We start from the raw sequence: 144,179 nt of genomic DNA, 5'->3' as shown, positions 1-144,179 counted from the left end.
TTGGGTGGTGAGAATTAGACTGTTGGGAGGAGGAAGGAGAGGGAAACATCCACAGCCTGAACACGTGATAAAAATGCATTCCACAAAGGACCTTGTGGAATTGCACATCTTGTGAAAACATAGCCTTTAGTCCTCAGTCCTTATTCATAGCAAGGGGCTGAGAATGTGTTTCCCTTGTAGAATTAATTAATGACCGAAGGTTCAAAGTAATCATCCATCCCAAGTCTGAGTCTCAGAGAATCTCCAGGATAATATAGAGTTATCTCTATGATTTCTATGACACCTATGGTTCTCCATTGTTGATTTAAAAGGACAGTGCACTGCTTGTAATCTTACTTGGTGAGGATTACACTAGTTGACTGCAAAACATGAAGCTTATTGTAAATCAAATAATTGAAAGACCAGGACACATGTTAGGGCCCATTAACATTTCACACCTTTGCCATAACATTACAAACAACGCTTTTCATGTTTACTGTCAGAAAAGGGATGAATTGCATGTTTAATATGTAGGAATGATTCCACCCCACCCCCTGCACTCATCCAGAGGACTATCAGAATATTTCTGAAAATATTTCAAATGTTCTGTTCCCTTTATGTAATTTTGTAACAGCAAGAACTTGCATTTAGATAATGCCCTTCATCCAGGGTAGCATCTCGGAGCAGTAAGTTAGGGACCAGGTTCCAATGTTGTGTATATTGCAGCATAGTGCTGATTATTGTACACAGTACTGTACTTTGTAGTACTACCTACTGTGTACAGTACTGTATTTTATTTCAGTACTACCTATTGTCTAAAGCACTCTTATTTTATTTGTTTTAATACTGCTTTATATTATTTAAGTACTACCTACTGTGTGCAGTACTCTATTTTACTTAATACTGTCTACTGTGTTCAGCACTTTATTTTATTTAATACTGCTTACTCTTTTTATTCAGTACTGTGTGCAGTAGTGTATTTTATTTAATACTGCCAACTGTGTACAGTACTTTATTTTATTTAGTGCTGCTTACTGTGTACTGTATTTTATTTATTTGATATGCTTGAACATTTACTGTATCTGAAAGCATGCCGTTTTACAGAATAATTGTCAATATTTTTCACCATATCAGTATTATATACACTGACGCTTTTGAGTTACGGACATCTTTCCAGTCTCAAGGTTCTACCATATGAATGATATATTATATTTTCTCCCAACATTTCCACGATAAGTCAGCCCTGCCTGGTGTCAGTCTGTTCACATAAAATGTTCTTGAGTATAATTTTCATTTCTCCTCGCTGTAGTTGTCTTGTAGGAGGAGAGTTGAGGTTGCAGGGCTCAATGGGAAGCAAGCTCAAACTGCAAAATGCCCGCACATATACACTCACCATAATATTGTAATGTATGTTTTTTTTAAAAAAAGATTCAAAGGCACCAATAATAATAATTAATACTAATGAACAAAGTAATCTCAAAGAAAGTGAGAGTTGCCTCATAATGAGCCTGTCTTGTTCATTGGTGCACAAATTGGACAAAGGTGTTTAGAAGTGCAAATGGGGAATAAATTCAAAGCACTTGTAGCACTGAACATTTGAGATCTATTCATGTGTAAAACACAAGTCAGGTCTGATGCTTTCTAATTGTTCCCTTTTGTTTTATGTGTTTGACAGTTTGGTTTCTAAATTGCAATGTCACGTAGAACCACAGAAATCTACGACACAGTAGGAGGCCACTTGACCCATTGTATTAGTGTCGGTGTTTGCTCCACTAATGAAGCCATCTATGCTAATCCCAGTTCCTTGCTCTTCACCCGTACCCTCTAATACCCTTCCTCTGAATCTGCTTATCTGATTTGCTTTTAAATGCCCCAATTGACTGCTGCAACAGCCTCTCTTGGGAAATCATTCCATAAGTCAAATGACGGATGTGATTGTGAAATTGAAATTCAGATTCAGGTTTGGAATTGCAAAATCATTCTTCAAATCTTCAAGTCCATCCTCTGAACTTCTAAAAAGGTCTTTGATAAAACATCACAAGAAGCTCCTTTACAAACTAATGTCAAGGGAAGGGGTAAAAATTGCCTAGGGGGAAGTTAAAAGAGACCTGGGGAGTTAGTGGACTCATTACTGACCACGTCCATCAAATATCGCGGGAAAACAATAAACAAAATGAACAGAGTGTTGGGCAACATTGTCAAATCAGTTGAGTTCAGAATCCCAGAATCCATGTGGTACCTTGAGGACTACATATAGTTCTGGTCATTGTGACATCCAGCCCTCAGCCCCCAGGGCAGGGCGGGCAGCGCAGGGCAGGGTGGGCAGGTGGGCAGGGCAGGGTGGGCAGGCAGGACAGGATGGGCAGGCAGGCAGGGCAGGCAGGGAGGGCAGGGTGGGCAGGCAGGGCAGGGTGGGCGGGCAGGGCAGGGCGGGCAGGGCGGGGTAGGGGTGGGGTGGGGCAGTGCAGGGTGGGGTGGGCGGGGTGGGGCAGTGCAGGGCGGGGTGGGTGGGGCGGGGCGGGGTGGGCAGCGCGGGGCGGGTGGGCTGAGCGGGGCGGGTGGGTGGGGTGGGCGGGGTGGGGCAGTGCAGGGTGGGCGGGGTGGGGCAGTGCAGGGCGGGGTGGAGCAGTGCAGGGCGGGGCCGTGCAGGGCGGGGCAGTGCAGGGCGGGGTGGGGCGGGGTGGGCGGGTGGGGCAGTGCAGGGCGGGGCAGTGCAGGGTGGGTGGGGCGGGGCAGTGCAGGGTGGGGTGGGGCAGTGCAGGGCGGGGCGGGGCAGTGCAGGGTTGGGTGGGGTGGGGCGGGGTGGGTGGGTGGGTGGGGTAGTGCAGGGTGGGGCGGGGCAGTGCAGGGTGGGTGGGGCGGGGCAGTGCAGGGTGGGCGGGGTGGGGCAGTGCAGGGTTGGGTGGGGTGGGGCGGGGTGGGCGGGTGGGGAAGTGCAGGGCGGTGCGGGGCAGTGCAGGGTGGGCGGGGCGGGGCAGTGCAGGGTGGGGTGGGGCGGGGTGGGCGGGGCAGTGCAGGATGGGGCAGGGTGGGGCAGTGCAGGGCAGGGCGGGGCAGGGCGGGGTGGGGCAGTGCAGGGTGGGGTGGGGCAGTGCAGGGTAGGGCAGTGCAGGGCGGGGTGGGGCAGTGCAGGGCGGGGTGGGGCAGTGCAGGGTTGGGTGGGGTGGGGCGGGGTGGGCGGGTGGGGCAGTGCAGGGCGGGGCGGGGTGGGGCGGGGTGGGCAGTGCAGGGCGGGGTGGGGTGGGTGGGCTGGGCGGGGTGGGGCAGTGCTGGGCGGGTGGGGCAGTGCAGGGTGGGGTGGGCAGGGCAGGGCGGGGTGGGGCAGTGCAAGGCGGGGTGGGGCGGGCGGGGTGGGGCAGTGCAGGGTGGGGTGGGCAGGGCAGGGCGGGGTGGGGTGGGGCAGTGCAAGGCGGGGTGGGGCGGGCGGGTGGGGCAGTGCAGGGCAGGGTGGGGCAGTGCAGGGTGGGGTGGGGCAGTGCAGGGCGGGGTTGTGTGGGGCAATGCAGGGCGGGGTGGGTGGGCAGTGCAGGGCGGGGTGGGCAGTGCAGGGCGGGGTGGGTGGGGTGGGGCAGTGCAGGGTGGGGTGGGCAGTGCAGGGTGGGGTGGGCAGTGCAGGGTGGGGTGGGGTGTGGTGGGGTGGGTGGGGTGGTGTGTAGTGGGGTGGGCAGTGCAGGGCGGGGCGGGGTGGGCAGTGCAGGGTGGGGTGGGGCAGTGCAGGGCGGGGTTGTGTGGGGCAGTGCAGGGCGGGGTGGGGTGGGGCAGTGCAGGGTGGGGTGGGGCAGTGCAGGGTGGGGTGGGTGGGCAGTGCAGGGCGGGGTGGGCAGTGCAGGGCGGGGTGGGGTGGGGCAGTGCAGGGTGGGGTGGGCAGTGCAGGGTGGGGTGTGGTGGGGTGGGTGGGGTGGGGCAGTGCAGGGCAGGGTGGGGTGGGGCAGTGCAGGGCGGGGTTCTGTGGGGCAATGCAGGGCGGGGTGGGGTGGGGCAGTGCAGGGTGGGGTGGGGCAGTGCAGGGTGGGGTGGGTGGGCAGTGCAGGGCGGGGTGGGCAGTGTAGGGCGGGGTGGGTGGGGTGGGGCAGTGCAGGGTGGGGTGGGGTGGGCAGTGCAGGGGTGGGGTGGGCAGTGCAGGGTGGGGTGGGGTGTGGTGGGTGGGTGGGGTGGGGTGGGGCAGGGTGGGGCAGTGCAGGGTGGGGTGGGGTGTGGTGGGTGGGTGGGGTGGGGCAGGGTGGGGCAGTGCAGGGTGGGGTGGGGTGGGCAGTGCAGGGTGGGGTGGGCAGTGCAGGGTGGGGTGGGGTGTGGTGGGGTGGGTGGGGTGTGGTGGGGTGGGCAGTGCAGGGCGGGGTGGGCAGTGCAGGGTGGGGTGTGGTGGGTGGGTGGGGTGGGGCAGTGCAGGGTGGGGTGGGTGGGGCAGTGCAGGGCGGGGCAGTGCAGGGTGGGGCGGGGCAGTGCAGGGTGGGGTGGGCAGTGCAGGGCGGGGCAGTGCAGGGTGGGGCGGGGTGGGGTGGGCAGTGCAGGGTGGGGTGGGGTGGGCAGTGCAGGGCGGGGCAGTGCAGGGTGGGGTGGGGTGGGGCAGTGCAGGGTGGGGCGGGGTGGGGTGGGGCAGTGCAGGGTGGGGTGGGGTGGGCAGTGCAGGGCGGGGAAGTGCAGGGTGGGGCGGGGTGGGGTGGGCAGTGCAGGGTGGGGTGGGGTGGGCAGTGCAGGGCGGGGCAGTGCAGGGTGGGGCGGGGTGGGGTGGGGTGGGGCAGTGCAGGGTGGGGCAGTGCAGGGTGGGGCGGGGTGGGGTGGGGCAGTGCAGGGTGGGGTGGGGTGGGGTGGGCAGGGCAGGTTGGGGCAGTGCAGGGTGGGGTGGGGTGGGCAGGGCAGGGTGGGGCAGTGCAGGGTGGGGCAGTGCAGGGTGGGGCGGGGCAGTGCAGGTGGGGTGGGGCGGGGTGGGGCAGTGCAGGGTGGGGCGGGGTGGGGCAGTGCAGGGTGGGGTCGGGTGGGTGGGGCAGTGCAGGGTGGGGTGGGGCAGTGCAGGGTGGGGTGTGGTGGGGTGTGGTGGGCAGGGCAGGGTGGGGCAGTGCAGGGTGGGGTGGGGTGGGCAGGGCAGGGTGGGGCAGTGCAGGGTGGGGTGGGGTGGGCAGGGCAGGGTGGGGCAGTGCAGGGTGGGGTGGGCAGGGCAGGGTGGGGCAGTGCAGGGTGGGGTGGGGTGGGGCAGTGCAGGGTGGGGCGGGGCGGGGTGGGGCAGGGTGGGGCGGGTGGGGCAGTGCAGGGTGGGGTGGGGTGGGCAGGGCAGGGTGGGGCAGTGCAGGGTGGGGTGGGGTGGGGCAGTGCAGGGTGGGGTGGGGCGGGGTGGGGCAGGGTGGGGCGGGTGGGGTGGGGTGGGGCAGTGCAGGGTGGGGTGGGGCGGGGTGGGGCAGTGCAGGGTGGGGCGGGGTGGGGTGGGGCAGTGCAGGGTGGGGTGGGGCGGGGTGGGGTGGGCAGGGCAGGGTGGGGTGGGGTGGGGCAGTGCAGGGTGGGGTGGGGCGGGGTGGGGCGGGGTGGGGCGGGGTGGGCAGTGCAGGGTGGGGCAGTGCAGGGCGGGGCAGTGCAGGGTGGGGTGGGGCAGTGCAGGGTGGGGTGGGGCAGTGCAGGGTGGGGCGGGTGGGGTGGGGCAGTGCAGGGTGGGGCGGGGTGGGGTGGGTGGGGCAGTGCAGGGTGGGGTGTGGTGGGGTGGGGTGGGCAGGGCAGGGTGGGGTGGGGTGGGCAGTGCGGGGTGGGGTGGGCAGGGCAGGGTGGGGCAGTGCAGGGTGGGGTGTGGCAGTGCAGGGTGGGGCGGGGTGGGGTGGGGCAGTGCAGGGTGGGGCGGGGTGGGGTGGGTGGGGCAGTGCAGGGTGGGGTGTGGTGGGGTGGGGTGGGCAGGGCAGGGTGGGGTGGGGTGGGCAGTGCGGGGTGGGGTGGGCAGGGCAGGGTGGGGCAGTGCAGGGTGGGGTGTGGTGGGGTGGGCAGGGCAGGGTGGGGCTGTGCAGGGTGGGGTGGGCAGGGCAGGGTGGGGCAGTGCAGGGTGGGGTGTGGTGGAGTGGGGCGGGTGGGGTGGGGCAGGGTGGGGTGGGGTGGGCAGTGCAGGGTGGGGTGGGCAGGGCGGGGCGGGGCGGGGCGGGGCGGGGTGGGGCAGTGCAGGGTGGGGTGGGGTGGGGCAGTGCAGGGTGGGGCGGGTGGGGTGGGGCAGTGCAGGGCGGGGCGGGGCGGGGTGGGGTGGGGCAGGGTGGGGTGGGTGGGGCAGTGCAGGGCGGGGCAGTGCAGGGTGGGGTGGGGCAGTGCAGGGTGGGGTGGGGTGGGTGGGTGGGCAGTGCAGGGTGGGGCGGGGTGGGCAGTGCAGGGTGGGTGGGGTGGGCAGTGCAGGGTGGGGTGGGGTGGGGTGGTTGGGGTGGGCAGTGCAGGGTGGGGTGGGTGGGGTGGGGTGGGCAGTGCAGGGTGGGGTGGGTGGGGCAGGGCAGGGCAGGGTGGGGCAGTGCAGGGTGGGGTGTGGGTGGGGTGGGGTGGGGTGGGCAGTGCAGGGTGGGGCAGGGCAGGGCAGGGTGGGGCAGTGCAGGGTGGGGTGTGGGTGGGGTGGGGTGGGGTGGGCAGTGCAGGGTGGGGTGGGGCGGGGCAGTGCAGGGTGGGGTGGGTGGGGCAGTGCGGGGTGGGGTGGGGTGGGGTGGGCAGGGCAGGGTGGGGCGGGGCAGTGCAGGGCGGGGTGGGGTGGGGTGGGGTGGGCAGTGCAGGGTGGGGTGGGGTGGGGTGGGGTGGGCAGGCAGGGTGGGGCGGGGCAGTGCAGGGCGGGGTGGGGTGGGGTGGGCAGGGCAGGGTGGGGTGGGGTGTGGTGGGGTGGGGCGGGTGGGGTGGGGTGGGCTGTGCAGGGTGGGGCAGTGCAGGGTGGGTGGGGTGGGGTGGGGCAGTGCAGGGTGGGGTGGGGTGGGTGTGCAGGGCGGGGCTGTGGCAGGGTGGGTGGGGTGGGGTGGGGCAGTGCAGGGTGGGGGGGGTGGGTGGGGCCAGTGCAGGGTGGGGTGGGGTGGGGTGGGGTGGGGTGGGGCAGTGCAGGGTGGGGTGGGGTGGGCGGGGCCACGAAGTGCATCCTCATTATTAAAGGAAGGAGATTTGAGTTCGGTTTTGTTGAACCTCAATGACGCCCCAAATGCCACTGAGAAAGTAAACCTCTGGAACAATACTCTCTGTTGTGCTGAAGCAGCAGGAAAGGGGGTCACGTGCTCTGGGGTGTGACGCCGCTGTGGAGCACAAACACAAAGGAATAATTATTCAGAGATCGCTAATCAATGCCGGAGTGGGTTACCAGGGCGGGGAGTTGATACCAGAACATTGGATTCATTTAATAATTTCCCACTTCAGCTCTGTGGGAAAGCAGTAGTGGGTATTATGGAAAGAGGGAATTGAATGGGTAAAAAGGCCTTCTTCATCCCAACCTGTGATCAAACAGTAAACTCCATAATAGGTGATACAACACACATTATTGTTTCTCAGTAGTAATTTCATGCATTTTATATTAGTAATCCTTAGAAGGGATGTCCACTGTTTGAATATAAGGCCGATTCTGGAAAATGTCTGAATAGCCATTTCAAATCAAATACAAATTCAAATCAAATTAAAAACCTAGAATCTCTTGAAAATTGTTTATCATTGACAGTTTCATCTGATTAAAACACATCAACTGCAGAGTCCATCAGTCCAGCTCCCAGACATGTTTGATGGAGCGGGAGGCAGAGGTACCTGGGAGTCACAAAGCTGAGATTCAATCTTGGGGGTTCAGATGTCACTATAAACTGTGAGGATGGATGTTTGTGCACATCATCGAAGCACCATGACTGAGTTACAGCCTTTAGCTCTCCTCCATTTATTATGTTGCATTAGACACTAGATTTCTTTTTGCAGTTGTACAGAGCATGACTTGAGCTGGTGGCTATGAGTCTGAGGCAGTCCAACATAGCTCCAAGGTCCCAGATCATTACCAATTGCAACGTAGGGACAGAAAACATGTAGGAACATGTGGTCTGCCTCGCATATGTGAGACTTTTTTGAAACAAAGGGCTTAATTTACAATATTTCTTTTTCAGGATTCTTACTAAGAAATATGTAATTGTCATTGTTTTACTGCAGTAAGTGCGCTGAAGAAGTTGTTCTAGAAATTATGTTTTCGAAATAATGTATGGTAATGCACTCTACACCACAGTCATTTTAGAAATTCAACAACTACATTTTTCATTAAGAAATCTGTTAAGAAATCCGCCAGGTATACCGGCGATCACTGATAGCGATTGGTTATCCAAGTTGTTAACTTAGTGTTTAAGGATCATTGTAAGGACTTGTGCCACACTTACCCTGTAGTCACTATCAGCCATGTAGCATACAATGTCGATTTATTAACATTGCAAAGATAAAACATCGCTGAATAAAAGCTGCGAGTGGGTAATGTTGAGTAAATTTTCCCCATGATACAGATTGAACTTGGTGTCAAAGCGGAATATGACAAATGAGCTTGAAATGGGAAATGTGACACCTAAAAAATTTGTTAAAAAACAATAATTTCTACAGCTCCAGTTTTCACTCTCTTTTTGCATGTTACTGAAATCCACTTACTCTCAGCCTGCAACCTTTCAGCACTTTGATCCACTATCTTGCGTGAAGGCCATTATATAATTGTTGTTGTAAGACCATTTTGTCATAAACTTTAAGATCACACAGAATATGGAAAATTCTTCAATTCAGCCTTAATTGGGAAGTTGTTTTCCTGCAGCTCTTTTGTTTTTAAAAAAAGTTGATACATTTAATACTGGATTTAAGACTATTATTACAATTCTACACAATCTTAAATCTTCAGAGAAAGTAGTCTTACAGGCTGAGACTAAACAGATTTCAGATTTCCATTGGCAGTTACACGGATGCGATATATCAATTTTTCTTTGACAAAAGTGAAAGTGAATTGGAAAATGTTACCACAAATTAAAAAAATCAATGCACCATTCGTATATTATTTTGTTTTCTTATCCAAATAACACATTAATTCCGAGCCTGAACTGTTAGGTGAGCTTTTGCAATAGTTCTCAGCTAATTGGTGGAAATATGATAAATCGGAAACTTTACAATATTTTGGTATGTTTTGAGTCTTGGAGTTTAGATTTGGGGTTTTACAATTTGCACTTTGTTGGTGTAAAGATTTGGTAGTTATGTGGGGTGGGGAGAGCTCTAAACTCTTAACAGTAAAGTGCAGCACCTGCTGGACTAATGTGAAAACAGCAACTAATTCTCTGAAACTTGAGCTTGAAACCATCTACATGAAGCTTGCAATGCTACTTTCAATCCTCTCCTTCGTTCACCAGGAAGATTTTTTAAAACTTGCATTCACATATTTATTGTTTTTTTTTTAAATTGTCAGTCTTCAATTATATGCTATTATTTCATTCATACCTACTCATAGTCAGATAGGCATTACATAAGAACATAAGAACATAATTACATATTATTAATTGTACAAACTAGACACATGCAAAGAAAAGCAATATAGCTACTATACAATCTTACAGGTCCAAGTTGTCCTGAAGCGTTTTGCTCTGACTTTTATATAGACTTAGCACAAAGGTCAGCGGTGAAAATAATATAGGACCAATCATAATAATAATACTCTTTGCTTTTGATATAATTCTTTTCATGTTGGGTGTCTCAAAGCACTTCACAGGATTTACTTTAAAGTTTAGTGATTGTGCATTTAGTTGGTGAACGCGGTAGTCAATTCGTGCATAGCAATGTCCCACAAATAGCAATTAATTTATTCTCTTTGAATTCAGTTGACTGGTACCTAGGATGGATTCTGTCTGCTCATTGACAAGGCAGCTGGCATGTAACCTGCCCCATAAGGCCAATTGAAAAGGTAAGAAATCCTGGATCTGAATTGGAATTCAGGTTTCAAAAATGTAGATTCAGATCTCATTCCTAATCCAACTCCTCTGACTTTGTTCTAATAATCCCTCCAAAACCAAAAACAATACTAAATTGGTCATTTTCAATCTACAACTGTTGGTGGGACATTGCTGTGCGCAATTGGCTGCCGCGTTCGCCCACAAATATACAGTCAATTCACTTTACAGTGTGTTCTGTGAAGCGCTTTGGGACATCCTCCCGACGTGAAAAACGCGATATCAAATGCAAGGATTATTATTATTATTATTTCAGCCCAATAAATGGAGCGTACAAACTGGAAAGCTTTGTTTTGGTCAGCTGGCAATCTAACACATGCTGAAAAACGCATTAAATAAACATCTGTCTATCACCATGCTTAAGCGTATCCAAACTACACTGATTTTCACATATGTGGCCACCTGCACATGGAAATAATAATCCTTGCATTTAATATAGCGCCTTATCACGTCTTCAAGACATCTCGAAGCTCTTCACAGAATATATTGTAAAGTGAATTGACTGTATATTTTGTGGGTGAAATGCGGGAGCCAATTGTGCACAGCAGAGTTCCACAAACAGTTGTGGATTGAGTACCCAGCTCTTTGGACACATCACTGATATGTTCTGAAATGTTCAACATTTTTCTCATTTTTTTTGATACCAGTGGTGAAGATGTAATTGCCTACTAACCATTAAATACAAGCATGTGGGAAAGAACATCTATACCTGACCACAGGGCAACTGGTAACAAATGTTTTTACCTATTTAAGGCCTTTAAAGGAAGAAATTCCACCTGGATCTAGATTTATTCTACTTATGTAGCATTTTGGAACATCCATTATTTGACAAATTAATAATAATAATCCTTCCATTTAATATTGTGCCTTTCAAGTCAGGAGGATGTCCCAAAGTGCTTCTCATTGCATATTTTATAGTTGAATGACTATGCATTTTATCAGCGAACACAGCAGTCAATTTGTGCATAGCAATGTTCCACAAACAGCCATTAAGTGAGCAACCAATTTCATTTGGGGGATTACTGGCCAGATTACAGGGAGAAACTCCCTTCACTTTTTGAATATTATCACGGGATCTTTAATTTCCACCTGAGCAGACAGACAGGGACCTCATCTTGTTGAATTGTTGAATTCATGTAGAAAACCTGCTTCCAAATTCAGACTAAAAATTAACAAATTCTTGACACTGTGAAACACAGGAAATCTAGACGCAGATGGAATTTCTTCCCATTAGTTTCTACTGCCACATAGGTGAGTGGCTAAACCTAGGAGAGGGCCAAAGTCATTAAAATTGGAGCAGGTCATTACTCCATTCTCTCTGAGCTGTTTTTCTTTTTTTTATAAATATGGGAAAATTGCATAAGAAAAAAAAGATAGGATTTAATTTTGGTAACACAAGCCACCGAATTAAGTGTTGGACTACTGACTTGATGACTGACCTCCAATGTTCGAAACATTGATTGACCACCTTTTTTTTAATTAAATAGTTAATGTGATAGCGGCTGTCTCCTCTGATCTGGAATGGTTAACTTGGGAATGTCCTATTTATGGTCTGTTTAGGAGATCCACACCATACTCTTCGCACCTGATCCTATAATGCAGCTTCTCCTGTCTCCTACGAACTGGGCTGCTGTTTTGTGTCTGTGTTCTCACTTTACACATGGGCCATGACTCAAGCAAACAATATACCTGTGTTTTAGTGGAAAATCGCTTTACAAACCTAAGTCTTCCAAAGACAGATGTTTGATCCAGCATGGATCAGCAGGATTTATAGTAAAGTAGATATTTTTAGAGCCAGTTCTATTCCTAGACCCAATTTACAAATGGTTTATTGCTAAGAACACAAATGTACTGTATCATTAACTTACAGAGTAACTCTCAGATGGTATCCCTTCTCTTCCTCCTAGCCCGTGTCCAACCCCGCCAACTCCAAGACATTATCCTACATGAAGGGCACTATACAAATGCAAGTTGTTGTTCTGACTCAAAGGAACTCAAGATCTGCTCCACAGAGTTCCATAATAATCTAAAATACAATGTAATACAATATTAGTTACATTTATATAGCACCTTTCACATTGAGAGGATGTTCCAATGCATATTCACAGTGTTGGGCACTTGTGTTAAGGGTAAGAGGAAAGGGGGTAGGAAAGGAAAAGGTGACTGAAAGCGCGGTCAAAGTTTAGGGATGTGCCTGAAACAGGAGAGGAAGGGAACGAGTTGGAGGGACTCCTGGAAGGAATTGCAGAGAACAGGGGCATTATAGCTGAAAGCCCACCTGCCCAGTGGTGGGGCAGTTAGAAATTTCCATAAAGATGAAAAAACTCTAACTAGCTTCACCGACCAGATTTGCCCACGACAGGCAACAACAACAACTTGCACTTATATAGCACTCTCCACGCAGAGTGGCATCTCAAAGCACTTCCAGTCACCTGGAATGGGAATAGTCAACCCAAAACGGAAAATATTTTTTGGGATGATTACTGAAAGGATGAACTCATTGAACTGCTGTCACTTGGTGCACTGCTGTTACTCACTCATTTCAAGGTCATTTGACTATAAGTCAAAAAAGAAGTCATGGATCCTTCATGTTTTGTGTAAAATATTTTATTAAAGCTCCTTTAACTTAATGCTCTTTCATTTTGTAATCTACAGGGACTCAACAGACAGCTTGCTTCTCAGCATCAAGCATTGGCCATCGGTCCATGTCTCTAAGAAAAGACAGAGAACCCGGCCAAACACTCAGTGCTATTTTAGACTTGTTTTTTCAGACAGTGATCACCTGTCACCAGCATGGCCATCTCAGTCTCAGAATGTTTGCAGTTACATTTTGCGAACGCCTTGAAAATACATGGAAATGTAAAGGAATAACCATAGGCCGACCATGTTCAATGGGATATTCGTTCAAGAGAAGCCGCGCAAGATGTAAGGTCACCTGGGGTGAAAGGTAAGAAGTCAACCTTTAACAAAAAGCATCATAGAGCTAATTGGTGAGATTAGACACAGCACAAGGAAGGCAAAAGATGATTCATTGAGGCGCAAGATAGGTATTGGATAACATGAGTTTATAGACACAGTATTGAAATGCAGTACACTGTCCAGGGCCTTGGGACGTCCTCCCGACGTGAAAGGTGCTATACAAATGTAATCTTGTTGTTGAGGTTGAGGGAGGTTAAATAACTGTAAGGAGAAAGATTGAGGAAGCCAGTAGATTTAGGGTATTAGTTAATGCAAAACTACCCTGTAGCCAGCAACCAGATCTAGTAGCAAACTGTACAGCCTGCCGGTGCATCTTCTATCATTGCTGCCTCACGTGTTTCCAATCTGACAGTCTCAGGCACACAAGACCATTACATTATTTTTCCTAAAATTAAAAATAAAACTGATAAAGTAGATGATACTGACTGCCCTTTTATTTAATAAGACAGTAATATCATGTTCATAATAATTCAATTCTGTGAAGGAGACTTTTTCTGAAAAGAAGTGATTAAAACACCTATTGCTTTATGCTATAAGCTCTTTCGAATATGTTAAGTTGACGGTAAAATATCCTGCACCCTTTTACTTTGTGCAGAAAATACTTTAAAACATCAGTAGCACAATAATTCTTCCTTTTTCTTGTGAAAAGTGATGTCTTTCTCTGCTCTTATCTTAAATTCGAATTTAAACCTTTTTCACCAAGGCCATCTATGCTTTTTCAAGTGGCTCATGCCCCCTGGCAAGTTACCAGTACTTTTATTTCAGATCTCCAGCATTTCCCAGATTTCCAGTTTTCATGTGTTTTGCCCTAAGTTCAGCAGCGACTCAGTTGCTTTAAAGAACAACAGTAATAATTACAGTAAGAACTATTAATGTAAAATAATCTTTATTCTGTCTTTCACATCAGGAAGACGGCTTTACGACCTAAACTGACTATGTATTTTGTGGGAAAATGTGACAGCCAAGTTGCACACAGCAATGTCCCACAAACAGGCATAAAGAGAATCGCCAAGTTCTTTGACTAACAGTGCCCCTTTAATAACAGTTAAACAGTTTAAGATGTCTCGAAGACATGATGCATAAAATGCAAGGGTTATCATTATTATAGTTAGTCGCAAAGAATTAAATGTCTTTGTTCATTCCTGCCCCTTTTATTTAGTTACTGAGCCTGATGCTGTGAGGGAGTTTTAGGTTTTAATTTTGTTTTTATTTGTTTCATTTGATGTCATTTGAGTCTTGACTTGAGATGTGAGCTATCTCGTATTGCACAGCTTTGTTTTTTTTAAAAAGAAAAGGGAGATAGAGAAAGCATAATTGAAAAATGTCTCCTGGCTGTAACACATTGAAGAGGATCCACACACATGTCTGCACTTTAACACATGGTTGGCCTGAATCACAGAATGCCTTAGATGTTCTCGGTGTGCTGACATTGGTAACTGCTCAAACCTGATTGGATTTTTCATCAATCACTCTGATACAGGTTGTTGTATGGTCAGAGGATGTAACAGCAGAGATTTGGTCTGTTGCTCGGGGGCAGGGGATAAACAAGTTGCCTTTCTTTTCCCTCTTCTACCTTGCATCAATCAGTAGAATGACAGAATAAATGGCACGAGTTTACAGAATGTAGACTTTAATATTTCTCAACTGTCATATTTAAAGAGACATTGGCCCGTCCACACTATTATTCAGAGCAGTCAAAAGTCAAAGCTGCACACAAAGATGTAAGGTTACCATAATTTCAGAAGTCGGCTAGTTTTGTTTTGCAATGTGGTCTGTGCAGTTTTCTCAAAGAATTCAGCAGAGTGCTGGATAGAAATTTTCCAATACGGCTGTCACTGTTTCTATCTCAGCAGGTTCTGAACATGGACCTAAGTGATAAGGCAAATTGGAAAGGCTGAATGGGGTTTTCTCATATCTACCATCTTATATGTAGATTGATCTATCTTTCATTCCATGGATGTGATGGATGGTTTAACAGCCCAAAATAGCTCTTATTTAACATGTGAACGATAACATATTCCGTTCCACATGTGCCACCCACTGGTAATGAATGGAACATCACAAGGCTGCCCCTCGAGCTCACCTGAGAGATTGCTGAATCTTTACCCATGCAAAAGATGTGACTCTTTTATTTTAGCTCAAGACTTGTATCTCTGGATTATGTTGTGTTTGGGATCTTAAAGAAGTGTGTTTCGTATGATATTGGAAAGTAAAATTGTATGCTTTGTTTTCCTTTTGTTTTCCTGGGACGTCTTTCCGACATGAAGGGCGCTATATAAGTGTAATTTGTTGTTGTTTTATTTCTGGCTTCACATGATATGCTGATCGTAGAAAGATCATTTACTAGTGCTATCTCCTCCTGGAGCTATCCATTCTAATTCCAATATCCTGCTCTTTCCTCCGGCCACCATTCAGCTCCTGGTAGGCTAAGATAGACCCAAATTTTTTATTGTGCAATGTTGATAAATGCTTCATCACAATGAACTGAAAGGAGGTATCTTTTCAGTGCGGTGTTTTTCCCCCTCTTTCCATTTTGCAGCCTTCTGACCAGTACAGTGTCTCAGCTGGCAGTCCAGGCGGAAACTAACACTTACTCTCAAAGTTGCCATGTACGTCTGAGTGTTGCCACCTCAGGAGTCAGAATTGCCTCCCCCTTGTAGCAATGGAAGTGGTTCCATTGCTACAAGGGACGTGTTTGAGACCATAGTAACCTGATCTGGGCTAATTCAGATACAGTACGATGGTATAATATGTTAGCTTGTGCTGTAAAGGTGATAAATGCATTAGATGTTTCTATTCGCCAAGTCCTTACATTTTTGCATGAATGGGCAACTAAATTTTAATGAAAATAAGCTGTTCTTTTGCATAGAAAGATGATTGTGCAGTGTGAGCTCTTTGGGTGTTTAATACTCCATCCATCTGTATAATTGTAGTCTTTAATCCTCTAAAATAGACAACTGTATTACTGTTGTGTTATACATTTTCATTATATCAATACCACAGTTGAGATTAAGATTTTAACATACTGTGTTATGCTTCATCCCATACTTAAAGTTTACGTGCACTAAATACATCCATATAAAAACATTTGGGGGGAAATCAATTTATTCTATGTTAATGCCTAAGTGATAATGGATGGATGAGTTTTTCTTTCATAGGGTTTCCAAGTAACTGCAATAATAACAGTCATCATCATCAGCATGTGAAATGCCGTGTTTACTTACTTGCTAGTAGCACATTTAAGACCCATATTGTTTAAGTACACATTTCATAAAATGCAAATGAACAATCTCAATTAATGCACCCATTTACTCAGCAGCAAATGATGCTTAAGAATATGGCTTTATGGAAAGAAAATGGAAGGGAAATGACTGAACACCAAAAATGACTCTGACAGCTTATCTTCAGTGTCATCAACTACCTCCCAATCTGTCATAATATACATTCACTCATACATTATTGCTTAATTACAGTAACAAGTATGCATGCTGCTGTTTAGAGGATCTGTCAGTCATGTAGAGTAGCACTTTAATAGCAAGTCGTTCCATTTGCATTCAAGGGATGCATCATGAAATGACTCAGAAATCAGTAGGACACCACTTTGTCAAGTGTCTTAAGTGTTGTTTCATAGCCTATTTCAGTTTATAAACAGATTTGGGGGCCTCTATCTAGCTATTAGTACTGTGTAAAACTATTCCCAGGTCTCATTGAGTGTCTTAATTTGGCTAAATCCCTTAACCCTTTTGCATATACAAACATACACTATAAAAAATCTCTTCTTTGCAATTCAGAGAGAAGCTCACTGCTGACAGAAAAACATTTTCATCTAGCAAGTTGTAAAAAAATGTTTTTTTACACAGCTATGATTTGCATTGCAGAACTTTTGGCATGCTGTACTTTTGTGATTTCTTTATTAAAATGTTTTGCAAGGCACAAAACAATCGAGCAATAATCCGAGAACAAGATGTTGATTGATAATTGTAGGTTTTTAAGTCCCATGGTTCGTTTATACAAAATAAAAAAAGGCCACTGTAATTATCAAATAAAGATAAACAGATGTGGAAATGCTATTCCACCGTAGAGGGTAGATGTTCTGCAGACAATGACTTTTGCATCATGTTTAAATAGTCTCAAGAAGTCCACTATAACACTTGCAGTAGGTTTGATAAAAAAAAAATTCCCAATAAGAAAAAATCTCTTAATAGATTTCAATCATAAATAAGATGGATGACCTGAGAAACGATACAAAGGAAAAAGCGGCAGACTAAGTACATGGGTATGGACATGAAGGGGTCTCCCTTTTCAGAAATAACAGAGGGAAAAGAGGGCTGTGTACTCTCAGCAAGAAACAGGATTTAAACATTGACTTCACACTTGACAGCACCAATCACCTATCTAGTTATAGAATGGAAAACAATGCATAAATGTACTGATAATACACAGCTATTATGATATCTATATGCCCCAGATTCCACTAGTCATAGCCTTTAAGACCATTTGTCTTTAAATTTAAAATGTGAAAAATTCCCAAATTCCTTAAAAGAGCTGACTTTGAAATTAAACTGAATTTATGGAGTTTTCACAATTATGCCTAATCTTAAACTTGAAGCCAAAATGATATTAGCAGCTGGGACTCAATGGAATATGGGGCCTTCAGTGTATATAATGAAGCATCTGTCCTTGAGGACATTTGAAAAGTCCATTGCTTCATATATCTCAAACTTGCCCTGCTGTTGATGTCAAGAAATAAAAAATGAAACTGGAAGCCTGATCCTGGTGAATAGTCAAATCCTTCTGAATCTACTTATATTCTTCCTCTTACTGGTTGGGCATATAGCCCATGGGCTAACTCTGTTCCAATGCTTAAAGATGCCTTTAATTAGGTAATTAACCAATGAAAAAGGTTAAAGATTCCTTAATCTGTTTCGTTGGTGATTAATTGCATAGTTAAGGGCACCTGTAAGCATGTGAACACAGTTAGCCCATTGGGCTATCAGCCCTACCTGCAGTTTAGACACCATCATCTTTCTTGCACTGTGGTTCTGTACAGATCTTCCAAAAGTAATGTAATCCTCTTGATCCAGAACGGCAATGCTCTGTAGAAAGATGTCTTTTTAAGGATTATCAGGGAACAAAGCATCAGGTCAAAGCGACAGTCCAAATATGCTGTGATCTGATATCACATCTCAGAGGAATTCCATGAATAGAGCTTCAACTTAACTTTCGACTTAACAGTAGCCAGATCTTGCCTTTATAATCATACTGCAGAATTGTTGGTAAAGTCCCGCTATATGTTTTGCAAATGTAAAAGTTTCTTGTTAAAAGTGCTGCACATGCTTTGTGTAACTAAACCTGCATAACTCTTCTCATTTCTCACACAGCTGGTGGTGGACGCTCAGACTCTCTTTGCATTGTCTGGCACAATAACCTCTCTGGCAAGCTTTGAGCAAGACATATCCAGCCCCTTTATTTCCAGAATTAAGCTTTGTTTGCGAGAGCCTGCACATTAACTTTCCTTCACTCAATGAAGCTCAAGATAATTCCTTGACATGTTATCCCAAAAGCCTTCCCGTATCTGTTTCCTCACTACACAGCAAATCATTATTTTAGCATGTCATCGGACAGAATGCTAACATTCTTCATTTGTACTTCCTGTTGGTAACAAACGCTCTTTGTACAGTTTGCCTGCCATTCACATCTCAGTTTAACCTTCCAATGTTCCTACTGTAGCCTTCAAAGGACTGTGTTTTCCACACTCCCGATATCCATCATTCGCCACCTCTAATGAAGCTCACATATTCATATCATCATCAAGTCACAATCACAGCTGTTCAACCTCTCATGACTAACATCTACTTGATTTTCACATTACAAAGCCAGCAATAAGAATGCAATTTTCTGCAATTCTCTGCTCCCCCCTTCCTCCTGGCAAATATTTCCAATGACCCATTCGCTTACAATAGTAAAAAGGTTGGAAATAGCCCCTCAGTTCAGCAAGTGAATACCTCACTGTTCAGAATTTGTTTCAGGCAATTCTGAAATGAATTTAAAATTTACGTTTTGTTTTAATTTTGGAACAGTGCTAATCGCACTCTGCACTCCAACCCCTAACCCCCAGCTCCCATGCTAATTCCAATCCCCATGCAAACTATAATTCCTGTGTGAGCTCTATTCCCCTATTCCCAAGCACACTTCGACCACCTGACCCCCATACAAACTGTAGCCCCTGTCATCCTTGCAAACTGCAATTTCTAGCTACAATGCAGACCCCGGGATTCATCAACAATACTGCGAACACCCCTGAAAATAAATATGTTTTCTCTAGACGATGTCTGTTTCTGGTTGGGGGTGGGGCGCAGGGAAGGTGGGGGGTGGCATTACGTTGTTAAAAGTGCCACCTTCGGATGAGATATTACACCAAGGTCCTTTCCGTTTGTTTAGGTGGACGTTCAAGATCCCATGGCACGATTCAGAAACAGAAGAGGAGTTTATCCCCCAGATAAAATTGATCATTCGCTCCTGGTGTTTGTGGTAACTTGCTGCATTCAAATTGGCTGCTGCGTTCACCTACAAATACACAGTCACGAAACTTTACAGTAAAATTCTTTGAATCACTTTGATATGTCCTCCCAATGTGAAAGCCACTATATTAAATCCAAGGATTATTATTATTATTATTCAGATTTGGGAGACGTGTTAATTCAGACAAGTGAGATTTCGGAGCATTTACAAAATGGAGTATTCCTATAAAATGGTTTCTAAGGAGACTGGGCTTTTTAAACCTTTATAAATGTATTGTGGTTTGAGTCTTATTTGCTCCTTGTATCTTGATTTTCAAATTGACTGCTCACCAAGGTTTGTGAGACTCTAATGTTGTGATTTCACAATGTTGTGTGACCATGGTCAATGCCTTGCAAGGTCACAATGTAAAACATTAATTAAACTACATTTATAATCAACAGTTATGGAATTAAATTCAATTAAAAACCATATGTCTCAAGTCTCTCAAATTACGCCAACCACAACCCACCTGCTCCAATTACCAAAAATATTCTGATGCAAGTTAGATGCAAGATGCAAGATGAGAGGCTGTTAGAACTTGAACTATTAAAATCAAGTCAAATTTTTACAAAGCTTTGAATAACTGAACTAACGAACTTCAAACATTAACTATAATTAATAATCCTTCTATTTGGTATAGCAACTACAACATCAAGAATGTCTCCAACCTTGTAAAGTGTCGTGACTGTGTTGGTAAGCAAATGCTGCAGCTAATTTGCACACATCAATTTTCCCACAAATAGCCATGAAGTGAATGACTATTTTTTTATCTGGAGGATTGTTGCCCAAGGCACTGAGAGAAAATCTTTTCGCTTTTTGATTAGTTGCTGTGGGAATTTTTAACATTCATCTGATCAGGCAGACGAGACTGCAGTTTAATGTCTTCTTTGAAGGACAGCAATTCTGACAAAGAAGCCCTCCCACAGCAATGCACTGGAGTTGTATCGCAACAGGTTTAAAGTGAAGCTCAGAATTTTTTTTTGGTCAGCCTTACACATGCGTAAGCCCATCACTATGCTTAAGAGTATCCAAACTAAGCTGAGATTTCAATGTATCCCACCTACACGAAAGTATTAGGCGCAGGTTGGCAAGAACCAAGGCTTGGGGAGCAGAGTGTGCGGTGGTGTACTGCTGGAGTCTAACTAGCTAACACTGCATAGGATGCCATTGATAATGCTGTCCAGCAAGCTTTCACCCTGCTTGTCCAGCTAGGACTATCTTACCCGGTAGGGCTTTGGCTTGCAGGGTTAACAGAGCTGAGTGGGATGACTCCCTACCCCCAGTGAATGGTCTGGCTTCCAGGTCCTGCCGATGAGCCAGGTTGGCTGTACTGTCATCAGCAGTACCCTGGAATACTGCAGACCTGCCTGGCTCGCAAACCTGCCAGAGAGGGTTGGCTCAATTCTGAAATTCTGTTGCCAGGTATGTCACCTTGGAGCCAGTTCAGCTCCAAGGAGAACCTGCTTACCTCAGGTAAGTTTAGAAGGTGTATGATGCAGTATTGAAGCTGTATGTATGAGACCTGTAAGTGTATAAAACTCTGCATCAGGATTTTGACCTCATAGTCTAAGATGACAGTCCAATGCAGTGCTGGGGGAAGTGCAGCACTGTTGAATGTGCCTTTTTTCAGATGAGATGTTAAACCCAGGTCCCATTTGCCTAGTTAGGTGGATATTAAAGATCCCTATGGTACCATTGAAAAAGGGGAGTTTCTCCTGGTGTCCTGGCCAACAATTCTCCAGAAAGTAAATTGGTCACTCACTTCATAGCTGTTTGTAGGACATTGCTGTGTGCAGAATGGCTGCCATTTAACCTACAAATAGTACCGTTACTGTATTTACCTAGACATGAGAAGACATTATATCAAATTAATCAAGTATTAATTTATTATAAAAATCCCTTCAAAAATAATTATAAATAAAGTAATAATAATAATTTGGTCACTCAATCCACAATTGTTTGTGGGACACTGCTGTGCTCAATTGGCTGCCGCGTTTCGCCCTCAGAATATACTTTACAGTATATTCTGTGAAGCGCTTTGAGACATCTCGAAGACATGATAAGGCGCTATATCAACTGCAAGGATTATTATTATTAAATAACTATTAATCAGGTTATTAATCAACTAAAAATCCTTCAGGATTTTAAACAACTCTGTTCAATACCCTCTTAACCGTCTCTGTTCCAGTGAAAACAACCTCGCTGATTGGAGCCTATTCTAACGCCTATAATACCTCAGCCCTGGTTCTCATATCCTTCTCTTCCTATTACGAGATACGCAGAGCCGAACGCAGTACTGTGATATTACCAATGCCTTGTGTAAATGTCACATTATTTCTTTCCTTACCCTGTGCCTATGTGTTAGGGAGAATTCAAATAAACATCTAATATGGGGTTAACAGACGGTCTGGAAACCCAACAATATAATGTTAGGTGAGTGCCTGTGAAAAAAACATTAACATTGAGAGTAGAGAAAAATAGTAATAATAATAATAATCCCTGCATCTGATATAGCACCTTATCACGTTGTCGAGACGTCTCAAAGCTCTTCACAGAATACATTGTAAAGTGGATTGACCGTGTATTTTGTGGGTGAAATGTGGCAGACAATTGCACAAAGCAGTGTCCCACAAACAGTCGTGGATTGAGTAACCAAATGTATTTATTTATTTTGTTTTGGAGGAATTATTACCGCCGATACGCGATATGCCAATCGACTAACAACTGATTCAAAAAATTAAAATTAAATTTNAAAAATTACATTTCAAGAGAAATTGAAAGTCAAGCTCAGGTATTCATTTTGTGCAACGATAAAACCAAAAGGTTTATATGTCATTCTCTTTCAGGTGGTAATTGACCTGCTGTGCATTTTTGGCATTTGACATTTTTTCAAATTTTATTAAGCACAATTTTTTTCATTTTATCTGAATATAAAACACACTACACAGTTAATATACAAAAAGCGTTTCTTCGTATATGTAAAAGCCATAAATGTCCTTCAAAGTAAGCCGGTTATCATGCCTAATGGCATTTTATTTTTTCCTATATTCTTTTACGTCTCAAGATTGCCAAACGTATTTTTAAACAGCAAATATTCTGTCATATCTCGATGCTAAAATAGTCACGTCTCCTGTGCATATTAGATGAATCTTCTCCAACCTAAATAAAAGCTCTTCGGTATCTTTGTTATATCCCGGATAGTGGTTTCACCTTTAGTGAAGAAATAGTGCAGGTTATGCAGTGGGCTGGGATTCTTGGGACAGGACCTCCATCAAGATATATGAAGGCACACTCAGGAAATTTGTATGCAAAGCGAACGCAGCTGGTTCCACCCTCCAGGTAAGAGTGGCCAAGTTTTCACCTTCACATTTACTCGCAGCTCTTCCCCCAAAGATCAGTCTACTAGATGAAGAAAATAGGAGTCAGAAGCAGTGCAGTGGTGCATGCCTGCTCAGCTTATTAAAACAGGGAAAGGAGGCAATATTTCACCCCGAGAAATAAAAAAAAGATGGACAAGTGAGGGAAGCTAATCCATCTGATGAAATTAGCAGGCAGAGTATGTAGCTGTTTGAAATGATAAACGAGGTTGAAATAGCTACACAGGGTAACATCCACTGGGATAATTACTCCTAGCTCTCGGGCTAAAATCTGTCTTGAAGAACTTGCAGCTTTGATGACTCAATTTCAATGGGCACGCTTATGAAATACATAGTAAAAGCTATTAAAATTAAAATTGTTCTTGGGTGGTATCTGGCGCTTGCTGCTGACCTTATCAGCTCTCTCTTAATAAGGTGCAGACTATTTTGGCTCTCTCCCTGGCCCATGGACCTCAGTTGCCCACCCAAATAGCTTGGAGGCTGAGGGCTTGGGTTACATCTTTTGGGGGATTTTGGATACATATCACTGAAAACAAAAGAACAAGCAAGGAGAAAAGAGAGTGAGGCATGGGCAAAGGGACACAGGCACACACAATATAATTAACTCCATTCCGGTACAGCCAAATGGAAAACTTCACATCTGCCCGTGTCTCTGTCTCCTCCACCCCACACACTCTATTTATGACAGCACAAAGTAACAGTGTTCCCTTGTCAATTATTGCAATAAGAATAAGCAATAAGACAGCTTTGAGTTTGAGGCACAAACGTCAAGTGAAATGGAAACAACCTGCCTAGATTAATGTCACCAGATCATTAAGGAGCTACACGAATAGCCCAGGATTGCCAGAAAGCATTTTATTTCAGAACTGCAGGTTCTCTGAGTACTTTGAAATTGATAATTACCCAGCACTAAGAATGAATGGGTAATAACTCTTTATCTGCCTGAGTCCAAGAACCACCAGCATCTCCCAGTTTCAAAGACACAAAAATGTCTTTATAGTTTAACCTTTACGATCCTATTTCCATTTTCTCATTATGCTTTGTACAGAGAGTTTAATTTCAGCTGGAGAATTTTAAGACTAACACCTTTCTACAGTCATTTACGTGTGATAAACAGTCATTTGGTAAATGGTTAAGTGACAGAGTAAGTTTACAGCATTAGCCCAGCTTCACGCAGAAGCTTCACTTTTACTTTTAATTAATTTATGAGCTTGTGAAGCGAAAGGTTAAATTTTGACTCTGTCAAACGGCTTTCCAGACAATTCCTCTCCACAGCACAAAATGGTAGTTGGGTTACAAATGGTTAAAGACAAAAGAGACCTCACTAGCCCCGAAGGGGGTAAGGTAATGAAAGAGAACTCCTATTGTCTCAAATAACTGCATTTATGTAGACGCGTAGCTCAGACTGAACTGGCTTTGATGTATCCTGAGACTGCTGGTAATAGGATCCTGCCCCATTTACTCTGTAGGTTGGAATCCGAAACACTGGCAACATCACCAAAACAACCCTAACATCTGCAGTTGTTTCCAAGCCCCAACTTGTGACTTTAGTTTCTTGGCAGTGTATCTCCTCTGCTCTCTGGGGAAGGTTCTCACCAGCCAACAATCCCAAACCCACCCATTGCCAGACAAGCAGAGCGGCCAGGCTACAATGGAGCATTTGCTTCTCAATTTGGTCCTTCTTCCTAGTCCTATCAGCCATGAATGGAAGCAATCTATTCCAGCACCCCGAAGCCTGGGGCAGGGTTGGCAGTTAAAGGATATTGCTGCCGCCACCCCCACTGTTATATTTTGCCATTTGTCAATTCAGACTCAGGAATCGAGCCAGACTATGGATGTCAGGGAATGGGGGGGAATTGCTCCTCCTTGATCTTCCTGGGAAAGGAAAGGGATGGAGCCTGGTGACTGGAGGGTTGAAAGTGTGCGAGGTAGAATGCTGGGAGCAGCAACTGGAGGAAAGATATACATTTACAAAGATTATACATAGATATACACGAGTGAGAAGAGAATGGAAGGATATTGGAGGGAGGGAAGAGTGGGTGGAAACTTGTGTGGCATATAGACATTAGCACGGATTGGTTTGCCTGAATAGCCTGCTTCCATGCTGTAAATCTATGAAATCTATGAACCAGACAATATACACGAAAATGGCAGTACTGCCAGCTAAACGGAATTGACTTAATAAAGAAATCTTTATATTTGCAATGATTCCTTACCAGGTTCGTCAAAGCATCTCACAGTGCTTCACAGGATTTTACTGTGGAGTGGAGTGACTGCATTTTTATTGGCAATTTGAAGAAACAAAGGTTAGGTGTCAGAGGCAGTCTTGGTATGTACAAGGTCATAGTAGCACAGCTCAAATATATGATCAATGTAGCCACTAATTTGATTGTATTCAGCTTAAGAACATAAGAACATAAGAATTTTCTAGGCAAAAGAAGTCACTCAGCTTACTCAGTATTTAATTATTTAAATAAGATGTAAAAACAACTCAAATTATGTTTTTGAAAAAAAAATCAAAAATATAGATAGCCAAAGAGGTCGCCAGTCTATTCAATGAATGTAATTATTTTGCAATTAAGCGTAAATCCAAGTTCGCTCGTCTGTAAATAGTGGATACACTTAACGGTGACTACTGCAAAGCGCTTTGAGACATTTTTACATGATAAATGTCTTTACCAGATGCAAGGATTGTTATTATTATTATTATTCATTAGTTATTCTGTCAGTGCACATGTGGGAGAATTTCCACCTGAATAGTAGTTTTTGCACTATTTATGTAGCATTTCAGAGCATCCAGAATTTGGCAAATTCTTAAATACAGCCTTAATTCAAAGTTGCTTTCCTTTAAGTTTTTTTTAGAGAACTACAGAAAATTGACTTCAAAATTGACTGAATTGAACAATTTATCGAATCCTGAATATTCTGAAATGCTACATAAATAGAGTAATCCCAGGTAAAATTTCAAGCCACTGTTTTTTTACATGGCGAAGTGATAACTGTTGATTATTAGCTTGTTGGAATTCCCAGCTGTTTGGGTGCAGTTAAGAATAGAGAATCTACAGATCAGCCCGAAACTGCCTCCTGGGAACAAGGCTCAGTAATGGGGCTCGGGGAGAGGAGAATCATACTCCCAGGAAGGAATTACATAGAATTACATTGAGTGATACGACATGGAAACAGGCCATTCGGTCCATCTAACCCACAACACTATTCAAAAGGAGAAGGAACTTTCTCCAATTGTCTTGGCCAACAATCACCCTGATGAATTCGTCATTCACCTTGTGGATGTTTGTGTAGGACCTTCCCTGTGCAAATGTCTGCCACAGTTGCCGAAGAAAACACTTGGCAGTAATATTCATAAAATGTTTTTTGTGATACCGTGATTGCAAATTTCGGTCTGAGAGGGTCAGATTGCGAAATTCAAAAGGAATTAGTGGGCAGATATGAACTGGGAATTGGCTGGCATTTTCCTTGCCAGGCTTTTGTCAGACTTTGCCAACTTGGGATTCCTGTTTCACTGGCCTCGAGTTTCACAGTTCGATATTTATATATCAGAAAGCAGCAAACAATTTACAGAATGAATATTGCATTTTAGATCCCCCAAAATGTGAAACAAACTGAGGAACTATGTTCCTCACAAAGCTCAGTTTGTGATGAGAACCATGTGGTTTTATATAAGCCAGCTATGTTTTTTTAGCCCGGCTGGGAAATGGAGTCTCCTTTAACATCCAGGGGTGGTTTAAACAGTCATCTATTTTATGTCATTGGTTATGTTCTAGGAAACTCTTTCCTTACTTTCTGATCTGTTTTGAAAGTCACACTGTAGTTTTGCAGACGATTCATAAAACAGATAGCACTCTCTTTCCAGTAAAGACATTTGAAACGTATTTTATTTAAGTCATTTTTAGTGGCAATTAAACGCCTGGCAATTCCCACCAACCAGCTTAATTGGAATTTAAACAGGAGGATTATTAACGAATGAATGTGATGTGTTATAGTTTAAAACATGCACACGGTGCAGTTTCCCCCCTCGAGCTATTCACATTGGGGGTGTGCGGGTTGGGTGGGGGGATGGAGAATGGACAACAAAGTATAACTTGCTTAGAATGACAGTGGTTTTTTTCACAACAGTGCTCTTCGAAGTCTTCAATCTTTGCAATGAAAGTGTTTGTGCCGGTACACCATTTTAAATATTTCAAATATTTTTGGATAAAATATAAATAACAATTTAACCATCTACAATTTCTTTTTTGCTTTTTTCCCCCGCATTATTTATTTTCAAAGTATCCCCGCACTTCATCGGTAACAATGTGTGTGTGTGTGTATGGGGTGGGGGGGGGGTGGAAGTTAATCTAATGAATATTAAAGAGGCCCAAGGGGTTAATCTAACACCATTAATCAGTCAGCTGCTGTCAACTGTGAAGGCTCCAGATAAACAGTCTTGGGTTACAGCCCCACATTCTCTAACAACACGTTAAAAACAATTCTTTACGCTTGCACTTTTAAAACCATTTTATCAAAAGCAAAATGTGAGAGAGTCGCGCTGTTTAGCCGACAGACCTTCTACGTCTGACCTTCAAAGATGCTTCTGTTTAAAAGAGATGTTGATCTGTCAGGCGGAAGGCAGAACCTCCTGCCTGCACCCTTTGCTGTCTTCCCAAGTGTGCTCACTCCAAAAAACAAACCCTATTGTGTTCGAGCTGTACCTCACAGAGTTCAGTGTGTGAGCGCACACCGAGATCCTTTCCAGCCTGCAGCTGTGCACTAGTCTGTAGACATTGCATTCAATCTGAAACAGACGTCTTGGCTTGAATTGTTTTTTTTTAATTGCTTGTTTCTCCGCAGAGGACACAAGAACTTGCTTCCAAATCTAATCAGTTCAAACTGAGTCAAAGAGGAAAATATTTCTGCAAATCAAAATTATCAGGGAGATAGTGGGATGAGTCAAAATGTGCAAGATGACAGACAAGGGCACAGTCAATCAAATGCCATAACTCCCGGTGGGAGGTAATCATAGATGGATGGAGTAAGTTACAAGGTAGCCTGAGCAATGAGGGGAGTTCAGGTGATGTCATAAACAAGGACAGAGGCCCCAGGGGCTCATAACTATCATCTAAGCCTCATAATTGTCTGTGTCCTGTAAACTGTTCCAACCCATCTATTAGATTTTCAATAGTGTGTACAATTTCAAATAAAAGATTGAAATATCTAATGACTTGCTGAGATGTACTTTGACATCAGCAAATACCAGATGTTAGTGTAAATTTGTAATGTAAAGGAAATGGAGAATATGGATCACCTGATGAATAGAAGGATATTAAAATATTTTTTTCCAATGGAATAGTCTTGGGGGAACATTTGTTGTGCATTAACAGCACAAAGAAATGAGAAATCTGGGCTTGCCAGAGCCAGAGGTTTGGAATGAACATGAGCATTTACTGACATCGAGGGTTAAACTCTTAACTCTGAAAGTAATATGAATTAAGAATTCTCCTGTATGAGAGACTGGTTGGTGCCAGGCTTGTTCATATCTAAGGCCAAGGCTAGAATCCAGCCAGACTAGCTGGACGAAAATCTCTTTCTCCTGGATGTAACGGTCTTACATGAAATATACAAGTTCTTTATATTCTCGTTCCATGAAATTGATTTTTTTTTAAAAAGTTTTCTAAAAAATCATGGTCCTTAAATGATTGAATTTATTTCATTTTCCACCAAAATATTTAAATGAGCTTTGGCATCTATTACATGTTGACTATTAAAAATATTTTTGTCACTACATCTTTACAATGGGAAATCCATTTTAAAGATTGCTTTTTTTTAGCAATTATTGTTTAATTGACTCCTCTTGAAACAACTTTTCTTGTTTACAAATATCTGCTGAGCTGATATAAACTTTAGTTTTGAAAGAATAAATGTATTTTGAAAGGTGAAAAGCTTCTTCTCTTCTCAGCTCTGCATCAAAGGTTCTGAGAACTTTACAGCACAGAAATGGGTAATTTGTCCATCAAGTGTGTCTTGGTGCTTCTCTCCATATGAGCCACTCTCCACCATTTTCTTTTCTTTGAAAATAAGTAATAATAATAATCCTTGCACTTGATTTAGCGTCTTGTTACATCTTCAAGACGTCTCAAAGAGCTTCATTGAATATACTCTAAACTGAATTGACTGTGTATTTTGTGAGCGAAACGCAGCAGCCAATTGCGCACAGCAGTGTCCCACAAACAATCTTGGATTGAGTGACCAATTTATANTTTTTTTGAAGGAATTATTACCCCTGGAAAAGCGATTCACCAACCATTGAACAACCAGGTTCCTACTTACTACTAGGTAAACCGAGGCATGTGGACTAAGGAAACATGCACAAAGTTTCACCCTGCTGGGAATCAAACCCAGGTCTCTTGCTTGCGAGGTGAGTGCTCTAACCACTGATCTACAGTAATCCATAGCATAAGTAGCATAGAAACCAGTGCTAGAAATCAAACTCACATCAATTGCTGTGTGCAATTGGCTGCCGTGTTTTGCCCACAAAATATACAGTATATTCTGTGAAGCACTTTGAGACGTCTCAATGACATGATAAGGTGCTATATCAAAGGCAAGGATTATTATTATTATCAACTGGGTCAGTTTGATGGCCTTGGTTCCAGTTCTGTTTGGATTTCTTGTGAATGGCCAGATTTTACTTTTTACAATGTAACTCAAACCCAAATGGCCCAAGAGCTAGAGTTCGCCTACAAAATACACAGTGATTACACTTGACGGTAAAATCTTGCGAAGCCATTTGAGACGTCCTCTCTGAGTGAAAAGCCCTATATCAAATGTGAGGGTTATTGCTACAGTATGTTAATATTGCTTTAATCTGGTCGTCACGTGTAGCACTGACACCAAATACAGCTTTTTGGGTCAGCTTCTCATGAGAAACATCTTTTTATCATGTTATTTTAGAAACATCTTTCTAAACATCATTCGGAATTTTTGTCTGCATGTTTTTCTCCTGTGTAGTAATGGAAATCTTTCCTGCTGGTAATTTCTTTTTATCGTTCAAATATGAGTGATTGTCTTTGTTGGTACTGGGAGACGGAACCCAAGTTCAAGCACCAGCATTGGGCATTGCCCAGGTCAGGCACAGCATGTATTGAGGCAGAGCAAGGTTCCTTCTTCTCCGTCCTGGCTAAGTCCTTTAAACCTGAATCCCAAAGAACATTCCTATTCCACCATTGTAACATTTTCCATTTCCCGCAGCAACCCTTCACGCAGTCTCTGTGAGGAGGACTGCCAATGCAATGCTAAACTCTGAGCAGTTTTGTGCTGTCGAATTGATAGATAGGACGTAGGACCCTCAGTCAACAGAGACTCAGGAAATGTTCATCCCTTCAATTTGGGCGAGATTCAAACCCAAGTTCAGGAGTTGAAAGCTTGGTGTCTTAATCCATTGTGCACCCCACTCCACCACCCTCTAACATGACACTGCGTTAGTGAAAACAGCACCACTTTCTAGATACAGATCCTGTAAAATATCAAGAAAGATGTAAATAGGGTCCAACCAAATAGAACCTTTCTTTATGCCGAGTGAAATTCACTCTAAATAAGTGATAGAAAACATGCCGGTCTGTCTTTAATAGAGTCTTCTCTCCAAAAGCAATAGGACTGATTTTAATTTACTATAGGCACATGCAACCTGGAAATTATCTGAGTGGTTGTTAATTTTATCCTATGATTTAGATATTGCTTTAAAAAATGCCAGAAGCAAGTTCTCTGACAATGATTATGAGGATGACATTTATATCCCATAATGCCAGAGGCAAAGTATGATACATAGTTTTCCTCTGAAGGTTAAACTCAGATAACCTGCCTGTGGCATTTAATTAGGTACTTATTAAATACTCTTTTAGTAATAAAATGATTAAAAATTTTATTACTCCACAAATGAGGCTATTTTAAATGGATTTAATGACTCGGTTACTTTGCTAGCTGGAATCACAGCTCAGGTTGTATTATAGTGCGATTGAAATACTACTGATAAACATAACCGGAAAATGATGGTTTCGGAATATATAAGGGTTTAGCTATACATGTGCAATTAATTACCTCTTTCTGAAAAATGGCAAAGCCTGATTTCAATGGGAATTTTAATACCATTTCAATTAATATTACGGTTAACTGAGATAAAATAAAACGTACGGACCTGTCTAAAATGCCTTATTGCTTATTGATCCATATATTAAATTGTAATTATGGCTGTGAGTCTCACCAAATTATGTGACTATGATTTCAAATGAAGACACAGCATTCATCTTCTGGCTAAAGCACTTTGAACAATTTGTCTTCATGTTGGAAATCTTAAAAAAAAAGAGAGCTGATCGCAGTTAAGATGTGAACAGGAAGCACTGTTAACACTTTCCATTCCATAACTCATTTATAAATAGGTTATGGGCTGAGAAGACTAAAATTCAAAATCAATGTCTATGAATTAACAGTATATCATGGAAAGTGGAGTGATTGTGTGTTTTGTTAGGCGAATAGCCTTTATATGAATAAAATCCCTTCTCCCATTCCTCTCTTCTATTTCCCCCTTATATTAAAAGAAAACAATAGGAGAGCTATCACCCCAAATGAATAGTCATTAGGAACAAGGAAAAATGGTATGGGGGAAAAGACTGTCGAGAGTGGGAATAATACACAAAACGCCCACAAAATACAGTCACATTACTTTACAGTAGCTCCCGTGAAGAGCTTTGAGATGTCTCAACAACGTGAAAAAGCTTTGTATTAAATGCAAGAATTATTATAATAAGCAGATGGCTATTAGAAAAAGCTGGCACAGGCACAATGGGCAGAATTCTCTTATTCTGGGCACCAACATTTCTTTAAATCTATTCCTTTTATTAGCTATGTAAAATTTTCCAAAGCATCATTCCTCTGTTACCAGATACTTCACACATAACAGCACCTTTGTGTCATTTCTGCATGATATCCCACAACAAAAATAACACCAATCTTGTCGGACTTTCTAGCTTGTCCAAATGAATGAACAAAAGGGTTTCATCCAATGTCATCAAGCCAATGGTACAGCTTTAATGTTTGATTTAGAATGAATAAGCATTCTCTGGCTGTCTCCATTTCTTTCATTCAATGTCACCATGCTAATAATCAACAGAGCAGCGTTGCATTGGACATTACACACTATAATATAATATATCATAATAATCCTTGAATTTGATATGGAACCTTATCGTGTTGTCGACACATCTCAATAATAATAATAATCTCAAAGCGATTCATGGGATATACTGTAAAGCAGTTTTGACTTTGTGTTTTGTGGGCAAAACAAAGCAACTTGTAGTTCAAAAACTGCAAAGGAAATTTGGCCTCTTCAGTGTAGCTATTTCTTTTTTCTGTTTTATATACAAAACTGTGCTAATGAAGCCTGACTGCAGACTTACTTATTTGAAGCTATTTAACCAACATAGTCCAATGAGATATCACAGCACAATTCCATTGGGACCAGGGGAATGGAAATAGTCGCTGGAGCTTGGCTTGGTAGGTTTTTCTTGAGAGAATATTGACCAGAACAAAGTTAGCTCCTGCTCTTTCTAATTACAGCCTTGGGATCTTTGTTGTACATTAGGATTGAAAAGCAGGGGCTTGGTTTAAAGTCTCATCTGAACAAGAGTTTGTAGAGTAGTGCCCTTAATGGTATTCTGTACTGAGATGTCAATCTCCAGTGTGGAAATTCAGGCCTGAAATTTCGCATGGTTTTAGAGTTAAGCCTATTGTTTTAAAATGTAAGGTGGTGCACAATTTTAATAATAATACAATAATCCTTGCATTTGATACAGCGCTTTTCACATCGTTGAGCCGTTTCAAAGCGCTTCACAGAATATATTATAAAATGAATTGATTGTATATTTGTGGGCAAAATGCAATAAAAAAAATAAAAAATTATGGATGATTCTTAAATTCAATCCTAATTTGGAAGCCAATTTTTCCCAGTTTTTGAATAAAGTGCATTCTGTACAATCCCAGAATGTTAAGCTTAAAACCATGAGAAGCTTTGGTTCTTTGAATTAATTACCCACTAGATCAGAGGCAAAAATCTATTAAAAATCATAGTGCAGCACTGATGTCAATTTCCATCCGTTTCGCAGATTAGCCTTATTGTTCTTATCTCCTCTCTGAGTTAATGTGCCAATATGGTTTTAATTGATACAATATAATATTCAGGTTCAGGTTTTGGAACCTCACAGACCAGAGACCGTATTGTGACCACCCAACCTCACTTCACTTAAAACATGGTCATGTTACCTTGTCTGGGAATGAATCCATGACCATGTTAATTGGCTGGGAGTTATAAAGTATCAGCTGAATTCAACAAGCCTGATTTTGCACAATCGGAAATAATCTAACAAAAGAGCAGAATTAAAATCATCAGACTCCTTGATCTGGATCCGGATTGGGGGCTAGCTTCACAGCTTGATTTCTGTCATCTTGTGTAATAGCTAATCTATTTGTTTGTGCATAAGCATGTTTCCCAGATTCACATCACGCCACTTTCCAGGTAAATAGCCTAAATGATACTGTTCAACAAGAGAAGCAAATTTCTTCCAGTGGCCTGGGCAAGTGTCCTCCAGGTTAATTGATCATTCACCTCATAGCTGTTTATGGGGCATTGCTAGAGAAAATGGCTATCTCATTTACCTACAAAACCAGTCAATACACTGGTCAGTATTTACCTGTGAAGTGGCTTGAAATATTTCTACATGACCAAGCGCTGTAAAAGTCTTCTTTACAACATAATGTAAGAAATCTTGCTAAAATATGGCAGGTTTTGTAAGTGTTTGATTTAAATAGTGAGTGGATTAAGGCACTGCGCACTAACTCATAGATTCATAGAATGTTACGGCACAGAAGGAGGCCATTCGGCCCATCGAGTCTATGCCGGCTCTTTGACAGAGCAAGTCACTGCACAACAAGAAATAAAATCACATGTTTTTGACGATTGTTTGAAGACGACGATTTGATTCCCCAGCTTCCCCAGCTTTCGCATCCTATCTAACTTGGGGTTAAGGGACCCACACTATCTTATGTTACTACTGTATTAAAGTTACCATTGGAAAGCAGTAACAAACGGAGATGGCATCCAAAACTAATTGACTCACATCAAACTGCCATAGAATGTGATATAATAATAATGAATAATCCTTGCATTTGGTGTAGTCCCTTATTATGTCATGAGGATATCACAAAGCAGTTTCCAGGATATTCTGTGAAATGGAGTCATTTTGTATTTGTAGGCAAATGTGGCAGCCCAATTGGGCATGGCATTGTCCCACAAAAATAAAATTAATAGTCATAATACAGGGAGAAACTCCTTTCTCTTTTGAAGTAGTGCTATGGAATCCAATGCAACCCCCCCCCCCCCCCCCCCAGCACTGCATTGGAATGTCATCTTACCCACAACCTTCTGACTCAAAGGCAAGAGTGCTACCACTGAGCCAGGCTGACACCTAGAGGGACAATTGTGCTGTTTCAGACATTCCCTTTGCTTTTATTACAGATGACATGACTGTGTTTGCTTAGAATTAGTGGTGGGTTAATTGGAATTAAATTGTGCTGTGGAATACATAAAATAATAAACATCATCGAATTGCTTCAAGTGAAACAATTTATAAGAATTGGATGTTCGCTCTCCATAGGCTGATATCATTATTTTACAGTGTTGCAGGTTCACTTACTAGCATAATCATTTTGAAGTACCTCAGTTACATTCAAATAGTAATGCAGTATAATGCTCAATAATAAAAATATTGCTTAAGGATTTAACAAGAATTACCAATGACCCAGGTTATGATATACACAGTGTTCTCCAATGAAACTCTTCAAGTGGTCACCATCATTCCATAACTGATCAGCAATTTTGATAAGAAGTGCCTTGTCTAAAATCGAGAGGGCAAACTGCTAATCAAGGCCATCATTGCTTTTTTTCCCATTGTGAAGGGATTAGGAATGGCCAAAAAATAACTTGATCTTTAATCAAAATATAAGTTGACTTTTAGTCAAGAGATACCATTAACCTTTAGTAAGCTTATTGAAGAAGGGCAATGTATGATAAAACGTAAAGACTGATAATAAATTGGTCACTTCAATCCAAGACTGTTTGTGGGATACTGCTGTGCGCAATTGGCTGATGCGTTTCGCCCACAAAATATACAATCAATTCACTTTACAGTATATTCTGTGAAGCGCTTTGAGACGTTTTGACGATGTGATAAGGTGCTATATTAAATGTAAGCATTATCATTATTAAAACTTCATCTTTACTTTTAAGTTAATTTGAAGATTTCTCAAATCTAGTGTGCTCTCCATCTCCTTTAATAATATACAGTAAAAGGGTGCGGGGAAATAGTATGAAATTGTCACTAGAGCTGATAACTCCAGCAATGGGCCACGTGGTCTTATTCTGTGCTGTAAATTCCAAGATCCTATGATTCCTTTCACCAAAATGCAATAACTTGTGTCCTCCTTGTATCTTTGGCTCATCCTTATTTAACACTTATCTGTCTATTTATCTGATTACATCTTCTAGACGTGCATTCTCCAGTTTTGTATTTGGGTGTTCTGAGTGATATCTCAATAGGATTAAATCACACACATGTTGACAGTTCACCTAGCTAATGAGAGATACATTTCAGTAAACTGTTGACAGAGCTGTCTGAAGGCTTCTTTAATTTACCAACATGTAACAACACATGAAAAGCATTAGTCAAGCGGATGAAGACAAATAAGCATCCAGGTCTAGGGGCACTTCACATTAACACTTGACAACCTGCAAGTGCTCCTGTCACAGAGGCTGATTTGCCCAAGGCAATTACTGGAAAGCGGTGAGCTGTCAAAGGAAAACACCTTAAATAAAAACAGGAGGGTTGGGATTTTCATTGAGCTGCTTTCTATTGAGAAAATAGCTTGTTTATGGATCAATAAAATGAGATTCTCCATTTTTGCCTGAGCGTAGCTTGTACATTTTATGTCAGCAATTGGTTGATATTAGTCTGAATTGGTGATAATTGGGTCTGAAGGGATTTTATAATAAGGAAACAGGAATTATGTCACTTCAATTCACAGGAACTCCATTTGATAAAATCCACTTTCAGAGCAGAACTCTTTTGGGTGAGCATAACCTACCATAACATACCTCTAGTTACTGAAAAGGATCCCCCATTTGGTTTCCTTATTCGGGAAATAGCCACACTTTAAACCTCTTTTGATCAACACATACATTTCTGTATATAGCCAAAGATGTGTGTTTGATGAAGCTAAAGTACAACAACACAGCAATTTACATTTATATAGTGTCTTTCATGTTGGGAAGACATCTCAAAGCACTTGTAACTTCTACCCATTTGATCTCATCCTTCCAGAATACCAAGCCAACCTCCTTCACACAGTAGCAATAGTATTCAACTGTTTCCAGAATGTGTCCAACGTCTTGACCTCTTCCACTCTTTCTGGTAACCCCTGTCAACACTTACTACCCTTTGTAATACTTCCTGGTGTCTGTCGGAAAAATTGTCCTTCACAGGACTGATCCTGCGCCGTTTTGTCTTGTTGCCTTATATTGAAAGCATTGCCCTGGATTTACTTTTTCATTCCATTCAACATTTTACATACCATTATGCGGTCCCTTCTGAGATGTCGTTTTTTGTTAAAAGGTGAAGAGCTCTAGCTAATCTAGCAATTCCTCATAGCTCATCCCTCCATCACTGGGGGAATCAGCCTTGTTGCTCACCTCTGAAGGTAAGCATATGGAAGAATGGCTGTCTAAAGAAACATTCAACTGGGTTCTTGGGGAATTCAATTTGATTTAGAAATTCTGAAATGTTTTGTTTCTATTTGAGGGAAAGTGATCCACCTTGGGAACTCCATCTTTTAAATTGCTCTGAGGAATGTTGGTTTTGTAATCTTTGGAGGATGAAGCCCACTGACAGGCCATTGAATCATGAGCGTGCCCCTAGCACAGATCCGCATCCACGTGAGAGGTCATAAATCCAGTGATTTCAGCAGCAACAAATGGACAGAGAACCATGTGCATTACTGAAAGCAGAGACTCAGACACTTCACCATGTCTAGAGGCAATGTTTCCTGGTTTGTAAGGAATAGACATTTTAAGCACACCATCAGGGATTGGGTGGCAGAGTGCATTGTCCTTTTACTTCTGTGACACAGGTTTAAATCCACTCCAAACTCATGGGATAAAATTCACAAGAGAGGTTCAGATCTAGAGTCCTGTAGCTCAGTGGTTAGAGTGCTTGCCTTGCGAGCGAGAGACCTGGGTTTGATTCCCAGCAGGGCAAAACCTTGGGAAAGTTTTGTTACTCCACACGATTGATAATAATCCCTCAAGAAAAAAAACAATAATAAATTGGTCACTTCAATCCACAACTGTTTGTGGGACACTGCTGGGCGCAATTGGCTGCCACGTTTCTCTGTTTCTCTGTAATATAGTCGATTTACTTTAAGTATATTCTGTGAAGGGATTTGAGACGCCTAGATGTGAAAAGCGCTATATCAAATGCAAGGATTATTATATATAGAAAGCCATTCAGCCTATTCAATCTCATCTTTCCACAATACCAACACTACAGTTTGTAAATGAAATGAGTTTGCCAAAATTTAATATGGTACCGAATGGACTTGGAGATTTCAGCAAGTTCTACCTTGGCCTTTGCGAGTGCGGAAAACGTTTTCTCTCCAGATTGAGTTAGGCCAGCAACCTCCCTCCACCCACCAGTAAGAATCAGCAAGGCCTATGTTGTCAAAGTGAAATGAATGACGAATTTTATCCAGAGGATTGTTGACCACAACACCAGGAGAAACTCCCTTCTCTTTGCACAGAGAGCCATGGGGTCTTTAATGTCTGTATGAACAGATAGACGGGACCTCAGTTTAAGTAATGTCTCATTCCACCTCCGACACTAATGTGTTCCCCACTGGACTGGCATGTCAACCTAGACTATGAACTCAAAGTCCCGAGATAGGGCTTAAACCCACAATCTTCTGGCCCAGAGGTGAAAGTCCAACAAATGAGCCTGTATAACAACTCCATTAAAGGTTTGTTGGCTGCAATTCAGTCTACATTGAAAATTGAGTCACTAAGACTGATAGAGTGTAACAGAAAACTATCTTTTTTCAGAGAGAAAGATCAAAATGTTATGCATTTGTAATGGATACGTTTTAAAAAAACGTAAGATCAGTTGCGCATTCAAGTTTATTTGTGACAAAGCTTAATTATGATTGTTCTGACTAATTTTGTACAATTAGATCAACTCTGATACACTATAGAGCTCTAGGGCATCAGTGACCAGTGTTGTCTGTTTTGAATAGTAATTACTTGGAGCTTGATGTACCTAAATTTAAAGAGAAAAAAAATCCCCTTGATTATAATTCTGTTGGAATATATAAAGATACTGATAAATCATTTATCATTACAGTGATACAGTGAGATTTTCAGACCGATCAGAACTGCATACAGTTGACCTCAGATTTCAGACCCCACAAAATTGTAAAAGATTTATACAGATGTTGGGAGTGGTTGGTTTGAAATAAGCTATTTACGGACAGAGACTGGACAAATCACACTTTTTAACATTTTACATACATTATACGGTCCCTTCTGAGATGTCGTTTTTTGTTAAAAGGTGAAGAGCTCTAGCTAATCTAGCAATTCCTCATAGCTCATCCCTCCATCACTGGGGGAATCAGCCTTCTTGCTCACCTCTGAAGGTAAGCATATGGAAGACACACATATGTAACACACAGATTGCACGGAGATGTAAGCGACTTTGCATAAATCTCTGTTTCCCAAATGTTCTGTTCTGCTCTCCTGTTCAGTTCTGTTTTTGTTTAGACAGCATAACATGATAGACCAAAAAAAAATTATATGAAAGAATCTCAGTGAATTTGTAATTATGGTTAGGTCTTAAATTCATCCTAATATGGAGGGTGGTTTTCCAGTATTTAAAAAGTCCTGCACATAACTGGCTTCCAAATTAAATCTGAATAAAAATCGCTGCTCAAACATTCTCACGGTTTTAAATTTTAAAATAATATTTCAAAGCTAAAACCACATGGAATTTCAGGCCTCAGGATTGTCCCCAAATTAATATTTTTCCTCAATCAATATATACTTGTAATATATATTGATTTTCAGTCATTGCATTCTTCTCTAACAAACACTCTCAAGCATGTCTTAATTCTTGCTAACCTACCTGTTAAATGAGGAAAAGAGGTGTCAGTAACCGGTGCTGCAAGTGCTTCATTTAGTTACTGCTTCTGAACACCCTTATCCTCTGGTGAAGCAGGGCAGGCCTTTTAGAGCTGTTCAAATACTCTCAATAGCTGCTCCATTTGATCTAAGCGCAATTGATCTACAAGAAGTGCAGGCAGCATCCTCAGCAGGACAGATGTCAACAATAACGGAAATTAATAATGTCAAAGGACCACCAAGGGATCTAATTCCCACAGCAAAAGGGGAAACAAATCATGCTTCATTTCCGAATGCAAGCGAAGATGGCTCAGGAAATCTATCTTATTATATAGGGGATATTTTACATGTGTGCCGAATGCATATGTTTGATTGATATCACAACCCAATTATCTCACCGCCATTGAACATCTTATGACATATCCACTTATGCACTTCCACTGACTAACAATAGGAGCATCAGAAGACAGCGGAAATGGAGCCACCTCCAATTAGAATGACCTTAGCAAGTGAGCGAACATAAAGAAACACAAACTGAGTGAACAAATGTAAGAATTTCCAACTTGAAACAAACAGTTCCTTTTTTTTTAAAAACGTCTCAAATGGTCGCTGATTGACAAGGAAGATAGATGTGTAGTTGGGAAAAACAGAAAAAAGGCAGGGAATTACCTTTATCTAATAAAATGGTGGAATAGGCTCAATGGGCTGATTTCCTACCATAGAAGCATAGAAACCTATGACACAATGGAGGTAATTGAACCTATTCTATAATAGTGTCAGAATTAGTATCTCCAAGGAAGTTATAAACCAATTCTTTGAATCTTTCCCATACCCTTATACAGTGTAGAGCATTTTCAGATGTCCTCATGAAGTGAAAGAGACAATATAAATGTAAATTATATTGTATGGTACATTCTAATACTCTTCCTCTTAAGTGCTTTGGGGTGAAAGTGTCTATGTCACCCCAATGTTGCCTCTGTAACCCAAACTAAGCTAACTCAAAACACTTTAATACCTGACCAAGTGCATTGTTAAAGATATGAACAATGATTTTAATATCACACACAAAATGTAATCAATTCACTTTACAGTATATTCTCTAGACGTGCTTTGAGGCTTCTCAAAGACGTGATAAGGTGCTATATCAAATGCAAGGATAATAATTATTATTATTACTATTACTAACAGAGCTGCAGATCAAGGTTTCAGGAGAATTGTGGAAGACCATTCCTTGCACACTTGATCTTCTCGTGATCATGAAACACCATCTAAATAAATAATCTGCTTTCAAGTTAGACTTTGATTTCTCATTGGGATTGTACATGTAGAATTGTAGTTTCAAGCTCATGATTTCATGACCCTGGTCATGCACCATATTTTATTGGGGGTCTAACACAGTATTTTTTAATAGGATTATTTGAATTTCTATTGACCCTCTTAATATGATCTTGAGGTAAATCGTCTCAAAGCAGTGTGATGTACTTTCAGTTACTGAAAAATGTCCCATTTGCTTACGTGACTTCAAGAAGGCATCTCGTTAAGATGTGCTGCAAATTAGTTCCCCCATTATAAATATTAATTCTTGCATTTGATATAGTGCCTTTCATACTGGGAGGATATCCTCAAAGTGCTTCACAGGATTTTACTGTAAAGCGTAGTGACTGTGTATTTTTTAGGCAAATGTAGTTGCCAATTTGCATACAGCATTTTGCATATAGCAAAGTCCCATAAACAGCCATGAAATGAATGAATGATTTTATTGGGAGGATTGTTGGCTAGGACGCTGGGAAAAGCTGACTTCTCTTTTTGAATAGGGTCATGGATCCTCAATGTGCTCCAGAACAGGATCTCGATTTAAGGTTTCATATAATAATAATAATAATCCTTCCATTTAATATAGCGCTTTTCACGTCTTCTAGACGTCCCAAAGCGCTTCACAGAATATACTGTAAAGTGAATTGACTATACATTTGTGGGCGAATGCGGCAGCCAATTGCGCACAGCAGTGTTCCACAAACAGTCATGGATTGAAAATGACCAATTTATTATTGTTTTTGGTTTTGGAGGGATTATTATTAGGCGTGTGGAGTAAGGAAACTTGCCCAAGGTTTCGCCCTGCCTGGAATTGAACTCAGGTCTCTCACCTGCAAAGCAAGTGCTCTAACCACTAAGCTATAGGACTCCACATCTGAAGGACAGCATCTCCACAGTGAGGGACTCCCCAGCTTTATACTGGAACGTCAGCCTTGACTGTGAGTTCAAAGTCCTGATGTGGAGCTTGAACCTCCAACCTTCAAATTCAACGGTGAGAGCGCTGAAAATACCAGGCTGACACCTGCAGGGGAAATAGCCTTTCCCATGCATTTCTGTCCACATGTTGATTTCTTTCATCTCTGTGTCCCATGCACTTCCCAAACCCCTTGCTTCCCTCCTTCATGTCCCCTCTCTAAAAGCCACAGCCTGTCTCCTTTGGGTTTTCCTCTACTGAAGCAGCAAAAGTAATAAATTACAACAAGGGTAAGAGAGCTGGCGTGATAAGCTTGGGATGCAATGTATGCATCTGAGGTGACTTTACAGGATGGTTCCAGATGAGACTATCGTAGAGCTCATCAGACATCACTGCATCCTGAGCAGCACATAGATCTGAATAAAAGTAACAAAATTGATTACAAGAAAAAGATGTCTTATAAATAAAGCGCATCGCGGGCGGCCGAGTAATATGATTTATATTTCTACTTGTAAGACTGACCCTATATCACTTGCGAAAATAAATTAAGTAATGTCAAATTTTACAGCGAGTCACTATGCTGTCCTCTTATGCATTTGATTCCATGCAGATGGTCTGCAAGAGATATTTCACCCAATCAGTTTCATTCCACGAACCCAGGCATATATATTTCCATATCGAGCACGGTGACACCTTAGTTTATTGCCTGCTATTTTGACAGTCTGAACAAAAGAAATGCATTATTCCATAAATCAAGATTCTTCCAGATACATGGAATGCACTGGCTCATAAAACTATATTTTATAGGTCAGATCGGCACAGAGGCAGCACACAGTTACTTAGTCTTGGTAAATTAGTAATGTGTTTTTAAATTATTCATATCTTTGAGTCCTGAGGAATTTAATGATATAGTGCATACACTGATAGTAATTTACTTCCTACAAGTACATTTATTTAATTATGCCACTAAACTTAGTGCACCAATTGGTCATCATGAGGCTTTAGGCAGGGTAGCTAGGCTAATCAGAAATAATGGTATGTGCTATTTTGTCCCTAGCGGCTAGGTTCTGAAATGCTATTTAGATCTCAGAAGGTTAATGTCCTCCTTATGTAAATTGTCCAATTTAACATTCACTGGCAGTATCATAAATCCTAGCTCCAGGATTTCATTAAACCTATGTTCAAACTAGTTGACCTCAGAGGTTAACAATCACAAGTCACGCAGGGCAATTATTTAACTCTCTTCTTATCACAAGTCTGAATCGTGCTAAACATTCTGCAATTACTCATACCTCACAGATAGAGTTTACAAAAGTAATTGCTCAATCTATGGGTCATGATTTTTCTAAAGACCACATTTACCGGGGTCTGCAATTGGGCAAATAGTGCATGTTCTGCACAGTTAAGGAGTATCTTTGATGTTGTAATCCAATTACAAACCCTTGTAAGGGTCATTTTACATCATAATAAAAAGGCTTCTATGAAAAGAGCCTTTCAATTTGCATTCAAACTGAATTAAGAGCTGATCTAGATTAAACCACATTGTGTGAATTGTTTGGGATCCCCTCAGTCAGAAGTTATCTAGATACCATTGCCAGAGCTGATTAATTAAGAACATTTTGTGTTGTGGATTTATGTACTATTTGGATGGAAATGTTTGGTTGCCCTTCCCTGGACCAGGGATGGACAATCATTGGTAGCCCTGCTAAGTCTCACCCACATCTTGAGAATCAGTGAGGTGGATTTATGGCAAACATGGGAAGCAGATACAGGGAGGGAGGGCTCAGGCCTACACTGATCTGTCACTAAGCATCCTGGAGACAGAGTTGGCTTCACAATAGGCACATCTATTTGTCAAGGTCCCTTGTATCAGGACTTGGATTGAGCAGCTGATACCAAGTAAACCAGGTGCACGGGATTGGACATGGACCTCAAGAACATCGAGGTGGTTGGCACATCACAAGCTGTCCTGTAAAGGTCCTCCCACCACGATGACTGCCAGATAGCTGATGAGGAAACTATGGTTTGGGGCGAAGGTTGCTGAGAGGCATTACCTAAAGTCCGAGTTTGTGAACACACGTTTGTACAAACAGCACCTGGAATTCACATTGATTGGCCTGCAGAGAGCAAGCAGCTGCTGCTTAACCTCCTCACCTCCAAGTGGTGGAATCGTCACTCAATGGGAAGGGATGTGTGCTTGAGCTGCAGACAGGAAAACAGTGGTAATGCTCTCACGCATTTCATGCTGAGATGTGTTGCCCACCGGGAAGCTCGCAGAGAGTTCCTTGTACCTACCATCCACCTAGTGAGGCTCAAACTCACGCTTGTTGGATGTCAAACACTCAACTAGTGACTATCCTCCTTGGGCGGAGGTAAGTGGGATCTCCTTGGAGCTGAACTGGTTCCAAGGTGACATAGGTGGCAACAAAATGTCGGAATTGAGCCAGTGGCGGTTGCGGGAACCTGGTTCCTAAACCTAGCGGGTTTCCAGTATTCTAGGGCATTCCATTCCAACAATCTATCTCTGGGATTTCCACGTGTAGGTGGGATGCATGGAAATCTCAGCTTGGTTTGGATACTCTTAAGGATGGTGATGGGAATCCGCATGTGTCAGACACCCGACTGATCATAAAAAAAATCAGTAAGAAAAAATATTCAAGGCCTGCAGGCTAAACAGTTTTGTCCTTGTTTTGCAATGTAAGATTTAACTATCGAACCAAATATGTTCCCTCAAAAGTCAACTCGCTTACATTGCATATTGTATTTTACAATGTGAAAATCAACTTGATTTTAAAAAGGTGAGAAACCTTTCAAAAGTCGCTGGGAACACTCAGCAGGTCAGGCAGAAAGTGAAGAAAGGAAAGTGAAAGTGAGTCAACGTTTCAGGTCCAACATCTTTCATCAGTACTGGGGCATGTTGGGAGGCAGAGGCTTTTAAGGGCTAACAGAGAGTGGGGAGGCAGAGCAAGGAAGACAAAGGAGAAAAAGGGGTAGAGGACAGGGGATGATGGGTTAAAGAGGTATTAATGATCCAAAACAAAGTGAGGGATTGCAACAAAACCGGGGAATAGAGGTGTTAATAATGTAAAAACAAAATGGGGGGCAATTGCAACAAAAGATATCCCCTGTCCTCTACCCCATTTTCTCCTTTGTTTTCCTTGACTTCCCTCCCCCCTATCTGTTAGTCCTTAAAAGCCTCTGCCTCACAACAATATATATACTCTATTTATTTGTGTGTTTGAAAAATTACTGGAACCTCACTTGTAATCGGCAGGTGCCAGTCTTAAATACTGCTTTAATTTTGCAGCTGTTTTTCTGTAAGTTCTTTTAAGTATTAGGTAAAGTACTGTAAATTCTTTTAGTATTAAAATACTTTTAAGGACTTACAGTCCCTCTTCATACATCAATATCAATTTGGAAAGAAAAGCGAGTAAGTGAGCAATTTCCATCTAGTTTTTCAACAAGAATGTACACGTTGCTTTCTGCTAAATTGGGCTAAATATATTTATTCTATTTGAATACCCCCCTGATTCAGATTCAGAATTTGACCACTATCAAAACCAATTATCAGAACATGCATTCCACAGCAAAAAAATAAAATAAAGCATGTAACACTTGAGCTTATTTTTTTTATTGAAAATATGCACCCTTTAGTAAAGTGGTGTGATATCTTGTACATTCTGAATGGTAGAGCAATTTATTTGCCCCATGTTGTTTAAACAACTTGCTAATAATACAACAGGAAATGTTGTTCGCCTTGTATTCATTAAACAATTAATAGGGTAATGCTGTTACAAACGTATTTAAGTTTGATAAGCTTGCTGTTTCCCTCAGGGAGCTGTGAGTAATGTTTTGGACTGAAGTTGATTCAAGTGGATTTCCATCATTTGGTGGCATTGAACAGCTGCCAGCTCCACCTACCCAAAACTCTCTGCTGGCTTCTCCATGCATTCCTTCTGCGAAAGGGAGGAATATCAGTGTAATCAATTCTGATTTACATGTTATGGTGAAAAACTATTGAGTCCTTGTTAATAAAGGTATTTAATAAGGGTTTCATTACCAATAAGAAACAACTACAAAACAACAAGAATTCCAAACTGCATAGGAGCAAAAACCAAGCGATCAGAAAAATCCAGTGAATAACTTTGTGTAACAGGAAATCAGTGTTAGTGGCCTACAATTTATAATAACCCTTGCATTTGATACGGCACCTTATCACATTGTCGAGATGTCTCAAAGCGCTTCAAGGATGTACTGTAAAGTGATGTGACTGCATGTATTTTGTGGGTGAGTGAGGCACAAACAGCTCATGGAATGAGTGACTAATTCTATTTGTTGGCCAAGACACCAGGATAAACTCCCTCCGGTTTTGAAATAGTGCCCTGGAATCTTTTAACGTCAACCTGGACAAGCAGACAAGACCTTGCTTTAATATTACATTCGAAGGAGACACCTTCAGCGCCCCATTAGACTATATGGGTTCCAAGTCCTGATGTGTGGCTTGAACCCACAATCTTTGATTCAGAGGTGAGAGTTGCTACTCACTGAGGCAGACTGACAAAGATTTTCGCTTCTTACCCTCAAGACCGTTGAAGCCAATTTTATGCAATACTTGAAAAAATTATGAAAAACTCACTTCCAAATGAAGACTGAACTTAAGAATTATTAGACGACAAATGTGGCTGGAGAATGCATTCTTATTAAGTAATCTGTTAAGATATACTGCAAATTAGATTGCTATGACCAAGGATTATTATTATGACCAACTGAACAAAGTTAGTCCACTTTTTCATTGTATGTGCTAATGAGCAAGCTGCCCTGGTGCCAATTGGTCTCTCACAAAGTTAATGTCGATACAATAATGTGATGGTGTATTGTAGGAACTGAATAACTCTTGACGTTTCTTCTGCATTGTGCAACTGAAGTTTGTTTTGCTTTGTTGGATGGTTCTCACATTTTCTCTCATTAGACCAATAGTTGCATAATGAATTCATTTTCAGCAAACCATTGCTTTATATGCAATAGCACGTAAGAGCAAGTTACAAGGCTACAGCTCGTTCTCAGAGTTCAAATGATCTCATAAACCTGAGTGCACAGTTTGAGTGATTTAATCCTCTTGTGTGAATGTCATCGTGCATCAAGGACGTGACTGGTGTCCACAGTGACAGCTGTTGCCAGAAACAAGGAACTGACCAAACACAAAACAAGCCCCATGTAAAAAACATGAACTTAAGCTGAACCCTGCAGTTGTTACACGTCTCTGTATGTATTTTGTGTTTAATAAATGCAGGACTCACTGGATTCTTTGGTTTTATTTGATTGAGGTCAAAGAAGATCAGAAATGCAGCTGAGGTGCTGACAAGACAGTTAAGTAAAATCCCAGTTCACACAAGTGTAAAGGAATTCTGAGGATTATTCAATGAGAGACATAGAACAATAGAAATTTTACAGTGCAGAAGGAGGCCATTTGGCTCATCGTCCTGTACCGGGTCCTTAACGTGAAGCGAGAGGATCCGGGTTTGATTTCCAGGTGGGGCGAAAGCTTAGGCAAGTTTCCTTGCCTCTGTTTACCTAGAAGTAAGTAGAAACATGTTGTTAGTCAATTGGCAGATCACTGTCTGAGGGTAATAATATTTTCAAAAAATAATAATAATAATAATTTGATCACACTATCCTGGCTGTTTGTGGGACACTGCTGTGCGCAATTGGCTGCCACGTTTGGCCCAAAAAATATACAGTAAATTCACTTTACAGTATTTTTGTGAAGCGATTTGATATGTCTCTAATTAAAACAATAACTTGCATTTATATAGCCCTCCCATGCAGCGTAGTGACCCAGAGCGCTTGACAGTGACGGTGCACGACGCCAAGCCGGGGGAGGGGGAGTTGACCGTAGGCACGGGCGAAGAGGAAGGTCTTCAGGTACGACCTGAAGATTGGGAAGGAGGGGCCAAGGCAAGGATAAGGTGCGATATCAAATGCAAGCATTATTATTATTATTATTATTATCTTAACAGTTATATATTTCCATGTTTTTACAGCACATTTTTAAAGGATTTCTCCTTTCCAGCAAAGCAAGAGTCACAGAATATGTGCAATGGAATCAACGAGAATACAACATTTTGTATCAAGAATCAACATGAATACAATACAAACGTGGCAGCCAATTGTGCATAACAGTGTCCCACAAACAGTCCGTCGATTGATTGACCAAATTGTTATATATTTTTTAACGGATTATTACCCTCAGACAGCAACCTGACAATCGACTAACAACCGGGTTCCTATTTACTGCTAAGTAAACAGAGACGTGTGGGCTAGGAGGCTGATCTTGGCGAGGTAGCCTCTCACAGATCTGACTTTACATCCCCTTTAGCACAACTACGCTAAGCTAATTTTTATCTTTAAAACTGATACTTATTGTACCAGAAGGGTCAGGTCAAATGACTGTCACTCCAGGACAGTCATTTCTGTAACTTTTGAACTGACCCACAGTGCTGATGACAACCACAACACAAATATTACAGAAATAAAGCTATTCCCAGCATTCAAGTAGCTCTATTGTTGGTTTATAGACATTGATCTATTACAATAAGCACATTCCTGACTCGGAGCAGTTTCCTTGAGGACCTCATCTCACCGTAGTGGCTCTTCATGTCACACGTTCCACCATATGTATCACAATGTCACTCAGAGGATCATTTGCTATGCTGAACCTGAGAAAAGTGCACAAAATCATGAACGGTGAACCATTTCTCCTTTATATCCGATTAATGGCTTATATCAGAACACCAGTATATGAAAAATGAAAGTAGACGGTGCTTATTAAGTAGCACATTCTACGCTCACAGGTAAGTGCCTATAAAATAGAAATTCAAAGTACTGTAATTTGTATTTTAGTACACCCAGGAGAAATCTTATGCTAATATTCCGATCTTTTTTTAACAGCTGAAATGGTCCCTCTAAAGTCCTGATTATGGAAAATGGAAAGATAAAGTTTGATCAAACCTTTATGTTGCATATCATCCATGCAGAGTCGTACACTTATAAATATATGGCTTTAATTTATAGCTTAAGCTTTTAAAACTATAGTATTTTACAGTTAAACATCATAATATTTTTTATCCTCATTTGTAATAGTACATTAGAACCCTCGTCACCTGAATCCAAAGCTTCATGTTAACAATCTTGTACTGAAGAGAAAACGTCCCTCTTCAGTCGTAATTGACTGAACTTTCTGGTTCAGATAATGGTTCAGATAATGTGTAATCTGGTTCCCTCTTGTACTAGGTGCTGGGATAGGTGCAAGACCAACATTGTCATGAAAGCACTATCACCTCCAAACTCCCGTCGCAGTCACTCACCAACCGGACATGGACATGTATATGGCCATTCCTTTTTCGTCAGAATCCTAGAACTCCCACCTTTTATCATTGTGGAAGCAACATCATAACATGGGTTGCAGCAGTTTAAAGAGATCACCAACTTCTCAGGACATCTAGGGATAAGCAATAAATGGTGCTGTCAGTGTTGCCTGTATCCCAAGAAAGTAAAAAATAGGCAGATTATGGCAGTTCTTTAATGAGTTTTCTTTAAGATTCCCACCCCCCTGCCATCTGGACATTGTAAACTGATGCAAAGTGTATTTCAAGTGTTCAAATTCCCATCCGAATTTTCAAATTCAACGGACAATGGTGTTATAGGCTAAGATTAGATAAAATATCAGACCTCTTAAAGGTACTTCTCCTTTTATGCTGCTGTGACTGTGTATTTAGCGGAAAAAAAATACCAAATACTGGTATGTCTAAAATGGCAGTGAAACCTGTAAGCTGGTAATGCATGGAGCTGAACTGGCTCCAAGGTGGCATGCCTGGCAATGGAATGTCGGAATTAAGCCAGCCCTCCGTGGCGGTCTCAGTAACCCTTTTCCTGAGCCAGGTGGGTCTGCTGTATTCCAGGGCACTGCTGATGACAGCACAGCCAGCTTGGCTCATCCGCAGGACCTGGAAAGGCAGACCAGTCACTGGTACATGGAGTCAACCCACTTAACTTCTGTTAATCTCACAAGCCAAAGCCCTAATGGGTAGGGTGATCCTATCTGAACAAGCAGTGGGAAAGCTTGCCAAACAGCGATATCAATGGCAAGTTACATGATTTTAGCTGTTTGGATTCCAACAGTACCCCAACGCACATTCTGGGGTCACCAAGCCTTTGCTCTAGCCAGACTTTGCCTAATACTTTCTGGAATTGGGTAAGCAGGATGTGTCCCTCCAGAGAGAGAGTGCGTATTCGATTCCATCAATCTATCTCTGCGATTTCCATGTGTAGGTGGGATGCATGGAAATCTCAGCTTGATTAGGATACTCTTAAGCATGGTGATGATTTTGCATGTGTCAGACACCCGGCTAGCAAAAAAAAAAGCACTGAAAGTGTGAAATTTATTGAATTTAATTTTAAAAAATAATAACCGTCGCTCCTTGGATGACGAAAGTAATTGTATCTAGAATGAAGCAAAAAAAGGAGGCGTATGACAAATGTCAAACCCAAGATACAGAAGACAGCCAAATAGAAAATAGGAAGTGCAGAAGAGAACTGTAAAGGGAAATAAGAGGGGCAAAAAGATTATACGAAAAAAGGTTAGCGGGTAACATTAAAGGGAATTCTAAAATATTTTGCAAACATATCAAGAAAAAAAGGTTAGTCCTGTGGGGCCAATTATGGACCAAGGAGGAATTTTTATTGTGGAGCCAGAGGGCATGGCTGATGTACTGAATGACTACTTTGCATCTGTCTTCACAAAAGAAGTGGATGAACCAAATGCCGCAGTATCGGAGGAGAGGGTAGAGGAAATGGACAGGATAAGAATAAACAGAGAGGAAGTGCTGAAAAGGTTGACTGGGCTAAAGGTAAGTTGCTCGGTCCGGACGGGATGCAGCCAAGGGTACTATGGGAGGCTCGGGTACAAATAGCGGAGGCTTTGGCTACAATTTTTCAATCTTCATTGGACACAGGGGTGGTGCCAGAGGACTGGAGAGTGGCCAATGTGACTCCCCTGTACAAAAAGGGACAGAAGGACAAACCTGGGAACTACAGGCCACTCAGCCTAACATCAGTAGTGGGGAAACTCCTGGAGACTATAATCTGGGACAGAATAAATCTTCACTTAGAAGAATATGGGTTAATTAGGGACAGCCAACATGGATTTGTTAAAGGCAAATCTTGTCTAACAAATCTAATAGAATTTTTCGATGAGGTAATGGAGAGGGTGGATAAAGGTAGTGCAGTTGATGTAGTTTATATGGACTTTCAAAAGGCATTTGACAAAGTGCCATATGAAAGACTTGTAAGAAAGATAGAAGCCCATGGTATAAAAGGGACAGTGGCAGCACAAATCCAGAACTGGCTGGGAGACAGAAAGCAGAGAGTTGTGAACGGCTGCTTTTCTGACTGGAGGGAGTACAGTAGCGTTCCCCAGGAATCGGTATTAGGACCACTGCTCTTCTTAATATACATAAATGATCTGACTTGGGTATAGCAAGTACTATTTCCAAGTTTGCGGACGACACAAAGTTAGGTAGGGTGGTAAACAGTGAGAAGGATAGTAGCCAACTGCAGGAAGACATAGACAGAATGGTAAAATGGGCAGACACATGGCAGATGAATTTCAATGTGGAGAAATGCGAGGTAATACATTTTGGTAGAAAGAATGAGGGGAGGCAATATAGGCTGGCAATACAACCATAAGGGGGGTAAAAGAACAGAGAGACCTGGGGGTTCAGGTAAATCAATCCTTGAAGGTGGCAGGACAGGTAGATACAGCTGTAAAATGGTCATATGGGATACTAGGCTTTATAAATAAGGGCATAGAGTACAAGAGTCAGGATGTTATGATTAACCTATATAAAACACTGGTTAGGCCTCAGTTAGAATACTGCGCCCAGTTCTGGGCACCACACTATAGGAAGGATGTTAAGGCATTGGAAAGGGTGCAAAGGAGATTTACGAGGATGGTACCAGGAATGAGGGACCTTGATTTGTGGAAAGGCTGGAGAGGCTACGATTATTGTCATTGGAGCAGAGACCTAATAGAGGTCTTCAAAATCATGAGGGGATTTGATAGGTTAGAAAGGGAAAAACTGTTTCCACTGGTGGGTGTGTCGGTAACTTGAGGTCACAGATTCAAAATAGTATCTAAAAGAAGCAGAGGGGAGGTGAGAAGAAATGTTTTCATGCAGCGAGTTGTTCGAATCTGGAACGCATTACCTGAAAGGGTGGTGGAGGCCGATTCGATAACAACTTTTAAAAACACGGTGGATGGGTATTTGAGGAGGACGGGTTTGCAGGGTTATGGGGAAAGGGCTGGGGAGTGGGATTGACCTTACATTGCTCTTTTCAAAGAGCCGGCACCGACTCGATGGGCCGAATGGCCTCTTTTTGTGCTGTACGATTCTATGATTCTATGAATCTATGATTTGACATTTTTCATGTCTGGAGGACAGTTCAAACTGTTATGTAGTGCTTGGTGAAGTCCTCCTAACTGGAAAGATACTATATGAAATGTAAGTATTATTATTACTGTATATTATTTATAAATGGAAAGCAATTTATATTTGGAAATATTGCAGTGAAATAAATATTAATTATTAAAAAAGGGGCCATTTCCCACAAAAAAGTACTAAAGTTAAGAAAATGTTGATGTGAAGACAACACGAAGCACAGAAAAAGTCTAGTTGCTTAAATGTGCAAGTTACAGATTTATGTAATTTGTGTAATGTGGAGTCCTGTAGCTCAGCGGTTAGAGCACTCGCCTCACAAGCGAGAGACCTGGGTTTGATACCCAACAGGAAGAAATATTGGACAAGTTTCCTTACTCCACACGTTTGTTTACCTAGCAGTAAGTAGAAACCCGGTTATTAGTCGATTGGTGGATCACTTTTCCGAGGATAATAATTCCTTCAAAAAACAATAATAAATTGGTCACTTCAATCCATGACTGTTTGTGGGACACTGCTGCCTGTAATTGGCTGCCGTGTTTCGCCCACAAAATGTACAGTCAATTCACTTTACAGTCTGTTCTGTGAAGCGCTCTGAGACGTCTCAAAGACGTGATAAGGCACTACATCAAACGCAAAGATTATTATTACTATTAAATTACAGATATGTTGATCCAATCTGCTCTCTAAAACCTACAGTTGAATTTCAGCAAGGTTTAAAAACTGGTTTGCTTTGCATTAATATTTTAAAAAATAACTATTTTACAATGACATAAAGCTTCACAGTGCAAATAAAACAATGCACCGTTTTAAATGATCTATGAGTAAGTAATCTGTCTGAGATGGAAAGTTGGTTGCAAAGTGACAGACAGCTCCCCTTGGGGGGCTGTGGCTGTGTGAGGGAGGGAGGGAGGGAGGGAGGAGCGCTGGGACAGTCCAGGCGGAACCTTTGTGCAGAGCCGCAGCTTTCCAGCCGGAGCGAGTTTGGTGAGCGCTGTGTTTCCGGGGACATGGCGGCGCTGGTGGCTTCACGTGGAGACTCCGAGGCCGAGGCGGCGGTGAGCGGTAAATGGACTGAAAGATGGACCGAGGGGCTGGGGGCGGGGGGTGGGGGTGTGGGGGGGGGGGAGCGTGACAGGCGGGTCAGAGTCAGGGCCCCCGGGGGCGGTCAGTGCGAGGAGTCGGGGTCCCCGAGCGGACCACGTGATAAGATCTCATGGCGGCCGCTCTCGAGCTGATTAATTATAATGATTTACAATCAGAAACAGTCAAGTGTCAGCCTCTCGCCTCCCAGTCAGAAGTTTGTGGGTTCAAACCCCACGTCAGGACTTGGAATCACATAGTAATAATAATAATAATAAAGGCAAGTTTTATTATAATCACATGGTCTAATCTGACTGACTTTCCAGTGCAGCGCTGGGGGTTGGCCTTCAGATGAGATGTTAAACGGTGGACCCGTCTGCCTGTTCAGGTGGACATTAGAGATCCACATGGCGCTGTTCGAAAAGAGAAGGGAATTTCTTTCTCCCCGTGTCCTGGTCAACAAATAAACCTGGTCCCTCACTCCATGGATGTTTGTGGGACTTTGCTGTGTGCGATACTGCCCAATCCACTTTACAGTAAATCCTGTGAAGCGCTTTGAGACGAAATCCTGACTCGAAAGGTTCTATATCAAATGCAAGGATTATTTTATAGTATAGCGCTTGCATTTTTGATATAGCGGTTTTCACGTCTTCGAGACGTCTCAAAGCGCTTCACAGAATATACTGTAAAGTGAATTGACTGTATATTTGTGGGCAAAAGGTGGCAGTTAATTGCGCACAGCAATGTCCCACAAACAGTCGTGGATTGAAATGACCAATTTATTATTTTTTTAATATATATTAGTGTAGTTCTACTTTATTATGTAATGTATATAATAGTACTATACACTATTTTTAATATTAACTATAAATATTAATATAATAGCTGCACTTTTTGTGGAGTCCTATAGCGTATTGGTTAGAGCACTCGCCTCACAAGCAAGAGAACCCGGGTTCGATTCGCAGGTAGGGCGAAATTTTAGGCAGGTTTCCTTACCCTAAAGGCCTCTGTTTACCTAGCAGGAAGGAACCCGGTTATTAGTGGATTGGTGGATCGCTTTCCCGGATTTAATAATCCCTTCAAAAAATATATAAAAATAATAATTTGGTAACTGTTTGTGGCAACTGCTGTGGGCAATTGGCTGCTGGGTTTCGCACACAAAATAAAAAGTCAATTCACTTTACAGTATATTCTGTGAAGCGTTTTGAGACGGCTCGAAGATGTGATAAGGTGCTATATCAAATGCAAGGATTATTATTATAACTATATACAATGTCACTTATTTCATCAGTATCTGAATACATCTAATGGCTCATTTTATTGATAGTAATAACTTTGGTATATTTATTTAAAAATCCCTGCATTTGATACAGTATATTATCAAAACATGTTAATGCTTCAGAGGATTTTACTGGAAAGCTTAGTGATTGTGTATTTGTGGGTGATTGCGACAGCCAATCTGCACCTACCAATTTCCCACAAATAGTTATGAAATGAATAACCAATTCTGTCTGGGGGATTGCTGGCCAGGATACCCAGAGCACATCCCTTCTCTGTTCAATGATGCCTGGGGATCTTTAATGTTCACCAGAACAAATGGATAGGACCTTGATTTCAACACCTCATTCAACGGATGGCACTTCCTACATGGTTGTTCATTGCACTGGAGTGTCTGCTCAGTCTGAGTTGAAGTCCTATCATTGGACTTCGAGGCAAGATTGCTCCTGACTGAGCCAAGATGACACCTTCATTTTATGAATGATACTAACTTTGTGTGCAACTCCACGTTATTGATAACTATACAGTGCCACTTGATGTTGTTAATAATGTTATACAAATACGTTTGTTTTATTAATCATAATTTGTTTGTAAATAACTTCACTTGTTTCAGCCACTTGTTTTTCAAGTGAAAAAAAGTATCTCAAAGAGCTTTACAAAATAAACACGATTAGAGGTAAAAATGAATAGTAGAAGTCACGTATGTGCTTGCTGACTGTACACTTAACTGCTTCGTTCTCTGAGGCATGAGTGAACTCTAAAGTTGTGAGAACCTGGGGTGGGGGGTGGGGGAGGCGGAGGGAGAATGTTGTCACAGAGAACATGGTTTATCCACACATTGCAATCGTGAGTTAGCAACGTGAAAATAAGTGTTTGTTTAGCAATCTACAGTGTACTTCAAGAGATGGGGAGCAAAGTCAGAGAAAGAGGTAACATTAGAGATGGGGAAAGGAAGTCAGAGAGAGAAAGTTAGAAAAACGAATTGTCTGAGAGAGAGCGGGAGGGCTGGCACAGTGTGGTACTTATAGTAACAGTACAAGTCCTGATGGAAGAATATTTAGTTAGCATTGTAACCAATTTGTATTAATTTTACATGATATCCAATTATCTGCACTTGTTTGCTTATCCACAATGTGACCTGTCCCAATTATACTGAATAGTTGGCTCCACTATATATAGTGACAGCAGGAATTCAAAGTGATAGTCCACTAGCATGTTTTATACTATGTTATAATAATAGTAATCCTTGCATTTGATAGTGCCTTATCACGTCTTTGAGATGTCTCAAAACTCTTCACTGGATACACTAAAGTGAGTTGACTATATATTTTGTGGGCGAAACGCGGCAGCCAGTTGCGCACAGCAGTGTCCCACGAACAATCGTGGATTGAGTGACCTTGTTAGCAGTCCAACATTTCTGTGATGTTTTCTATCATCACACAAGGATAGTTGATAAGTGGAATGTGAGATAAGAGTATATCTTTGCCCNTTTTTTCTCATATACAGTATATACGTCCAGGATTTGTTACTTGGGTCACCTATACCTTTGTAGGAGGTTCCAGCTGCGAGTCTGTTGAATGCCTGGTAAACACTAGATGTCAGTATTGCATCATGACTTAGGAGTGAGAGTTCCTGCATTCTCTATTCTTAAGAATGTATCTGTCTTTCCCATTTTAGACTCTGATGGTGATCTTCCAGGTAGTAGCGTTTCTCCAGGTGAAGATGGGGAAAGTGATGTTGCAGAGGAGAATGCTGACAAGAATCCAGAAAATCCCACTGCTGGGTGGGCAGATGCGATGGCTAAAATTCTGAATAAGAAGACACCTTTGAACAGACCCACAATACTCGCTAAAAATAAAGAAAAAGAAAAGGAGAAAGAAAAACTAAAACAGGAACGATTGGAAAAGAAAAAGCAGGTAATGTTCAGTATTACATTTAGAAAGAATTAAACTGGCTTTTACATGCAGAGGGCGTCTCAAAGCAACTCATAAGATTCACTGTAAGATGTAATTACTGTGTATTTTGTAGGTGAACCCAGCAGCCAATTTGCACAAAGCAATATCCCACAAACAGCTATGAAATTAAGAAAGTTCAGAGATGAGTGTGCTACAAACTGAGCCAGCCTGACACAGAATGACTAGGTATTATTAAAAGGATCATTGGAAAATAGGGTGATAGCTCAGGAAACATCCAAGTACCTTAAAAACAATTGACACTTCCTGTTCACGTGAAGCCCAAATCATTTTTGTAATGACTTTGATGTGTTGGTATAACTCCATATCTTTCTGTTGAGGCATGATAATGATTAGTTTCCTTGGGAAATAATTAACTGTTGAGTAAGGGATACAGTGAATATTTTTTTATGCGTGGAATTTGCTGATTGGAGTTTGTTTATGCAGTTTCCTGCATAAATGGACAGAAAGCATGTGCAGTAGTACAATTTAACAGATGGTGGATTCAGTCACAATGTATATTTGCACAGATTTTATTTGAATAGAAGTAGGTTGGTGTAGTTTGAGAGTTTGGGCAGCCTCAGCTCAGTTCCCAACACAGAACATATGTTACTGTTCCATATGTGGCATTAATTGGCAATCTGAAAGCTGCCTGGTAAACGAATGGAAAGTTACAGTGCTGCACCCCAGGTTGCTCTTCTGAAGTTGGGATTAAGGTTTATTAATTGGGTAGAATAGAGGGAACTTTTCTCTATGTTTAACCTTGCAATTAACCCGTGCTCTGATCAATCTCTGAGTGCTTGATAATGACACTGGGTGCCCGAAATAGGAATGTGTTCCATTATCTTGGAAACACAATTTTTCTGACGGTTCATATTTGCTGATACAGTTGTCTCACAATAAATCTTTCTTTGGTGTACTTAATACGACAATGTTGTATCTAAATGACACAATTTGATCCCTGTGATGTTAACAATTATTTGGTATAGTCTGATTAACATGTTAATCTTATATGAACTTTGTTTTTGGCAGTTAGATGAAAGGAGAGAGTGGGAGCAGCTGTGCCGAGTGAAACCTGATGTCATTAAAGACAGAGAAAATGAGAAGATGCTCCAGAGATTAGCAACCAGGTAGGAGTTCACAAGAGACATTCAGATACAGAAGGCTCTTCGTCTCATTTGATCTTGTGCTTCTGGAATACGAACCCTACTGTCCTCACATTTTTGTTTCTCTCACTATTTATATTTATATATCTATTGGATAGTAGTGGTATAAAAGGTTATGGTGAAAAGAGTTGACATTGAGAGAAAAAGATCTGCCAATAAACCAATTGAAAAGGTTTGATGAGTAGAACAACCTCCTGTCCCTGTTTTCCTACATTCCTATATATCTCTCTCCACGCTACTGTAAATATAAAAACTTATTGTTGCAGGTAACTTATCTTACTACACCAGAAAAACGAGGCTTGAGGCTGCCAGCGTTCTGAATTCAACTGATTTGGCAAGATAGCCCACCATCCTGTTTGCATTGTTTACTGCTGCCTCACACTGTTTGGACATGATGAGCGAGTAGTTTAATAAAGTCCCTCATACATCTCTCATTTTTCCCTTGGTACTTTTGGCTCCATCTTTACATTCCATGTGTCTCCTACTTTTACAATGTATATACCGTACCAATATTCAAATAACTACAAATATTTATTTAGTAGGTGGAGGGTGCAAAATTTCAGAAATGCAAATTCAGTTCTGCTTCAATTTGTTTTACAGTACAGGATGGGAAAACTGCCTGTACACCTTATAGGATTGCCTTGGACTGACACGATTCTCATTTGAGGCAGGGACATTACCCTTGTTAAGGATGATTGAGCTGTGAGCAGTCGCACAAGAGCTGTAGAGTGTGGCTTTGCTGCTTTGTCTTTCTACTTCTTCCCAAGTTAAAATTTGAAAGATTTCCAATACTCTTTGATAATGGTTGAGCCTAGTTTGGCTGTTGACTGCCCAGAATTAGTAGCATTGGTCATGTCATGCCAGAAGTTAAAATAAAAAATGCAGTTTCAGATCTACTTTACGTACATAGGTTGTTCTAATTTTTTTAAAAAAAGAAACGATTGATGCTGGGAGGATTTGATTTCTTTTCAAAGTTGTTGTCTGATGGTGTGTAATGGAGCTACCATTATGGTAGCTGAGCTGTTAGCCACTATGCCCTATTATCAAAATATACAGTCACTACACTTGAGAGGATATCCTGTGAAGCGGTTTGAGATGTCCTCTCGACATTCAAGGGTTACTATTTATAGTAATCCTTGCACTTGATATAGCTCCTTAGCGAGTCTTCAAGTCATCTCAAAGCACATCATGGAATATACTGTAAAGTGAATTGACTGTATACCAAAATGCCCATAAAATTTATTATTATTTATTCCAAAATCCTCCCTCCGCTCACCACGCTTCTCGTCCCCTGCCCTGTCCGCCGCTATTCTCTAGACCTCAATCCTGGAGTCCATTTGACTTGCCTCTTCCCTCGCCTCCTTCAACATCCATCTTTGACTCCACCTTCAGTCATCTTCAGTCATCTCCCCACCTGCATCTCCCTTGAGCCTTGCATCTCCCTTGACCCTCATCCCTCCAAAATCCAACTCCAGCTTGGGTGCAAACCCTTGACTGTCCACCACCTTGGGAACAAAGCAATTTGTTGTGTTATCTATTGTGTGCCTCCAATTATTCCCATGGAAGGTCACTATACCCCTGCTCTCTGGATCTCACTCCAAAAATCCATTAATCTTGCACATTCTCTCTCTGCCTTCAAAATCCCCTTTTCAGTGTGTTTGGTCAATAAACTGAAACTCCCCTTCTTTCGCCTCTGGCTGGTGATTCCCCAACGTCTTGAACAACTAGTTTTAGACACTAATCCTACTTCTAAGGCACTGTATGACTGCAAGTTGTTGTTGCCAAAGTCTTTAGGGATTCAGTTCCACTAGCAATCTTTCAAATAGCTGTCCTTCATGTGTGAGCCTGGAGAGTAAGTGATTAGTCTCTCAAGGTTTTCTTTTCATGTCAATTTGTTTGTGATTGTTTTGTTACTTTCTACATTAACTTTACTTTATTTTAAGCTACTTTCCAAGATAGCACGAGAAATTGATGGAGTGTATTGGTGTGTAGTGGATGTTTATTAAATTTTGTGTAGCAAAAAAAACATTGATAACTATGGTAATGTCTTTGCTTGTTTGAAGAGAACTGAAAAGAAAATGCTTTCATCTCCTCCTGTAAGTGAAAAAAGTAAGCATGCTGTCAAGATAAAAGGTAACTTTTTTTCCTCTTTTTGTACACTTTAATGTACAGGGGTGTCGTGCAGCTGTTCAATGCAGTGCGAAAGCATCAGGGCAATGTGGATGAAAAAGTTAAAGAAGCAGGTAGATCTGATTTGAAGCGTGCTAAGCTGATGTCAACAGTGTCAAAGAAAGATTTTATCAATGTCCTCCGTGGATCAGAAGATCAGAAAGTGAAAGGGACTTCGGTAGTAAAGGCAGCCATCAGTAGTAAACAGGTACGTGAGATCTCCGGTAAAATAATTGAACCCTGTTGATTCTATTATTTGTGTGGATAGAATAAACAGCATTTTAAGAGGTTAATTTCTTGTGTCTACTTATGTTCATAATGAACACTTCCATCTTCCTGTGCCTCAAGCTTTAATTGTATAAGTAATGTGCACAGTTTTTCATTGTTTAAATGTTGTCTAAGACTTGTTGTTTCAAACTCATCATGTAGCTTATTGTTTCACTGTAATTTTGGCTGCAAAGTTGAGAATGCATGCTTGAAAGTTTAAAATCTCATTGTTTTACCTGGTATTCCATTACATCTTGTAAAATGGTCTATGAGTTGTGTAAACCAAGGGATGCACAATTTAGCAGTGTGTCAATTAAACCAGTGGTGACTAACCTGTGGGCCGCAAGCTGGAAGCGGCCAAGGGAGCCATCAAAAAGCGCTCCCCCCACCCACCCCTGAACATCCACACGAGTCTAGGTAAGTACATGTGCGATCGACAGTGTGTTTTCATTTTTTTCTTGATTGAACATTTATACCATCATTCAAGAAATATTCAATCAAGAACATTTATTTTGTTGGAACATAGGAATTAGGAGCAGGAGCAGGCCATTCAGCCCCTCAAGCCTGACCTGCTATTCAATAAGATCATGGCTGATCTTCTAACCTAAGTCCATCTGCCCGCCTTATCCCCATATCCCTTAATCCCTCTATTCTTTAGAAATCTATCATTCTCAGTCATGAATATGTTCAAGGACTGAGCATCTACAGCCTTCCGGGGTAGATTCATAAATTCACTACTCTCTGAGTGAAGAAGTGTTTCCTCAACTCTGTTCAATAGGGCTGACCTTTAATCTTAAGACTGTGACCCCTAGTTATAGATTCTCCTACCGGGGGGAAACCTATCCTATCCTCATAGATCAAGCCCCTCATCCCAGGTACTAACCTAGTGAATCTACACTGCACCCCCTCTAAGGCGAGTATGCCCTTTCTTAAATAAGGAGACCAAAATTGCACACAATATTCTAGGTGCGGTCTCACCAAGAAATAACCACAACTGAATTAAACCATTGCTACAAATTTTAAGAGAGTTCCCCAATGCCTTAGTTGGTAAAGGCACAACCGGCATAACGGCACAACCATTTCATCAGGTTTGATTCTTTGCTGAATCAGCTAATCTCAAATAGGCTTCGCCACCTTTTGGCTTGGGAGCGGGAAAGTCTAGACATAATCTCCTGGGAAATCTCTGTAGAACTGTGTGTAAATATTGGATGAGAACAGAATTGTCATAGACATAGAATAGCCTGTTTGACCTCACACATGAAGAAGGGCACTTGAATGAGATATGAGAGGGCTCCCTTTGCCCGAGAAATTGTAGCCCAGGAAGGGCCTCAACTGCTTCAGGAGAGGCTGAGGGAAGAAAGTATGTTTGGTTAATTGTTAAATTAGACTCGAGAGAAATTGGCGTAGCTATACCATGGAGAAGTAGAGCATTGGTTTGTATCTGACTTTTTGCCTTGTGTGTGGTGGGGGGTAGGGGGCTGGAAAAATGTTTAAAATAAACCCCACAAAATATTCTAGTTCAGTACGGTTTGTGGACATTCTGTTTGCTAATAAAAAACAATAAATGCGCTTTAAATGTAATGTTACCTGGACCAGTAAAATACTTACAGATTTTGTTTTCCCAGTTTTACAAGCAACATACTCAATCTTGATGTCTGTTTTTCACTATAGGGTCGTTTTTGTCATGCTCATTCTTAGCCTTTAATTCTGCTTGTTTACTGGTGGAAAAGGGAATTTGTTGTTGACAGATGAATGCAGCAGTAAAACTATGTATGACAAAGGTTGAATTCAAGCCTTGGCCATGTTGTGCTTGAAGGAGCTTAGCTTTCCAACTTGGAAAGCAACAGATTTTAAAACAAACTGTTTATTTTTTCATAGTCTATATCAGGCTGCCACACGAATTACTTACTGCAGCTTAACAGATCTTATTATGAGTGAAATACCAGCTTGGCATGCATCTACCTCATTTATTAGCATCTGCATGCATTTTGGGTACCAGCAGATTACATATTTAAGAAACACTTAAATCAATTACCACAGTCAAATGCTGGGGATGTTAAAACAGCCATTTGTATGGTCTATGCCCCACAGATCTATTTTGCACCACTTTAATCGTGTCCTGAAGAGAGAACAATTGTCTTATTATTTGAAAGACTTATTTGACTGCTTGAAAACTTGTCACCCTAAATTGCACATAATCATCACGCACTTCTAAAGATAAGGCTCATATAGCGCTCTCTTCGTTTTCCCTCAACCCAGTTTTGATATTTCTGCTTTCCCCCTACCCCCCCCAATCCAATGGTACCCCAATATTTGGCTGTTGGCAGTCGAATAATCTAATTCTTTTATTGTTCAGCAGTATTTTGTCCTGTTTACTTTCAGCCTGAAAAATAATTCCTTGCTTACCGTTCTTGGTCTGAGATTGTATGTATTTTGCGCTGGTAATGCAACTCCTAATTTAATGTTCCTAATTTGTGTAGCGAAGATTATTTTTGGAAAACGGCTCTTGGAGCCTGCAGTTTGCATAGCATAACCATTGACTACGTTCTGTATGGCCCAAAGTGAAAGAGCTTCAAAGTTGCTTATGGTTATAGGAACGCATTATCTGATTTCAGATTGTATAATCAGATTTACAGTTTAAATAACTTAAGTATATTCTTGAGGTTTCGGGTTTCATTGTTTCTGGCGACTGCAGTGCTGTAGCTGGAGCAAGGAAATGTTCGTGTTTGTCCCACAATGGAGGACAGGAGATTGAAAATCAATATAGTTGGATAGCTTTTGTTAAAATTTCCCCATTTTCACTTTGAGGCAAGAGAGTGGGTTGGTGAGCTGCTCCCGCTGCCATCAGTCATTGCTGTAGCCAGCCATTAGAGCACTCTCAGGACAATTTTGCTTTGACTTGAGTTTATTCCCACCATGCAGAAAAATCCCTGCGCTCAGTGGTTGAATGTGTTAACTTTGAAGTTAGGTTTTTACATTTACATTTAAGCTACATTGACGACTAAGATATAATAATAAGATGCTAGAATAATCTTTGCATTTGATATACCGCATAATGAATGGTGGCATAACATCTCAAAGAGCTTCACAGGATTTCCTGGCATAAAATTTGAGAATTCAAATTAAGAAATGAATAAAAAATATGTAAAGAGGTTTTTGGCATGATGCTCTGTATTCAACCACACCAGAGATTTGGCCCATCCAAAGCAGTTCATTTCAGTCTCCGTATAATTGAACAATGGAGGACACAAATACAGTGATTTTCCGTCTCGGAGGGAAGGGGGGAATTTTGAGTCTTTCCAGCAGTCATATTCATAAACCTAAAGCATAATAATAACCTTGCATTTGATATAATAATAATGACATTCCTTGCATTTGATATAGCGACTTATCACGTCTTTGAGATATCGCAAAGGGCTTCACAGAATACACTATAAAGTGTAGCGGCTATAAATTTTGTTGGCGAAACGTGACAGTCAATTGTGCACCGCAGTATCCCACAAACAGTCGTGGATTGAGTGACCAAATTATTATTATTTTTTGAACGGATTATTACCCTTGGAAAAGTGACACGCCAATCGACTAACAACTGGGTTCCTACTTACTGCTAGGTGAACAGAGGCTTGTGGAGTAATGAAACTTGCTGAACGTTTTGACCTGCCCGGGAATCGAATCCAGGTCCTGTCAATTGTGAAGGAAGTGCCCTAATCAATACGCTACAGGATTCCATATCAGTAATAATGTTGGTGTGCTGAAATGGTGAAGAATTAGGAATCAATAATGAAAAATGATGAGCTAACTTCAGAGTAAAGTATATATTGAAAATTGCTAAGATTAGTTTACTGGTTATACTGCCAGCACATACTTTAGCATTTTGCTAATCATGGTTATTGGAGAGAAATTGAATTATTCATCTGCACAGCGTGCAATATTTTGACTTCTGAAAATAAGAATGTCCCAGCTGGTATTAGCATTAAGTCAAAATGTTCACTTATCTAATGTTGCTTAGAGTAGGCCACATGCCAAACATTACAAAATATAGAGATCTACAAGATGAACCTGTTTGAAAAATATACTGCAGATTTTGGAGTATGCAGTGCGTAGAACATTTTGTTTAGAATATTTTTGTAAATTTCCATTCTCCGTTACAAGCGTTAGGTGATTCTCCTAGAACTGTCTTACAGAGAAACAACTTCGGGAAATATTCTTTAGAAACTCTTGTCAGAACCTCAGTTTGGGAAAGGTTCGAGAAAATGAATGGGTGTCAAACCCACTATATTAGGTTTATTGGATGTGTTAGAAAATAAAATCAGCCAAATCTGTAAGGAAATAACGCTAATTCCTCTAACCAGATATCAGACTGTTTTATTATTATTTGTTCGTTATTCCCCAATATCCCGATGGGTCAGACCAAAGGCCGGTACAATCAACAGATCTTACAACAGAATAACACTACTATAGATATCTCGAGTTCAAGAGTTCAACACTGTGTCTTTCCAGCACACAAGTTTGATTCTTCATGCTTTCAGCCTTCTTGCTTACAGCTTTCAATCTTCCATCTGATATCCTCAGTCTTCCAGCTCTCAGTCTTCCATCTCCGTACCCTTGTCTCCGCAACCCAGGATGGCTCCATCTCCCGTATCCTTGTCTCCGCAACCCGGGACGGCTCCATCTCCCGTATCCTCGTCTCCGCGACCCGGGACGGCCCCGTACACAAAGTTATCGGAACTCTTATACCAATATTCATCCAATCATGGTGCGGACATTAGATCACCTGGTCGAAATCATGCTGGGTTCACGTGAACACCTCAAGGGGTGTACGTGCCTCACACACACAAGCACACTGTCCTTGAGACAGTCCGTTATCTCGTGTACATGCAGGGAGTTTCAGTCCAGCTGCCCACAACGCATTTCACTTAAAAGTTAACCTGTTCGCAACATCTATTATGATTCTAACATTATACAAAAAGTGTAAATTCTAACAGTAAACCCACTATATTAAGTTTATTGGATGTATCAAAAGTTCTCGCATAACTCAAAATAGCATATCAAAGGAGCCAGAAAAAAGTGCTCCTTCCTCTTGTGTCCCGGCTCCGATTGTTTGTGGCTGACACACACATTAAGCTTCATAACTTTGTGATTTCAAGTGTCAATTGTGGGTCATTGTCACACAAGACTCCTTGTGTGAAGACATTCAAGTTTCTGGAGCACGTGCTAGAACACTTGAAAATCTGTGGCCCAATGGTAAACCGATGCATCATATCCAACGTATTTTGTTCTCGCAGTAATTGCTGGAGTCAAATTTGTGAAGCTTCTGTGTTTTTTAATTGAATTTGTCATATTTTTGCTACCAGTGGAGTTGGACAGAAACTGGTAGGGCAACACCCCTGCATTTTGTTTAATTGATAAAATGAACAGCTACATCTGTGGTTAGCGAAAGTAGATGAGAAAAGAAGGATCTCCTATCCAAGAATGTACTGGGGAAAAGTACAGTACTATTCATGACAAGAACCGAGCATTTACAGAAAGTTTTAATATGTTCAATGAAGATTTATTTCTAATTCCAATTTGAAACCCATATTCATTCATTCTAGCATTTAGGGCTTTTGAATCTTTTTATTTTGAAAAACGGCACTGAAATAAAACTACACACCATCAATAGCCATTATTTAATTCTTAAATTGGAGTGGGTTAGTGAGTCTTTTTACAAGTCGTTATCAATTAGTGCTAACCAGAAATGTTGAACTGTACCCTAGTTAAACAGATGCGATGCACCATGACATGTGAAAAATAGTATTATTCATTTTGCGGTAATAAAACTACTTGACAGCCTGGGTGGCCAAGTGCATTCCTATCCTTATTTCCTTGTTGGTAAAGGAAAGTTGCTGGGGCCGTGCATTTGATTGAAATGGTCTTTGTTTATTTTTAATTGGAACAAATTTTCTGTAAATATGATTTTCTTTCTCCGTTGGAAGGGGTATGAGATACCTGGTTATCATGCTTTGTCTCTTCCTCTAGTTATTGCATAACTAGTGCTTTGGGACGTCCTTCCGACGTGAAATGTAATGTAACTATGCAAATGTAATCTTGTTGTTGCATAAGGAAATATTTGGAATGGCTTGATGTTTGTCTGCTTATTTTATGAACTGCTGTGATTGAAAACGCTGTGGGCTACAGTCAAATATTTGCTTACATGTATTGAAACGGTATCCTTTTCACAGGTTTGGGTACCCAGATGGGAATAATTATCTCTGGAGGCAAGCCAGAATATTATTTTTTAAAAAGCTGCTTCAAGGTGTTTGTCTTCCTGTAAATGTCTTACAAGTTGGCATTTTCAGCTGTACTTTGTTTTCCTCCTCCAGTCTCTGAAAAGTCTCAAGGTGCTGCTCAAGTAGGCCTTTGAACTGTGGTTTGTTCCATTTGCAACTTTTATCAAATGGTTTAACAAGTAAATTCTTTGAGACCCACTGAGATCAACAGTTCTGAAAAGAAATAATTGGATTGGGAAGAGCTTTTTGAATATGACTGGGAGACGGAATTAAACAATTTCATCTTATGCAGCTTAGCTTATACGTACTAATACTGAAATATTTGAAAAGATTTGATAAGTTTCTTAGCAACACGATTTCAATTGAGTTGCTTAGCTCATTTGTATTTGGCACAGTCAGCCCTAGATCAGCAGAGAGAGAACACCACTTTCAACAGTGGACAGCAAAAAGGTAAGCAGTCCAGCTGGATTGCTTAAGAGGTAGATTTAACTGATCAAGATTGGCATTGTCCTGGGAAACCCATGCACAATTCCTAGTCTTTGACTGTAGGCTGTTTAAGTGTACCCAAACCAATCTTGAATTGATTATGTATTGATTACACAATACAATGCAATATAATAATCCTAGTATTTGATATAGCATCTTATCTAGTCTTCGAGACGTCTCAAAGCGCTTCACAGAATCTACTGTAAAGTGAATTGACTGTATATTTTGTGAGCAAAACGTCGCAGCCAATTGTGCACAGCAGTGTCCCACAAACAGTCGTGGATTGAAGTAACCAATTTTTTTTAAGGAAATATTAAAGCAATCTGCCATTCAACTAACGACTAGGTTCCTAATTACTGCTAGATAAACAGAGGCATGTGGAGTAAGGAAACGTGCCCAACATTTCGCCCTGCCGGGAATTTAATCTAGGTCTCTCACTTGCGAGGCGAGTGCTCTTAACCACTGAGCTACAGGACTCCACAATGCATCAAGACAGAGTCTTTCACATTGGGAGGTCATCTCAGTGAGCTTGATTACACAATACTGTCTGGGCACCTAAGCCGGGGGGAGCCGAAGAGAGTGGGGAGCGGGAAAATGACTGAAGGCACAGTCAAAGCGGTAAGTCTTAAGGTGGGCTTTGAAAGTGGGGAGAGAGGGGAAAAGTTGGAGCGATTCCAGGATGAAGTTTCAGAGAGCGAGGCAGAATGACTAATGGTGGGTCGGATAGGGGAGGGGACATGAAACTGGCCAATCGTATGGTTATGTATTGAACCAGTTTACTTATATAAACACAAGCAGTGAACGCTTTATAAATGTCCTGAATGTTTTTTTAAATTGCACCATCAATTGAAACAGCCGATGTAATTCTCAAGTTTGTCATAGAGTTCCCTTTGATGGTCTGAGTTGGTGCAGTTTCAAAACCATTAAACTCAAAAGTTTACACAATATTCCCTCATGCAAATAGCATGGCCTCTTTGCCATCTCTTATTCACAGGATACCATAAGTACTTCAAGGTGAAATTACAAGGGGCAGAGTGGAGGTAAAATTCTCTCTTGGATAACGACCTATGAGAAATGTGCTATATGAATGGAATATGGACTATATTTTGTGGTATTGGGGCAGGGCGGAAGAACCCAAAGAAAAATGTTTAATTTCCTACTCTTAATTCTTTCACTGGGTATAAGTTTCCATTTGGGAATGTCTTTTTGCCTCTTTGGGAATGCTGTTTTATGTAATTGAATGATGCAACCATTTGAATTGGCAGTAATATACTACACTTGGCATCCTGATGAGGTTAAGGTTAGGGTGGTGCCAACCAATGAATGTTCTGTCATTACTGAAATCATAATGTTCAGTTATGGTAAACCTTCATTAAAATGTTCCTTTTTCCTCCTGGTTAAATAAATATAATGTCTTACACAGCCATGTGTTTCCACACCAAATGAAATCCAGCTGCCTCTGACATAGTCTTTCAACCAATCCATGGTTAGCCAGCTACTGAACAAAACACTAAAATCAAATTTGCTTGTGCTGTTTTTGTTACTGGTTGATCGTGGACAGAACAACAGGTACCAAGTGATAATATGTATATTCCCACTGCCGAATTGATTACTGAGTCATTGGTCAATGATGCAACTTGGTCAGTCTTCCAAATCCTGTTTCCCTGTGAATGTTGTTCTCCTCAGGAAATGGATACTGGGCTGAGTAATGGAATACTTTCTCAATGACTGCATCAAGCCCTGCTTGGTCTTGGTATAGCATGTTTAGACACAGACCAAAGCTTCCTCTGCTTTGTCTCTATTTCAGAAGATTATCTCAATTGAACTAGTGTGACCTATCTCACCGTCCACACAGGCCACCCTATGACTCCTCTGAGTGAAATAGCTGCAAATCCATCCCTTCTAAGAACTAGGATGGAATTGCCCAAACACAATTAAGGTATACAATTTCACATTAAAGTATCAACGGCCAAAAGACCGAGGAGACTCCCTTCAGTCTGCAATAATAAACCTTGCATTTGATATAATAATATTAATAAAAATCCTTGCTTTTGATATAGCGCCTTATCACGTCGTTGAGACAACGGTTCCAAGGTTCCAGATTCAGTTGGTTTGGTTGTACCTGGAACCCAGAAGTGCTTTAATATCCATTTCCTTCAATATGTTAACAAATTGGATGATTAATATTAATAGGCCTTAAAGTAGGGCCTTTTAATTTTATGGTATTTAATTTACAAGTTTTTTTTAGTATAAACACTTCTATTATCCACTCCTCCCATCCAGGCCATGTAGCACTGATCTATGTCTGTGTGGACAATCTGCTCCCAGGCTGGGACCTTGACTGGTTCCTAAGGCAGGCTTGACAAGTAGCAGGCAGCAAGGTGGGAACGCACCACAGGTGACCCCATGAATAGTGAAATTACTTTCCAGTCAGAAATTCTGTTTCTCGGATGGTCTTCCTTGAGTACAAACTGCTTTCCTCTTCATTAGTATTCTGTAATGATGGTACATTTTATAGCATGAAAGAGACTAATTTACATCTTGGCGCTAGTAGTCTGAATGCTGCCATCACTTTTAAACTTTTAAAATATTTTGTGAGGTTTTTATATGTTTTTAAAAAAAAAGCCTGTTTCAATGTTAAGTTCTGTTGTCATCTGGGAGTTAGCTTGGAAGAGCTGCTGAATTTGTTGGTGTGAAGAGAGCTAAATATTATCAAACAGTTGAATTGATGGGATAGTAGAAGTGCTCTTGGTTAATGACTCTCTTAGCTAACAGTTCAGACAATTATTTCATACAGTCTTTGGGACCCCACCAAGCTGGTTTTCTCCCTAATGTTTTCACTCTTTTAAACACATCATAATTTGCAGAAAGCCTGTAGAAAAGAATTTCGTTTTTTCTTTTACCCCTAAATTATGTCCTATGGGGACATTCACTCTTTCAATGTAAGCATTATCTGGCGTTGAAAAGAGATTAATCCTGGTAAATTAGCCTTTTTGCAGTAGAGAACAGCACTTACCCCAAGCGGTCAATGGCACAGTGGTGGTTTCCTGCCCTCTCGCTATACTTCACTCGTGTCCCCTGAGCAAGCTAATTCTCCCATACAGTTAATCACAACCTAAATTGTGGTATCCTGCTATATGTTGTGCCTAAGAATGAAAGTGGAGGCATTCGCTATACTTTTTAACCCTTGGCCTCCTAATAGGTCTGTGGAATCATTTCCCCTTTCTACTGATTGGTTCTGTGCCTTTTCAGGTCACGCACTGTGATGCTTTAAGATACAACAACAATATTACAGCAATAAAGTTACTGCAACTTTGGGATAATATTATTTTTGTAATATTAACCTTAGCCTGCTTAAATAAACACAAAAATAAAATTGGGGCTCCCCAATGGCATAGTTAGTCCCGGCCTTGCCATTATAGAACTAACCCAAACTGGACAGAAGGTGGTAAGTTTAACTGCTGATTGATCCAATATGAGTTAGCTGATCTTGGGTAGGACAGTGGTTGGATATCCAACTTTAAAGTCAAATAATATCACCACAGCCAAGCCTTTATGCTGTTCTCACCAGGTATCTGCATGTTTGCACTTTCTAGCAGAGAGGTTTCCTTGCAGATCCTAAAAGATTGATATCAGCAGAGCTGCTTTGCAGACTCACAATTTTCAATCTGAAAGAAAAAGATGGAGGAAAACATTTAAGCTGCATGAAGAGTATATATGTGTTTCTTGGAATAAATCTGCTTCTGGAAAGCAAGAATCTCAGCCTCTTTAATTACAGCGTGTTACACACACTGCTGGAGGGACAGGCACTAGATCACACTCCAGTAGGATACGGAGGATATGAGATAGAGAATAATTATTTTCACCAAGATATTAATATTGAAAAATGAGCATTCCTTGCACAAGTTTGCAGTCCAGTTTTATGGGTGTAACCATCCTATTCAGAGCTGCATGACTAGTGGAAAGATTATCTACCTCCAGGGTGTTCTCTTGAGTGCAGCATTAACTAAAGTTTTAGTTTTCAGTTTGGGATGCTGAACTCACAGAACAAACACACAACAAGGTAAGTAATCTTTCTAATAGCGTCTCAATTGCCATTCTAAATGAGTTGGCTACACGCATAAGCTAGATTTCAGCTAGGCGCTCTATTACTCCACTATAGAGAAGACATTTGTGTGCCCAAATCCAACTTGTGTACCCAAATCATCTTGAGATTATACAATAAAGGTACACCACAATACTTTTTCCTAGGAAAATGTTACGGAAATATTTGGCATGTCATCTAGCATTTCCTTGCAAGTGCCTTGATTGCCCTTTGCAACGTTTGATGGTTTGTGGAGTAAATTTGTCTATAGACTGCAGTATTCTAAATATATACTTCATGGTTAGGTAAAAGCAAGTTACAAGCCTGAAGCATCATTAAGCGTTTTAAATGGTGTCATAAATTGAATAAAATGTATCAACCAAAAATTGGATTACATACAACATGCTGGATGAGTGGAAGTAAATCACAAAAAATTGTAAGTTCAGATGTCAAGAATAAAGTTGAATGCTTAGTTTGTAATCCACACCCTGAAATTGAATTACTTCTATAATTCTCTCATTTATCTTGGAATTAATATTGGAAGATAGAGAGATCTTATGTTTCCTACTATTTTGTTGCAACATCCTAGTGTCTCAGTGCCTTGCCAAATAAGATTCACGGAAACGAGTCAACATTTCTTTGTGATGCCATTCTTATGGTTTTACAAGGAAATGATTGGCAGTAGATCACAGGGAAAGTTTCATGTGTTGCACATGGTGGCCTCTGAAAAACATCATCAGTACATCGAAGGCAAGCATTGATTCAAATATAGGAAACTTTGGAGTTTGATTAATTCCTTCTTATTGAAAATCTGTGTGTAGTTTAACTCTCACCTTGGTGATACTAGGATACTGTATGTTTACTTGCCTGCGGATAATCTACACAGCATTGAAAGCTATCAGCTTTCTCCTCACATAATGCCATTTATTTGGTATTAGTACAGCTTGTCTTTTGAATCAATGTAGTAAATTATGCTTCTAGATCTTTACTCCCTACTTATTTTAAATCTAGCAATAAATTGCTAAGATTTGTATGTCATTGTAATTTATTTTTAAATGATGTCTTGAATACCTGGAACTTACTTTGAGTATGCCTGAGATATTTTAAAGAATTACTTTGAAGAATATCTAACTTTGCAGTCAAATCATATTGTGGTGTACTTATGGATTGCTTTGATTGTAGCTGTCAATGCTGAACGCCGTCTAACCTTACATTGACTTACCAATGGGGAAAGCTGATTTAGGAGATGAAACATTTATATTGAAAGGTGACCCTTCAGTCCATTTTAATCAGCTCCCAATCTGAATCTGGGTGTGGAATTTGTCAGCCGAGACCAATCATTCCGTAAATCAAATGCACCATTTTAAAGTTTTAAAAAATCTTGTTTTTGCAATTAATTACTGAGTGTGTTTTAATGGGGAATAAAATTGGGTCATTTGATTTTGTTTTGAGCCAGGTCATGACTTTTTCTATTTAAGAAAAAAAGTGGGCTTTGCCTTTGGAGCCATTCACTGTATTTTGCAGGCTTCACACATGGTTTCAATGTGAATTGCAGTGGTCGGCTCTTCTGATCATCAGCAGCAGGGGAAAGAAAAGTCTTGTTACTGGCTTCTGATCAGAGCAGCTCCAACTGCTGTAGCTTGCATTTTGATCTGTGATGGTTTAGCACTGTGGATGCTGGTGGAAAGGAAGGCATCCAATTGTAATTAAAAGTGTGAACAGAAATAAGATTCAAAACAGGATGATGAGCAGCAGACGTGTAAAAAAGGAAATAAAATCTTCTGTACAGTTAAACACATAGACATTGTTGTCTGAGAACAAATCACAGGAATGGTGATTGAAGGCCAGGACTCAGTTACAAAAAAACAGCTCGACTATAGAAATGAGAGGATGAATATTGTGAAACGATGAGATCAAATGGGCCGAAGGACCTTCTTCATTTGAACCTCTCGTGAGAAATGTGATGTAAAGAAATCTTGGCAACCACTAAAAAAATAAACATCATACAGTCGCTAGCCTGTGGTGTTTAAATGCTGCCATGAGGTGTTGATTTATTTTTATTATGAGTTTCTTTTTTATTCCACAATTGTAAATTGACCAAAACTTCACAAAGTGGCTGTTCAGATTAGCTTCATAAGTGGCACAACTCAAAAATGAGTGCACATTGGGTACAGCCAATATCTGCATTGGTCAAAGTGTTCATTTTAAACTCCATGTCGGCTACTTGTGCTCATGGTCTACTCTACATCATCTATACCTTATTGTTTTAAAGACCCGGATCATGCCTCACCAAACCTTTTTCTAATTAAAATGCATTACCGAAAGGAAAGATTTGCAAAGCAAGTGTTTTATTTGACCATCTGCACTGTGATTTCTCTTTGAGATTAATGCTGACTCATTTTTTTAAGCTCTCCATGACACTACCTGTGTGAAGGGCGCTTTATGAATGTAAAGTTTTGTTGATATATTCTACCTACTCCTGATTAAAAACCCAGAATAACTATCAAAAAATACTTTTGAGAGAAATTCCATCTCGGTCTAGATTTACTCTTTCTTGTGTAGCAAAATTTGGCACATCATTGAATTCAATCTTAACTTCAACGTCATTTTTTGGTAAATTCTTAAAAGTACTTACAGAAAACCATCTATAAACTGAAGACTGCATTTTAGAATTTGCTGATGTAGCTCATGACTACAACCTTAACTATTTTCAGCAAACTAATCCTACCATTTAAAATAAAATGTCTAGCAACATACATACACCAGCAGATTGATCCTGGTAAGTAATATCTTACTGGTTCCATGTTCATAGGGCATAAGTACAATCTCTGTATTTGAATAGCTATGTCAATCACTCGAATTTGATTCTTGCAGTAAAGACTACATTAGACCCCCGCCCCCTTGATTTATGTTGAAGCCTAGCAATGTTCTCCTGACCATTTTTGATTTAGTTGTAATAAATAGTTAACTTTGTTTTGACATTCTTCATTTTGTGGTAGATGGATGCAGTAAATAATTTTTTGTCTGCCACTCACTCAAAGCATCTCATAAAAAAATCAAATGAAACTTTGTTAAAAGGCGTGTTTTGGTTGTTTCAAAAGAAGCAGCGTAAGTATCATTCAAGCCACTTTCTCAAAGCAGGAGATCCCTGCAATCAAGAGCCTGCGACTTGTTTCTATTCCGATCACAAAAGACAGCAATTGCTTTGCTGCCTCCTGCTTTTTACCTGTTGGAGATAGCACTGCCAACTTGTTTTGCATCTTCACTGTCATACTACACCATTGTTTAGCTGCTGCTCCTGCTCAGTAAATGAGTCAAGCTTGAAGCAGTTTTCATAGGATTCTTATCCTTGACGTCAGGTTGCTTCACATTTAAACTTTGAGAAAGCTGGGGCTGTATTGTATTATGTTGCAGTAGAAATATTTCTCATCCGATTTATTTTCATTTGACTAAAAGCATCCAGTGCACTGTTTTCCTCATTGTGTCACAAATCAATTGACTACACACACAAAACTGTTTACAAAGCTGCTCAAATGTTTTGTGAAATCTTGTTACAGCCTCAAAATATTTTCGTTTACACATTCAGCATGAGCAAATGTTTCACTCATTATGTGAGTGAATAATTTGATGTTTTTAAATGTGGGGTTTAAAAAGTTGGGTGTAAATTATAAAAGCTCAACAACGTTTCAAGCTGCACTTGATTACATACGATTGTATAAGTAGCTTGCAGAATAAGCTGTGGAAGCAGTTTACTTGTGCAACGTTGAAAGATACCACTAAGTGGTGCTGCAGTTCCATGTTTAAACCTTTCTTGTGCATTGGGATTCCTGTTGAATCCAGTTGTAAAATTCTGCATAGCTATGGTGCACAGCCTTGTATAAATAGTAACTCTTGATGAAAGGGAGTTGAGGGGGAAATCACGGCTGATTTCAAGTACTGAGCCGGATGTCTCCAGTTTTAAACACAAATATAGGAAATGTTGTACAAGATTGTTTCCGTTGTAACTAACTAACCGCAAGAAAATGAATTAGTGCCACGATAACAACATTTGACTCATTCTAAATAAAGAAGTATATTATAGCCATCAAAGTTCCTAAAAATCAGCTTTGTGCCATATGAGGTAATGTAACGCATAAAGGGAATTTGGTTCAGAGATCACAAGAAATCTTGTATCTCGTTTCAAAAGAGTTTATTAAATCCATATTTTGCATCAGAGTCGTGTGCCAGAAAATATTCTAATGAGCCAGCACCTGGGGGTTAATAAATGACATCAGATGGCCGTGCAGACTGCCAGGGCTGATGATAAAGTGAATCTGCTGTGCTCATTGTGCTTTTGATTACTAAATGGTATCAATTGGTTTATTTACAGGTTCAAATTAAGTCAGAAGATGATCCAGCATGGAACATATTACGCGATGACTTCATGATGGGAGCCACCATGAAAGACTGGGATAAGGAGAGCGATGAGGAACAGAAGGCTGCTGCAGCAGGCGCGGAAAGTGAAAGTGACTCTGACCGATGATGGCTCAGCACAGCAGAGCTTTGTAGTTAGACAATTTCAAAACTGTTGCTCATTCCATGAATGTGTACTTTTAGCTGTGAGGAATATAACTTTGTTTTACTTTGTGAAAAAAAATACGCATTCTGGTTCCTTTTTTGTTGTTGGGAGAGAGACCCGTGCTTGATAAGTCCAATAGATTCAGAAGGTAAATGTGTCTATTGTATTTGGTCCTGTGAAAAACTTAATAACATTGCAAGGAGACAAGGGATTTCATGAAAAATGTTATTGCTTCTAGAAATAGAGATTCCACCTGGAGTGAGTGGCACACAACAGAAGCACCAGTCCAAACAAAGTTTGTATAATTTTACAATACAGTGCAATATCTGACTTCCCCATGCAATGGCAGAGGTGATCCAGGTATAATTTTTCTGGTGCCAAAAAAACAGTGATTTTTCTTAAACACTGAATACATGAATACATTTCTTCATATACATTTTTATAGGGGACTGATAATAAAGGGTGAACATATCAAAACTGACATGACGATTTCTTATTTTAAAAGACTTTATATGCGCTCCAGAATGTACTTTTATGCGAGATGGAGAGAGATTGAACTTAAATGTGTCTTGGGTTCTTGTGGGAATCCTCGGTGCTGAGGAAGCCAACTTTGGTCGGTTGTCAGGCTGAGGGGAAACGCTGACTTGAGAGTCCAAAATTTGCTTTGTGTGACCTGTGTTTGTTCCCAGAACAAGTTACTTTTTGAAGGGAGAATTCCAGTGGTAGCCTGCCATTTCAATCACTTTTATTTCAGCCCCTCCAGCTATATTGCAAAGTGTCTGTTAGTTTGAAAACTAAACTATTTATCCCAATGAATGTTTTCATTTTGTGAGTCACGTAAGGTGACTATTTCTCAAACGATCAAGACTTGCGTATCACCGAAGTATTCCAATCGCACCATCCTGCTGACCAGTGGCTCCTACTGTAGAAAGTGCGGAGTCTTCTGGGTCCTAGAGCCCTTTGAGTTATTTTGATTCTCTTCTTAAAAAAAGTTGAATATAAAATCTACACAGCAAGGCAAGAGGATGTTCACCACTCAATAGTTTTGATGGTGACCCAGTGAGGGGTGGAAGAAGCCAATAGAGAGGTTCTTTGTGCAATAACCCAAAGCATTAAAATAAGAACATCAGCTATTTGTAAGAATTGTAATCTCGAGCTGCAAGTAGAATGTGCAATAAATTATTGTTACAATTACTGATTGCATTGAGCTGATGTGGAAGCCTGCAGCCAGTTCCTCAATGGGCAAAATTACAGTTCAGGAGAGTCCACAGAATCCAGCTCTCAACATGACTCACCCGACTCCAACCAAAAGTTCATCTTCGTTGGGGATCTGAGCGAAATCCTTTGATCTCATGCCCAGTGCTTTGCAAATTTAAAAGGCTATCCATCTATTTTGCTTATGTTTCATTTCTAATAATTAGACTTTTGGAACTGTTTAAAACAAATAAAAACAAAAGCTTGTTCTGGGTGCTCTAGTTTCATTTAAAGATGGTTTGTGTAATGTTATGGAAGGGCTGCAATCCAGTTCTGTTCTTCCAAAACAGAAGATGGTTTAAGGTAATAGATTGTTAAATCAAATGGTTGACAGGATGTCTTAAGAGGTGATTCGTAATAAGTATGAAAATGTACAGATTCAGAAAGCTACAATGTGCACTTTTAGATATCTGATCAACTTTATCCCTGAAACGAACTCAATGCATTGACTGGATGAGTTAAAAAGATATTTGCCCTGTTAAAGCAAATGGACATTGAGTCGGGTTGATCCTGTGGGTTATTTTATTCTGTACTGTAAGACGCAGAATGTAAGTGCACACTGTCCTTCACCCCCCCAACACACACATTATTAAAATCTCTACAAAGACGAGAGCTAATAATGATTCGACATTAAGTGTTACTTTCACGCCAATCTAAAAGGCAAACAATCTGGCCAGAGGGATATTCCTAATCTGATTGCAAACATGGTGTGCAAACTATTACAGGTATTAACGTATCAATAAGGTGGGGGTGTATAGGGTGTATTATTTTTTTAAATGGTCTCATATTCTGCCTTGGTTAGTGCATTGACATTGTGGCACACCTGAGAGGATGTGTTTTTTTTTATCAATGGGCGATAATATGCAACACACAGTTTTTTCAAGAGATTGGTTTGTGTCAGCTTGGCCAGGTTGGTAGCACTGTCGTCTCAAGGTCAGACGGTTCCAGCTTTAAGTCTCATTTTAGGATTTGAACCTGTAGTTGGCCTGCTGAACATCCCTGGCCTCCCCCACCCCCCACTGCCTCCATGTTCGGTATTGGGCACCATCTGCTCACCAAGACATAAATCTACATGTATAAACAAGATGCTGCTGCAGTTGTTGCACAATGAGAAAAAAAGTTGTATTTTGTAGGCAAAATATGGCAGCCAGTTGCAAATAGTGACTTCCCATAAACGCCACAGAGTGAGTGACCGACTTTTTAATTCAGGGAATTTGTTGGCCAGGACACCTCATCGGGAGAGAAAAACTTCCTTTTTTTGAGTTAGTGTCATGGGATCTTTTAACATCCACCTGAACAGGCAGATGGGGACCTCTGTTTCACATCTTACATATATATAGATATAAATGTTTCCAGTGTTGAGACATATATAGATATATATATACTGTATAGAGAAAGAGAAATATATGTTTCCAGTGCTGGGACATGTATACATACACTGTATATAGTGAGATAAATCTGTGTTTCCAGTGCTGGGATATACATACTATATATATATAATCTTTGCATTTCATATGGTGCCTTATCATGTCTTTGAGATGTCTCAAAGCGCTTCACAGAAAGTGAATTGACTGCATATTTTGTGGCTGATATAGTTGTGGATTGAAGTGACTAATTTATTATTTGTTTTGAAGGAATTATTACCCTTGGAAAAGTGATCCGTCAATTGACTTAACAACGGGTTCCTACTTATTGCGAGATAAACAGGCGTGTGGAGTAAGGAAACTTGCCCAACTGGGAATGGAACCCAAGTCGCTCTTGCTTGCGAGGCGAGTGCTCTAACCACTGACCTACAGGACTTAACAGCATGATTTATATATATATATATATATATATCTATATCTATATCTATATGTCTCCCGTGCTGGTGGCCGGCACAGGGTGTGAGGGGGGGCGGCGGGCTCTAGGACCCCGCGGAGGGAGCGCTGTCCGGGCAGACGGGGCTGGTCACTGGCGCCGAGGAATCCTCCAGCGATCAGATCGGATCGGACCGCACGTCACTGCGAGCGGCAACACGTGGTACAGTGAGACATTGTAAATCTCTCCCCTGTGCAGAGCCTGATGTTATCTGCTGCCCTGCCCAGCCCAGCCCTGCCCTGCCCCGCCCCCAGTCCTGCCCCCAGCCTGCCCTGCCCTGCCCCGCCCCCAGCCCTGCCCTGCCCCGCCCCTGCCCTCAGCCCTGCCCCGCCCCCAGCCCTGCCCCGCCCCCAGCCCTGCCACCTGCCCCCAGCCCTGCACTGCCCTGCCCCCAGCCTGCCCAGCCCTGCCCCCTGCCCTGCACTGCCCTGCCCCCAGCCTGCCCTGCCCCGCCCCCTGCCCTGCCCCCAGCCCTGCCCCTGCCCCGCCCCCTGCCCTGCCTCCTGTCCTGCTCCGCCCCCAGCCCTGCCCCGCCCCCCTGCCCTGCCCCCAGCCCTGCCCTGCCCTACCCCCAGCCTGCCCAGCCCCCTGCCCTGCCCTGCCCCCAGCCTGCCCCTGCCCCGCCCCCTGCCCCGCCCCCTGCCCTGCCTCCTGTCCTGCCCCGCCCCCAGCCCTGCCCTCAGCCCTGCCCCGCCCCCTGCCCTGCCCCCTGCCCTGCCCCCAGCCCTGCCCTACCCCCAGCCTGCCCAGCCCTGCCCCCTGCCCTGCCCCGCCCCCTGCCCTGCACTGCCCTGCCCCCAGCCTGCCCTGCCCAGCCCCCAGCCTGCCCCTGCCCTGCCCCCAGCCCTGCCCTGCCCCCAGCCCTGCCCCTGCCCTGCCCCCAGCCTGCCCTGCCCCCAGCCCTGCCCTGCCCTGCCCCCAGCCTGCCCTGCCCCCAGCCCTGCCCTGCCCTGCCCCCAGCCTGCCCTGCCCTGCCCCCAGCCTGCCCTGCCCCCAGCCCCTGCCCCCAGCCCTGCCCCTGCTCCCAGCCCTGCCCCCAGCCCTGCCCCTGCCCCCAGGCTGCCCCTGCCCCCAGCCTGCCCCTGCCCTGCCCCCAGCCTGCCCCTGCCCTGCCCTGCCCTGCCCCGGCCCCTGCCCCCTGTCCTGGGCTCACAGACTAGGATGGAGGAGAGAAAATAACGGTTCTCCAATGACTTGAGGCTTTCTGCTTCAGATTTTTTTATTTATATAGTTATATATATATATATATATATATAAATTGCAATCTGCCAGCCAGCTTTGTTTTGGTTTAGAGAAAAGAAGAGAAAAAAAACTTTTAAAAAGTTAGCACTTAACTTTTTCACCCTCTTTTTACCACCTTCCCCCACCCTCCCTCCCTCCCTCCCTCCCCCAAATAAGATCATATATATATATATATATTTGTTTTGTTTTTTAGGGGGAGGGGTTTGTAACAAACACTTTTTTGTTTAACCCCCATAAAAGTCACGGTGGAGAAATCTGAAGAGAAAATCAGGAGACCTCACTCTTGTGGACTTAAGCTTAACAGCTGGTATTTTCACAATATATCTGGGAGAAAGTAAGGGATTTTTGTGTGTGTGTTAAAAAAAAAGTTTGGACTGCGATGAAGTGAAGGTGTGTTCCCCCCCTCTCCCCCCCTCTCTCTCTCTCTCTTTGGCAGAAGCAGCGTTAAAGTCTCTTAACTGCAGCTGCATATGCAGCGAGAGAGAGAAAGAGCAACAGCAGTAAAGCCGCCTCTGCGACCACAACTTTTTTTTTAACAGTATTTTACTTTACTTATCAGAGAGCAAAAAAAAACGTTTTATTTTTAATTTACTCTCTTTACTTCCCGATCACTGACCGCAATCCCTTGAACTTCATTTGGACGTGAGATTCGAGGGTGTTTATATATATATATATATATATATATTATATTATATATATATTTACAGGGAAAAGGATAAAACAAAAATTGGTTTTCAACTTTTTTTTAATATATATATAATGAATAACTAACTTACTAACCTGTTGATTTTTTTTGTCGAAGGTCAGTCAGTCAGGATCTATTCGGTAGATTTTTTTTAGATTATATATATTATATATATAAATACTATTCCCACTTTTCCTACTCTTCCCCCCCAAAAAAAAATTACCATCCGAGCTTTGAAAATGCACTGCTCAATTTTCACTGTGTTTCTGACTCTGGATTTCGCGATGATCGCCTCTTGTCTGTCGACCTGCAACACTATCGATATGGAGCTGTTCATGAAGAAGAGGATCGAGGCCATCCGAGGGCAGATCCTCAGCAAACTGAAACTGACAAACCCTCCGGAAAATCACCCGGAGCCAGAAGAGGTCTCCTCGGAGGTGATCGCTATTTACAACAGCACCAGGGATTTGCTGCTGGAGAAAGCCAACGAGAGAGCTGCCACTTGCGAGCGGGAGCGGAGCGAGGAGGAATATTATGCCAAAGAAGTTTACAAGATAGACATGAACACGAATGGCTATCCGGAAAGTAAGCACTAACTAACATCTCTTTAAAACAAACGGCATCCCTTCTGCTGCCGGTCAGTCCGTCAGTGCCCCCGAACTGAAAGGCTGCGATGTAGCTCCAATAGCACCAACCTGTCTGACTGCACACACACAGCAGCCGGGCCGGGGGGGCCGGGGTGTCCGGGCCGGGGTGGGCCGGGGTGTCCGGGGTGGGCCGGGCCGGGGTGTCCGGGGTGGGCCGGGCCGGGGTGTCCGGGCCGGGGTGTCCGGGGGTGTCCGGGCCGGGGTGCCGGGGGGGGTGTCCGGGGGGGTGGGCCGGGCCGGGGGGCCGGGGTGTCCGGGGTGGGCCGGGGTGTCCGGGCCGGGGTGTCCGGGGTGGGCCGGGGTGTCCGGGGGTGGGGTGCCGGGCCGGGTGTGTCCCCGGGCCGGGGTGTCCGGGGGGCCGGGGTGGGCCGGGGTGTCCGGGCCGGGGTGTCCGGGGTGTCCGGGGTGGGCCGGGCCGGGGTGGCCGGGGTGGGCCGGGGTGTCCGGGCCGGGCCGGGGTGGGCTCGGGCCGGGTAACTCATGTGTGTATAGTGGATCGGGATAGTTTTAGTCTGGAGCCATCTTACAGGTCAGCAAAATCGGGCTGTGTACCTGCCCCCCCCCCCCCCCCCGTACCCAAACAGTGTGAAGGGTAACTCCTGCTTTATGGTTCGTGTTAAAAAAAAATCGAGAAAAAAAATGCATGTTATGACTTATAGGCGTTTGTGGGTATTTAGCCCTTTCCGGGGAAGCTGTCGTGATTTAGATTATATATATATATATAAACATATTATATTTTTTTGTTTTAGATTATTATTTTTTTATTTTTTGAAAACAAAAGTGACTCGGGTCGTGCGTTCGAAGTGCATTGCATAATATACAGTCAGTTAAGTTGGTTAGTGTAGCTCGTCAGCTCACTAAGTCAGTGCAGGCAACACCCGGGTGGCTGCAGAGTAAACTGAGCTGTTAAAGGAGAAAACCTCTGAGTCACGTTCACAGTCAAACCTTCACTTCAAACTTCAAACTCCTGCCTTTACGTGGAAATGCTGAAATTTTGAAACAGGTGCTATGCAAACAGCCCCGAGTGAGGGCGCGGATACAGGTCCCGGTCTCCGGGCACCAATTAACCCTTATTTGAAGTGCGGAAAGAGCTGTATTCCGTGCAGTGGGTTTATACATCTGTACCCACCGCGTCCCACCGCGCGGCAATGCGGATCGCTAACGCGTGTTTATATAATGTTAGAGCAACAGTACAACTGCACCAAAAGTGATCGATCCCGTACCCACCTTACCTTGATTATGGAGGGGGGGGGGGGGGGGGGGGACAAACGTTTATAGTTGCGGTACCGAAAGAGTTAAAATACCATGTCTTCCTGACGTGCACGTGAAGTGACCGTGTGTTGTGTGTGTCAAAGGAACACAGAACAGAGCGAGATCTTCAGGACCAGACACGCGAGTCAGCGATCCCTCCGCTGACCAATGTGCGGAGGGAGTCCGTCTCTCTGCTCATCCCTGGACCTCCACATAGTTGGGGGAAGAAACTGTGCAAATTACTGTACAAACTAAATCAAGTTTTATTATTCAACTGATAACGTGTTAAAATCTGTCTAATCCAAATACAAGTATTTAGGTTTTTTTGAGGGGGGGGGGGGGGGGAGGGGGGGGACGACGACGACTGGCGAACAAAAAAAACCTCTTTAAAATCGACTGCCGGAGCTGACAAACGCAAAAGGTCAGCACTGCAAAATAGTGTTGCATTCTTTTTACAAGTTGAATGCAGCCATTTCAGCGCAGTGGGGTATATATATATATGTGTGTGTGTATCAACCAGAATGGATTTGTTGCACCACAGATTGAGTTGTTGAAGCGTCTCGACAATACAGTATCTCTTTTTGTGGCGCTCCCTGACGGTGCACGAGGACGTTAAGTCGTTTTGCGCCAAGTTAATGGAGAGATTTCATGCCCTGCCATCCCCAAGGGTAAGGTTTCACATACACTACTATCCTTGGCTGCTGCGAAATACAGTAAACATCCGGAATTTGGGCCGAATGCCAGAATTATTACACGAATAAAAAAAATGGATCAAAAAAGGTAGTTAGTTGCGGCTCAGGCAGAGAGAGAGAGAACTGGGATACAATAGCGAGTCGGGAAAATGTTCACTTGCATTGGTGCCCTGACTTATCCTGACGGTTATCCGAGCTTTAGAGGAATGACATTGACATTTCAATCGTTTTCCACACAGAGCTCAGGTCAGATCCACAGCTTTCTTGTATTAAAAAGCGCTCGCAAAGTGAGCAGAATCGGTCACAGTTAGGTTCAGAGAGCAAATAGACTGAAGTTTATTTAACAAGAGTTCCAGAGTCAAGCCATCGATCCACATTAAACACCCACAGTGATAATACCCCCTGAACTGCCTTCTGTAATCTTTTTGTAATATACATGAATACATGTGAATTGTTGGGAACTGCGTGCAGCCTCCCTCGGGTAACACTATTCCTTAACAAAACACATGAAGCCGCTGGAAGGTGGTAGCGATCCCAAGCTGTCTGGGAGGAGGAGCGGTTAGTGTTTGTGTGTGTGTCGAGATTTGATTATTTATTATGGAAAAAAAGATGATCATATTCAGCAGCTTATGAGGTGCAAGTATACAGGTTTGGTAGCATTACAATGGTCAGTCTGACCAGATGGTGCCCTGAGTGAGTGAGTGAGTGAGTGAGTGAGTGAGTGAGTGAGTGAGTGAGTGAGTGAGTGAGTGAGTGAGTGAGTGAGTGAGTGAGTGAGTGAGTGAGTGAGTGGAGTGAGTGAGTGAGTGAGTGAGTGAGTGGAGTGAGTGAGTGAGTGAGTGGAGTGAGGGAGTGAGTGAGTGAGTGAGTGAGTGAGTGAGTGAGTGAGTGAGTGAGTGAGTGAGTGAGTGAGTGAGTGAGTGAGTGAGTGAGTGAGTGAGTGAGTGAGTGAGTGAGTGAGTGAGTGAGTGAGTGAGTGAGTGAGTGAGTGAGTGAGTGAGTGAGTGAGTGAGTGAGTGAGTGAGTGAGTGAGTGGGAGTGAGTGAGTGAGTGAGTGAGTGAGTGAGTGAGTGAGTGAGTGAGTGAGTGAGTGAGTGAGTGGATGAGGGAGTGAGTGAGTGAGTGAGTGAGTGAATGGAGTGAGTGAGTGAGTGAGTGAGTGAGTGGAGTGAGTGAGTGAGTGAGTGAGTGAGTGAGTGAGTGAGTGAGTGAGTGAGTGAGTGAGTGAGTGAGTGAGTGAGGTAGTGAGTGAGTGAGTGAGTGAGTGAGTGAGTGAGTGAGTGAGTGAGGGAGTGAGTGAGTGAGTGAGTGAGTGAGTGAGGGAGTGAGTGAGTGAGTGAGTGAGTGAGTGAGTGAGTGAGTGAGTGGAGTGAGTGAGTGAGTGAGTGAGTGAGTGAGTGAGTGAGTGAGTGGAGTGAGTGAGGGAGTGAGTGAGTGAGTGAGTGAGTGAGTGAGTGAGTGAGTGAGTGAGTGAGTGATTGAGTGAGTGAGTGAGTGAGTGAGTGAGTGAGTGAGTGAGTGAGGGAGTGAGTGAGTGAGTGAGTGAGTGAGTGAGTGAGTGAGTGAGTGAGTGGTGAGTGAGTGAGTGAGTGAGTGAGTGAGTGAGTGAGTGAGTGGAGTGAGTGAGTGAGTGAGTGAGTGAGTGAGTGAGTGAGTGAGTGAGTGAGTGGAGTGAGTGAGTGAGTGAGTGAGTGAGTGAGTGAGTGAGTGAGTGAGTGAGTGAGTGAGTGAGTGAGTGAGTGAGTGAGTGAGTGAGTGAGTGAGTGAGTGAGTGAGTGAGTGAGTGAGTGAGTGAGTGAGTGAGTGAGTGAGTGAGTGAGTGAGTGAGTGAGTGAGTGAGTGAGTGAGTGAGTGAGTGAGGTGAAATCATCCTAAACCAACGCCCTGAGTCGCTGTGTGGTTCCCAGCCCAGGACCCAGATCCACAACACTCCTGGATGCAGATTTGAGGCCGTTTAACTCTATTTGCGTTCTTGTGCTTTCTTTCATCTCCAGTCCCCATGGGCGTGTGTGTGCTTCTTGGCTGCCTCTGGTTTCTAAGCTCTCTGCTTTCAAGTTCTCTCTGGCTCTAAGCTCCTTCTCCCCCCCCTTTCTCTCTTTATCTATGATCCCCCAAAAACTGGAGCCACCGCACTGGCCGACTTGACTCCAAGCTCATTCTCCCCACACAGCACTCCCAGCCATCCAGCACTTGGCAAACAAACCCGGGAGCCAGAAACCCAGCAATAGCATTCAGCACACACTGCAGTTCAGGCAGCCACTGCCAGAGCACATTTGCTAAATCCATCTGCGTTTAAAACGGAAAAAATGAGACCACTATTTTTTTCCTCTCTCTCTCTCTCTCTCCCTGTCTGACTAGCAATTGCAAAAGCAGCTTTGCTCTCAGGGCTTTCAAAATCATAGGGGAGTGAAGGGGAGGAAAGGGGGAGAGAGGCGGTACTCTTAACCGTTTCTGAAGGTATTTGAGTACTGTTCAGAACCGCAGATTCTAATTGCAGAAGGAAACATTGCAATGAAACGGGATATGTGCCCCACAAGCAGCGGTATGCAGTTAAAGTCTATAAGAAGCGCCACTGTACATGTCAAATGCCATCCATACACGCGCTTCCTGACATTAATAGCATCGAGAGCTGCCTCCCTCCTCCCTCCTCCTCCTCCTCCTCCCTCCTCCCTCCTCCTCCCTCCTCCTCCCCCCCTCCCGCATACTCTCACTGAGCTGGAAGGCTCGGGCTGCCCGGGACTCGCGTCGCTATTGACCTTTAGCGGATCAAGTTTATATAATATAATCTTGAACGTTGTTTTCTTTCATTTAAAAGCGTGTTTCTCCCCAGAATACATTGTGATCTTGAAATGTGGAACTCCAGGTTCAAGTACATTGAGTACTTTACTTATTCGGTGTAATTCCACAAACACAGATGTCTTCTGTCTGTGTGTCTGTCTGTCTGTCTGTGTGTGTCTGTGTGTGTCTGTCTGTGTGTGTCTGTGTGTGTGTGTGTGTGTGTGTGTCGGGGGGAGGGAGGGAGGAAGGGTTAGTCGGGATATACAATTTTTCAAATTACAATTTGCTTAACCAATTTATTTTTTATTTTGTTTTAAAAATCAAAGTGATTCCCAACAAGAAAATGGATCTTAAAGGAAGGAGGGGGTGGGGGCATCCTCTGCACTCTTATTTACATCCACGTACTGTACCAGAAGTCAGCTAACACTGCCAAAAGTCAGCTTGGGATTGCCTGGGAAATAGCATTTTATTTTTAAAAGCTGGATTTGTTTCAGTAACGGTAATTTCAGCATTTTCTGGGGAAGTATAGGACCAACTGGTTTGTTTTGCTGAAACACTGTAATACATATTTATTCCATCATGTGAACCATCTCCAGCTCACTTTCGTTGCATTTTTCTCTCTCATATTCGATGCAGGAGGCATTTTTTTATTTTTTTTAACTTGGCCCTTATTTCCCAAATCAACAGGCAGCCCCGTGAAGTCCCGTGCTTTTCACTGGAAGCAATATTCACTGTTCCTTAAGAGGCGTCTTAAATCACAATTTGATCACACAGTAGGGCCCACTAAACAAGTGGCCCCTGAAAGTTTTGCTCAAGTACATAATAATAATAATACATTTAGGAGGCTGAAATTCAACCTAGTCATAGCTCCATAAGACTAATGTGTCTCAAATTTTGAGATTGTGCAGAATTGTGGGAATTTCTTAAATTCAGCCATAATTTAAAAGCTGCTTTCCCCACCTTTCTTAAAAAACACAATTTAATCATTTCCGCAATTGTAAATTTTAAGACAAAATTGTGTTAAGAGGCTAAGTTGGAGAAAGGTTGAGAAGTAGACTAAATAATATTAATTCTTGTATTTGATATAGCACCTAATCATGTCATTGAGACGTCTCAAAACGCCTCACAGAGTATATTGTAAAGTGAATTAAAACACGGCAGCCAATTGCACACAGCAGCATCCCACAAACAATCGTGAATTGAGTGACCAAATTATTAGTATTTTTATTTATTTATTTTTGAAGGGATTATTACTCCCGGAAAGAGAGAAGGGGACAGTGTTGAATTGAACTCAATCCTCAAAAGGTGCCCGCACTGAGTCATAGAGAATAGGGTGTCCATAGCCTTTTCTTCCAAACAAGCTCTGTTTGAAAACAGCAACATCACAGGGTTTGACAGGAGCAATGAAAACATTTGCCTGCTTGTGGAAACAGGCATGAATCCAGACTGTGAATGCCATGTTATTGAATGATTCAATTACTTTTCTGTGGTGGCTGTAGACAGGGAATGCGATTACAGATAATGATTTGTGATTGCCACTGATGGGTACCGTGAAAAATACGTTGACACTATCGTTCCACAGCTTTACATTTTAAAAAATACTTTTTTTTAAAATAAGCGGAAACACAATAAAAATCTGACACTAGAAATTCATGACAAAAATAGTTTCAAATAATGTGATTGGGTCCCCATATCACCCCCAAAAAAGTATGAACTAGTGAAACAAAACTATATTTAAATTAATCATCTGGTATATTAATAGCCGTATCTCTGTGAGGTTTAGGAAAATTATTTGCCAGCTTCCGTTATGTAAATATGCATTGTGTCTCGCCCCTCAAGTTAACATGATGGAAATGGCACATCTTCCCCAACCAAAGTAGGTTTGCCAACCACATTTTCCTGAAGAGAGTGGTACTTTGAACAACTCTGTGCGATCCATGAACATCGAGGCAAATTTAGTAGCAGTGCTACAAAAGACGTTGTAAGCTTTAAATGAAGATGTTCAAACCTGGCAAAAAATAATAACTGCTTTGTTTCCTACAAACAGTTCCTGGCTCTTTTTAAAACAAGTTCACTTCGGATGTCTAGTGGTTGCAGATGGATAGACCTCTGCTGAGAGAGGTTTATTCGGACCTGTGGGCAAGTGCAGTTTGCATGATGTCACTATGAGGCTTCCACCTTTTTGGTCAGTGAGGAAGCAATTTTGTCCTGTATTGGATTAACAGTCCCAGCATGTACGTAAGAATGCAATTAATATATAGCCTTCTATTGTTGGTTGACTGCTCTTACTAGTTTTAGATGCTCTCAGATTCAACTGCACAGAAAGAACAAGCTGGGAATCCAGCACTGACAGGTATTTCAGAGTTAGGTCTATGTGAACCAGCCCTGAAGAATTCTGCATCACAAAGATACCATTAGTTGCAGTATAAGAGTGACATAAATAGTATACTTCTCACAGTAGCAGGATATGTTACATTTTCCTGCTACTGTGAGAAACATAATTATGAAAGTCTCAATTCTACAGGTGTGGGTGGGCACACCAACATGGGTCAACCGTGCATGATTTCTTAAGTAAGAAATCCGAACGTAAGTGACACAGACTTGGGAATGCAAAGCCAACTCAATCCATTTTGAGAGAGCTTTTATTGGAGTGATGTACTTACGCTATAGGAATGAGTTCCCATTGTAGAATTGACCTCAGTGTGCTGAAGTTGGCTCTCTGTCCTTTCCTGCCCTTAGACATCCAGTGTAATGTGGCTGATGCCTAAGACTCTCAGACTGTGAAATTGTTTCTTCTGGATCAACGGAACAATGGTACCACACAGTGGAAGTTGTGAGAAGGTATATACAGTAACTAGTTAGATCTGTTATCCTCATTGATGTTAAATTCATTGCGACAAAAGTGATGACAGAGCACTATTCAAATCAATACACTTGATAGCTATACCCGAATGGGTAGAGGGATTCTAGCTGGACAAAGAGCAGGAAGTTCACCAGTGCCTCTTATTCTCCAGCTATGTGGTTCAAATTCTACTGCGTCCTAATGCACATGGGGGTGGGGGCGGGCATAAATTTCTTGGCTTCTGTCAATCCACTAGTGAGATGTCCTCAAGTGACATGTCTCTAAGCAGAGACGAGTGGGGTGAATTTCCAAATTTTGGAGCTTTTGTGACAAATTGTAAACTAAGCGCCAAATAAAATTGAATTTCACTGCTGTAGATGGTTATATTTATTATATGGCAATTTTCAAGACAGATGCACATGCCAGCAAGTTATGAATGTTGCCATCAATGCCAACGTTTGTAAATCGAACAGGACTGGATGCAGATAGCAACATCAATCCATTGGTCTTTTAAAGATCGAGGTTAAATTTAGTTTCAATGTAAATATGTAAGTGGTTGATATTCCTTCCCTTCAGAAGCAGTGTGTAGGAGCATTGTCTCCTCTATCAATCTCCATTGTTCCTTTCATACCTTCTCGATTCTTGCCTGTTCCCAGCATTGATGGGAATCATGTGTGCTCAAGGTTTCTTACCTCCATCTCTGGCAAGTATTTTGCTATATTTTAGGAAAAACAGTGGGGGGTGGGAGATAACATACAGAAGAATAGTGTAAAGATCACAGGAACCAGGTCTTTCAGTCGGCAAGCCTTGTCTACCATTTTAGTGGCAGATCTTTTAATTGTCATTTCCCTGCCATTTCTCCACATTCCTTAATGCCCTTATTTTCCCAAGTCAACTCTATTTAAATTTCTATATGGCTATTTGTATAAAATATTTTCTGATCTCATTTCTAACCAATTTAGTTTAATATTTCATCTCTGAGGTTCCTTTTGTTGCCTACAAAATACAAAGTCACTACACTTCACATTAAATCCTGTGAAGCACTTTGAGAAATTCTCCCTACGTGAAGTGCTCTTACAAATACCTGGATTATTATTATTTTCCTTTGGACCACTCAGCCAAAGGGTATAGTTATTCCATATCTAGCTTGTCAATTCATTACATTATTTTTAACACCTCAATTAAATCACTCCTTAACCTCCACATCTATCGTGAATCCAACCTAGGTTTGTCCAGTCACTCATTTTAGTTGAACCACTTCATTCCATTTATTAATCTAGCGGATTAATTCAGATTGAGATTGGTTGAAGCTTGAGGACATCTCACTTGTCAAACCTTGTGGTTGGTGCATGCCAGGAGGGGAGAAAATACACACTGATTTGAAGAAACATAATGGAAAACTGATAGTAAAGTTCCTTGATTTATACCCTTTGCTAAGTGCCTAAAACTGATCAATTAGGTTTCAGGTAAATAGTTGGGAGGTATACATTGCAGTGCATCTGGTCATGGCCTCTGAGACAGATTTAATTTTAAAACAAACGCAGACAGTGTTACGTGTTCCAGTTCAAGTAGTACTTAGTGTGCTAAGAATGCGCATTATATGCTCAGTCTACTAAGTAAGCACGTGGCATTGCACATTTCTCTCTGTATTAAGACAAAGCAGCAGTCTGCAGCTACAGTGGTACCCATTCTGTACACTGCAGCAATTCTGACAGTCCATCCAAACTATAGGACGTTTAAAATAAAGTATTGGTAGAAAATGGTTTAACGTGAGTTCTCCCAGTCACTGGAATTGTGCCACAGGTATCAGGGAAGCACACAAACTATTTCAAAATGAAATTCCTGTGGTATAGGTCTCCTGGTAAAAGGCCGAATCCTTGTGGTAAACAGATTATTTACCCGGGTGTGCATTTCCCAGAAACCGCTCCCCCCTTTCCTCTCCCCCCACCCCCCCACATTATTCCTGCATCCATCCAAAAGCTTCTCACTGGAACCCAGAGGGATGCTTGTGGTTTGTGGCAGAGGTGAGGAATGAGCAGTACGTCAGAGGGAAAAATAAGACCTGCAACAGAAACGCCTTGAAACAAAAGCAACTCAAGCATCCCAGTGAACAAAACACAAAATACTGCAGATGCTGGAAATCTGAAACAAAAACAGAGAGAGCTGGTAAAACTCAGCAGGTCAGGCAGCATCTATGGAGAAAGGAAAGTGAGTCAACGTTTCGGGTCCACGACCCTTCGTCAAAGACATGTAAGTTCTGTTTGTAAACTGTATTAAGAAACTTGTACCTGTGATCAGAGACTGCAGTCAGCACGACTAAGACTTTGCTTTAATGGTCCTACCAAAATGTTTGGTGTCTCCAACAGCAGAAAACACTGCAAATTCATTCTGCTCTTTCTAATGGAGTTTAACTGAATATTTAAAGGTAGAAATAAAAACAGAAGTTGCTGGGAACTCGCAGCAGATGAGGCAGTATCTATGGAGAGAGGAAAGTGAGTTAACATTTCAGATTGATGAATTTTCGTCAGATGACTTCAGCTTTTATTTCAGCTTTCCAGCATCTGCAGTATTTTGCCTTTTATTTAAAGATAGAATGATTTTTGGGAAAAGTGTAAAAAACTGATCGTCAAAACGAAGCTCTCCAAAATAATAAACTGCCCCATGTTACACAATCCTCCTGAGTTCCAGCCTTATTTATCATCTGAAATATATCCTGTTCTGGTTAAATGTCAGTGCAGCACGCAATTGTCCTCATTTGAGTGCCTATAAAATTACAGCCTAAATTTTGGTTCAAATGACCCACAAATTGTTGAGCAGGCAAATATTTAACAATAAAACAAAGTGTCGTAGCTTTGAATTGTGAGTTACATGACTGAATGTATTAACATTTTCCTTAGGTGAAACTACACAAGGCATATGGGCACTCCAATATCACATTAAACAATAATACAAGATTAAAACTGTTCCATTTCCTGATTACACCAACCAAATTGGCACTCCAAGGAAAGTAATGGACAATTATCTGTTGCCTTCAGGTTATTCAAATATTAGTCAAGTCTAATTCCTTGCATTGATGCATTGATCGGGATGTATGACCATTTGCCTCCATGCTGTGTGCATTACTTACCTAAAAAAACATCATGGCAGTTGATAGCAATTACTGTAAAGTACTTTGAAATGTTTTATCGCGATGAGGCCCATAACAATGTAGATTATAATCTTCTTTTGAAAAGATTGTACGGACAATGAATATCTGATCCAGCCTCATAGAACCGTAGAAATTTACAGTGCGGACGGAGGCCATTTGGAGGCCATTCGAGTCAGCACTGGCTCTCAAAGCAAACTGTTCAGTCAATCTCACTGCCCTGCCTTATCACCACATCCCTTCAAGCCTCTATCTTTGATATATTTGTGTCACCTTGGCTCACTGTCATCTCTGAAGGTTGTGGGTTCAAATCCCACATTTGGACTTGAACTCATATAGTCTAAGATGACACACCAATGCAGCACTGGGGGGTGTTGCAATGTCAGAAGTGCCATCTTTCAGATGAGACATTAAAACCAGGGTCCCGTCTGTCATTCAGTTATATGTTAAAGATCCCACGACACTATTCGAAAAGAGAAGGGAGAACAATAGTTAATCACTTCATGGCTGTTTGTGGGACCTTGCTGTGCACAATTGTACTGCCACATTTGCCTACAAATACACAGTCGCTCTATTCCACAGTAATTTCTGTGATGCGCTTTGAGACGTCCTTTTGAGGTGGTAATGCGCTATTCCAAATGCAAGGATTATTATTAATATTATAATTTTATTATACCTGCCTACTTTCCTCTTGAAGTTCAGAATGGACTCTGCCTCCACACAGTTAAGTTGCACTGGCCAAGTGGGAACCAACATTGATATTTGTGGTTTCAACAATTAAAGCATGAGCCTCCTTATGGTCGTAAAGGGATGTACAAAGCTATTAACATTTCCCTTGTGTATAGTGTAAGTAGTTTCAGAAGTATGGTGAAGCTGCCTGTGAACAGATGGACTAAATGGATATGGATTTTGCGAAAACTTAACTTTTGTAGATAGACTGTAGAGATTGATGAATCTGCATCTCACTTGACTACAAGACAAATAATTACCTTTCAATTCCTGCTCTCAATTAGCAATTATTCTCTACGATGTCAATTTGTTGTAGTTGGAAAATCAATTTCAGGCAAAAACAGAAAAGGCTATTTCCTAGAACAAATAAAGCATTTCTGTTCCCAAGGGGTTAAGTGTATGTCCCTGTGGAGTAGAAAATAAGCACTGTTCAACATGCAACCAAGCCCAAAGTTCTGCTAGCCAACCGTGTTGTCATAGCGACCACTGTAACCAACAAGTTTCATGTTTGGCAATGTTAAGCTATTTTTATTGGCCAGATTTCGAGGTTGCCAGTGGTCACCTGGACACTACATTTGTGCAGCTATAAGTCTATTTGTTTGTTGTGGAAAATAACCCAGCAAATGTTGGCGATGCCAAGGTTTATATGAAAACATTTCAGAGGTCACTTTTCAGCGTTTGCATAAGGTTAGTTCACAGATATTCAGGAGACACAACATAGAGCAATACAGGTTCATTTTATTCTTTGTGTGAATGACTGGTCGATTCATCACAAAGTGTTGTTGACCAATGTTAGATACATTCAATAATACTATTTTGTTTTTTTGTCTATTTGACATATGCAGGTTGCCATTATCATGTATACTTGGTTGTAGCAATGTCTCTCGGTAACAACTTGGCTCAGTTGGTAGCACTCTTACCTCTGGATCAGAAGGTTGTGTGCTCAAGTCCTACATTCTTAGGCTAATTCTCCAGTGTATTTTTAGGGGAGTGCTGAGCTGTCCATGATGCAGTGTTTTGGATAACACGTTAAAATAAAGTATTTATTATTCAGGAACTCTCTGTAGAACTTCTAATCTACTACAGTTATTCTACATAATATTTAACTAAAATTTCAGATGTAGGTTTTAAAGTAGAGTTTTACAAAATCTGTTAAGACTAAGATTTTACAAAATCTGTTCATGTGATAATACACCATAAAACACAACTTCTTTCTTGGGATCGCACTAAATCTGTTCTAACCAAAGTGACACCATATGTTCTCTTCATTCCAATGTAAAATATTCAGGATTCAATATTTATGGTATTCTTATATATGAATTTAATGCATGTTATCTCATTTCAGGAAGTTGAATTTTGTGTTCATCAGAGTGGAGTATATAACTGAAAGAACTTTTTTTTATAGTACTTTAATAACATTTTTATCACATTGTGAAGTCTCAACAAATCTCACAGATAATCACTGACAAGACTGTATGTGTAGGCAACTACAAATTTGTTGGAGGAAGGAAACACTTTTCTACCTTCTGTATCTAGTGCATTAGATACCTCTAGGTCACAAATTATGCTGGTGTAATCTGTGGGGCGGGGCGGTACATTAAGAACTGTGGAGTCCTGTAGCTCGGTGGTTAGAGCTCGCCTCGCAAGCAAGAGACCTGGGTTCGATTCCCGGCAGGGTGAAACGTTGGGCAAGCTTCCTTACTCCACACTTCTCTGTTTACCTAGCAGTAAGTAGGAGCCCAGTTGTTAGTCGATTATCAGATCGCTTTTCCAGGGGTAATAATTTCTTCAAAAAAAATAATAGTACTAAATTATTCACTCAATCCATGATTGTTTGTGGAACACTTCTATGTGCAATCGGCCTCTGCGTTTTGCCTGCAAAATATACAGTCAATTCACTTTACAGCGTAGTTTGTGAAGCGCTTTGAGACATCTCGAAGATGTGATAAGACGCTATATCAAATGCAAGAATCATTATTATTATTAAGCAATGTGCCAGGCACGAGAAGTAGAGCTCTGAGCTTTTGTGAAACTCCGATCACTGCTACCCATGTATGTATGTGGTACGCCTCTGAGGTTTGGAAGAAACTGGTCATAGCTACTTACATTCTGTTGCCAGGTTGAGTCTACTGGCTCAGGGAGTGAAGTCAGGCTTGTAACAGAAGTTTACGTGTATCAGATGATAGGCTGATTTCACAAGGCTGTCATAATTTTGATGCTACGACACCTATTGCTTTTTGTTTCACTGTGTTATTGTTACCCTTCGCCCTCTAGCCCCACCATATATTTGTGACACTTTCCTATCCCACTCCTCTGCTTACACTCTCCGTTCCACCATCAGTGGCCGAGTCTTCAGCTACTATACCCCTAACCTCTGTAACTCCCTCCCTTTACCCTTCCATCTTTCCCCTTCTCTATCTGTGAAGAATTGTGGAAAACGTTTATAATTCAGTCTTAATTTGGAAGCTGGTTTTCTGCAGTTCATAAAACAACTACAGAAATTTGGTTTCCAAATTAATAATGAATTGAAGAATGTTCCCAAATTTTGCACAACTTTAAATTTGAAGGCATTAGTCTTAAGGCTAAACTGAGAGTTATTTGGGGCCTCTGTAAAATTAAAATTGTTTAATTCTCTAGGACTAAAAATGTGCATTTGAAAGTTGTCAAGTTAATAAAAATATTCAAATGTTTAATGCACTCAAACCAAATGACTAGTGCAACCCACGAGTTGCCCTGTGATCTGGCAATGAGAATTCTCCACATCCTACAATAAAGACTTTAAACACTTCCACTCCACCAAGAGGAAAGGGATCAAAATTGCTGAGCCACCAAAGAAAAGACAGTACATTTGTTCAATTAATTCATACAGGTAATAAATGGGTAAGAGTAAGTAACAAGCCAGGTATTTAGTCCAGGAATCAAGGGAGGATCATAAGTGTCAAAAGCAGAATTCAAATTGTTTAGAGATCTTTAACCCTGAAGATTAAATGACAGCCTTCTTACTCAGTATCAAGCATATTATTTGTTGTATAATACTTTCTCAGATAGACTCGTATTATTGATTTCTGGCATATTGTATTATTGAGGGTAGATTTGGTGTATGTGTGTTGTGGCAATTCTGTTGAAATTAATTAGTTATTTGGCAGTTATGTTACATAATGTATTCTGTCTAGCCATTATAATGTACTAACAGACAAATAATATTGTTACATGTTCCACAGGAGGGAGCAATAAAGTGAAAGATTTTAGAAATTCCAAAGCAAAATCATAAGAAAATATTATATATATTTTATATTATATATATTCTAATATACAGTGTATATTAGAAGCATTTTACAATGCCAGCGCCCCACGATTCTTCATATTTCTAGTGTTACCACTCAAGACTCCTTAATGAACGCACACCCATTGACTGTAGATCTATGAAGTGGGTTCCATTCATTCCTTGGAGACAATTTCACATTTTAATGATTTACAGTTAAGCCGATAAGGTCTGAACTGGGGAGGGAAGGGGTTGAGTCATGTATCACATTATCTATATTCAGGGAAATCTGGGACTTCTTGTCAGCCCTAACGTGCAACTAATTTTTTGCATGCTAACTTCAGTTTTTACAAGTGAGCTTGAAGCCCTTTGTTGATGCACTGATTCACCATTGCTCCTACATTTCAATCTAGATGTCATTCAATCCCAAAAATACAACCCATACTACACGCAAGTGCATTTCGATGTCAGTTCAATGGAGAAAAATGTTTCCAACCTGGTGAATGCGGAGTTCAGAGTGTTTCGCGTACAGAATACCAAGGCAAAAGTAGAAGAGCAACGGATAGAACTTTATCAGGTAATGAATCTTTTTTAATAGTTCTTATTACATTTAACGCACCATCTTGATTGTTTTTGATTCAAGACATCTCTTCCTTTTCAAGTGCCAATAAATGACGTGAAATGTCTAGGTAAACTCATTCTCATTCATTTCTATCTTTCTACTCGCTGTGCAAGTGATATTATGAGGGAGGAGTTTCATTTTTATTGGAGGAACCAAATAGCACGTGTGCTGAGGCTAAGTTATGGTGTTTAATATTGGTTCTGTATTGTAGACCGAACTATTAATATATGCTATATATACCATTGCCATTATAAAGAAATTAGTCCTGTTTGATATTGTTTCTATAAGGAAAAGAGAATTTTAAATGGTTTCTCTACATAGTTAACTGTAGCATAAGAGGGAAGCAATTCTGTCCGCAATTGGCTGCCATGTTTGCCTACAAAAACAAAGTCACTACACCTTTTAGTGAATTCTGTGAGGTGTTTTGAAATGTTCTCCTGATGTAAAAGAAGCTATATCAAATGCTAAGATCTGTTATTCATATTATGTTTGTAGAGTTGCTGTATTAGATGTCATTCTATATAGTGTTATGGCAGTTGCACAGTGCAGTAATGTCATAGTTACATGTCCATCTGCAGTTGCTCTACCTAATACTTTAACTCCCACAGTGTGAGGATATCTTACCATCCAGATTTCATTGGCTGTTCAACTTCTGTGGACTTGCTTGGCTTAGCCCAAAGATACTCTGCTTACTTCAGCCCTGCTGGAGAATATTTTCTGGTGCTTATTTCAATCAACCTTGAAGGGTGAAGGCTGAGTGGACTCATGAGAATTAAAACCCAGGGCCCTTAGGCGCTTAGTCCAGTCCTTAACTGACTGAGATGGATGTGTTGCATACATTTTCTTTATGAAATGGAGTTCTGTGCAGTCAGAAGTTAACATTTTCTTTGCCTTTTTTAAGCTTCATGACTCTGTCATTTCATTATTTAATTTCAATGCTCAAAGAAATAAATACACAAGTTGTAAAAGAAACGGAATGAAATGGGACCACAGTTTATTTGTAGGTCACTTATCGCACCTGTTTTACAACACCAACTTGCATTTACACAGAGCCGTCATGTAGGATAATGTCTCAGAGTTCTTCGCAGTGCCAGGGTCAGACTCTGAGCAAGGGAGAAGGGGGTGGGGAAAGTAACTGTAGGCACAGTTGAAGAGGTAGGTTTCAAGGTAGGATTTGAAGATAGATAGCGAGGGTAGAGAGATAGAAGCAGAAAGTTCAGAGATGAGAGGTGTAGGGACTGAAAACTCTGCCACTTATGGTGGGGCTAGGAATGTGCAAGAGGCCTTTGTTAGCTGAGCGTGTGGGGGGGGGGGGGGGTGGCGAACAGAGTGGGGTTTTAGCAGATAGAAAGTCAGTGGATGGTTCAGTTAGTAAAGGCACAACTTAACTCAAAACTGAGACATACGGACCAAAAGGCAGAACGTACAGGGTGAGTTTACTTGATCTTAGCCCAGGCAACTTTAGAGGCCCTAAAACTGGGCTCAGGATCCTTTGGGCCAGGGATGGAAAAAACATCTGAAGTTCCTGCTCCTTTCCAATTACTGTCCAGTGAACTTAGCGGACAGTTTGGCTGTGATAAGGCCTCTCACCCCCCCCCACCCCCCACACAGCCATGGTTGATAACGTGCCTCAGTTTTACCTGAAGAGTGGCCACTTGGGTTAGGGTGCTCAGCACTTCAGCACAAATCAGCAGCTCAATGGAGGGAAATCAATTACAAGGATAAGCTAACAAAAGTCGGTTGCTTCGACTGATGGGATATTGTTTGAGGTCACTGCTAAATTGTGTAGTTTAATTTCCTTCCTCCCACTCATGCCAAAGCAGGATTACTAGACCACCACAGAGGGGCTGAAGATCAGTCAATCTCCGGATACGGTGGCTCAAATGCGGGGAATGTAATTCAATAAGATTTTGATCCCACATGAGCCTCCGACCTGTCCTATCAATAAAGCTGCTTCAGAGAAGACACAGTGATGATGGTGCTGTGCCTTCAACCTCTGTATTGAAGTGTAACACAAGTTGTTGCCTGTTCGTCTGACTTCTAAAACAAGAGATGGTAGTGGTATGTGCTGTGGCTTGTGCTAATCGTGCTCCAAAGCCCCCCACAACAGAGTGGTAATGTGCAGAGTTGATTCCTAGCTCCTGATCTCAACTCCATGTCACGTTGTCCAGGCAGATCTCAATAGGAGCCGAGGCAAAAGCCACAGTCATTAAATGCAGTAAATGCTGTGAAGCACTTTGAGACATACTCCTGACATGAAAGGGGGCTATATCAAATGTAAGGATTATTATTAGTTACACCCCCCACCCCCCATTTACCCAGACAGTTATGTGAACTTTTAACACATTTACAAATAATGGTGCAACTTTAAAATAGGCCCAGTCTAATCCTGAATAATACAGAGCACAGATCCTGACAGGAAGGCATCTTTTCTTGTACATTTTGCTTGACTGGGGGAAGGGGTGCCATAGTTTCAACACGGGTCATGTTTCACACCCGGCAATGGAGCCAAAGTATAGCCACATGGAAATGCAGCAGAAAGTGCAAAACAGCAGACTCTTTTACTGTAATAGTACACGAGGGTCGTGTGGCTTTAATGGAAAACCCCATCCTTTTCATTGGCTGGGAAGAGAGATTTTATTTCATTCGGCTCTGCCAAAACTGAATTATGTCAACAATACTATTGGCACCTAAGAAAGAATAGTTCCGTAAAATGACTTCTTTTAATAAAGTTCTTTTTTTTTCTGGAGCGAGAGAGAGAGAGAAATCGAGAGAGAGAAAAAAACATCCAGATTTGAGGATGACAAAATAAGAGGTCAGAGGGTGATGCTTGGCCTCCCAGAATCAATCAGCAGCATTCCTCACATTTTTCACTTTGCTTTTTATGAAGGAGTCTCCTCGTGAGATCAGATTAAAAAAATACATTTATGAACTTTTGAGAAAAAATAACCATTCTTTGAGGTTTGACATTCTGGCTCCCAAGATAACGGAAAAAGTGCATTGTTCCAGAGGTTCATCTGGATCAGACAGCCACAGATCTGAACTCAGGATTCAATTGTCGGACTGTGGGAAAACTGAGAATGTATTGACCCCACTGTGTGCTACCACTCTCGAATTGTGCATCCCTATTGGAAAGCCATTTCTCAGGATTCAATGTCAGACTGTGGGAAAACTGAGAATGCATTGACCCCACTGTGTGCTATCGCTCTCGAATTGTGCAGTGTCAGAGGAGGAATACAATCCAGAGGGGAGTTTGTTGGGACGGTTTAAATTGTCTAGCTAAGCTAGATAATAATAATGATAATAATAATCCTTCCGTTTTATATGCCGCCTTATCACGTCATCGAGACGTCTCAAAGCGCTTCACAGGATATGCTATAAAGTGTAGTAACTGTGTGTTTTTTGGGTGAAATGCAGGAGCCAATTGCACACAGCAGTGTCCCACAAACAGTCATGGATTGAGTGACTACATTATTATTATTATCATACACATTCTACAGTTACATTGAGCTTCCAGCAATAGGACTTTACTTAGTCTGAACATACCTATTCTTATCAGTGCTAAAGTAATGATTTCCCAAAGTGCAAACAGCAAGGCTGATATTCTTGCCATACCTTGAGTACGCAGCCAGCCAGCACCTCAAAGAGTTTTAAGTCTTTACTCCCAGTTCATACCCGAGTCTTAGGTCACTTGCCACTCGCCCGCCTCCCCCACCGCCCCCACCCCCCCACAACGACAGACATTTCCGTTGAGGGAATTTTTGTTACATTTATCAGTGGGAGGGGGTTGGCCAGGACACTGGACCAAACCAAGGCCTTTAATCTTGAGCTAGGCACAAGGCCCAGTAGAAATTGCCTCACCCACTTTGACAGCTGATTCCCAGAGTAGTTTTGACCACAGTCTTGGAAATGTCTGCAGACCACACACCATTCACGGCTTCCTGTCTATGTGGTTTGTGTGAGTGCATGTGTGTATGTGGGGGCGGCGGGTGGGGGGGGGGTGGGGAAGGGAGGTGGGGGGGTGACAGCAATGGGCAATAAAATACAAAAGAAGCATTAAACAAAGATGTGGAACATTTAAGAAAAAAATTGATGCATACACGGGAGAGAAAGGAATAGAGGGGTATAGGCGAGGTGTGTCTTCAACAACGTAACCTCCATGAAGTCCACCACCTGCTCCCTCAACCCCATCCCTACCCCTCCTTAAATCCCAGCTCCACCTCCTTGCCCCACTACTCGCCGACATCATTAACCTCTCCCTGTCGTCTGGCACTGTTCCTTCCCCTCTCAAAACAGCCACTATCACCCCCACCTTGAAGAAACCTTCCTTCGACCTATCACAGCTATCTAGCTTCTGGCCCATCTCAAATCTCCCCTTCCTATCCAAGGTCCTTGAGAGGGCCGTTGTCTCCCAGCTTCGCTCTTTCCTCTCCTCTCACTCCCTCCATGAACCCCTCCAATCAGGTTTCCGTGCTGCCCACAGCACGGAAACTGCTCTGGTCAAGGTCACAAACGATATCCTGACCATGTGTAACCAGGGTTCCCTCTGCCTCCTCGACCTCTCCGCTGCCTTTGACACTGTGGACAACTCAATCCTCCTCCACCACCTCTCCTCCCATCTCAACCTTCAAGGTTCTGTCCTTGACTGGTTCAGGTCCTACCTTTCACACTGCCTCCACTTTGTCACGGCAAATGGCTTCTCCTCCAGCCCCTGCACCATCTCGTGCGGTGTTCCTCAGGGCTCTGTCCTCGGTCCCCTCCTTTTCATCCTTTACATGTTTCCCCTTGATAAATTTCCACATGTATGCAGATGACACCCAACTCTACCTCTCTGCCTCCACCCTGAACTCCAAGACTACTGGCGTCCTGACCGACTGCCTGTCCGATATCAAGTCCTGGACGAGGGCCAACTTTCTCCAACTCAACGTCAGCAAGACCGAGGCCCTCCTGATTGGCTCTCACCAGCGCCTCCACACCTCAGGCACTGGCACCATCAGTATCCACGGCTGCACACTCAACCTCACTAAGCCAGTCAGGAACCTGGGTATCTTGTTTGACCTTGAACTGTCCTTTCTCCACCACATCCGCACCATGACCAGCACTGCCTACCACCACCTCTGCAACACTGCCAGACTCCACCACTGCCTCAGCCCTCAGGCTGCTGAAACCCTCACCACGCATTCGTCATATCAAGGTTCGATTATGGGAACTCCCTCCTCATCAGCCTTCCCAAAACTCTGCAGCTTGTGTACAATCACACACCAGGCTCCATGACCCCATCACTCCCACCCTTGCCAGACGCCACTGACTCCCCATCCCCCAGAAGATTGAGTTCAAGATCCTCGTCTTCACCTTTAAGGCCTTGCCCCCTCCTACCTCTCGGACCTGCTGAATCCCTACCAACCTGCCCACTCCCTCCTAATTCCTTCATCGGGCTCCGGCCTGTTCCATGTCTCCCGCCCTACCCACCTTACCATCGGCGGCCGGGCTTTCAGCCTCTCTGCCCCCACACTCTGGAACTCCATCCCGTGGTCCCTTCGCCTCACTTCCTCCCTTGCCTCCTTCAAGGCCGGTCTCAAGACCCTTCTCTTCGACCGTGCCTTCCCTCACCCCTACACCCCACCCTCCCCCATGCTCGGGCCCCAACACCTGACTGTTCAGTGCTTTGGGACGTCCTCCCGACGTGAACGGCGCTTTATAAATGTAATTTTGTTGTTGTTGTTGTGTAATAGATGTGGGTTCTTGTGTGGGATATAAACACTGATGTGGAGTAGTTGGGCTGATCACTCTGGGTTGCTCAATGAGGGGACATGTGAACCAGTGATGGCATATTGGTGCTCTGCAGGGAAAGCACTGGATAATAATTGAGGTAGATGTATTACTACTAAACATTTTCCTGTTACAAATGAGAATAATGCAATAAGTTAGTGATCAATTTTTTGAAACAAAAATTCTCCCACATCCGTAGCTCTGCAGTTTCCTCATAAACATAGGCACTCCCAGTCTCAAATCTCAACCTTTAACTCACTGCTGGAACGTGAGAGGTTTTCCCACTGTACTCCTGCTGAGCAGCTCATCATAATTCCAGATTCAATGCACAGATTCTGTCATCATTAGTCCCATTGCCCTTTTTATTTTGAAAACAGGAACATAAATATCCATCCATCAGGAAGTGAAATGACCATATCTAAACAATGAGTTAATATACAGCCAGTGCAATCTAATCAGACCATCTCAGTGTCAACACCCTCATTTAGACTCATTGAAAGTATCTTCTTCAAACAATATTATGTTGGCAAAGTAACTAGATTGCAGACATATAACACATCCACTCGCACACTCTCACATACACGACGAATGACGAGTGATTACAGCAGACTGACTCACAGTGCTGAAGATGCACATTTCTAGACACAGAATGTTTCCACGGTTGTTTAGACACAGCTGAAGCTAGGGCACTATATTGACCAGAAGATCCCAACTTCGATCTCTGGTCTGTGCTGAGTTGGTAGTAGTACTGTTATACTACATGGAGTCCTGTGGCTCAGTGGTTAGAGCACTCGCTTTGCAAGCGAGAGACCTGAGTTCAATTCCAGGCAGAGGGCGAAACCTTGGGCAAGTTTCCTTACTCCACACGCCTAATAATAATCCCTCCAAAAAACAAAAACAATAATTAAATTGGTCATTTTCAATCTACGACTGTTGTGGGACATTGCTGTGCGCAATTGGCTGCTGCGTTCGCCCACAAATATACATCAATTCACTTTACAGTGTGTTCTGTGAAGCGCTTTGGGACGTCCTCCCTACGTGAAAAGCGCTATATCAAATGCAAGGATTATTATTATTATAATTGGACTCGATGGCGCTGGATGAGGGAAAGGGAAAAACTATTCAGTTCATGTTTCTGATCACTATCCAGTGATCCTACTGGAACTTGTGTATGTCTGCATGTGAGGTAAAGACAGAATTTGTCTCAGTTAACTAACCTGCCTGCAATCAGTGTCCAGGCTCGCAGGTGATGAATGCCTATTTAGGTTTGGTTGCAGAGGTTGCTATTCCCAGTAGAACTCCAGGCTTTAGGAGAAAATGGGAAAAATTTCAAAGAACAGTGTGTGTTTGAGTGGGAGGGGAAACAACAACTGATATGCACGGCGATGGTTGGACGAGGAGACAAGGACAAACTACAGTATATCCAGATCAGTAATAGGAGAGCTATTTATTTAAGGATTGCAATGTTTAATTCCTTTTTTAGAGTTCAACCCCTCGACCATCCAGCGCCTTAGTACACCCTCCCAACATGAAAGGCGCAATATAAATGCGTTAAGTATCAACCTGGCTCAGTTGGTAGCATTCTCATCTCCGAATCAGAAGCTTGTGGGTTCATTAAGCTCTCTGAGATGCTACCCATGTGAAGGGTACTGTATATTTAAGTTGTTGTTGTGGGAATTTTGAAATTGCAGTCTAGGCTAATAATCCAGTACAGTTTGTGGGACACTGCTATGCACTGCCGTGTTTTGACCACAAAATATAGTCCATTCACTTTACAGTAGATTCTGTGAAGCGCTTTGAGATGTCTCGAAGACATGATAAGGCTCTATATCAAATGCAAGGATTATTATTATTACCATATTAGAAGTGTCAACTGTTGGAGCAGATGTTAAACTAAGGTCCCATCTGCATGTTCAGGTGGATTTTGAAGATCCCATGGCACTGTTTGAAAAGAGAATGGAGGTTCTCCCCGTATCCTGGGCAAAGGATAAAATTGATCAATGGCCGTTTCTGGGACATTGCTGTGCGTAAATTGACTTCTGCTTGCAAAATACACTTTGCAGTAAATCCTATGAAGCACTTTGAGATGTGCTCCTGACGTTACGGGCGCGATATTAAACGCAATGATTATTATTGTTGTTATAATACCTTGCCTGGGCATGAAAGATTATTTAAAGAAAATGTTGTAAAAGATTTGCTAAGGATACCGACTTTGTTTATAATTTCCATCTTGCTTATAATGGGAAATCCCATTTATTGTATCGTCATAAACAGGAAATCAAAGAAAATCGATATATCAACGATTGGCACAGGATAGACCCCAGGTGTTATGGAATTGGCGTTCGGTTCTTTGGGAGGGTTTCACTTTGGCCTTTGCTGAACTGTACCTGAAAATATAAGACACTAATGTAGGCCAGTGTATGAGCAAACCAAGATGAGAAGTAAAATCCACAGCCCACCACCCCTCAAACACACAGACCAGATTGCCTGGTACTGCACACATAAAGCCCCTTTCCCCTCACCAATCTCTCCATCAGGCGGGAGATATACTTTGATGGTATGACAACAACTGCAGATGGTGGATTTTAGTTGGGTGCAGACTGATTTGTTGTTCTGCCAGCTTCTAAGTATCTTGTAAAAATTCACTGTGGAACAGAGGTTCTCAAACTAAGGGGTACTCCTGCCTGGGATTGCGCAGCTTTAGCCAGAGGAGGCACCAGTTATGTACCTCCCAATAGTTCCAGGTTTCAAAAGGTTTTGGTCACAGTAAAGCCTCTCCCCCAGCAACCAAACATTTGACAATCATATTCTTAATATAACTAGACTGATCTTCCTTATTATGCGTATTCTTGCAAGGTAATGGATTTTAAGTTCTTTGTGTTATCTTCGTTAACTATGGGGTGACGCATTTGTTTTTTTTCTTATCTGCTGGAGACAAAGTTTGAGAACATATGTTGTAGGGCAATGGAGGCGAGGTGTCAGAAGTGATTGCCTAAAAATAATAATAATAGTAATCCTTGCATTTGATATAGGGTCATTTCATGACTTTCAAACGTCTCAAAGCGCTTCACAGAATATACTGTAAAGTGAATTGACTATAATTTTGTGGGCGAATGAATGTACATGTCTGCTTAAGTTCAGCCTTTTGAGCCCATGGAATGTTTTGCCAACCATTTCTCAAGAGGCAAAAAAGTCTCAGAGGCAGTTCTGGATATGCATACATCCGACCCATAGTGAAAAGGGTATTACATGTGTGCACCACATTGACAGAAGGCGAGTCCAACTGTAAGGAAATAGTGGAGCCGTGTGTGTGCTGCAGGTCCTGTTTCGCCATACAAATCATTAGCTGAAAATAGTGTGGGAAAATGGCAAAACATTGAAGTGAACAAAAAGGAATAGCACCAACATGTAGCAAGTCTGTTGCTGTTTTGTAAGCACGCCATTGAATTATTTTCCCTTTCTTTTCTTGATAATCTTTTCTTTATTACGCAGTACTTTTTTTGTTGCAGCCCCAGCTGTCTTCCCTGTGGAATGTCATATAATAATGTAACATTCTTTCTCAAGTGGTCTCAGCTGACCTTCACTGAGCAACTTTTCAGCTTCTACCTTCTATCAAAAATATGGCTTTAACTGCAACACGGCAGCAATCTTCACTATCCCGTTAATATTTTTTCTGGGAAGAGAAAGGGCTCCATTAATCCCACAGAGTCAGTATGATAGCTTGGTTGGGCATTCAAGGTGCTGATCTTTCTGCTCCTGGCCATTGCTACTCATCTACACTCATTCACCCACAAACTACACAGTCACTTCACTTTACGGTACCTCCTGTGAAGCGTTTTGAGATGTCCTCCTGACGTGAAAAGCTCAAAGCAAAATGGAAATGCTATTTATTTATTATTATTGATATGAAAGTGAAAGAAAGCTCTGGGTAACTTCCTATATAACTCAGTTGCTGCCCAGTGGGAAACAGGTATAAAGACTAGCAAGGCCGCATTGTTCCATTCCCAGTCAACGCTTACCTAAGCTGAGGTGTTGGGTGGGAGGGGAAAGGTCAGCCTGCATTCCCAGTCCTGGTGGCTATCTAGTAACTATCTGGTAGCTAGGACTGGGTATATTTTCACCCACAAAATATATAGTCAATTTACTTTATAATGTATTCTGTGAAGCGCTTTGAGACGTCTCGAAGATGTGATAAGGTGCTATATGAAATGCAAGGATTATTATTATTATTATTGACCATTGGTGAGAAGTGTGTATATGTGTTGTTGGCAGCTTGTGTCTTAACTATGATGCCTCCCAACGTCAAATCGGCTGCTTGCTATTCACTGCCCAGGTTCATGCAGCACCAATAGCTCCTGGGTGAGGTACCAGAGGGTAAGCAGCACCTTGGAGTTGTATCCCAGAATGAATCAGTAACCTCAGGAGATGTGAGGGATGGATGAAAAAAGTAACAAAAAGGCCTTGATCACAGCAGCATGAATATCCTGCCCATGTCCTTGGCCAGTTATTTTGACACAGACAAAATGACGGTTTCATCTACTGTGAGAGTCATTATAGCTTTCGAACAAATTAAGACAGTCCCACAGATAAAATTAGTCTGTAGGACACCCAAGTATTGCTCGACTTGAGCATAATTGTGCTGTATTTCATGTATTGTTGTCATTATCATTGGCTCTACCACTCATAACTTAAAGCAGTTCAAAATATCAAAAGTATCCTGTGTGTGGCTGTCCTCAGCGTACACTGCAATATTCAGTCTATCCTACTGATACCATTTCAAGGTATCAAATGTCAGCTAATTTGTCATCAAGCACCTTGAGACACCCTCTTGACGTCAAAGGTGCTATGTAAATGCAAATTGCATTGTTATTATTATTATTATTATTGTATTGGATCTACAACATTCCATTACTGAAAAAGGCAGTCAAAATCCCTTCAATTCTTCTATAATTTAGCATTAAAATCCTTATATAAGTTGAAAATGTAATACCATCCCAGGTGAACAAGGCTTTTGCACATGTTATTGTATTTTTCATAAAAGTAACAAGTTTAGCATTTAGGAGACAGTTAATAAAAAATTAAAGAATTATTTGACAACTAACTTGAATTTGAAATGATCCTTTAGGAAAAACAGCATTGGGCAATTTTTTTCTTTGTCACATCTTTGCGTGCAGGAGGTTTGTGTGTCTCACTGATCTTGTACAGAAGGCAGTTTCTTTTGACATCTGGTCTTGTTGACTCTTCTGGGCTGTTCTTCATGGAGAAAGGTATTTGCTCCAAGTGTTTTAATCCCTGCTGGGCTCAAATTAATCACTGTCCATTAGACTGATATCAAAACATTTAGCAACAGACTAGTGAGAGTGGAAATCGGAATGGTCTGGCGGACAACTGAATAGATGCAATCTGCCAAGGGTTGCATGAGGGGAGCTCACCTCCTTTGGGAGTACAATAAATACCAAACAATACAAAATTTAGTTTGTGTAGTAACTTTTACATCGGGAGGACGTCCCAAGGCGCTGGACAGTCAGGGATTTGGACCTGAGCGCGGGCTGGGATCAGGGAGGGTGGAGGGCAGGAAAGATAGGAGGATGGCCGAAGGCGCTGTCGAAGAGGAGGGTCTTGGTAAGTGCCTTGAAAGAAGCAAGGGAGGGAGCGAGGCAAAGGGACTGTGGTATGTTTTTTCTTTCTGAGCCTTGGTGCTCTCCTTCATTGACTGACTCCCAGTTTATTTCGAATCACCAAAAGCAAAATCGCGAGGGGAAATTTTAGTATTTTCAGTATTTTTAGCAGATGCACTTAACGGACAGAGCCATTTGCAATTCTTCCTGTGTAAATGAAAGTTTTCAAGTGAAAGGTCAAAAAGTTTTAGATGATTTAAATATTTGGAACTTGGAGTAACTTTCAAGAGGGTGTGACAAGAGGTGTCACGAGAAACACTTTCTCGAGTCTGTGCTTTCTGCCTTCATGAATTTCATTGCCTGTTGATGTCACAAAGCTTTGCGTGAAGGAAAATATGTTTCAATCTTGTTGTTAGTTCAATTTCAACAGCCCCATGTTTGNTTTTTCTGTGTCTGTGAGACCACGTCCCTACGTCCTGTAAGAATGAAAAGCCAAGAATGCCATTCACTTTGAGGGAAAAATAAATTGGCTTTGTTCCATTGGCAGAAGGCAAACATTTTGTTTGCACAAATGCCCACAAATATTCATACATGGCTATAGTATTTGAATGATTAAACCAAAATTATTTAACCATTTGGTCGGCAGATAATTTCTGCAACATGTTATAAACCGTATCCATTTTGAAATATGTAGCATTTATATGACATTATATAATAAGAGATTACACCTTCTAAAGCTGAATAACACACAATTAAAGAAACATACCAAAACTCTGAGCAATTCCTAGTTCAAATTTTACATGAAGAAATGTCTGCATTATTTTCTTGTTGTAGAAATGATCTGCATTTCTGTGTTACATAATCAAACAAAATTATTATTTTATTTTATTCTCAAAGACATTAAAGACATTGCATTCACATGTCAATACATAATCTATTAAGGAAATCCAGGTATGTGATTGAGAAAAGGTGTAGAAAGCAAATAATTTTCTTGGTTGGTGCAATTCATGCCATGTAGCATCCGTTAGTGAGATGCAGTTGATGAGTGAGTAGGTGGATCGATCTCCCATTTAAAGGTTGTAGACGATTAGGAAGCAAGCCAGTCAATTTGCGGTATTTCTTAATGTGATCTCCAAAATTAAGAAATACAGAGAGGATTAATAATTAATCATTAGAATCATGCCATGCTCACTGGGAGAAACTCTGGCCCGAAAATAGATTTGGAAAGCTCAGCTCCTCTGTGCATACTGGATACAGTAACTGTGGTTTATATGTTATTGCAGAGCACTGCTTTCTACCCTGGGCCAGTGACATCTAACAGCTGCTGGCCAGCCCAGCATTCTTCTTATCAAACCCTGAGGCTCTCCATTAGTGACATCCATTTGTTTGTGTCCAATGCGAAGATGACGACTCAAAAATTATTTTCAATAGTTTTGCAAAATACATTTGAGTTTGAGCAGCAATCCCCCAGTCTGTGTCATGTACTAACTCCATTGCTTAATTAAGAAGTACCACAAAATTTTACCTCCTAGATGAAGCACTTCTCTTCAGTGTGAAGTTAATCAAACCGTTCACAGAATAAGACTTGTTAAGAAATACCGCAAAATAAGTCTTGTTGGTGCATCTGTCAGTTGTGAGCTATTGATCAGCCCAGCTAATTCTTGCTTGTTGCCCTCCATTGTAAGTCCATTTGATGGTCAGAGGTTAGGACTGAAGGTCTGGATGACCACTGTTTCATAATACTAGCAGCAGCACAGAAACTGACAGCACAGAAGGAGGCCATTTGGCCCATCATATCTGTGCTGGCTCTCTGAAAGAGCTATCCGTTTAGTCCCACTCTCCTTTCTTTTGACCAAATTCTATTATATTTCTACTTTCAGATATTTATCTCTTAAAATGCCCTCTTAAAAGCTAACATGGATTTAGCCTCAACCATTTTTCCAGGTAGAGCACTTTCTCTCGTGGAGAAAGTCTACCCAACGCGGCAAGGCTAAGATTGGGAGGTCAGAATACACCCAATTGTGGGTGTGAGGTTGTGGTTATAAACCTGAGCCTTTCTACTCTATAGCACTACCCCACCTTTGGTCCTTCCTGTCTGTCTAATGTTTTCACTGCACAATATCCTTTAAAGTGCGTGAGAATGATTTTCAATGGCTTCATACATGAATGATGATATTTTGGCAGAAAGATCAATGTGCACTGTTTGGGATTCACCCATCCTCTCCTATATCCTTGCTACAATCCATTTGTATAGTCATCATTCATTCTATGCTTTATTCAAGCACCTGTATTTTAAGATTTATTTTCATTTGTGTCTTGTAATGCAGAAAGAGTGCATTTTTGTAGAAAAGCGCGTGATGAGGAGGAGGAGGAAGAGTATCAAGATAGCATATGGAACAATGTGGAAAGTTCAATGGAGCAGTGCCCACAGCAATACTGATATATAATAAGAAAAGTTGTGAAGAATGGCCATTGGTGCCTGTTGAATTATAACTCAGTAAATGCAGATAAATAATGACCCCTAATGTCCAAGGAGACTTACCCAGTCAGGGAGATGAGGAATGAAGTTTAGTGCTGAAGAACCACACTCTGTGCTTCAGGGGAGATAAACTGGTTGAATCTTCTTTTAAAAGGGGTTTGAGATGATTTACGCCACCTGACATGTGTTCCCGAGGTATCACTTGATTCATTGACTGTGGAACTGGCTTGTAACTCACTCAGAACCAATTTCATACACATCAGATGATGAATTATCTTGTAATGTACCATGGAAAGGAAAATCTAGTAATGAAAGGAGTACCTGCCCTGAAATAATAACAAACCCTCAGGCCAATCACTGTAATTCAATTCATATTAACTGATGAGGCACTGATTGTCTTCAAGTGACAAGATAAATTCAGTCCAATAATCTTCCTAAATAACACTCACTGTCTGCCAGACGTTGTAAATAATAATTGTCCCCACTTAACACAGCAATCTGATCCCAGGGTTCAGAAGACCAGTACAAGACATTCTGACAGCTGAGTACATGATATAAACCTTTTAATTATGTTAGTACCTTATAATTCACTTACAGGTATCCATTGTGCGCTGTGAGTTGATGGTGCACCCAGCACGTATCAGGCAACCCATTGATAGTGCTCTGTTTGCATGCTGTGTGTGGTCTGGGTAAGCTGCAGTGTATGGCTACAGCATAATGTTTCAACCAGCCTGACATTGCAACTGTCAGGAGACCACCTCTATCTCCTCCTCCTCCTGCTGCTCCTCCTTGCTGTTTCCTCCCCTCACCTTCTTCTAAAACATAGACTCTCCTCACAGCTGGGATCTCTTAGCTTTCTGTGCAGCAAATATATGGGTGAAGATCTAAATTAGTTGATTCAAGTGAGGTTTTGATTGCAACGTGCAGTGTAGCATAGATGGAGAGTGCTGCTTATGATTAAGACTGAGATGAGAGGCTCTTGGAAGTTCTCACCTTGTGTAGGATATTTTCTCTGAACTGCAAATACTGTACATGACATCTAAAGCTCGAAATTGCATCTCAGTTTATCCTGTAAGGCAATTTCGTCTTCCAAGTTAAAGTTGCGCAGAATTGCTGAAAGTATTTCAATCCAGTCTTTTTTCTGAAGTCAGCTCTTTTTAGAAACTGCAGGAAACCAGTTTCCAAATGAAGACTTAAAGTTATGAACTTTCCACAATCTCAACTTTTAAAACAAAATGATCCGACTTGCTGAGACAGGGTGCAATTCCTAACCCTCTGCTTTCTTGACTTCTGTTTTCATTGAATAGTGGCGTGCTTGCCTGTGTGCAAGCTGCCTCCTCCAGCCAGCTAGTTCCAGAGATACATTTAGAACTTCTCGACATTAATAGGAAGCCGCGTCGCAGGCTGTGTTTAATACCAATCACGACACTCTTCATACTGGAATACCGCTTTCCTGTTGCTATATTTCAGCTTATTGCCAAAGGTAATAAGGTAATAAGGGTAGATGCCAACAACAACATTTTCGCAGTTAGTAAATGTAAAAACATGTGACCTTTAAGCAAAAAAAATGCCGAAAGGAAAAAATACTAAAGTCTGCAGTAATGAATTGAGATAATAGTTTACGGTACCTAAACTTGTATCCATGTGCACAATGATTCATTAAGGGTGTTTCTCTCTGGTGGACTCTATTTTGCTTTTTTTCCTCCTGAAGAATGTAAATCTGTCCTTTATTTTTGGAAAGCAACACACCGTGAGATTGACATTAATAGAATCCTCGTGAGCGGTGGCTATGAAAGTGAGGAAATGCAGTATTGGATGTTGATCAGCAGTGATATAATCACACTGACTAAAAATGCCGACAAAAGCCAGCAATAAGTATCACTAGCTTTAGGGGTTTGGGGTGGAGTTCATCATTCAACTGGCTCCAAGTTGAACTGCTAGTTAATCAAATTTCAGATTCAAGTTAGTATTCTGTAGTGGTCTCATTAGTCTGGTTCCTGAGCCAGGTGGATCCACAGTATTCCAGGCACTATTGATGACAGACCAACTTGCCTGGCTTATTGGCAGGACTTCAAAGGGCAGGCTAGTGACTAGGAGCAGAGATTTTTTCCAATCAGCTCCTGTTAACCTGGGAAGCCAAAGTCCTATTGGGGAAGGTGTTCCTATCTGAACATGCAGCAGAAAGCTTGCCAGACAGTGTTCACAATGGCAAGATATACAGTTTTAGTTGGTTAAACAACCCAATGTACACTTTGGGGTCCCCAAATTTTGACTCCTGCCAGCCTGTGCTAATACTTTCTGCAGTTAGGTAAGCAAGATATGTTCCTGTAGAGAGAGAGTGCTCACTCCATTCCAGATCCAGGGACATTTCCATGCCTAGGTGGCATTTGGAACTTTAAGTCTAGTTTGGAAACTCTTAAGGATGGCAATGTGTTGTAAGCTACTTTATTTTTTATCCTTTTGCTCTTTGGTACTCTGCACTAGGAACTGTAGCACAACCTGGATGTGCACTCTGTGCTGTACCTTTGTCCCTAAAGTTACAATGATAAATCATAGCACTCATTAATTATTGGCCACTTAGTGTCTGTGCACTCAGCATAGCCAATGAAGCAGACTTTGAGATGCTATTAAAAGGAACATTTCTGCCTCCTCTGAGTTCTGAAATTCCACATTCCTTAAGCCTAGGAAATCGAGAGATTTTGTTTTCCCCAAGCCTAGATATCCAGTTCAGTTAATGTTTTGTGATGTTGCTGCCTGAATTGGTGATGCGCGCCGCTAATGCTGAGAAATGATATGCAGTTCATGCTGCCTGCTGTCCACATCACCAATGATCTTGGCGACTAACGGAATCCCGGACCGTATCATTCATTCTCTGAGGTCTCAGAGATGCATTTGAGCTCCCTTTTTTCAGCTGGTACAAGTCAGTGTCGTGCTGACACAGCCAGACGTCTGGCCCTCCCACCCCTATTTCAGACTTCTAAGCTTCTACCAAACACCAACGCTTCTGAGATTCTTTCAGTCCAGGAATCTTCCAGTGCTTTGTTGTCCCGATCCTACCCCCTCTGGGAGACATTTGGAACGTTGTCTGGATTGGAGTACAAGTTCAGTCATGGAAAATAGAACAAATGAACTCAACGGGTTCAACGAGTCAGAGTAAACATTGACCCACAACCAGCACCCTCCCACCACAAGTACTTTGAGACATTTATTTTTACATGAAATGCACTATAAAAATGTAAGTTGTTATGATTATTATCACCTTGCTCCCTTTGTTTTCTACTTTATGTTACATTTTTAAGTTATTTTTATTTAGCTCTCTTTCCACTGCTTGGAAATAAAACAGGAGGGAAGAGTGTATCTTAAATTTAGCCGTTTAACCATACTTATGTATCGTTTGTGTGTGCGTATATATATTTAGCGTAAAATTTGCAGTGTTTCTTAACCCATTCCTATGTCCTAATTAGCACGAGGAATGGGTTAGGAAACTACCACAGACTGTAAACGCTTTGCCCTAAGTGGAGTTGACCATATGAGAGGGAATGGAATACGGAGAGGTTAATGGAGGGAAAAAAAACGAAACAAGAAAACAGTCTCTTAAAACGTTGCTTTAGTTGTGCGTTGCGTGTAAAGATATTGGATTTACCATCTTCAATCAGAAAATGAACCATGGCTTGTGTTGGAGCAGGATGGCGGCAGAGCAGACACTGTCTGCCGACCAGATGTTCCTGCTGATCTCCAGAAATATGTCGATTCAGTTGTTTGCTGGGTATTTTATGATTTGACTTGTAGTTCTCTGTGTTTCAGTTTGTTTCTCTAACTCTTTAGGTAAGGAAAGGAAGGGACAGACAAAGGAGAGAGAGAGAGAAAATAGACCAGAGGCTTAAAATAGAGAGGTATTTCTTCATGGGAAACTGAAGATAGCTCTGGGTGGTGAAACATTTGGAGGAAGCTTAAGCAAGGCAAAGCATGGGGAGGTACTGGCAACATAAATCTTGCTGTACCAGCACTTACAATGTTTACCTATATACACCAAATGCCATACTCGGATGAAATAGAAACCGGGTTTACATTGGAGGCACATTTTTTCTTTTTGTAAGAGATCTCCTTAACTCTTTGGGTTCGCTGGGGCTTTCCAGTCATTCTCAAGGCTTTGCTTTGCTTAGTTTCTGGCAGCCTTTGCTTGGGTGCAGAGAACGTTCTGCTGGCGGCAGGGCCCTGGAGGCCATTGCACCATAAAGCACCTACCAGCAGCGTGTGCAGAAGCTTGACAGCTTGAGGTTGTCACACAGAGAGGATCTCCCTATTTCAGATAAAACTCAGACACATGCAAAGAGGAAGCACACTTCACAGGAGACTGTCAGCCCCTTTTGTTATTTGGCGTTTATTCATTACGACCAGGATCCTATTTTTATGGGGTAAAGGAGAAGTGTGATAACAATACCCCCTCCCAGAATCACAGAGATGGGTGTCAGATGGATCTGCAGCATTTATCGTGGCAGATTGGTGCTTTAAACTGTAACTGACTGTGGTGGAGCAAGTGGACTGAGCTATTATAGCAAAGATGCGTCTGTTTGTAGGACATTGCTGTGCGCAAATCAACTGCCACATTTCTCTACAAACAAAGTTACTACACTTTCCAGAAGTGTTGTGAAGTGATTTGAGATGTTCAGCATTGCAGGTGCTATTTCAAACGCAAGAATTATTATCATAAAAATGTGTCTCTTTCAGTGGCTTCAAGCTGCCATGGGTGTTTTTTTGTCCATAGTTTTACTGGTGTAGTCACAGGTCATGATACCATTCTGAATAAAATGTAAAGTGTGCTGTCAACTGGCCAGGAACTGCTGCCTAACACATGCGGAAACTCGTCACCATGTTTCCACATACGTGTGTAACCTTTACCTGGACGTTTCCCTGTATCTAAAGACCTTCCTTTTTGGTTGTGCTTAAGGTCACCTCCCTCTCTCCCTGGCTCGGGGTCAGACTCTGTCACTGTCAAGCGCTCTGGGTCGCTGCCCCGTGTGAAGGGCGCTATATAAATGCAAGTTGTTGTTATCCGGAATAGAACTCTTTCTGGAAGGTTGCACCCTACTTATCTAATTCCAGAGAGTTCTAGGCACACGTTAGCAAGAGCCAAAGCTTGGAAATCCCAGAGTGTACTTTGGGATACTGCTGGAGTTTAACCAGCTAAAACCTTTCAACTTGTTATCGAAAGCATTGTCCAGCAAGTTTCCCACTGCTTGTCCAACTAGGACCATGCTACCCTTTAGAGGTTTGGCTAAGTGGAAATAAATCCTGCCCATAGTGAACGTTCTGCCCCTTCGAGTCCAGCCGATGAGAAAAACTGCTATCAGCAGTGCTCTGGAGTACTGTTACCCACATGGCTAAGGAACCGGACGACCAAGACTACCACAGAGAATTGACTCGATTCTGACATTCTGTTGCCAAGTACATCGCCTAATGGGAAATAGGAAGCACGGTCCTTACAACAACAAATTACATTTATAGAGCGCCTTTCACATTGGGAGGAAGGGCCATGGATGGCCTTAAAGGTGAGGACGAGGATCTTGAACTCGATCCTCTGGGGGATGGGGAGCTGCACGATAGTCAATGGCAACAACAGCTATTTTTTCTAGCACTGGTCAGATAGATTCCTGCTTGGAGCAATAAAGAAGAAAAGACCTTGCTAAAGGAAATAACACCCCAATGTGCAGCCAGAAAACCATGTAGTAAAATGTGGATAAGGCACTTCTTTTCTGAATTACATGTGTTGTCACTTATCTCTGATAGATCGTAACCTGTGACATAACACACATTGCTGAGGTTCGTTATAATAAAAAAAATCATGTCAAAGTCCTCATTGTAACTAACTTTTCACTGAGCCAGATATTTTAGCATAGGTCGAAGGCCAACTTAGTGAACGAATAAAGCTGGTTACAATGCAAAGCAAGACTCCCAGAAGACCAAACAGGCGAAAGCAAGCGGGATGTTTCAAAAGCAGATAAATGGATACTTGGAGAGTAAGGATGTTATCAATAATAATAATAAAAGTAATAATAATACTCATTGCATTAATGAGTATGGATAAAAAGTAGGATTCAAAGGTCCACTATGATCTAATACACTTTACAATATATTCTGTGAAGCTCTTTGAGAGTCTAGAAGATGTGAAAAGTGCTTTGAAGCGCTTTGAGATGGTTAGAAGATATGAAAAGTGCTGTATCAAATACAAGGATTATTATTAGTAGCATTATTATTATTATTAAACTGGCAGAAAAGGCTTGATGGGCTGAATGGTGTCCTTCTGTTCCTATGTACTGGCCAAATATGATAATGGGAGGAAGATAAGAGGATTGGAATAGATCACTGTGCTTTAACTGGCCAGTTCCAGAAGAAATGTTACAATTTTGCTGACATACCATCATATTCCACACATACAGAGAGGGTAGGAGGGTGGCTGAAGACACGGTCAAAGAAGAGGGTGTTGAGGTGTGCCTTGAAGGAGGCGAGGGAGGGAGTGAGGCAAAGGGAATGTGGGATGGAGTTCCAGAGGGTGGGACAGAGAGGCTGAAGGCCCGACTGCCAATGGTGGGGCAGGCTGGGTGGGGAATCTGGAGCAGGCTGGAGCCTGCTGAGTGGAGGGAGGGGACAGATTGATAAGGGGTTAGCAAGTCAGAGAGGTAGGAGAGTGCAAAGCCATTGAGGGCCTTCAAGGTGAGGACGAGAATTTTGAACTCGATCCTCTGAGGGATGGGGAGCCAGTGGAGCCGAGCGAAGCTGGGTGTGATGGGGTCACGGAGCCTGATGCAGGAGTGCACACAATCTGCAGAGTTCTGCATGATCTGCAGCGTGTGGAGGGAAGAGTTGGGAAGGCCAACAAGTAGGGCGTTGGCACAGTCGAACCAATCAGGAGAGCCTCGGTCTTGACATTTAGTGACTTTGCAATTAGGTGTATGTGGGAGAAGATAAACTCCTTGGAGCTGAGGTGACATGCTTGGCAATACAATGCTAGAATCAAGTGGCGGTCTCCGTACTCCGTTGAGCCAAACAGGTCCACGGTACTCCAGGGCACAGCTGATGACAGACCAGCCAGCCTGGCTGAACAGCTTCCTGACATGAATGGTACAGTATCTAATGCCAGGACGATGACTTTGTTTTTGATTTATTTATTCCAGGTTCTAAAATCGAAAGAACCTTCATCTCCAGCCCAGCGGTACATCGACAGCAAAGTCGTACGGACACGAACGGAAGGAGAGTGGTTGTCCTTCGATGTCACTGAGACAGTAAACGAATGGCTGCTCCATCGAGGTAAGCACCATCCTGGTCTGGGTTTCATTTCATTAGCAAACTCTGAAAGATTCTTCCTCTATCCCTCTGCCTAGCCCCTTCCTTCCCCATCTTCAGGTCATGCCTGAAGACCTTCCTATTCGACCGTGCCTACGGTCACCTCCCCATCCCACCAGCTCGGCGTCATGCTCTGCCACTGTCAAGCGCTCTAGGACACTACCTTGCATGACGAACGCTATATAAATGCAAGTTGTTGTTTCTGAGAGAGAGAAAGAAGAAAAAAATGCAACAACATTTTTGGAGTTTTGAAGCAACTTTATTTTGAGAGAGAATATAATATCTGCTGTGCTTATGTGATGGATATGTGTGCTATACAGTATTTTGTGTGTTTTTGTAGACCGCAATAACGGATTTAAAATAAGTCTGCATTGCCCGTGCTGTACTTTTGTGCCGTCAAACAATTATATCATCCCAAATAAGAGCGAAGAGCTGGAAGCAAGATTTGCAGGTAAAGAATGCTACAGACTGGCCACACCTCTCTCTCAAATTGACGACTGCATTGCCTACAAATACATAGTCACTATACTTAACAGTGATGCTTATAAAGCCCTTTGAGACATTTTGGTGTTCATAGGTACTATGTCAAATGCGAGGATGATATAAACAAAACACATAATACTGCAGATGCTGGAATCTGAAACAAAAACAGAGAGAGCTGGAAACACTCAGCAGGTCAGGCAGCATCTATGGAGGAAAGAAAGTGAGTCAACGTTTCAGGTCCATGACCCTTCATCAGAACTGGGGCATGTTGGGAGGGAGAGGTTTTTAAGGACAAGTTGAGAGGGGAAGCAGGACGAGGACGACAAAGAAGATAAAAAAAGAGAGAAGACAAAGAGAATATGTTAGTTGATGGGTTAAAGAGGTGATAGTGGCAGTGTCTAGAAACAAAACTGGGGAGAAGAGATGTTAATGGTGCAGAACAGGCAGCATACCAGAGTGTCTGGGGTGATGACTGTAGTGATAACAGAAGATAGCTCTTCTGGTATCAGAAAGGGGGGGGAGGAGTTGAGCGAGGATGATATATATTGTTTAAGCCATGTCTATTTTTAAGCCTGGACTAACTATTTGAACTCTAGCTGAATCCTATCACTCAGTAGACACTGTTGGGCATCAAGTTTTTGATTGCCACCATAGACTTAAAGAATGTTACAGCACAGAAACAGGCCATTAGACACTCATGTTTTTTCCACATGGCCCAAGCTTCCATTAAAAAGTGACCGCAGCAGAAGAATGTTAGAGTCTGGCACGATATAGAATAAGGGTAACTTTAAATGAGACTTTGTGGTAGGATCTTAGTAATTCTGTCTGCAAGACGTGTGGCTCCTAGGTGCTATCCAAAGTGAAAGGCACTATATAAATGCAAGTTGTTGTTGTGGCACAATTGACCAGTTAGCTATATTGTAGCCAAAGGGCAAGGAATCAGAGGCTAGAATTATGATAGGCACTAAATTGGAGGCTGTTTTCACTGAAAGGGAAAACTGATGGAAAGATATTGATAGGATGAGTACAAAACACTCTGAAACCCTACTCTGCTTGAAGGGTGCTATATAAATGCAAGTTGTTGTCGTTGAACGATGCGATGAACTAATGGAGTCTGTCAAAAACATCTGTAAAGGCCTACAGTAATAACAACAAATTGCATTTCTATAGCCCCTTTCATGACAGGAGGACATCCCAAGGTACTAGACAGTCAAGGGTTTCCACCCGAATCAAGAGAGGTGGAGGGTAGGAGGGGAAGGGTGAGAAGATGACCGAAGGCACGGTCGAAGAGGAAGGTCTTAAGACGAGTCTTGAAGCAGGCAAGATAGGGACGAGATGTAGAGTCCTGTAGCTCAGTGGTTAGTGCACTCGCTTTGCAAGTGAGAGACCTGAGTTCAATTCCAGGCAGATCAGGGCGAAACCTTGGGCAAGTTTCCTTACTCCACACGCCTAATAATAATCCCTCCAAAACCAAAAACAATAATAAATTGGTCATTTTCAATCTACGACTGTTTGTGGGACATTGCTGTGCGCAATTGGCTGCCGCGTTCGCCCACAAATATACAGTCAATTCACTTTACAGTGTGTTCTGTGAAGCGCTTTGGGATGTTCTCCCAACGTGAAAAGCGCTATATCAAATGCAAGGATTATTATTATTATTATTAGGGGCTCTGGGAGTTCCAACAACAACAACAAGATTTCATTTATAGAGCACCTTTCACGTCGGGAGGACGTCCCAAGGCGCTGGACAGTTGGGTCAGGACCCGAGCAGGGGGGAAATGGTCAGGGTGAGGGGAGGGAAGGGAGGGAGCGAGGTTGGGGTAGAGAGTCGAGAGGGGAGCTGAAGGCACGGTCAAAAAGAAAGGTCTTGAGACCGGCCTTGAAGGAGGAAAGGGAGGAAGCAAGGCGAAGGCACTGGGGGATGGAGTTCCAGAGCCTCGGGGCTGAGAGGCTGAAGGCCCGGCCACCGATGGTAGGGCGGTTGGGGCGGGGGATGTGGAGCAGACCGGAGCCAGAGGAATGGAGGGTATGGGTAGGTAAGTAGGAGCGTAGTAGGTCGGAGAGGTAGGAGGGAGCGAGGCCTTGAATGGCCTTGTAGGTGAGGATGAGGATCTTGAATTCGACTCTGGGGGATGGGAAGCCAGTGGAGGCGAGCGAGGGTGGGAGTGATGTGGTCGCGAAGCCTGGTGCGGGACAGTACACGAGCTGCAGAGTTCTGAATGACCTGCAGCTTGTGGTGCCGGGAAGGCCGGCGAGGAGAGAGTTCCCATAGTCCAGCCTCGCGGTGATAAAGGCGTGGACCAGAGTTTCAGCAGCGTGAGGGGTGAGGTAGTGCCGTAGTCTGGCGATGTTTCGGAGGTGATGGAAGATGGTGCCAGTTGTGGCGCGGATATGAGGAAGAAAGGACAGCTCAGGGTCGAACAGAACCCCGAGGTTCGTGACTGGCTTTGAGAGGTGGAGAATGCAGCCTTGGATGCTGATGGTGTCAGCGCCTGAGGTGCGGAGGCGCTGACGTGAGCCAATCAGGAGGGCCTCAGTTTTACACACGTTGAGCTGAAGAAAGTTGTCTCTCGTCCAGGACTCGATGTCAGACAGGCAGGCTGTCAGGACATCGGTGGTCGTGGAGTTGAGGGTAGAGGAGGAAAGGTGGGGGGCAGAAAGGGTGGGGGCAGAAAGATCTGAATGCCCACCCACCAATGGTAGAGCAGGCAGGGTGGGGATGTGGAGCGAACAAGTGCCTGCCAAGCGCAAGGAGCGTACAGGTTGGAAATGGTTTAATAGGTCACAGAGATTGGGAGGGGTGAGTCCATGGAGGGCTTTGAGAGTGAGGACAAGGATCTTAATCTTGATCCTCTTGGGGATGCGAGCCAGTGAGGCTAGGCGAGGATAGGGGTGATCGGATCACGGAGCTTAGTGCAGGAGAGGACATGAGCTGCAGAGTTCCAAATAATCTGCATCTTGTGGAGGGAGGACTTGGGAAGTCCAGTGAGCAGAAAGTTTGGATCATCAATGTTTTAGGCACCATACCAAACATAAGGATTGTATACAAATTATTTAAGCCATGAGATGTCTATTTTTTAGGCCTGCAACAACTATCTGGGCCTTATCTGAATCCTATCACTTGGTAGATGCAGCTGGGCATTAGGTTCTGTTCTGTTGAGCCCAATGGCCTTCTTCCTGTGCTGTAACTTCTGACGACTACTTGACCAGACACTCAAAGGCTTTGGAATTAGCTAATGTCTGGCTTGTGAGCAAGAAGATGGACGACACTGGAGCTGCAAAGGCGGATTGGAAAGAAGATGCAGGCCATGATGCTTCACTCACACTTACCTCTTGTAATAAATTTAAAAAGTGCCAATCCCATTGCAGTATGTTTGTAGAAAGCCAGCAGCTGTTTCCTTTATGGATGGTCATAGAAATAGTTTGGATTTCTTGCTGGAAAAGCACTGGTTGTTTGTCTAACGGCTCTGAAGTTTCCTCTTATCGCACACTGCTCAGGCAGCGAAAGACCGTGGAGTTCACTGTCCTGACACCCAAAATAAACAGCTTTTGACGTTTACATGCGGTTAAAAATAAATCGTTTGCATTCAATTTAAATGGCGATTGGGGATCCTAGAATGTTCTCCAGCAATTTGTTTTTTAACCGCTTTGGGGAACGAAATCAGTTAAAAGGCTCCCCAGTTTAAAACAACCCGGCTTCTTAAACAAACCAATGGACAACTCCATTCGAAACGTGCTTCAGTTCAGCGATTTTCCGAGGTTAAAGATTTGTGTCAAGGGCTTGATTTGCGCTATTCGTCAGTTGACATCTGCCACAGATAGTATGGATGCATTTCAGAGGAAGCTAGATATACACATGAGGCAGAAGGAAATAGATGGGTCCAGGTGGGAGTAAGGAGTGGGAGACTCACTTGGAGTATAAACACTGGCACGGACTAGTTGGGCCGAATGGCCTGTTTACTGTGCCATGTGCAGTCCATATGAACTTATGTATGATTACTGTTTATTTATTTGATAAATAATTGTTTGATACTGTTTGTTTATTTGATAAATAATTTTTTTTGCTATAACGAAATCAGTTAAAAGGCTCCCCAGTTTAAAACAACACAGCTTCTTAAACAAACCAATGGACAACTCTATTCAAAACATATGAAAGCAATGAATTGTTTTGACTCTGTCATGTGTGATACAAGTTTTCAAACAAATTCAGATAAGTCAATATCCACCGCTTAGCAACTGTGGAAAAAGTGTTGAAAAAAACGTAGTGAGCTTCAAAGCCTAACCAGAAGAATTGTACTCTGATATCTTTGTTTTTAATGAAGTTGTAATCCATAACTAAAAGCAGGAAAGACTGACTTATTTGATGCCCAGGCTGTGGCAAAATTAAGTTCATTTTAGTATCTCTTCAAGTGATTTCTTTTAAAAACGTATTGTACTGTATTAGCATGCTCCCCCCTTCTCTCCCGAACTTTGGTATAACTGCCATTTCGAAATCCAGACGTCAAAATGCTAAGCTGTCCCATCATCCATTTAGGACAGAACCACAAGTAATGTATATTTTTTTACTGTTTGAAAAAATATATGATTTATAAAGCTGCTGAAGAAGTGGATCTCGCTGCTGGCAGACGCTAAGGGTATGCGTGCCAAAGGTTCCTGGAATCAAAATACCTTAGTTAGGACACATTTAGTGAATATAGTTCCTTTAGAAAGTTTGCAGTAATGAAACACTGAATTTTTGAGTTATACCAATCAAGTAGATGTGTACCAGCTACTAGGAAGGGAAGCCAAAAAATCTTAAAACGTCTCCCAATCAAGCCATTTACGTTCTTCCCTTGAGTGTCAAATTTTGCCCAGCTCACAAGATCACGAGAGGTTTAGAGGGGCTAGATCCTTTGACCTATTTGATTTCATTTTTCCAAAAAAAGCTCTCCCTGCTAGCCTTCCATTCCACCAAAAAAATTGTTTCTTAAATGAGTCCAGTATCCTGGTCGTAACCACCGTCCCTGGTCACATGTTCCAGTCTTTAATTACTTTCTGAATAAAGAAATACTCCCCAGTGCCAGTCCTGAGATTGCTCATGTGAATTTTATTTTCTTAATTCCTTTTAAAATCATTTTAGAAGGTCTCCTCTGAGATGTCTCCTTTAGAGGAGTCCTGTGAGATGACCTAGGTTTCATTCTCAGGTGGGGCAAAATCGTAGGCTCCATATGCCTCTTTTGACCTAGAAGTAAGTAGGATCCTGGTTGTTAATCAATTGGCAGATCAATTTCAGGGGATAATAATCCCTTCAAAAAAAATAATAATAATTTGGTCTTTCAATCCATGACTGTTTGTGGGACACTACTGTGCGCAATTGGCTGCCGTGTTTCGCCCACAAAATATACTTACAGTATACTCGGTGAAGCGCTTTGTAAAGTCTTGAAGATGTGATAAGGCTCTATATCAAATGCAAGGCTTATTAGGATTATTATTTTCAACAGCCCTAGCTTGACTAATTGTTGTTCATAGCTCATTCCTCTAACAATAAGATCATCATGATTACTCTCCTTTGCAGTGCCTCCAAGGCTTGATAAACTGAACTCTGCACAGCATGATTTAACAAGTTTTAGTTATTGTGTCATAACATTTTACCATAGTGTGTACAGCAGGCTCTGAATCAGTCTCTTTGTTTGATGTGGTCTGTTATTTTACAGGAAGTACATTAATTCAGAAAAGTAAGGGCTCCTTGGCCCAGAACATCAATAGCCTGTAAAACCGCTTTATCTTAAAATTGAAGATTATAAAAAATTGTAGAAAAATCTTAAATTCAGTACTAATTGGAAGCCATTTTTATTTTATGAACTGCAGGAAATTGCCTTGCAAATTAAACCTGAAATTAAAAATTTTGCACAATTTTGCGCAGTTGAACATTTTAAGGCAAAATAGTCTTACAGGCTAAAATGAGATGGAATTTCAGACTAGGTAATTTTCTAACTTTCACCCACCACAATCACTGCACTTTACAGTGTATCCTATGAAGTACTTTTGAATGTCCTCCGGATGGGAAAGGAGCTATACAAAATGTAAGGATTATTATTAACTTTTGCTAACATCACCTGTTCCCTGTTCTTTCTTTTCAAGGGATTTATGACTATCCAAGAGGTTATTCTAGCAGTGATATGAGAAAACTGAAGAATAATAAAAATTACAATGAGAAAAAGGCACACCTTCTCTTGATGTTACTACCGTCCTATAGACTTGAGTCCCAGCAACCTTCTCGGCGGAAGAAACGTGCACTAGATGCCGCATTTTGTTTTAGGTAATGTAAAGGCAAAAATAATCCAATCGCTCAGTCTCCATGTCATATAATGGGGTGGGGTAGTAGGTACATTGAATAGAGAATGTTCATCGATGTGCAAAGGGGGCAAAATATGACATTTCATAACACATTTCATGACACTTCATAAAATCTGATCATTGTTCCAGTTCTGCATCCATTCTGTAATGAAACATCGCATTTTTCCCACTCGCTCTGTTGTGTAATGCAAAGAGACAATATTCCCACAGCAATTCTGTCTGACAGGTTCTCAGTGTTACTGGTAGCTGATATTCACCTTATTTAAATCTTGCTAAAGTATTTTTTGTCATTGGTTTTCTCTTGTTTGCACACATCAAAGAGTTTGCTGGCAATCATTTTTCAACATCCTTATGTTTGGTCCTAATACTTCTGAATACATTTGAACATTTTTAAAAAAATTTCCCCTGGTGAATTTTGTGCTTGTGCAAGCAATAGATTTCAGTGCTGGGAAAATGAACACTTTGCACCCCTATGTAGCATTAAACAAGTCAAGTATAGCGCACAACAATAGGTCCAACATTTCACCTGGTCTGAGCCCACGTGACCACTTTGTCTCAAAGATTTAAATCACTTTGAATTGTGGAAACTATCAAATTGAGTCTTAATTTGGTAACTGGTTTTCCATAGTTCTTAAAAGGAAACTTGGCATCGTAATTAAAATTTGAGTGAAAGACATTCCACATTAATGAAAAATCCTTACATTTTAGAGGCAAAATGGTCTTACAAGACCAGGAGGAATTTGGGAACTTTGTTTTGGTCAGCTGGGTGTCAGAGATATGCGGAAGCCTTCAGCACACTTGCCAAACTGAAAGTTCCATGCATCCCACCTACTCCTGGAAACTCCCGTGTATCAGAATGGAATGTGTTTGGAATGTATCCTGTTTACCTAATTCCGGAGAGTATTAGGAGCAGGTTGGCAAAAGCCAAGGCTTGGGTACCGCAGAGTATGTATTGAGGTACTGCTGGAATCTAAACCAGCTAAAACCACATAGCTTTCCATTGGAGAGCACTGTCTGTCAAACTCCAAGGAGACCCCACGTATCCCCCACCCCCCCTTGCTAACCCCCCAGGAGGATTTGGGGACCTAAAGATACACTGGCTCAAACGAGCATCTCGTATTGCACCTGAGCAACAAAAGAGAAAGAAATGAAAGAAAATAGAAATAACATCACCCTTCCAATAATTCATCAGAAAATTGTTTCTTGCAAGACATCAGCCTTTTCGCTTTTGTACAATATGAACATGTACGTATATGTTACACATTACAAAACCTTAACTTCCCCCAATTTAATCTTCGAGAAAGTAAAATGAAGCAAAGCCTTCCAGCAACCATCTGGTTTAGGNTTTTTCTAAAGAATATCCCATTGAGAAGAGAGGAAAAGGCTTCTAAACATGTTTTTACTATCATAATTCATTATTGCAAATGCCAGGATTATTATTATCTTCCTTCTGAAGAAATCTGTACAGATAAGTTTTGTTCCGTCAAGTATGCGAAATATCAATATGAAATGCATCCTTTTGTTAGAAGACTTTATTCCTGATATCTGTATCCCCCAGGTAAAATTAATCGTTCACTTCATGGCTATTTGTGGGCCATCGCAGGCAGAAATTGGCTGCTAGGTTTGCCTACAAATTCACAACACAATTTACATTTATCAGTGTTTTTCGCATCAGGAGGATGTCTGAAAGCATTTGACAATGGTGGCTGGAAACCTGACCTGCAGAGTGAGAGATGAGAGGGGTGGGTTGTTGGGAAAGATGACTAAAAACACGTTGAAAGAAGTATGCTTTGAAACGTGCCTTGAAAGAGGGAAAGGAGGCAGCGAGCAATCAAGTCGGAAGGAGGGAGGGAATTCCAGAGAACAGGGCAGAATGGCTGAAAGCTTGCCCGCCGATGGTGGAGCGGATAGGGTAGAGGATATGAAGCAGGCCGGTGCTCACAGAGCAAAGGGTGCGCAGGAATGAAGGAGGTCATGGAGGTAGAGTGGAGTGAAAATATAGAGTAATACACTTTATAGTAATCTTTTGAAGAGCGTTGAGACATCCTTGTGCCGTGAAAGACACTATAACAAATGCAAGGATTATTATTGTTTAGCGAGGGAGAGATTTAATAGTAAATTCCTTATCACTCAGCACTGGATCCGTAGAAGAAGCCCAATCGTGCATACAATTCACAAAGTATTGCATTTGAATACACTACTTCAAATGTGTTCTCATCAGCACTCTGTATAACTGCAGAATCACCTCCTTTTACATTCCAGGCCTCTTGTAATATATGATAATGCGGTCTCTGAGCTATTGAACCCAAAGAGCTGTGTTATCATGACGACCCCTTGTATTTCTATTTAACCTTCTGTTCCTTGTGCTCAGTGGATGGTATATATGTGCACTGACTGAGGCCCTTTGATTCACAGAGAATGTGGCTGACCTCTTCTCTTCACCCCCACCCTCACACTCAGACAAGCAAAAGGTCATGGACTTGACTCTCAAAGCTACTTGGGAAGCTAAATAAATGTAGTGACTGCTTCACAGTCTCATTTAGTTCAGTGGGGGACTTTGTTCATTCATGTGGAATGAACTACACTTAGCCATTCTAAAATCAGCCTGTTTACGTCGGCAGAAAGTGAGGGTTTTGAATAGCCCTTTGTTGAAGACATGCTTTCCTCTCTTGAGTTCATTTTCCATCATACGAGTGTGAAATTTTGTTTGTTGACCAGAAATGTGCAGGACAACTGCTGCTTACGCCCACTGTACATTGACTTCAGGAGAGATCTCGGTTGGAAATGGATCCATGAACCCAAAGGTTATGAGGCCAACTTTTGTGCAGGCGCCTGCCCTTACTTATGGAGTTCAGATACTCAACATAGCAAGGTAAGCAAAGCCTGTGACCCCCTCAAACTGTTCTTCTCCATTGAGCAGCTCTGTTCTTGTCTCTTTTGCACCGAAGTTGAAATTACACTTTTGCTACGATGGGTGAGGTGTATCTTGCTCCCGTACCAGATTAGGTATTCACATCCTGCCTGCTTGGGCAGGGGCAATTTGTACAGTGGGGTAGGTAGACACAGTTTACCGAGGTCTACGCTTTCTGTTTAAAAAATCATTCCTTTTCACAGCCACATTAGCCTCAGTTGTTGAGTGGTCAACAAACTCGCTAGCATGTCAGTTAATGTCTTGACTCATCAAAACATCAGAGAATAGCCAATATCTCATTAACTACCATCCCCCTTCACATCGAACCCACACTGCGGCAGAGTGGGGGAGGAGGGGGGCTGGGGGTGGAAAGGAAGAAATGAAACACACCTGCAGACCAGTGAATGCCTCTGCTTTTAGTTAGTTGGAGCAAAATTTTAACTAAGAATCAGTTAAGACTGGTCTTAATTAGCACATCACATGGCACAATGTTCACTCAAATTTTTCTAAGCCAGGTCTAATGGACTTTATAAGAGTATATGGGGGGGGAATAAGGTTAATGCTCTATACATACACCGCTTGCAAAATTGAATACTTTTTTTTAACTCTTGTGAAAAAAGTGACAATTATCATCAGCCTAAGGCAAGGTACTTTTTAAAAAATATATATTTTTCTAGCTGTTAATGGCAACACTTAGTTTTGCGGCCCTCTGCAAAATCACTATCCTCGATTCTGTGTCAGGGTGAAGCCAAAATCAATCCAATCTCCTTGATAGGGTGAGCTAGGACCTGTCCAAACATTTCTTTTGAGGGGTGGAGGGGAGCGGCTGATAGTTCGAGCTAGGATTAGTCCAGTCTTGTTGACCAGACGATTTGGGACCAAGGGGAGCTGAGACGGGTCTAACTGTGCTGACAGAGGGAATTGGAACTGGTCCAACCATGCTGACAGGGGGAGCTGGGATCATTCCAATTCTGAAAAGTACCATTGAGGGTGGCCTTGTTGGAAGTCAGTGATGCAAACTAAAGTTTTAAAAGAAGTCCCCTGAAATATATATGCATGTGTAGGAGGACTATAAGCTTAATATCCGTTAAATAACTCAAATAAAACCTCCAGTACTTTGTAGATTTCTGGACAGGTTTACGTAAAGGATCATTTCAAAGTGCTCAGCTATGGGAGTGGAGAATACTGACCTATGGAAGGAATTTAGCAATGACCAAAGATATTGTTTAAAGAGATAGATATTTGGGAGATTTATAAGAGTAGAGTTAGAAGAGTAGCAAGGCAAATTTGCAAGAGGACAGGGTTGTGGCGTCCGATAGAATTAGCAGTAGCACGAACAGAGTCCGAAGAATGAGGAGCACAATCCTCCTTCTAAGGTTAAGGTTAGGGTAAGGTTAGAGAAGATTGCATAGATAGGGTAGAAGAAATCCATGGAGGGATTTGAAGATTACAATCTTGAAAATGATCTGCAAGTAACCATAGAGTTGGAAGTTACAGGACACTGTATAAGACAGACAGGAATTGGGCTGTTGAGTTCTCGACAGCTGAAAAACAGCTCCACAGGTTGACTCATTCAACCAGTCAAATGCCACAAGCCTAAATATTGGCCTCATCGTGTCATTGAAGAGGTTTTTCTATGCAGCATTACAGTACGGACTGCCACAGGATAAGTTATCTCCTCAGTAACCCAGTGAGCATGCCTGGACTGGACAATTATTCACAGCACATTAAACGGTTTTGGTCCATTTAACTTTACTTAGTGTTTGGAGCCATCTTTCCATCACATCAGTAAATTTCCTTTTGCAATTAACAATAGAAAAGGAGATCATCGACATAAGCAGATACAGGATGTTTTATAAGCTTTTGGTGAATTGAAGAGTACTATTTGAAATTTCAACATGAAATTGCCTCCCAAATTGTCGGAATCCCTAACCCAAACTCCAGGGCTTATTCTGCATCATTCATTAGGTCTAGCGAATCTTTTGGCCATGCACAAATAAAAGGGTTTGCCATGGAGAAGAATACCCCTGTGATCTGCGTGGATGTTCAGGCTTTCATTATTTCATAGCCCCGTACTACTTGAAGTATTACTTTCATTAAACGTGTATAAAATTCAGCAATTGCCCTGTCAAGTGTGATGAAGCATCATGAACAACAGTTTTACCATTTGTTTGTGGAGCCAGAAGAGGGAATTGAGGTTTAGTCCTTGTTGGCCTGATCTCCCTGAAATTCAGTTCTGCTATTTGGCAGTTCTGCAGAGCTTAGAACAGGAATCACTTTTCATACACAGATTACCCTGTAAACATTAACTGTTCTGGACTCCACACAACTAGTGAGAAACCACAATGCAATCTGAAAACTGGATATCTGACAAGACACAGTGCAGTGTGGTAAATTAGCTGAGTGAGTGAGCAAGCCACAAGATACACAGTTGTCAAAAGATTTTTCCTGGTCTTCTGGCAAAAATGTTCAGATAGATTTCTGGAATTAATAAATAAATAATATAATAAGTAAAAAGGAAACAAAAGCCCGCAAATTATACAGTCAATTCACTTTACAGTATATGCTGTGAAGCGCTTTGAGACGTCTCGAAGACATGGTAAGGCGCTATATCAAATGCAAGGATTATTATTATATGAGTGCTCCCCATTTAATTACTGTCAAGTGCAGTGATTGTTTTTGTAAACATGTTGTAGGTAAACAATTTGCAAGGTCCCACAAATGTCCATGGAGATGTTTGACAAGTTAATGCCTTTTCAAACAGTGCCATGGGATCTTTCACACCCACCTGAAAATAGGCCAACAGGATACGTACATAAAGTAGTTACTACACTTGCATGCACAAACACCACACACTCAATAGTTCAACATCTCTGAAAGACTGCACCTCTGACAATGAATCACTCTCCAGCACTGCCCTGGATTGTCACCCCGGACTATGAACTCAAGCTCTGAGAACCCACAGCCTTCAGCCTCATAGGCGTCTGATCCAAGCTCACTCTGCTCCGTTAGTGCATCACCCTATTCCAAGCTGTTCCTATAGTTCATTGCACTTACAATGCTATATCCAGCACCTTGGGACATCCTCCCAACATGAAAGGCACTATACAAATGTAATTTTGTATAAGGCATTGCCTCAAATCAGCACTATCGATATAACAGTGTGTGCCACAACTTTATACTCTACTACTATACTATTCCTGCAGGCACTGCTCCTAAAAGAAGTGTTTTTAGTCCACTGGGACAAAGGTGGAACATTAGAATTTATGTGCCTGAGGAAATGTTCCATTTATCCTAATGTGTCTATCAGCAGGGTATCCATTTATTGGCTTGCGCTGTTCCAGGACTGTAAAACCAAAATGAAGCTAATGAACAGAGACGCCAAGGCACCAGGCTTTGTTCTGTGGACAATGGCACTTTGGTAGCAATTGAACTACTGACCTGTCCAAGCTGCAAGACCCAATTACATTCTGTTAGCCAGTGTGAGCGCATTTGAGCCTTGAAAAAGGCATAGCTGATTAGTGTGGGTTTGGCTTTTATTTGCAGAGCTGTCCACACCTTATTTAATTAATACTTTTCCAAAAAAAAATCAGAGCAACAACAGAACTGTGTTCAATCCCTAGGAGACAGTCAAAATATTTGCGGATGCCAAGAGGTGACATACTGTAGTAATGGCAAAATTTACATCAGCATTTCAAAATATTTCGTACATTGCCATGGATTCTTATTAAACACTTTTATTGCAATCTGTGTTTATCAAAAGGACAGAGTGTTCATTTAAGGTAAAAAAGCATGCTGTAAAATTGTACCTAGAGGTGCTCCTTTATAACGGTATTTTATATTACACAGGTTATGGTGGGTAAAAAAACAAGTTGCACAACAGCTCTCTTTTGCTTATTCAGTGAGTCAGTGGTCGAGCAACAATATCACTTTTGTCCTGGCATGAAAGTGCTTGTTTAGGATATTTTTCAAGTGACAATTCACACTTTCCTCCACATGTGAACTTCCTAGCAGAATGACCCCAAGCCTTCTCATTGTCGCTTTTCAAAAAGATTATTTTTTGCCCGATTAAATTGTGCTTTCTTTATTTCAGATACTCAGCCTCTACAACAATATAAATCCTGAAGCCTCTGCCTCTCCGTGCTGTGTTTCTCAAGACCTGGAGCCACTCACTATCCTCTACTTCGTTGGCAAGACTCCGAAAATTGAACACCTTTCGAACATGGTGGTCAAATCTTGCAAATGCAGCTAAAAATGAACACAACTCCCCTGAAAATCCTGGGTTCCTCAGTGTTAAACAAAAAGAACAATACACGGTACTAGTTTGAACTATTTGGAAGCAATTTTTTTTGTTTGTTTATTTGTTTAACTACCAACAGAAGCAAAAGGAAAAAAAAGTACATTGAAGGCTTTATTTCGTATCCTCCATCTACTAATTTAGTGTGATAGATGAGAGACACAGAACCTTTTTTTAAAAAAATCAAAAGAACACTGGAAGAATTGTAAGTGTTAATATGTGAAATAAAAAAGAAGTCCCACCCAGTGGAAATGCTGTACAGGTCCCGTGCCTTACTTGATCTCTTGTGTATTGTTATGCAATTGGCATCCTTTATACTCCTTTCTTAGGGCACAAGTTATTAGAATTGTATTTCCCTCATATACATTACCCATCTGGGGACTTGATATCAAGGAATAGCCACCAGGAGCATAGTGGTAGACTTAAAACATCCCCAAGTATAGTTCTAGTGTATTTTCTATCAATGGTACTGCAGTGTGTGTGTGTGTGTGTGTGAATGAATGGGTGGGTGGATGGGTGGTGGGTAACATATATCTAGGAATGTGGATTATATTTCTGATGTTTCCAACCTCAGAGAATTGTACCATCCAAGTTCAGATTCATCTTCAGATCTGTTGAATTTCATTGAAGTTCAATGTTTATCTTATTGGGGGGCAATTTTGTCCCACCCCTGACTCTAAGTGGAAGGTTACTATAGCAGCCTGCTAATTCCTAGAAAGTGCAAATTTATTCCCAGCCCATTTACAAAATTCAATCTCCAAACCTGGTACAATTGAAGTGTGTTATTCAGCCACTTGTGAGAATGAGATTTTTTCTTTTACCAGCTACCTATGCGTGAAAGAATGAACAATTAGCAGGTGGAGTAATGCCTTAAATAGAAAATGTGTACAACATTGCTAAAAATTATAGAAAGGAAATAGAACAGTAGGAGACAGTGTTTTGTTTCTGAATAAACCAGAAGACCCTCGTTCCTGCCTCATTCCACCATAGCCCTTTTTATGGTCTTGTCTCGTGAGCAGGGAGGTCCAGACAGTAGCCATACCACCATGGCTCCTCACCAAGTGACCTGATTCTAACCTTAGTCGAGAGGTAGCACAACAGCTAAGACACAAGAGATTCAAGTTTCTTGGGATGTACTCCCAATATGAAAGGCGCTATATACAGTTAACTCCAGGTAACTCGTCAAAGGAAAAGGGTTCAGTGACTAGTTATCACAAGGGGCCGCTGTGATTGCTCAAGAGCTTGGTGGAGGTTGTGCGCATATGCTCAGATGCATCACACAGATCTCTGGCCCATTGGAATGCTGTGAAAGTCCCTCCAATAGACCAGAGGCCTTTGCGATGCATCTGAGCATGTGCACTCAACCCTCGCCTGGCTCCCACACCAGTCACAGGATAGAGCGGAAGGCCTTTGAGATGCAAGACACCATCATTTAGGAAGAGTTATCTGGTCTATTTTACATTATAAGTACTTACAAGAATTTCTAGAAAGCAACTCATCACTTGTTAAGCAGAGTGACAAATAAAGCCGAGTCCCTTATTCACATTTGTATTGGAAGCAACCAGGATATTGACAGTATGGCTACTTTAGGGGTTGTAATAAGTTAAGTCAGACTCAAGTTATCCGGAGTTTACTATAAATGTAAATTTGTATTGTATTGACATTTGTCTCCAAAAACCCAAATTCCAATCCCAGTTTAGGGGCAGCTCAACAGCAGACTGCTGCTACCACCTGACCAGTAGATGTGAGTTTTCATTCACAGTCCAGGGGCAATATAAAAATAGGTAAAACATATTGCTATCACCTGACTGGTCGGTCTGCGTTTCCAGCTCATTCTAGGGCAGTCCAGTAGATACAATAACAGACTGCTATCTCCTGACCAGCAAACTTTTCAGTTTTAGTCAGCAACTTCAGAGGTAAACAGAGGTAAACTGTAGCCAATTGTTCCCTAACTATAAGGCCTGGGTCATTTGACTGTGCTTTCGGTCATCTTTCCCCTCCCCACCTCCCTTGGCTTTAACCCCAGCTCGGGTTCCAAGACAGTATTGTTAAGTGCCTTGGGATGCCCCCCAATGTGAAAGGTGATATATAAATGTAAATTTGTTGTTGCTGTAGACTATCCATCGCAGCTAAGCAATGGGATGGGAGGGAATTGGACTCGGATTTATACTGCAAATGCGCCTGGCAGATGAGTCAGGAACAGTAATTGTGATCAAGATGGAGCATGATGTCCTTAGACTGAATGCTGAGGAAGGAGTTACATATAAACAGACCCTTTTTCATAGTGTAATATTTTTCACACAGGCAGGCATGTTTTTTATACGGTAGTTCCCGATAATATTACTTTTTTTAAAAAAAATGAAAATTTCCCACTGTTGTGATTCATTTCATTAAGATAGAGTGAACAAAAAGGTCACTGGAAAAATATGCAAGAAACTTTGTGCAAAACTTTCACTGGTTAAACGAATGGAAATAAACAATGGCCTTTTGAAAACCTCCTTAAGATATTCAGTAGAACGAACATGTGCTGGTGGTGTAGCTGTATAACTGAAATAAATATTCCAGATCCCCTCATTACCTCTCATGACTCATTGATGTATGTAGGGTGTATGTTTAAAACCATTCAGAAATGATTACTTGTGTGATGCTCTTATTACTGGAAGATAAAACCATGTCAACTTATTGTACAACACTGTGTATTCATTTCATATTCTTTAAAGTCGCTGCACCGTTCCCTTCAATGTTCACCAGGAGAAAGAGGAAATCAGTCTTTTTTTGGGGGGTATTGGCGTTCAAGAACAGTGGTGGACAAACCGTATTTGTGAGATGAGTGGGTGGGCCAGGGAAGGTGGGAGGTGGGGAACAGGCATATATCATTTAGTTGCATGCTTCGCAAGAGAGTGATTAGTTTTCAACAGCGACATTGCATTCTGTGTTTTTGTAAACAAGTGATCAAAAATGTTGTCAATTGCTTGATCACGAAGGCAAAGGCACTTAAATTCAGCTTTAAAAACATACCACTTTTGAATATAAGTTTAAATCTACACAATGGACAGAGAGAGATATATGTGGATCTCCTGGCATCTGGGATGCCAGTGATAAGAGAACATGGAAATGATTAGAAGCCATTTGGCTCCCTGAGCTTGCTCCTTCCGCATACTATGTTCAGTCGTCAGCACTCTTGCCTGGGATGTCCCAACAGAGCTCATCATAATCTCAGCTGAGTGCTTTGCAGTGGGAAGTGGAACACAATGCTGTATCAAAATGGCTTATTCATTTGTCAATAGCTCTATTAGAAGGAGATGGGATGCCAGAATTGTAAAACCGTACTTGATTGCGCTGGACGCAGCCACATCTTGAATGCTTTGTTTTTTTATATCTCTGTATAATGCTCAACATTTTCTTTTGCTGTTTCCCTCGCCCCCAACAAAAAAATTAGGATGAAGTTTCTTTTCCTCAAGATTGCACTGATAGTATCGTAAAAGCTTTCTCTTGTAACCATGAAGTCCTCGAAACTATTGTTCTTTAAAAAATGTACACTTATTTCTTGACCCTCAGTAAATGTTGAACGCTTGATAATCTTACCACTGGATTGGGAGGGATGGGTGCTTTTTCTTGTTTTTATTTCAGGCGTACAATACGGTCAAACATACACATTTGTTGGTTAATTACTATGTATTTTAACACATGGTGTGTCTGTGAAGCCTACGCATTTTGTGGTGCTCTAGTGGTTAAATAAATTATTTCAGTTTCACTTTTTTTTTGGCAGTCCTTGACTTATTACAAAAGAATTTTTTTTACAAATGCACAGCGGCCCCCAAGGACTATCATGTTTTTACTTATATTCTATGGGGAAATGACAATCCAGGTGTCTCTTTGGCTGAGGACTGGGTTCAAACCTTTCAGTTTATCTCAGCTTTTGGAAATTGTTACCATAGAAAATGCTGTATTAAAAAAAATGGCTACGATTTAAGTAAACAAATACTTCACTTGAATCATTTATCCGAACAGGCCTCTGATTCAACAGTGACTCCTGCCATCGATAAGTGGGCAGGCTGGAAACAGAAGGCTGAAATGGCCCAACGCCTTTTCAAGGCTAGCCGGGTTGGAATTCTGTTGCGTTAGCCGAGAGAAACTGGGAAGGGGGAGGAGCTGCATCACTGCACTGATTCATCCTCATTGGGTTGATTAGTCAATCAGGAGGGCTCAATTTCCACTCCGTCTTAGCCCAAAAGACCATTTTGTCTAGAACTTTTCAGATTGAACAGGATTGAGTGAGGACATTTCTGAAGTTTGGTCTTAATTTGGAAGCCAGTTCTTCTTAAAAGACTGCAAAAAAAAATCATCCACCAAATTAGGTCTGAATTTAAAAATCTTTCACAACTCTGCAATGGCCTTAAATTTGAAAACAGAATGGTCTTACAGGCTAAAATTAGCTAGGCTTTTGATTTTCACAAGCCCTCAGCAAGATGTAAAAAGGTCCTCTACAATTGTTAAACATGTGTTGAAGTTGAAGGATATTATTGTTCTATAGTCTCAAGAGCTTATATCTTCAATACATTGAAAATGGGGCAGTAATGCAGAACCTTTAGGTATTTTATTAACCATCAAAACCTTAAGGAGACACTTGTATTTCAATTTGTTGACTCATGACTGAAGTGCACAATGATGTAGAAATTTACTACTGTGCACTGAACTTATTGAGAGTTGAATGAGTAGTAGGTGACTTCAACACAATAATATCAGACAAGACAGGGAGGAAGAAATGGAAGATATCTAGATTTTTCCTTTTTGACTGTGCTTCCGTCAGCAGACCAGGGACCATTTTGAATATAATTGCAACCATTTTATTGAGTTTAGTTTTGTAGTTGAGACTGGCTGTGTGGTGGATACCACTTGGCATAGCACTTGGAACCAAAAGCTTAACCATTACTTCTATTAAAGCTTGGGGGAGTGCATTTGGTAGCAGAAATATCCTTGTCAATAAATGCAGCTTTTGTTTTTTCTCTATTGGCTCTTTTAATTACATAATTTTGCTTGACAGAGACAACATTAAGGGAATGGATTCTAATTCGCTGTAATCTTTTGATCCATCAGACATTGACCGCTCATAGAATAGTTTGGCTGCACTTTGGCTGCCAGTTAAGGGATAGAGTTGGGAAGAAGGGACCCACCCTAAGTGTTAACATTGGTCTTTCAGTTATTTATTGACCTGCTGTGGGTGTTCAGCAATTTCTGTTTTTGTTCCAGATTTCCAGGATTCACACACTTCTTTTTATTTCTCTGAGGAGAGTGCCATTTCCTTGCCCTCCAAGAATACGTTCTTTACAGCTAACTTCTTTAGAATTCAGTTCTGTTTTACACCACAGCTGCGCTAAGACCAGGAAGCACAATCCAACCCATGGACCTTAGATACACAAGAGGATCTGCCATGGCATATGCTCTCAGCTCAGGAGCTGCAAATATATACTTTAGAGCATTTATGACATTTTTTTCCCTCCCCAATTTTCTTCCCTTTTCTCTCTTCCTCTCCCGAAGATAGCGACTGACGCAGAGGTTCAGTTCCGCAGGGACTGCCAAGATCTCGTCCCAGTGACGATTCTTCATGTGGAAGCCAGGAACATGAATATCAACAGGTTGTTTCATGTACTATGCATATAGTACATACATATATGTAGAACAGAAATTTCCCATACATGTGTGGAACTTGTTTTAGACACGCCCTTGTGTGCAACAGAACTGTGGCTGACCAAATAAACACCATACTTCACCAGCAAGCATCATTAGATGAGCAATGAAGTCCAGCAACGTTGACGGACTTTGATTTTCTCCTTTCTAGCTCAGTAACACTCACTATTGCTCAGCCAGCAGTCTCAGGTCCTTTGGGATGTCCTCCTAATGTGAAAGGCGCTGATTAAATGTAAATTTGTTTCGTAATATGGAACAGCTAACTTGGCACAGGCCAGGATTGAACTGGAACCTTCCTGGTTTGCATTGCTCAGTAAAACACCAAATGATGCATTGAGTCACTGAGTCACAAGTAATAGCCAACAATTATCTGCAAGATATACTGAGGAAAGGAAATGTCTGAGGACTAATGTGGAGCGAAGCATGCACCATTCCTTGAAGCTATTTAAACACTAGGGCATTCATTTGAGCTAGGAATTTTCACTTATTTCTATTTCTCTCTTGACCTCTTGGGACGTAACTGGACTAAGTAGCCACTGTTTGGCATCTCCCCAAGACGGTAACTCAACCGGTATTGAAACGATGGCACAAACCAAGGTTTCAGAACTCTGGGCCTCCTTGAGTATCAAAAGAATTTTAAAAATGTAATAGTTCCAAATTATCCACTTTTCCCTCTGTTGACACAAGTCGAAGCATTTATCGAGTAATGTCTCTGAATTTGAACTATTTCTATATTTTCATAGATTCTGCTGTGTACATTTACAGGCAGCATTAGCAGTTCTATGACAAGGTGGTGCTGAAAATGCGCTGGGTTATGTTGAAAACAAAATCTCTATTTTTAGAACAATACAGCTTCAAAATGGTTGGTTGTTTACTTTAGACGAGTGCGCTCATTAACTTTTCGTCTAGGGTCACAAACCCAGCCAAGGTCTCAGTCAAGGGCACTCTCACAAAGGCTGCACGACACAGTGATGGGAATCACATCAGCATGCAGAAATCAGAAAGGCAGAAACATTAGAAGGAATAATACTAAATATTGCTTTGATCAATTTCTCACACTGAAACTATCTGTGAATGGTGGCCTAGCGGCACATGCAACACGTCTGTTCAGTCTGATGAGTAAATATAAATTTGGCGCATGGTGTCCAGTAATAAGCAGTGTCAGCCTGACTCAGTTGGCATTCTCCACTCCGAGTCAGAGTATTATGTTTCAAGACCTACATTGGATGACACGCAGGTGCAGTACTGAGGGGAGATGTTAAATTCAGGTCCCACATTCCTCTTCAGCTAGACGTTATGATCGGCAGTGCACTATTCAAAAAGAGAAGGGATTTTCTCCTGGTATCATCACCAACTATCCACCAGATAAACTGATCATTGACTTCATGGCTGTTAATGAGACTTTGCTGTGTGTAAAGTGGCCACTTTTAGCTCCAAGACACTAACGGTGTGAAGGCCACTATATAAATGCAAATTATTGTTGAAATTGTTGTTGCCCTGTTTGCCTACAAATCCACTTGACTTCAATTAACTATAAAGATGGTAGAGATTAGGTCACTGAACTCACTTAAAAAGCAGTTTGATGTAAGGACATGGCAGGGTGATCTTTTTGGAGGGATAACATCCAGACCATCTGGATGATCTTGTGAAGTGCTTTGGGTCATTTTGTTGTTTCAGGTGCTATATCAAATGCAAGGATGATTATTATTAGAAATTATCAATTAAGTAGGAGCTTGTATCAGAGTAAACCCTAATGCTTTACCTCTCTTTCACCTCCCCCTGTGGAAAACAAAAGAACATTTAAATCACGCAATCTGTGAATCTGTACTTTTTCAGAAAGTTGGACAGACACATAAGCAGAATTTGCGCCAAACGCTTAAAATTCCTCTTCCATATAGATCTGGGTACTACTGAGGGAGCGGGATTAATGAATACAGCCTCTAGCTGTTCCATGTGATCACTAACAGCAATATTATGTACTTTTTTCAGTCTGAGTTTTTCTCGCTGTGCACAGATATCATTTCCTGGCCATCAATGACATCTGAGTTTAAGTATTTTACAAAAACTCTTCTTGTAAGGATGTGTGGACAACTCGAGTTTGCTTTTTATTATCATTTCAATCATTAGGATAAAATAAGTCAAATATCATTTCAAGTCAGAAAGCATTTATGTAAAAACAGAAACCAGACTTTTCATTCCACTTAACCGCTACTCTTGGCGAAATGTGCTACTGCATTACACACAAGATCATCTCACAACAACACTGAGCAGTCTATGGGTTGTACAATCATCTGTGAGCCATAGAAAACATAATACACATAAGCATTACCACATGTGCGAAGAAAATATATTCCAGCCTGTAACAACCATTTCATTCGTCTGTCCATGTAGAAACATCTTTAAATAGGGGCTGTGTTTTCTTTCCTAAGAAGCAGGTTGCAGATGCAACAGTTCAGAAGGTCAATTGGCATCAAGTAGCCAGGTGTCAGCAGTTGAAGTTGGTCCATGAAAACAGTCCTCGCTGAACCCATGTTCTGTATGTTCTGATTGAACCAGCTTCATGACCATACTCCTTGTACAAAGTAATAGCACAGCTGCTGTTACCTCATATACAGTAATTTGGTTCATCTGCTGCAGGTTCAATAATGGATCAGGAATTTATGAAGGCATCGGTCACAAATTAAATGGTTTAATTGACTCATGGCCTACTGTTTGACTCTGGAACTTGTAGTGCCTTACAGTAACAACAAATTACATTTATATAGAGCCTTTCACATCAGGAGGACATCCTAAGGCAGTGGACAGCAGCGATTTGGAGCCAAGCAGGTGGTTGGGATCAGGAGGGGTGAGGGCATGAAGGGTAGGGATAGGAGAACCGAAGGCGTGGTCGAAGAGGGTCTTGAGATGTGCCTTGTAGAAGGCAAGGAAGGGAGCAAGGCGAAAGGACTGGGATGGAGTTCCAAAGGATGGGGGCAGAGAGGCTGAAGGCCCGACCGCATCTGGCAGGGCGGGCCAGGTAGGGGATGTAGAGCAGGCCAGAACCTCCTGAGCTGAGTCACCGGACAAGTTGATATGGGCTTAGCAGGTCATAGAGGTAGGAAGCAGCAAAGCCGTGGAGAGCTTTCAAGGTGAGGACAAGGATTTTAAACTCTATCCTTTGGGGGAATGGGAAGCCAGTGGAGCCGGGCAAGGATAGGGGTGATAGGATCATGGAGCCTGTTGCGGAAGAGGACATGAGTTGCAGAGTTCTGGATGATCTGCAGCTTGTGGAGGGAGAGTTGGGAAGGCTGTTAAGCAGGGAGTTGGCGAACTCGAGACTAGATGTGATGAATGCGTGAATGAGGGTTTCGGCCTGAGGGGAGAGACAGTGGAGGAGCTGGGTGACGTTGGGGAGGTGAGGGAAGGCAAAGCGGGTCATGGAATGGATGTGTGGTAGAAAGGACAGTTGAGAGTCAAACAAGATGCCAAGGTTCTGGACTGGCTCAGTGAGGTAGGGTGTGCATCTTGGATGGTGATGCTGACGCTTGGATGGTGTACCACCTCAAAGCATCTCAAAGGGCTTTTCAGTAATTATTGTTAAGTGCTGTAACTTATTTGTTGGCAAATGTTAACGCCCTTTTGTGAAGGGCCAGATTATCTGAAGGTGTTAACTGCAATCGGAAAAGAACACTCTCCTCTTTCCAAAAGGTGTCACAATCTCTTTTAACTTCTACTTGAACCAAATCATCTCCAACAGTCCAGCAGGCTTCCCCAACCACTGCACTGTAGAGGTAATCTAGATGTGGAGCTTCAGCCCACAACCTTCTGACTCAGAAGAGAGAGTGCTACCAAATTCGTCTCTTGAAGTAAACCTGTAAAAATATCATTTGAAATAAGCCAGCAAATACTTTTCTGCTCTTTTTCCTCTCCATATGGAAGAAAGGTTTGCCAACATTACTTTGTGACGACAGACCCCCACACCCCACGACCACCACCCACTTAAACCCTTTTTTTATTTGCAGAATGACAAATCATGATGATTTTCTTTAATAGCAGCAGTTTATTCCAAGTGCTATTTCTCGTTGGCTGCAACACTTATTTTTCGAGCTTGTGAACTTGGACAGGCCTCTCTCTCGTGGGAGGTTTTCCGAACTCAAGAGGCATGTGTTGAGACCCAGAATCGACATAACCATGGAAGACAACCAATGCCTCCGGAGACAGCCATCAACAGCATTCGCAAAAGAGACATGTTCACAGTATCACTAATATATATATATTCCCGGCAGGGCAGAATGTAGGGTAAGTTTCCTTATTCCACACATCTCTGTTTACCTAGCAGTAAGTAGGAACCCAGTTGTTAGCCGATTGGCAGATCGCTTTTCCAGGGGTAATAATTCCTTCAAAAAAAAATAATAAATTGGTCACTTCTTATGTTTTTATGTTCTAAAATAGTTTAAGGTTAATGTACACACCTCTAATGTGCAGCATATTCGAATAAATGTCTAAATAAGTGAGTCCAACATTTGGTCTTGCAACTTTCCTCTCCTCTCGCTGCATCCAAGTGAACAATAATGATCCAAATCGGAGGTTTAAAAACAATACTGATGATGCACAAGGATTCAGTAGGGAGAGTCTCTCACATTTGCCAGGGAAATGCTTGTCTTGGATGGACAACTCTTCTCCACAAGTTCCAGAGGGTACATTGCTCAGCAACCTAGACATCTCCTCTTAGACTGCCACAGACCACCACTGAGATTGGCTCTCGTGATGTACTGCATCAACTGACCCTTTTGACTGTGTAATGTTCTGTGCACCAGCTATTTGTTCATGTGAAAGCGAACATACTTTAATTGAGAGCTTAAGGGGGGTGCTCTAGCCTTAAGAAGATATAATGGCTAGTTTTTATTGTTAAACTTTCAGCGATATTGCTTTGAGCAGTAGAGTGGTTTGGGAGTGATGAAGCCTGGTTAATATCCCCTCTCTCTTGAAATATGAAACTAAGTGCAAAGTGCAGAGCTCTGCTAAGAAGTGATAACCATAGAATCATACAGTACAGAAGGAGGCTATTCGGCCCATCGTGTCTGTGCCGGCTCTTTGAAAAGAGCTATTAAATTCAATCCCACTCCCCCGCTCTCTCCAAATAGCCCTGCAAACTTGCCCTCCCCAAATAATTACCTACTTCTCTCTTAAAAGCTGTTATCAAATCAGCTTCCACCAGCCTTTCAGACAATGCATTCCAGATCTGAACAACTCGCTGTGTATAACTCGCTACCTCTTTGACCTCGCTTTCAGTCACCTTTCCCTTCCCCACGCACCTTGGCATTCATCACACCTCCCCCAGCCCCGAGTCTTGGGTGCCTTGGGACATCCTCCTATTGTGAAAGGCATTATACTGTATCAATGTAAAATTGTATTGTGTCTATCTCCCACCATGCTCAGGTTCCAGCACTCCATCTCATTCAGGCACTTTCAGCCATTTAACTGTGCCAAAATACACGGTACAAGTGCAAGTTGCTCTTTACTGACGTTAAATGACTGCCCTAAAAAACTTCAAGGCTGCCCATTTCTACATGGTGGGGAGAATGATTGGCAGTACTTGCATGATTTCCTTTCAGAATGTGCAGTTCAGCCCTGATTAACACTGATTCACAATGATTCACGCTGCACTTTCTTATTGGTCTTGTGGATTTTGGAGTAGGTCAGTTTTCGCAAACAAAGTGCAGTTGTGTTCTAAGCATTGTGCCCTATATGAATTAGGACCTGCCACAAGGCACTCTTGCCAGTATCAACCATTCCTGCATTTTTTCATTTTTGATCAAATTTGCAAAACACAGACATTTGTCAGAAGCAGTAAATAGCAAACTTGGCTGCTCGCAGCACCAGAATGTGCTGAAATGCATTCTGCTACTGTGATTGGCAAAAGGAATCGTAAATATTTCCAGAAGCAACAAATTCAGGCAATCGAAACGGGAGGCAATCAAATCCTGAAGATTGGTCCATGTGTAGAATCAGTATCAGCAACTAGCAATTGGGTTTGATATCACAGAACCCCCTGTTCCTGTGAATTTGCATTGCTCAAATTGGCAGGAAGAGGCATAAATTCAAGCTTAATGCTCAAAGCAAAAAGCGGGAGGTCAGAAGATTGGTTTAAGACGAGGAATGCATTATGACGAGCGACTACTGAAGCCAAGTCAATTGTGCCAATCAAATGGGAATGAGATAAAGAACTTGTGTTTTTTGTTGGCTAAAGTACAAGGAGAAGGTCTTCTTGAATCAGTGATGTGGGATGTTTAATATTTTATATTGGATGCATGGAAATCTCACTTGGTTTAGATACTCTTAAGCATGGTGATGGGTTTCCGCATGTGTCAGTCACCCGCTGACCCAGAAAAACAGGCTACCTCAACAGATAAGCAGTGACCTTGGTTCAACATTGATCAAAATGGCAGCACCTATGACAATGCAGCTCCTCCCCCCAGTACTGCACTAGAATATCAGCCTCAGCTATCAGCTCAAGTTCCAACATGAGACTTTGAACCCACAACTTTCTGAGCCCAATGCACAAGTGACACCAAATTTGTCCAAATGACATGAAATCTTTGAAGAATAAGGATTCATAAGGATATGGGAAAAATCAGGGAAATGGGAATAGAGCAGATAGCTCCAGTGGGGAACGAGTACACTACAGGCTAGATGGCCTCATTATCAGTGGTAACATTTCTACAGCTCTTATCTTTGAAATTAGAGGATCTTTCATCTAGTAAAAATAATAGGTGACCTAAGTCGTGCTTTAAGAGTTACTAATTAGATATTCAGTCTGATACTGTTTATTGAGAAAGGTTGCAAGTGCTTAGCAGTACATCTGCCAGAGTCTTTGCTTCCTGACTAGAAGTTCACAGTCAATTCAAGCTTCATGCAAGGTTGCCCTGTCCCTCTACCCTGTCCCTTTGACCTGCTTCTCCAAACTGCCCCCTGACCTGTCCCTCTGACCTTGGTTTGGTGAGTTTTGTCTGTTCTCAGTTGGGCCACTAGGTGGAAGTGCAGTTTGATTGTGAGGTGCTCTATTTTACAGCAAGGGCAACCTGCTGATCTATTCCCAAATTGCTAACTGGTCACAGAATGCAATTGAGGGAGGTTATGGAAAAGACTGCAGCAAGTGTGGG

The 144,179-nt window shown here is 42.0% G+C and overlaps 2 protein-coding genes and 1 long non-coding RNA gene across 3 annotated transcripts; 2 read left to right on the top strand and 1 right to left on the bottom strand.

The window, feature by feature from the left end:
• The first annotated feature begins 52,762 nt into the window (after positions 1 to 52,762).
• rrp15 (ribosomal RNA processing 15 homolog) lies at positions 52,763 to 76,357 on the top strand. The gene is made up of 5 exons (XM_042333535.1): positions 52,763 to 52,862; positions 55,836 to 56,074; positions 57,143 to 57,240; positions 59,449 to 59,653; positions 74,921 to 76,357. Exons 1-5 carry the CDS (start codon positions 52,808 to 52,810, stop codon positions 75,071 to 75,073), a joined length of 750 nt encoding a protein of 249 aa, XP_042189469.1. The 5' UTR covers positions 52,763 to 52,807; the 3' UTR covers positions 75,074 to 76,357.
• LOC103185814 lies at positions 64,673 to 80,275 on the bottom strand. Its single transcript, XR_488684.2, has 3 exons — positions 80,243 to 80,275; positions 70,036 to 70,135; positions 64,673 to 66,194 (listed from the first exon to the last, which is right to left on the bottom strand). It is a non-coding gene; the product is annotated as an uncharacterized LOC103185814 (long non-coding RNA).
• Positions 80,276 to 80,338: 63 nt separating this feature from the next.
• On the top strand, positions 80,339 to 131,594 carry tgfb2 (transforming growth factor, beta 2). The gene is made up of 7 exons (XM_007904515.2): positions 80,339 to 80,732; positions 95,907 to 96,070; positions 117,154 to 117,286; positions 117,663 to 117,773; positions 123,926 to 124,103; positions 126,860 to 127,013; positions 131,146 to 131,594. The coding sequence occupies exons 1-7, from the start codon at positions 80,387 to 80,389 to the stop codon at positions 131,302 to 131,304; spliced, it is 1,245 nt and encodes a 414-aa protein (XP_007902706.1). The 5' UTR covers positions 80,339 to 80,386; the 3' UTR covers positions 131,305 to 131,594.
• The last annotated feature ends 12,585 nt before the right edge of the window (positions 131,595 to 144,179 follow it).

Source organism: Callorhinchus milii, unplaced genomic scaffold (assembly GCF_018977255.1).
Source record: "Callorhinchus milii isolate IMCB2004 unplaced genomic scaffold, IMCB_Cmil_1.0 Scaffold3, whole genome shotgun sequence".
Lineage (NCBI taxonomy): Eukaryota > Metazoa > Chordata > Chondrichthyes > Chimaeriformes > Callorhinchidae > Callorhinchus > Callorhinchus milii.
Note: the sequence above shows the minus strand (reverse complement) of the source record. Positions and strands in the feature narration are given on the sequence as shown.

What these genes read in the sequence shown, in the direction of transcription:
- rrp15 (XM_042333535.1), top strand. Translation starts at nt 52,808, where the DNA reads ATGGCGGCGCTGGTGGCTTCACGTGGAGACTCCGAGGCCGAGGCGGCG. An exon ending in GGCCGAGGCGGCGGTGAGCG is followed by an intron (nt 52,863 to 55,835) that starts GTAAATGGACTG and finishes TTCCCATTTTAG; the next exon opens with ACTCTGATGGTGATCTTCCA. An exon ending in CAGCCATCAGTAGTAAACAG is followed by an intron (nt 59,654 to 74,920) that starts GTACGTGAGATC and finishes GTTTATTTACAG; the next exon opens with GTTCAAATTAAGTCAGAAGA.
- tgfb2 (XM_007904515.2), top strand. Translation starts at nt 80,387, where the DNA reads ATGCACTGCTCAATTTTCACTGTGTTTCTGACTCTGGATTTCGCGATG. An exon ending in GATGCCGCATTTTGTTTTAG is followed by an intron (nt 124,104 to 126,859) that starts GTAATGTAAAGG and finishes TTTGTTGACCAG; the next exon opens with AAATGTGCAGGACAACTGCT. An exon ending in CAGATACTCAACATAGCAAG is followed by an intron (nt 127,014 to 131,145) that starts GTAAGCAAAGCC and finishes TCTTTATTTCAG; the next exon opens with ATACTCAGCCTCTACAACAA.